Raw genomic sequence first — 132221 nt, 5'->3', positions numbered from 1 at the left:
GCAGCGCTGAATGCCACGACGAAGAGGAAGGGAGCCACCCAGCACCCCAGGCCGCCCGCAGGGAAAGGGCACCAGCGTTTTCCCGACTCACTTTTGTTCCGCCTCCTCCAGAACAGGGTCTTTGGCATCCACCACCCGCAGCACCTTGTGCACGTTGGTCTCCAGCCAGGCCATGACAGCGGGGTCCTTCCAGAGGGCGTGGCTCCTCCCCAAGTAGAGGGAGACCAGCTGGCTCAGCGCTGAAGGCACGCTGGAGGGAGGGGAAGAGGGGCTTTCAAGAGGCAGGCGGAGGCCCTGCATTAGGCTAAGAGGCGAACTGGTGTGGCCACGTCCTTGTTCCAGGGGACGAGGTGCTAGTTCCACCACTGCTTTTGTGCAGCCGTTCTGGGGATCCTTTCACTGTCCTTTCACACGATTCCCCTTTTGCAGAGGGTTGGATGTTTAAGCCAGAGGGACGGAGAAGGCAAAATTGGGGAGCTGTGACAGATTCCGATGGCCCTAAGAGCAAGTTCTCAGGAGCAGCCTTTGCTTTTCACATCTCCCCTGGCAAGAGTTCATTTTAATCATCCCCATCACGGATTTCTGGTTTAAATGGTCTTCCTGGCACCCCTCTCAGGACCTGCTGCCCCACAGCGGCTATCCACTTCCTGCGAGAGGCATAATTTTGGTCCTGCAAAGGGCCTCCCCTCCCCATTACCTCAGCTGGGCTTCCAGCCCAAAGAAGGCGTGGGAGCTGACCGCGGAGTCAGGCTGCACGCTGCACCGGTCCAGCAGCGGCATCAGGGCTGGAAGGGAGATGGGAGGGAGTCAGAGCCTCCCCAGAACCATGGCTCCCTCCTGCAGGGCAAGAATGCTCAGGCCCCCTCATCAATGTTTAGAGGGTTTGCTGAAGCCCTGAAAAGGCCTTGTCCCGAGTCCCTTCGTTCAGGACGTTCTCAGCAACAAAGCAAGGCAGTTTGGGCGCCATTCAGAACCGTGTGTGTGCGTATGTGTGTGCACGAAGAGGGAGATCCAGTCTTTGCTCGTGTCTAAAAGGTGACGTTTGGCGCCTTCCTTTGTTGCGATTCTCCCCCCTTCACTCCAGTCATCCAGCGCTTGACACAACGGGCCCTCTCTTCCTCTCTGCTGCCCCAGCCTGCCTCTGCACGTGACCTGGGCGGATCCCACAGGCAAACTTACCGCTGGGGAACATAATCAGGGCCTGCTGAATGAGGCTGTCTCCCTGCTCACGGGCTCGGCTTTGCTCTGCTTCAGGAATATCTTCCTGCTGGCTCAGGAAGAAATAAGCCAGAGGGACGGAGAAGGCAAAATTGGGGAGCTGTGACAGATTCCGATGGCCCTAAGATCGGGGGGGGGGGAGGTGAGGAAGAGGAGAAACAGATGTCACAAAGAAGCCAGTTCTCATCCAATTCAGCTGATTCTTTGGGGGGTTGGAAGAGGCAACTCCAGAGTTCCAGACAAATTGAGAAGGGGAAGGTGGGTGTGGGGTTGGAAACAGGACTTGGGTCTTCAGGAGTCTTCCCTCAAACAACGGGGAAAGCACCTTTACTCAGTGGCTGAGCATCTGCTTTGCATGCGAGTCTCAAGGAGGGCAGCGTCTGCCCTAAAAGTGGCAGCAGCAGGACAGGAGGGAGTTCTGTCTGCTGGAGGCTCCGCAGATCTGCTACTGTCGCTGGTGGGAGTGGGCGGCTTTGGGGCGAAAGCAGCTCGGATCCTGTTCCCTTTCAGAGGTCCCCGAAAGACCCTTTGGCAACCAAGACTGTTTTCAAGCCCCCCATGTGTCTATGCTTTATTCCCCAGCCAAAGGCTTAGGAAAGTTTCAAAATGGGGCAGCCTGGCACAATAGCGACCGACCGGAACTAAAAATGGATAGTCAGCAGCTGAGGGCCCGCTGATCCTGCTCCTGGGGCTGCTCCAGCCTTATCTGGCTTAATTGTTTTAAAGCCTCTCTAATTAAAAGATAATTAACAGGAAGCAGCTACTCTGGAATGCAAAGCACCAGCCTAGCCCAGTCCTGCTTCCGCAAATGCTTCTGGGCCCACTTAGGCTTCTCTTCAGCCTGAGGGAGGACCCAAAAGTGGGACGAGGCTTTCCATACAACTGCCCCCCACCCCCCAGGGAAGAGATCTGGGGGGAAGAAAATACCTCGGGGCACTAGAGAGGAGGCCAGGAGTGATGGCATGTTTCTGTCAAGGGCTCTCCCTCTAGCACAGAAAGGTGGTCTCTCCCTGGCAACCAGCTGAAGGGCAAGGAAAAGAGGGGGGAGGGCGCTGAGCTGGACAGGCTGTGCTGCCCAGTCCTTCGATGACCGGCCCAATGTCTGTGCAGGTGGGGCTCTGCCTTCCTTGGGCTCTCCTGGCCTCCACAGGGCCCTTACCTCCCATTCCTGAAACATGCGGATCAGGAAGGTGTACTCTCTTGCTCGGAGTGACAGCAAGTCCACCATCAGCAGCATGCACAGCGGATCATTCTCCGGATCAAGGCTTCAGCGAGAGGAGACAGATAAAAAAAATACAACCGTTACATGACAGCTGTGCAAAGAAAAGATCACTAGCCTCTGGCCAGGGTGGACCAGCCGGGCACCTGCAAAACAGCATTCCACAGAGAAGGTCATGGGAAGAAGTTCAGGGCTCCCTTTGACAACCTGGTTTGGGGGCCTTCAAAGACACATGCTCCTGACCCAAAACGGAACTGGGAGAGGGCCGTGCTGGCCTGTCCTTCCCACTGCCCACCACGCTTGGCCAAAGTGCTTGGCTGAGGACAGGCCAAGCCTGAAGGGGACTCCGAGAGCAGCCCTCACCTCAGGACAAGCTTGCAGACCTCCAGGGCAGTCCGTGGGCAGCCTCTCCTCTCTAGGAAAAGCAAATGCTTGAAGAGGGCCAGGTAGAAAGCCCTGTGAGGGACACCAAAAGGAAAGGCTGTGACTCCAGGGGCAGAAGTGGGGATGTTCAACTCGGGCAAGGGGGCGGCAACAGTGGCCCTGGCACTCAGCAGAGGGAGTCACCTGCCAAGAAGCAGCCCCCCACCTTGAAGTACCCAGGGCGGGCGCCCACCTGTTTTCTGGGTGCCGGTAGTCCAGCCTGCAGGTGCCACTGGTGAGGCTGAACACAGGGTGGAAGGCGCACTCCAGGGTGTAGAGGGCTCTCTCTGCAAAACAGGCATCATGGCCTGGTCACATTGGTGGCCTGTGATGCACTCGTCCCACCTGCAGACATCATTTTCTGCCCCAGGGCTTCCAAAGGGATGGGGCCATTTTTTCAAAACCTGTCACCAACACCCCTTCCCTTTTTACGGGCTATACTTGCTTAAAACCGGGTAACCAAATGGTACAGCGGAAAATGCACCACAAAAGGCAATTGCAACTGCCCTGCAATGAGCCCCCAACATCCCCCTTCAGTAATCGTCCAAAAGACCTGGACCCATTGCTTTCAGGGCTGCCCTTCCTGCCCCCTCGGTACAGAGGACTCTAAGCCACCCCACCACGTCAGCCTCCCTTCTCCGATGCTTACCAATCAGGTCCCTGGCCATCTCCTGGTCTTCCTGCATCCGGCACACATCGCTGAGCTGCAGAAGCGAGTCCACATGGTAAGGATTCGTCTGGAGCAGAAGCTAACGACAAAGCAGAAGAGTGATGCTTAAGGACCTGGACTCTCCGAGGGAAAAGCAACACAGAACAGGAAAGAGCAGAGCCAAACAGGAGTGGGGGGGCTGCCATCCAGGAATGCCAGGATATGCCCAATGAGGTCAGTGCAGTGCCCAACGCCAAACTTCCTTGCACACCACCCATTAATTCCAAAGCAGTGTTTGGGGAATACTTGAAGAGTTCCAAATTCAACAGGCAGAAGAAGAGCAGAGATGAGTTGGCCGTGTTTTCAAATGGAACCCTTCCCACATTCCTGGCATGCAGGCAGCCACTAGAAGCCCCAGGCTTTCACTTGGGCTTCAGGGCTATCTTCCATCTCTATGGATTCTTACATCTTCCTGTTCACATCCCTCCTATTATGGCAACCTCCGCTCCACCTCCCCCGCCCCTCAGTTTTAGATTTGCAAAGTCCACATTCAGTAAACTTAAGTATGAACCACTTCTCAAAAGTTAAATATTCACACTTCAGACACGGAATCAATTTTCAGTGGCACCTTGTGTCTGCTTGCCATTGAATTTATGCTGTTTTTCCTTGCTGCCCTCAGTTATGGGAAAGACCCCGTTCAGCTTTTTGCTCTTCACCTTTTACTGATCCAGGAAAAGCCATCCGCTTGCCTCCACAGGCTGTGCTGAAAACAAGCTACTGTATAAAATAAACCACCATCCTTCCTGTTTTCCAAGCACTTACATTCCTGCAACTGTTTGTCAGAGGATCCAAAATGTTCCTCAGCTGCGGTGGGTTCCCCCCTGGAGGAGCCAGAGTGCAGGGGCAGAGAAGGCAGAGTCTTTCCCAGACAAAGGGGCTCTATCTCTAAAACACTCAAGTTTCAAAGAGCCACATTTATCCTGACTGAGGGGGAAGGAAGGGGGGAGCTCTCCAAACTCAATGTCTTGATTATCCTAATATTAAGCTAAGAACAATTTTGGCCTGTCCACGCTGGGTATTTACCATCAAGTTGTTCACCAGTTAATACAGTTGGAGAGGCTCCACAAAAGCCTCAAAGCAGAGCCTGTTCTCTTACGCCCTGGAGAAATGAGACGCCCCTTTCCTCAAAGGCAGCCAATGTTTAAATATAGCACAAAAGTTGACTTAGATCTCACTATGCTGGGCTCTCTAGCCCCATTTGCAGTCTTTGTCTTCAGCACTTGGGAAACCGAAGACAGGAGAAGAGTCCCCAGGGGCTGGCTTGCTAATGGGGGGCCTCTGGTCCGCCGGCAGGGCTGTAAATGCATGGGGATCATGAGAGCATCTTCTCTTCCCTACTGCAGGTTCCTTTTTCCCACAGCAACAGCTGTTTTGCTCTCAGCACGAGCAGACGCCTTGTCTCTTCTGAAAGAGACCACACGCACATCGTACAGATGCAGATGTACTCAGAACTGACAATATGGGGGGGGGGGAAGGCTCACTAGAGCTGGCATCCACGACCTTCAAGAAAAAAACTTCTATAGCAGGTAGAACTACGTTTCAAGGTCCTTTCATACACAACTCTACTGGTTCAAATCATACCCACACGTAAGTCTTGAGAGTAAGACTTAGTCAGAAAGTTACATCCCTTTTTATTACGCATGTGACATTCTCTCAGAGGACACAGCTCAGAACATTTTAGGTTTTGCCCACACTTGAAATGATAATCTTCAAGTGAATTTTGGGTTACTAAGATGCTTCTGCACACAAATGAGGCCTCTGCTGGGGTCTTCATGCAGAGTTGGCTAGACCACTGCTCTGGCCCAAGAGGGTCAATCTAGTCCTACAGCCTAGAAGGAAGGCTCGCTGGCAATTCTGGGAATAACACATTTGGAAGGCACCAGCTGGGGGTGGCTGAAAAATACCAAGATGCTGAGCATGTCCAGAAGTCAAGGCTGGGGTAGAGCAAAATTGCCGCAGTTCACAGTTGGTGGATTTGAAGGAGTGACTCTGGGGAAGCCTCACGGAGAACCTACCACAAGATTGTTTGGGTCCATCGATTCCACAGCATCCAAGAATTTGAACTGTACTAGCTGGTACTCCCGGTTGTGCTCAAAGGCAAAATGTTGCTCTCCACGCCTTGTTTCTAGCAGCACCATGGATATGCCTGGACAGAATTATTGTGGGTGGGAGAAAGAGGGTGGTCAGCCTCAACAAAACGATCAACCAACATCTAGAAAGCTAAGTGCCTATCTATCTGGAGAGAAAGGAAACTCTGGAGACAGAAATGCTTGGCTTGGATCTTCCCATCCCCTTTCCCATTCTGACTGCCTTGATTTCCCCTCATCCGAATGCACAAGTCCAAATCTGAATTTCAACTGTCCATATTCCCAATCTTGTGAGTTCTCACGATGCAATACATGTACAACTCCAAGCTAAAGGAATCTACCAACCAAATGTAGCCAGCTATGTTAACGTTTTCATCGGCTGTTCAGTGTAAAGCAAGCATTCTTGCTTTCTTCAGCCGTAAAACAAATCTGGGATTCTCCTAGGCAAAGATGGAGAACAACAGCATGGATGGCCCAGAATGCAGGCCCTCAAGGAAAGGCCCCTCACCTGTTTTGCTGTGACGTGGCCAAGTCTCCTTGGGCGCCGTCAACCACGTGCTGTGTACATATTGGCGCTGCCTCTGCCGCGGCCTGGAAAGAAGCAGTACGCCTGAAGACTTGAATGGCAAAGCCTTTCGCTCTATTCTAGTTTCTAAGCACCTGCATCCAAGCCCACATGGGCGGCGCAGTTGTTTTTCAAAGCCCTATTGATGCATCCTGGTCCCCCGCCACGCCGGGAGATCGTCAGTCTTTAAAAAATAAACACAGTCTTGTCTTCGGAATGAGGAGGAAGTCGGCTTTCCTCCTGGGGAAAGGAAGCCGTCTCTGCTCTCCGGCCGGGAAGTGCTGAACGAAGCCCTGTGACAGCGCCACCTCCCGACCGAGCGCAAAGAGATGCAACGGAAGGGGGAACACCACATCTGAAGTCAAGACAAGCGCTTGTCCTCACACGCACGCAACGTCCGTAAGAAAGGCAGATTCAGATCTTTGCCTGAGTTCATCAAAGGAACCGGACCAGCTGATTGCTCCCCAGAGTGTTGCTCCTGCATCCTGATGCAGGCCGTGTGCTGGGCCTTCCTCAGAGCAGGCAATCGGCGACCTGCGACTGCAAGCAGCCGCACGAGAACGGATCGAAGCCCCCTCTGTTTCAGCCACGTCCGAATGGCCGATAAAAACACCTCTCCATCCAGAACTACCATGGTCCCAGGGTGGCTCAGAGGGATCCCAAGCTGATCCTTCCTTGCCTTCGGACTGGGAAGGTACCACCTCCCTTCCTTCGGCAACAAAGACTTCCAGGCAGGATGGAGCAGCCCTCGCCTCAGACACAGTCCAGTCTAGAAAATGGCATTCTCTAATGCCAAAAGGTTTCCCTGGATCCTTGCTCGCATGGCCAGATGTTTTGCCTTCCCACATGACCCAGAGACAGGTTTCTGTCTCACAATGCTGGAACTCACCTCTGGTCTCCAAGAACCGCCCGGGCCCCGAAGTATCTCTTCAGCTCCGTTTCGGGATTCAGGTTCCTGCAAAGTTGGGAACATGAATCTCTTCTGAAATTTATTAATTCCTGCATAATATTCAATGCAGAGAACAAGTTGTTGTGGCCAAAACCTGGCTCCCCTGAAGCAACCAAATAACTCTGGAAATACCACATGCTTTTATTTGCATGAAATCAATAATACAGTATACTGGGCTCCCACCAAACCCTTGCACTTTGCTGAACGGCCACGTCCACGAGCAAAAACAGAACCAGACCTTATAGACCTTTAGCCCACCACATTGCAAAGGCAAGACAGGCAGCACAGTGGAAATTACAGCATGACGTTGGGAATATTTTAGATAAGCCTATCCATGTCACTTTCTTATTATTTATCCTTCCCGCTAGGTCAGCATGCTAGGCATACTGTCTGTGAGATATGGCGGGTGAATAGAAGCAATTTGGTCCCTGACTGATTCTTCTCCCTGTCGCCACTCAGGGTCAATTCAGCTTGCTTTAGATGTTTTCTTAAACATTTAAGCAGTTTAAGCAGTTCATATGTATGTGGGGGGGTGTCGTCTCATAGGTTTAATAGCAAATGCAGCTTACGTGTGTATGGGGGGTACCTTTTACCACCACAAAGTACTGAAGTCCTGGATTACACATTTACAGTTTTAATCCTTACAAAAGAGGACAGGGGAGGGACTCAGGTGCCTTGGAGAATCTCCCTCATTACACCATCTGCCCCTCAACGGCTGGGGTTGTTGACTTACATGTATGCATTACATTTTGGAATTCAGGAACTATTTCAACTTTATTTATTTATTAAAGGGATATACCACCACAGCTTGTGATTCTTGGTCTTTCACAACAATTAGGAAATACAACATATGTATAGGTTGTTCTTTTTTAAATTCTCTTTTAATTGTAGGCTGCTCAGAGCCTCCACACTGACACATAAAATAAAACTGACACTTTTTTCTTCAGTCCAAAACCTAAGGTTCCACCACCACCACGGAAGGACACTTAGCTTCCTACCTGTGTTCGATGTAAAGCAGAGGCCGATTATCCGTGACCAACCTGCTCTGGCTTTGGCATGGGGGCCCACTGGAATTCTCAATGCTCAGCAAGATGCTTTCAATATCTTCCACTTGGTCATCATCTCCAGGGAACTGCTGAGAAGCAACAGAATGAGCAAAAGAGCTTCACCCTCCTTAGACAAAATCCATATAAAGGGAACTCTCAGTGTTCTCTTGCATGCAGCACCCTCATAATAGTCCCTCCTCCCTTTAATCTGGCCAACACCTTCTGGAGTGGTAGATGCCCCATCACTGAAAATAGGACCGCCATTTGTCCAGGATTGTCTGAGAATCTGCCCCAGGCAGGGGTTGAACTAGAAGGCCTCCCAGGCCCCTTTCAACCCTAGGATTCTGCTTCAGCTTGCCCTTGCACAGGTTTACCCGTGACCACCTACATTGTTTCTTCAACTGCAAGCTCTTCCTAGTGAATGAACAATCAAAGATTCTGTAGACCTGAAATCACGGTTTTGTAGGGGTACCATCCTATTTTAATGTTCTAATCCCACCTAAGGTCTCAAATTCCTGGCAGCAACATTTCCCTACAAGTGCTTAACCCCCAAACCTAATTCAATTTACCAGAGCTTCGCCTGAAGGATTCTTCTTATTCTTTTTTTTCTTCTTTTTCTTTCGTGATTTGTTGTTTGGGATAGACTTTTAAATATAAAAACAAAAGGTAGTAAGATGTATATATGGAGGCATGACATCAAAAGTATGAATTTAAACAAGTTACCTAACCCAGGAAAATGTCTATGCATGTGTTCAGAAACTATACACACATAACACCCAAAGTGTGTCGACCGACAAAACAATGCTAAGGAGCCCCACCCCTTGCAAGGCCCAGAAGAGAGCATTCTCTGCTGGAACTCCCTTCCTATGGAATCACCTCCCCCAGAAATAAGATCAGGATCCTCAGTATTAAGCCTCAGAAAACTGGTAAAAAGGTTGATTGTTTAGGAAGTCATTTGGGGAGTTGTTAATGATGCAAGTGTCTGGAATGTGGAGGAATTACTGATCGCTATTTGTTACTATTATTGTCATGACATTGAACTGTTGATGTTTGTATGTATTTTTTGTATAGTTACTTTTGGTAACCTGGTCTGCAAGTTGCTTTGTTTTTCATTGGTGGTACGAAAACAGTTGTAAATAAAACAAAAACATGACAAGCCATCGTTAACAAGCCACGCTTTTATCCACATCACACTTTTCTTAAACGAACAAACAGAGTTATGGCTTGAGACGTGAACCAGGCCCTCAGATCATGTTAAGAAACAGTATTACTTGTTTGGTTTGGCTCAGCCAGGCTGACATGTAGCCCTAATTTATTGTTCAGCACAGTGCTTTTCAAACTTAGCAATTTTAAGATGGGTGGACTTCAACTCCCAGAATTCCCCAGCCAGCAAGCTGGTTGTGCAAACAGGAGCATGGATCACCCAGTCACCTACCACGAAGGAATGGGCCCCCGTTTTCTACAGGATACTTGCCATTTGGTCCAGCTGTTCCGCCTCTCCCCCTTCCTCCCTCCTGCCACTCTCCAGCCCTTCAGGTTCGGCCTCTTTGGTCGTCGGGCCGCCTCCTTCCTGCAGCCGGGAGTCATCCATCTCCTCTTTGGCCGCCAGGTCCTCATCCAGTCCTTCGCTGTTTATCTGCGCAGGTTAAAAATTCCCCAGTTCATAGGCCAGCATGCCGCGCAACCACCGTTTTCCTTCTCTCCCTCTCTCAACGTAAGGAGCGCGGCCAGCAGCACGGTCGGAAGGGCAAAGAGGGGTGCGCTTCCCACCAGGCGGCACCTGGCAGAGCGAACTCCTTCTGGGAGAATCTTTCGGCACCTCCAGCGCTAACAGCTGATCGCAGCCACCGCAAAGGGCGGGAGCTGCCACCCAGCCCGCTGGAAGGCACTGGGGGCTCCGGCCCCTCGACAGAGCCCCCGGCCTGGGGACGGATCCGATGCGGGCGAAGCCGGCCGCTCTGGGGGCGGCTCTTGCCCTTCGGAGCGGAAGCTCCGTGAGGCCCGCAGCATGGCCGGGGCGCGTTGCCTTGCCGTTGAGGGTCTCGGCCGGGCCGCGGCGGATCCTCACCAGCTCGAAGGGGTTCGCCACCCGCTGCAAGGGCTCCCTCCGCGGGCCCCGCCGCCGCCGCCGCCCGCCGCCGGACACGGGCAGCAGCTCGTCCCCCGCGCCCTCCCCGTCATCGTCCTCGCCGCTGCCTCCCGCATCGAGCCCGCCGAGGGCCGGCTCCTCGTCCAGCAGCCCCTGCCCGCGCGACTCGCCCCGCAGCCGCCGCAGAGCCCGGCGCGACATCGCGGCCCGCGGCACCCGAACCGGTAACGACGCCGGACCGGAAGCCGGCAAGACAACCCGAAGGGGAGCAGGATGCCCGTCTAGGCGCCGGCCCGCCGCGCTTCCGCTGCCCCGCACGCGCATGCGCACGCGTGGCTCGGCTCGGCGCGCCCGGGCGGCTGCGCGGTGTGGGCCGCCTCGCTCAGTCCTTTGTCCGCGCGCCGCGCCGCGCCTCGCCTCGCCTCGCCTCGGCCGCGGCTCCTCTTCCCGAAGCCCGGGCTGGGCCGTGCGGAGGCCGTGCGGAGGCCAGGGCAGCTTTCTTGCGCAAAACGTGGCTTCTTTGGCTCTGGAGCGTTTTGGCCTTTTGACTGCAAGCCTGAAGGCAGGTCCTTTGCTTTTCTCCCCCTAAGCAGCAGATATTATTATGATTGTGATTCTATTAGTATTGTTATTATTATCCCACCTTTTTAAATATATAACTCAAAGCGGCGAACATACCTAATACTCCCTCCTCCTCCTCCTCTTTCCCCCACAATAACAACCCCGTGAGGTGGGCTGGCTGAGAGAGAGGGACTGGCCCAAGTCACCCGGCAGGCTTTCGGGGCTAAGGCGGGACTAGGACTCAGCGCCTCCTGGTTTCTCGCCTGGGGCCTTCGCCGCGACACCAGACTCCCATCAGGCCTTACGGGGGGTGGGGGCCACGCTGGGGGTCCCGTCAGCCAGGGAGTGTCGCCGGCGGCCGCCGCCTGAAGATCAGCTTGGCCCCGACCCCCCTGCCGGCTGTTTGCAAGGCCCTGGAAACGTGGATTTGCCAACGGGCATGGGGCCCCCCGGGCCGTGCAGTGGCTGTACTGAGTGTTTTGGTGGACGCGATTACCTCGGCTGTGAGTTTTATGTACTTTATGGCAGTTGTTTATGTGTTTTCACATTGCTTTTATTTGCCTCGTTTTTGTTTTTAAATTGCACTATTTTTTACTGTTTTATATTTAACCATCTGTAAGCCTCCCAGAGTCGTACATATGAGATGGGCAGCTATATAAATTGGAATAAATACACTGAATTCAATGATATTCTACATAATCTGTATGTCCAAGAGCAGACTTGGCAGATTTCAGGCTGCTGTGATTTTTACTAAAAAAGTAAAAGTTAAACACTAACTTTAAACATTAACAAAATCATGAACCAGACCTTCAACGCTCCCAACTGCCTCCAATTTTCTCCTTTTTAGCAGCAGCATTTAGGAGATAATTTTGTTGCATCCAGTATTAAACAGTTGAGAATCCTTGTTGATCTATTCAAATTGAGGATAAGATCGAGCTTCTGGAAAGAGAATAAGAGCTGTCATGGATCAGGCCAAAGGCCTGGCTAAGCCAGCATTCTGTTCCCATGAGGGAGGACGACTCATCTCTGGAATGCCAAGCAGAGGAGCCCTGGAAGAGCAAGCACAGCTCCCAAGGTTCCTTTAAACATCTCTTTGGGTTCACCTTGCTGTATAGGTGTTATGAGAGTGAAATGAGTGGGCACAGGGCAAAACCAGGAGCCCTACTCTAAACAGATATCAACAGGTCCTTCCACCTGTAGTTTTAGGAAGCATTTTCATCAGCCTCAAATTGGTGCACTTCCCCATCTGAACCAGTTTCCCACCCCCTTGATTAGTCTTCCCTTCAGATATCCCAACAGCCACTAATTGCTGCTGACAAGGGAACTTGTTACTGCCTAAGAGCAGGATTTACAGAGGAACGTTACTAGGTCTGCTTCACTTTAAATTTTATTTACACTTCTTTAAAGTACATACTGCATATAAAACATTGGCAGAGGAGGACGAGTGCAAGCAGGACTAACAAGGGGGAGGGGAAGCCCCCTCTGACACAGCAAGGAGTTACTGCAAAGGGCGAGTGAGTCAACGCAGCACATGAAGGTCCAGACAGCAGGGCAGTGCAGCCAGGGCAAAATTTCAAGCAAGCAGATTGGCACAGATGGCAAGAGGAGGAAGAAGAGGAGCCTAGAACACTGGCAGGGGAAGACCTGGTTGTATCACCCCAGCCTCCCAAATCCTGATGTCCCTCTTGTGTTCTTGAAGTCTTCCTCTCAGTTTCCAATCTCCTCCCAAACCTCCCTTCCACATTCAAGCTTTGCTTTCTGACTACATTCTCTCAGTTCTGGGCAATTCCCTGACCACGGTCTCTCCATGTACTCTGCATGCAGCCATTGATTGGTTATATGCAGGTTATTTGTGCACTCACCTGTGTGCAGGTGAGAGTTTCTGGCATGAAGTACTTCCCCCCCCCCCCGTTACCCACGGGCATGTGCACTTTGCAAAGTTTGGCATGTTGAATTATTAAATTTCTATCCCACCTTTTTTATATATAACTCAAGGCAGCAAACATACCTAATACTCCTGCCTCCTCTTTTCCCCACAGCCACCACCCTGTGAGGTGGGCTGGGCTCAGAGGGGCTGGCCCAAAGTCACCCAGCCAGCTTTCACGACTAAGGCATGAAGAACTCATGGTTTCCTGGTTTCTAGGCTAGCACCTTAAACACTACACGAAACTGGCTCTCAACTTAGTTGGGCCCTATGATGCTAGGCACAAAAAGCGGCACAAGAGGGAGGCTCCTTCCAAAACTGGCTGCTAATGTAGCAGGGGAGCAAGGGAGGGGGCGATGACATGCAGAAACAGGTTTGGAGGCTCTTGGCAAAACCCAAAGGGCACTGCTAAGTCCCTTTCATTTGAGAAAATAAGACCAGAGCAGACCGGAGGAAGGCCTGAACTGCAGGAGAGAACATCCTCAGAGCTACAAAAAGACATCAGCTCATTTTGTTTTGCTGCAGTACCATAAAAAGCTGAGGGGCCGTGGCATAGTCTTTCCTACACTGAAGACCCACTTTGCAAACACAGTGGATTCCCCGGCCCCAAAAAAACTATCACAGTTAGTCTTGGAAAGTGCAGCTGGGAGACACAAAGGGGAGGGATGGAAGGCTACTGAATCTAGCCTCTTCTCTCACATGCTGAGCTTCCCCAAGTACGGAAAGCAGGGTTGGACAAAGTGGACAGCAGGTGGGGAGAGTGTGGTTTGGAGGAAGGGGGAACAAGAACCTGGAGGAGGAGATGAGGTTCTTCTGCCCATCTGGTTGATTCTGCCTCCCCTCCCCAAATGACATGCTAGTTTTAACCTCTTCTGGGAGACTTCCAAGGGCTAGCTGGTTCCCAGAAAGAGCCACTGAGGCAGGTAACCCAGGCCCACGCGCAGCTGCCCTAAGCATTGCTGCTCATTCTGCAGCAGCAGCTGCACCACCACCAGCAAACCCCCCCCCCCCCCGCCTTCAAAGGCGGCCAGCCTTGCCCAGGATGCCTGGCAGAAGTGGTGGCTCCAGCTGGAGCTGGATCCACTCACAGGAGGAGAGGTCTGGGCACAGGGTCCACCTTCTAGGCGTCTACTCCTCCTTTCAAGTCAGTTGTGAAAAGGGGGCAGAAACTGACCCTCTCAGTAGGCTCGTGCAGGACACGACTGTTTGAGATGGTTTGTTAAATAAGCTGTAAAGCATCCACCACATGCTAAGCCACAACACAAGCAGCCCCATTGTGGCTTAGTGCAATGTGTGAATGTGGCCCCCCTTGTGCAGGAGCCAAGATTCTTTCATAGACAGACATGGCCAGCCCAAGCCCCCCTCCCCCCAGGATTCAAAGGTCCCAGCACCATCCATGCAGCCAGCAATCGACAATCATCCCTCCCTACGCAGACTACTCCACAAGTCCCAGCACCTGGGAACAGGTGGTCTTCATCTAAATGCTTACAAAATTAGGCATTTTATTATTGGAGGTACAAATAAGACACACTCCTGAATTTGTAGAGGGAGAACGAGAGGGAAACAGCACCCTTTTTCATAGCCTTCACAGGAGACGCCCTCGTTCCTTGATCTGGGAGAAAGACCGCAAGCAAGAGGGCAAAGAAACAAGGAGCAGGCCAGCAGCTCCAGAAGATGCGTTTAGCACCAGGCACATAGCTGCGAGGTAGCCCTGCTTCCCAAGAAAACTAACGGTTGAAAGGACGACATTTCTTTCGGAGATCTCAGCAAGAGGCGGCCAGGATTACAGAGCTGCTCCTGAGGCCATGTGGGGAAACAGCACCTGGGAAGAAGCTGGCCTCTGCCCTGCCAAGTTGCCTCCCTGCCCGCTGGTGTGGCTGGGCTCCTGGTGCTGCAGGATCACCTTGGCCAGCCTCCTGCGTTGCTCCCTTCCAAAGGAGCAGAGGGGGAAGAGAGCCAGGCCCGGATGCTTTCAGCGCCTTCAGCAAAGTCCTCGTTTGCCAATGAAGGGGTTGCCATGCTGATCAGCTAAAGCAACTTATCCGCCATATAAATATAGAGTATCTATAAGGGGGTGTGTGCGTGTGTGGTGTGTGTGTATATATATATGTATATATATTTATGTATGGATATATGTATATGTACATAGGCAGGCAGATGTTCTTGGAAGGTGGGGTGGGTTGGACGAGGGAGGAGGGAGAGAGCAGACCCCCAAAGCCCAGGGGCAGCCGGGCCGCATTTGCTCTGCCAGAGAGTCGCGGCTGCCTGGGCCTTCGAAGAGGCCCCCAAAGTGAAGGTTGGATGCCGTTAGCTGGAGAGGGGGTGGTGGCAGGCTCGGGGGATGCTCCAGGAGCCTCTAGCTGGAGGGGATGTACAGGGACTGGGTTTTGCGGCTCCTGCCCGGCTTGGTGTTGAGAATGTCCATGCTTTTGCGGCTGGAACTGACAACGTCTGTGACAAACCCAGAGCAGTCGCGGCAAACATCCTTGAGCACTGAACCATGAGCATAGATGCACGGGAACTCTTCCTCCACGCTGCGCCAGGGGGTGCCTTGCAGGGAGCTGGAAGGCAAAAACAGGGTGCTCTGACCAGGGTCCTTGCTCCAGGGGGCAGCTATGCCTGATGCTGGGCCCCCTTCTGTTTAACCAGGGTAAAGCTACCTCAGCTGACAGGCTATGCTTGGTTCAAGAATCTGGAAGCACCCTAGGCTAACCCGCTGGTAAACACAATGAGATCCATAGCTTGCTTTGTGTGATATTCAGTAAACCATGGTTTAAAGGTCCTGCCTTAGTGTTAGGCCTGGTTCTTGAGAGAGATCAGGTTCATGCATCACACAGTTGTTAAACTACACTCCCTGGCCCTCTGCAATCCTTCAGCAACTTGAAGGGGTTCCATGAGCTGGTCCCATCAACTGGGGGTCTTTCGCGGGCTTTGCATTCCTTCCATTTCTCAACCAAAAACCTCCTATCCATGAATGAAAAGGAGGTGTTGGCAGTCCTTTTGCTGATGTCATATTGAAGCAATTGCTGGCTTGTACCTTAGTATATTTGGGCAAGCAACTACTGCAGTTTGCAAACCTGTTTGGCTCTGGTTCACGCCATCGGCAGCAGAGGAGTTGACGCCTTCCCTAACCCCTGTACCCTCCGGATGTGTTGGGACTGCAGCCCCCAAAATTCCCCTTCAGCTGATTTGGCTGGTTTGAAATGCTGGTGGCTGGAGTCTCAACATGTCTGGAAATGGAGTTGGAGACAGCTGCCCAAGACGAGTGGAGCAGAAAATGTATCTGTCTGTCATCATCAGCCTCAGGGACTCACTCACTGTACTCCTTACTGCTTGCCATTGAACGAGCATCTATACATCCCAAACAGCTGAGGAGGAAACAGGGCGTGAAGAAGGAAAAGAAGAGCCACATACTGGAAAGCCTCCTGCCGGCGGGCTGGGGGACCCTTGGCACCCAGTGAGCCATGCAGGGTCTCAAAGCCCAGGGCATAGACCGGGATATGGGCAAGCTTCTTGGAGGGCATCTTGATCTAGAAAGGCCAAGAAAAAGGATTTCAGTGGAGCGGAAAGCAGGGCGGCTCCACCCGGCTCACCCTAAGAAAGTCCCCAGAGGCCTTCCAGAGGGCAGCCACTGGATTTTGTGCTTGGCTATCAGGAGAAGCCCCTTACCTTCAGACTGCAGGAGCTGCAGACAGACCTAAAAGCAAAGGGGGAAAAGAGAAGACTCCGTCAAGAGCCCTGTTCATCCCACTGCCCTTCCCAGCCAGGCACCTGCTAACTCACCTCTTGCAGAAGAGGCAGGTGGGGGGCCAGGAAAACAGCGTAAACTTGGTTCTGCAGCAGCAGCAACTCTGAGTAGCAGAGGGAGAGACGGTCAGCATCTCATTCGGGGTGAACCCTCCCCTCCCTGCAGGCCCCAGGGGTCGTTCCAGCCTGACCTTCCCTTTCTTCAGGCTGGTGTACAGCTCCTTGCTCTGAAGAAACTTCTCCATCTCTGCTTTCACCAGCACCCGGCGCACATTAATCATTTCCTCCACAGTGAGCGCCAGGCTTTCTACCGGGTGGCTGAACTCCTGCTGTCGAGGTCAGAACATGGGAATCAGGGCTGCTCTCCCTGTGACGTCCAGCCGCTCAGACCTCTCCGCATCCCAGGCAGAGAGGCTGCTCAGTCCTGCTGCCCAAGTGCGCACTCTCGCTTTTACTTTGAGAACCACCCGGGCCCTGCAACCAGGGCTCCAGCAGGAGTGTCAGCCGTTACATCGCCCTTCCTCAGCCTGGCACATTTCAACAGCCAAATGAAGCTGAAAATAGTCCATCCAGTGAGATACAGAGAAAGGCTGTCTCCCATTTGGAAAAAGCAAAACCTATAGATCCACATGGAATTGGCCCAAAATAGCAAAATGTCAGTTACACAAAGGAAGATGCTTCAAACATTCTGCATGCTCGGATTCTAACTCCAGAAAGATGGTGGGGTTGGAGACATTGCTTGTGGGTAGCACAGGATGCCTAAAACCCAGCCTCTGGGAAGCCCCCCAAGAACACTCCCTATTAAAGTTCTTCCAGGTTACTGTTCCTTGACTCATTTCACTTTGAGCCACATTCCTGGGACAAGGACTAGGAGTGGGGGTGGCCCAACCAGCCTCACATGTCAGAGGTTGTGCTGAAAATCTTGTGTGGAGGAAACCACATCACTTAAGATGCTTACCAGCCACAAGTATTTCAAACTAGCATCTGTGACCGGAACAGACCCAGCCTCCATATTCTCCTCCACAGAAGTGAGGATGTCTTGTTTACGAGGACATGAACTGACCCGATAGGGGACTTGGTGGTAGCTAGCTGGAACAGAACCTGAAGGAGAACAGAATGGAAACCGGCAAGTGTCAGCATCCACCTAGGAGTGGGACAACAGGCCCTCTTGCCTATTGCCATGAAGATAAGAGGTAGCTTGTGTGCGTAGCTGAAGCAGGAGGCAACCTCAGAGAATAAACGGGCCACAGCCCGCAAACATTCACAAACGAAAAACAACTCCAGCACTTGGTGCTCTCCCAGCTACCATGGGAAGGAGAGGAGCTCATTCAAACCCAGGCAGAACTAGTAAGCTGGTGCCCCCCACCTTCTCTGGTGGGAAAGGAGGCAAGGAGGGGCCCTCAGAGAGGAGAAGCAAGCAGTGGAGCAAGCCTAGAATTGTGTCCCAGAGTGGGGTTAGGTCATGAAAAAGGTTCACTTGCCCATATCTTCCATGCTGGTCCATGCAGAGTTCATGGTACCTGAGCGAGGTCTCGGGTCTGACATGCTGGGTCTTAAGTACTCCAGGTGAGGCTCCCTGCTCTCACTTTCACTCCGAAAATGGACCAAGTCTTGCTCTGAGAAGGAGCGGTCCCGCTTCAGGGGCATCAGGGGGCCAGGCTCCTGAACAGCCTCTGAGCAGGGAGAGTCTTCCTCCTGCAGGAAAGGGAACAGCTCAGCATGTTGCAAAAATGCAAGTGCTCACGCCCACAAGCATAGCTCCCGAACTCATACCAGAATGGCATCTCTGTCCTCAAAGAGGAGGAACTCTGGAACCAGGGCATGCATGCACAGCTAAGAGACGTTTGGGAGCATGGTGCCAATAGTCTCAGTGGCAGCAGAAGTTGCCAGAGCAGTGGGTTTGGGGCAAAGGAAGGAGAAGAGGAGGTGGTCAACAGAACGACTGGACTGCAAAGTCCGCTCACAGCCTGGTGCCAGTTCCAGCAGGCCAAGGAGCTCTTCTTGCACAAAAACCAGGAGACAAAGCCAAGCTCTTACTTCCGAAACAAACATCTCCTCCATCTCTGCCAGTGTGGGTGCCTTCAGCAGGACCCTCGGCCTATGGCGCTGAGGTGGGGCACAGGAGTCTGAAACTGAGAGGTTGATGCAAGAGATCGATTTCATGTTGCTGGAGCAGGCATTCACGAGGCAGGGCAAGGAACCAAACCCTGGCAGGACAAGAGGAGAGGGCATGGTGTGGCACCAACTATCTTCTGTGCTGGGCACATAGGAAACTCCAACCTGGCCTCCCCTCCAACAAGTAGCATTTAGAATAGACTGGCTTTCTCCAACCTGGCACTAGACTTCATAGCTCCCATCCAAATGTGGATCCAAGCTGAAAGGCTTAAGGATGGGACAGAAAGGCACCTTGACTGTTTGGGCACAAAAGGTCCTCCCTTGAAGGTTCCCATCCAAATGTGGATCCAAGCTGAAAGGCTTAAGGATGGGACAGAAAGGCACCTTGACTGTTTGGGCACAAAAGGTCCTCCCTTGAAAAGAGCTCCAAGTCACTCCAAGTTCCCAACTGCCAGAGTCTCAATTTTGGCTGATTATATGAAAGAAGTCACAGCTGCATTCTCCGTTTTGGAGCATCTTGAGATGTCTGGAGAACTACACTGTGATTTGGGAGTTTCCCCTAAGACCCAGCAATTTCTTTCCTGCCTTTACTGTCTCCTCTTAGGAGAAAGCAAACTGGTCCTCTCTAGCTTCCAGGATTCCCCCCTTTTTTAAGGACAGACACACCTCTCTGGTTCTGGTGTTGTGACTCCACAGGCCGAAGCTTCCGTTCCTGCTTGATCTCCTCCAAGATCTTCTCATGGAGCGTCCTCTGCTGCTGAGGCATGGGGCGCAATCTGCGCTCAGAAGCCTGCAATGGGGTTGGGAAGCCAGAGAGCCACGTTCCAAAGGGCTATTACTCTTCCTGGAAATGCATCTTGATGCCACAAAAATAGGTGCCCGTGTGTGGTGTTCCAGATGTTACCAAATCACAGTTCCCACCAACGCAAGCTAGCATGCTACACTGGACTGTGCCATTCATTAACGTCCAGTTCTTGGGAGGCAGAGCAGCGAACAGGCTCAAAGGCCCTGCCCTTCCAAGCAAGGAGCACTGGCCAGTTGTTGACCTAGAGATTCCAAACAGTCCAGCTCTGCCCGTCCAATTCACAAAGCAGCCCAGCGGCTGGTTTCAAAAAATAATCTCCTATTTGGCAATGAAGGCAAACAGCCATCTCCAATAAATGATAGAAGTGGTAAAAGTAACTAAGATGATCATTAGCACAATCCCCAAAGTCTGGCTAAAGAGGAAGGACCTCGTTTCTAAAAGTGAAAGGTATATTCCATAGCTCTGAAAATGCGGGGAGGTTTTTTGCCCAAAGACCCTTTCAGTCCCTTCCCTCCCCAGTACAGAATACAGGAACTTTGCTGACCTGTCTCAGAGGTGGACGGGATCTTATGAAATCCAAAATGAGTTCGTGAGCATCCTTCTTCACCCTGGGTGGAATGTCACCGTCTACCTGATGGATACCCATAAGGAAGAATTAGCAGCAGCTCTCCTGTTCTCCAGGAGCCCTTAGTTTCCTGGGGCAGATTTTTATTTCTGGTTCCTTCCAAAATCCTGTCCATCTTCTCTGCCTTTGGGAATGGCTTCTATGAGTTTCAGGGGGAAGAGTTGCTAACGCCCCATCTTAAACGAGATAAGGGGATACCTCGCGCTCAGCTCTAGGGCCCAGGCCTGTGAGTGCAGATCCATATGAACAGGAAGGCACCAGAGAGCTGCAGAGCTGCCCTGGGGCCCGTCTGGTAGCACAAGAGGGGTAGGAGGAGGTTCCTGTTCCTCTCACCATGACCTTGCGGAGCTTATAGTTGCGGGCTCGGATGTCCTGCATTAGCATCTCAAACGGCGTCAGCTGGTATTCTGTAGGCAGTGGGTCAAATTGTTTCTGTTGGACCTTCTTGAGCTTCACACCATTCCGGAGTTCTCGCATGAGCTGGACCCAGAGCCGAGCCTGTAAGCACAAAGCCACCATGAGAGAGTTCTTCCCCAAACGGTGCTTGAGCCAGAAGAGATGCTGGGGACGCATCTCTGCAAGCTCTCGCTCTGAGATCCTTCTTCCAAGCTTTCTCCAAGTCAAGCAGCACTCACCCAGTGGGACTAAACGGACCCTCTCTCCCACAGCGTGTGAGTCCTTTCTCAAGGCCAAACCATAGCCATGATGTGGCATTATTCTACCTATGCCAGCTCTTTCTGGAAATTAGTGTGTGGGGAGAACCTATGTTTGCAGATGTGTGTTTAAAAAAACAACAGTGTTGTTGAGCTTAAAAGCTCATATCAGGTGCAAAACTAGAGGAACAATGGAAGAGGATCGAGCTCTTCCCTCCGTTCTTCTTTCTTGAGAGGAAGTAGTTCTCTGCTTAGAATATTTATATCCCAACCCCGCCCAGAGAGATTCCAGGGTGCCTTATAAAAGGCCACCATGGCTCTCCTCTCCTTTTTCCAGCCCTGCTCCATACCCAGTCCGTGTTCCTCAGGTTATCAAGATCTGCTGCCGATCGGTCCCTCAGCTCTTCGTCCTTCAGCTTGGTCAGCATCTGCACATCCCAAGACCCAGAAACAGATTAGCTTTTCCTGTTTCCATTGTCCACCACAGGTGAGCTTGTATTAATTGCTGCATAAAAGTTATAGTTTTGACTGGGATTAGTTAAACTGAAGAGGCAGTCCCCTAATGACAGGGGGACTACCCAGAGCTTAATTTGGGCTGCTGGGTGATTAAGTCCTTATTTTGCTGGCTCCTTTGTGCAAGTACGGAACTGGGAACAAGAGCCAGCTTTAGCATTGGTGGGGGGATATGGGGGCAGAAATTCTCCAAGTGAGAGAGAGGATTCTGACTGGTAGTTGTCACAGTATGCGCAAGGGCTGCCAGGACCAAGAGCAGAAGCAAAGGCGCAGAACAGCTCTTCTCAAGAACAACCCACAGCTGTCAGCCGCTCTTCCCCAAAGCGGGGGGCTCTCAGCCCTTAGGGTGTGCAGGTGGGGGAAAAGGGCGGAAAGCTTGATCCTTGTCTTTCCCACGTGCCTGGCTTGAGTTTTACAGTTTGCAGTTGCTGGTTTTCTTTGCACTAACAGCGTTTCTAGTAACTGTAATAAAAACAGCTGCATCCTTGAATCTCTGCCTGCTAGTCTTCTAGTTCAAGCATCAGTCTGGGGAAGCCAGACAACTTAGGCGTTCAAGGTGTCACCAGGACATGTTTGGCTTACGCTCTTGTGGACCTTCTTCAAGGCCCTCTTGCAGAGGGAAAGGGATTTTTATCTAGCCTTCCCAGAAGCTTAGGGCACACGTGCGATACTCCCATCTGTAATTTTTATAACTTCCTCTATCACCCTGCCTTTCTCACTTCCGCTATGAGACTTTAGAATAGAATTTATTCCCCGAGCTAGTATTTCAGCAGGGTGGTGGAAATCACTATTCCATGAACTCTTTTCCATGGGAAAACAGTGCCGTTCCCTGATGAGCGCTGGGCTGGAGAGTCCCTAATTAGTAGTGCTCATTAGCTGCTCAAGGTTCTTCCCAAGAGGCACACAGCACAAGCCCACCGAGATTCATGCATTCGGCAGGCCCCAGGCAGCGGCCCTGCCTACCTCCATCCCAGGAGGTATCTCCATCTTTTCAGGTCCATCCTTCGGAGTGGGAAGAGCAGAGCATCCCTGCGCCTCACCTGTTCCACAGAGACAGACCCTGCCAAAGGAACGTGGCGGTGTCTGCCCTCTCCCCCCTCCTGGCTCTTAGTAGCATGAGCTGTGCAGAGAAGGGACCCTGGCTGGGTGCACAGTTCTAGAGACGAGAACTCCAGGGAGGCAGCAGAGACCGTCCCCAGCTTTGTTCCAGATGGGAGGGCAGGAACAACGGGGCTGGTGGCCCACCAGGATGTGGCACGTTGCCTGCTCAGCTGCCCCAGGAGAGGCAGAGTCCCGGCAGCGCCTGCGTAGTCCAGGCGCCCCACGGCCATGGCTCAGCCGAGCAGCAGCCAACTCAGGCAGGCAGACCAAGAACTTCCCATCTCCTTGGCGCTTGCAGCAGACGACGCGGGCCAAAGAGCGCCGGGATAGATCAGGCTAAGGTTTAATAGGACTGAATCTGCCCATCTGGTCTGGTTCTGGGGGGTGGGGGCTATTGAGAATTCTCCCCAGCGAGGAGGAGGAGGAGATGGAGCAGATGACAGGCCTTCTCTGTGGCAGCTCCTCTTTCTGAAATGCCCTTCCTTGAGATGCACGGGCAGCCTCCCAGCCCTACTCTTGTGTACACAATTAAAATCAGTATTATTCCAACAAACCCTTGGCCCAGCAGATCTCACTGTGGGTCATTTTAGCCCTCTTGGTTATTTCCCTCCTATTCCTTGCTGCTGAGAGATTTCTACTCCACCCAGAGTCCTATGGGACCAGGATGGCTTAGAAATGCTGCTAAATAAAATAAATACAATTTGCAGTTATCACCAGAAGCTGAGCTTGCAGTTCAGCAGCCTGGCACACAGGCCCAGCCAAGCAGCTCTGAGGAGCACCAAGGAGCCTCCTTAGCAGCAGGCCAGCTGCTCTGGAGTTGCTGAGGCTCTCGCTTCCCAGGGGAATAAGGTACCTTGTTGGCAGATGCCAGGAGATGCAGGGTTGGACCGTCCTCCCCACCTTCCCCAAGGGTTGTCTTCCCAGCCTGGTGCCCCCAGATGGACTGGGAAGGCAGCCGTGAGCAGGAGGCTCAGGGAGCCTGGATTCTGCTGCAAATCAAAGCCTCGGGAAAGTTGTACCCCCAGGCAGACACCAAACGCCCATCCAGGGCAACATGTCAAGAATCCCAGCTGCAGACGGCCCACAGCCAGGCAAGGCGTCACTCACTTCCTTGGCATCCCGGATCTTGGCCAGAAAAGCCTTCAGCTCCACCGTCTCGAGGAACAGCGCTCGGCACACCGCCTGGTAGTGAACGTGAGCCTCCTGGGGCTGGGAGAGGCGGGTAGCGCAGAGCTGCGTCACCTGGCCGAAAGTGCGGACGGCATTCAGGGTCCCCTTGGCCACCGCCTCCTCCTCTTCCTCCTGCCCGCTGTAGCCTTCGTCTGCGGCGCTGCCATTGCCACTGTCCTCAGAGTCACTGTTGGTCATCAGGTCGATGAGCCGCTCCAGTTCGGGGGTCAGCTCGCGCTCCTCGTTCTCCTCCAGGCCCCAGTCGAGGGCTCGGTAGATGACGAAGCCCAGAGACTGCACCATCTGCCAGGGAGGGCGGGGTTAGCAGAACAGGGAAAGACACAACTTGGTTAATATCCACAGGGCTGCTTCCCTCTCATCCAGACGCGCCCAGAGCAAACATAAAAATCACTTCCCAAAGATCAGCGTCAGGGAGGACCCGCCAAGTGTGGTGCCCTCAGAGGACGGGTGGGTGGGGACAGCGGCAACTGCCAAGCAGCTACGCTGAGGCCAGGGGAGGCGCCAGGCGGGGCAGACCCCAATGGCTTCTGGGAGAGGTGGCCAAATGGGTCATCTGTTCTGTACAGGCTGAAGTTTTCCGTAATGGCCAGTGCTTTGCTAGCGAAAGTGACAGGACTCCTACGCTTACCGGCAGAGGAAGGCTCAAGGAATAGCTTTTGAACAGAATGTTGGGGTGGTTACCAGATTTATCCGGTTAGCGCAGAGGCCTGTAAGAAGAGAGCGGCGCTTTCCACAGGGCATTGAGCCACCTACCTGTGCTTCAGCTGCAGGCGTCAGGGTCAGCGGAAGCTCTGCAAGGAGACAACGCTATTAGAAGATGCCAGTCCACGGAGGCAGAGAGCGCCGGCATGGTTAACCTGAGATATGTACCCACCTCCATATCTGAGCCCATCCTAGGCCCGAGAGCCGAGCCAGAACCAAGGAGGCTCCACAAAGCCCTCCCTTCCTAAACTTGAGCGCCTGGCTTTTGGTACAAGGGTAGAGATGCCAACTGGGTAGCGCCAGCTTTGGGCTGCCTAAATGGGGAACGTCTCACTGTATGTTGTGCTTGGTACACAGAGGCCAGCTATTCACAAAACGAGCGTGCCCGCGTGCACAAATGAGAATTCTCTTCCTGCCTCAATCAAAGCAAGTGGTATTCACCCATCCGTGCCACACACGCAAGGTGTTTCTTTGTCCACCCGTGTAAAACATTTGGAGGGTGGGTGGGAATTCTGAGAGGAAAGGGAAAACACAGGAGGCTGGAATTTGCAGACAGAAGAAGAAAAGGAAACAAGACAGATTTAGCTGGGGTAAATACTATGGAAAGAGTAACTACTTGTAAAAACAGATCTTGTAGAAGCAGCTTTCTTGGTGCATTTATTAGAATATGAAGCTAAGAACAGTCTGGAAGCCTTCTTACCTCCTGCATCCACACGCAGCCAGTCCAGACCCCCATTTCCTGCCATTTCCCAATCAAGGAGCCACTCAAAGGCCCAAATGGCTCTCGGGAGATGCCAAGATGCCCACCAGCCCCATTTCACAGGTGTAATTTATCTTTGGGGACCCCTTATGCACACAAATGCAAGAATGAACGTGTGTGTTGGTACCTAGGGAGAACTCTGCCATTCTTTCCCCACCTCTTCTGCCTCGCTGCTATGTCATTTCTGGGACCAGGAGATGATGGGGAAGAACGCTGAGAGGAGATTCTAGGGGTCACCCTTCTCCAGAGAGAATTACACGGATTGCAGTCGATGAACTGAAGTTTGGCACAAAAAGATTCCGGACCATTAGGAGAAAGCAGAGAACCGCTTAACGCAGCAGCACAGGCAGAGCCAAGTCCTCAGCTACCTCCTCTTCCACCCACTGACCACACAGAGCCAAAGCTGGCAGGGCAGAGCTGAGGCCCGGCAATTGTCAGCCGTTGCAGGGCATCCCAGGGAGAGCCAGTGTTTTCCCAGGACGCAGCAGAGGCAGAACTTCAAACGTTCAGCAGGGAAGCAAAGCAGCCGCCCACATTCCCAGCCCTGTGAACTGGCCCCAGAGCTGGTCCAAGACCTGTGTCCCTCATGAGTGGCATCCCCCGTGCTCCATCCTCCCCTAGTTCCAGCCCTGCTGGAAGGCAGGCCCCGAGGGACAAAGTGCAAGTCGCTGCAAAGCTGGAAGCGTTGCGGTCGGTGTTAGACGCTCAGTGTTCTGATGGGGACGTGTGGCGGCTATGGTTCCTCCACGGCGCCAACAGGACAAAGAGGCCCATAACTCTACTTTGGAATGTATTAATCCAGGCACAGACAGGGTTGTACGCCTTCAGAGCAGTGTCTCTCAACCTTGGCAACTTTAAGGTATGTGGACTTCAACTCCCAGAATTCCCCAGCCAGCTGGCAGGCTGGGGAATTCTGGGAGTTGAAGTTGCCAAGGTTGCGAAACATGGCTCTAGAGTGGTGTAGGACTCTTCCGGTTTACACAATACCCTGAACCTTCCTGCGGTTCATTTGGTCTGGCTTAGCAAATGCCGCAAACCTAGCCACGGTGGTCGGCAAGGCACGATTTATGGCTTAATGCCATACACAAACCCAGCGAGTCGGGCTTCGCTCAGTACAGCCACTCAAGCAAGCTACAGCTGATGGTCATGTAAGAACCAATTACTCTATAGGTAGGTGGGGAACCAACCTAACCAACGTATGAATGAGACTGACACACAGAGCCAGGCTGATGCAGCGGTTAAAGGCACCAGAAGAGGGGGACTGGGAGGCCATCAGTTCTAGTCCTGCCTTGGAAGCCAGCTGGGTGACTTTGGGCCGGGCCTCGGAAGGGCAAACTGCTTCTGAAAATGCCAGGAGAATTGCAGAGACTTGTCCAGGCAGTCACTGGGACTCAAGACTGACTCAAAGGCACACATACACAATAAAATAAAATAAAATAAATATACCACAAAGGTTCATTTGTGTCAGAGACTTCGGCCCATTTCTTACCCTCCCACCACATAGCTCTGGGAGCAAAGTAACCCAAAAAATACTTCTGGGCATGCTGCAAATTCTTTTACCTTCCCAACCGCCTGGTACAAGTTCCTGGGCAGATGCGGAGGCTTCCAAGCACACTGGGCCCTGAGCAACTGAGATATCCACCATCATGGCTTCCTTCCTGCCTTGGAAGCCAGTGGCAAGCAGTGGGACACCCCCACACCAAAGCTGGCCTTACTAGAAGCCTACTCTGCTGAATTGTTGTGACATACTTGGCACCTCCAACACAACTCTCTTTCAGTACATTTCCAAAGCCCTCAAGACAGGAAGCAGGTGGCGCTTAGCAGCGATGCATGCAACAGAAAAGGTTAGCAAACCTCGTACAGCCCAGCGCTCAGGAAAGCCTGTGAGTAATGTCATAAGTAGGGATGGGAGACGTGAATTTGAATCTCTGTCACCTGTTCTAATTCACATTCTTAAACTAATCAAAATTTAGTTGTCATTTGAAATGTACAGTTCTTTGAACCTTACCATTCAATTTACCCTGCCCCCCCCAAAAAAGCTGTACAAGATGCATATATGCATTCGATTAGGAGAATTTTGTTTTCAAAAACTATACATTAGGCAAAACTGAAAAAAGAAATACATACATCTGGAGAATAGATACATTTTTGTGCAGCCTTTAAAAAGAAAAACCTCAAGCAATGCACCAGTGTTTACAAAAATGAACTGAGTGCAACTGATGCATTTGCCCGTTCCTGGTGATGTGCTGCGTGCATTTTGATCCACGAACACAGGAGATTAGGCTGGGAAGCCAGGAGCAGCACTGCCTGGAACAGAGGCCCCTCCGCAGCAGCCACGATCCCGTCTGTCTGCCGCTTGAGGAGCCATCAAACCGATGCCCTCTTCGGCTCCTCCCCGCCGAGACACCAACCCTGCCTGCAGGCAGGCGCACTTGGGTCGGAACGATTCAAACGCACCAGCAAAGGAAGCCACCGAGTTAGTGACCCTCAACTGCCAGCCACGGTCATAACTCATCAGCCAGGCTTTGGGTAGAGAGCAGAACCGGACGGGCCAGTTCTGACGGCGGCTGCGCTGCCCTTCTAAGCAAATATTATCAGAAGCAGCAGCAGCAGCAGCAGCAGCAGCAGCTTTTCTGTACAGGCTCCCTAACAACAAGCTACATCCTGTACAGGGCAGAAGCAAAGATCCGCCTAAGGAGCAGCGCTTCTGGCCTCTGCCGCACCAGCAGTCCTCCTGTCACTGCACTTCACGTCTGACTTTGCGCTGTTCCTCTGTGAAACTCATATCAAGCTTTTCGTAAGCAATTTAGAACAGAGGGACGGGCAGCCATTACCCTTCCTGGGTGTTGTTTTTTTAAGCATTTGCTTGGGACCAGGGAGACACTCAAATACAGATGCAGGACAGAAGGCTGACCAAACTAAGGACTGAGCCCAAGAGAAAGAAATCAGAGCGGCAACTACAACAAACCCAATTTAGCAATAGGAGGAAGGGAAAGGTGGTGATCATGGAAGAGGAAAGGAGATATGGGAATGAAGAAAGGGCATGGAAACATTTGTTCCTTGACTGCTTGAACAGAAAAGTCAGGCCTGTTTCTGACAAGTAGTGATATCTACACTCTCGCACTGAGTTCTCTCCAACTTTATTAAGCATAGCTCCAACAAATGGATGAGAAGTCTACCTGTAACTTTTCTGCAGAATATATTCCTTACAGGTTTGCCAAGTCAGCTCACTAAGCCTTAAGGCTGATTTTGAGGCTCAGATTGGTGAATACAAGAGAGGGACGTATTCAGTGGTGGCATCACAGCTGCAAAAATCTCTCCCTGGGAAAATCCACCAAGCCTTTTCTCTTGCTGTTTTTAGGCAGACTGCACGTTCCACAATGTTGTTGTGGCAAAGAAGCATACATACAGACAAGATGTTATGGCACCAACCTCTATGAACAGTTTAGTTCTTTAAATGCATGAGACTAAGATGGCAGCAGGGGCATGAATATGCCCAGTCTTGCTAACAGATTCTGGGAAAAAAAGAATTAAGCAGGCAAGCACTAAAAATGAGAAGGATGTTCAAGGTAGGGTCTAATAGTTAGACTGTTTCAACCTGAATTCAAAGCAAACTCAGTGACAAGCGACTGAGTTCAATTCAGACCAAGAACATCAAGTGTTGGCAGAGAAGGGAGTTTCTAGTGAACCTGGTTGGTGTGATTAAGCAGCCTGTGTGCGTGCTCGTCTGGGGATTTGGGCTGGTAAAAGGAACCTCAGATAGGATAAAATTTGCATGCAGGTGTTTGTCAGTTGCAAATCATGGAGTCTAAAAAAAGAAGGTGGCGGTCCTGACTCCTGACCAGCAGCTATCTTTGTTCCTAGGCTGGCTTTGCCAGTTACACTCAGGGGAAAAAAAAAAATTCTTTTGATACTTTTAGGCCATTGTTTATCAAATAAACCACAGGTGACAGAGTTCACACAATAGTTAAACCAGCCATGATTTAGTGTTTTGTGAGGAGCCAAGTCTAAGTCTGCAGAAACTGCAATAATGTATAAATGGAACTGCTTCTGAAGAGGAGGTTGGAGGCCAAAATTCAGCGCTGAGGCTCGTAGACTCCACAGCAAGTGATCGTGCCATCAGTAGGAGGACATCTGCCCATCCCTAATGGTGTTCTTCTCCGGACATTCGAACATAGTGGGCTGCATGCAAAGGGCCCGCTGAATGGTGTCTCTGCAACTGTAGAGTGCCTTCCTCAAAGAAGATTGCCCGGGCATTTCGCATTTAAGTACAAACCTTTTCTCCCACCCCCACACCAAGTAACAAATCCTCATCTTTAAAAAATGTTCTGGCTTTAACATTGTTTTGCAATTAAAGCACCCTGTAACACTAAGGCCTCATAAATCGGCACGCGATATTCTGCACGGTTCTCTCTTCCTGTCCCACGTCCCAAGACAAAGGTAACAGCCTGAATATAAGGCATGAGTGCTGCTGCCGAGAATGTTTCCCTGCTCATTTCAGGGAAGCTCACGAAGAGCCCCATCACGGCCGGCCGGGACTTCAGGCACAGGCCTCTCCTCACTTGCCACATGCTCGGATGATGCAACTGTTCACATCCAAGCTTGGTCACTGCCTACTCTCGGGCGCCACCCGAGACCCAGGCTTGCCACCCGTCCACCCGTCTTTCTCTGGGACTCGGCCACTTTGCTACGCTGGAGCAGGCCCCGCTTCAGGGCCCCTCTTGCCTGCCCTCAGAAGCCCTCAGGACTAAGGTCCTGCTGGACTGCTGGCGCTTGGGACCCAAAAGGCCATCATAAAACAAGAAGCCTTCCGGTTTGGCACTGGCAGTTGATGTAATTACACACATCAGACACATGACGAGGAGATGAAAGAGATACTTTTGACCTGTGCGCTCACACAATAAAGATAATAAACTACTCATTGCAAGCTAAATCCCCACCCAGCTCACTGGGGCAAAGGGACACCTAAACACATGGTAGCAACCTAGCCGAGCGGGGGGGGGGGGGGGGGAAGAGAGAGAGAGAGAGAGAGAGAGAGAGAGAGAGAGAGGGGCGGCTTTCCGAAAACTGGGATGCCTTCATCCGTGTGATGTCACCGTCACCCAGAGACCCCGTGGACTGGGAAACAGTTTACCCCGCTGCTATTTTCTTCATCGCTTGGGGCAACCCCCCCACCCCCGCCATGCTAGTTTCTGCCTTCCCTCCAGCTGCCACAAGAGGTCTTCAGACCCAGTTCCTCTCCTGGAATTGCTTTGGAAACCCTAAAGTACCCAAACTCTGAAATCTCTCACCGCATATTGAGGACGCTAAAAAGGGGCAGAACACCTTCAGCGGGCCAGGCCCCCATGCGGCTGAAGCAGGATAGGGGGGGAGGGCGAGCCCAGGCCGCCCTCTGCCCTGGGAACCCGTCCGGGGGACAGCAGGCGGAGGGGGCTGAACTCGCCCCCCCCCCCGCTCAGGCGAAGGAAGGCGCTTTCCCCAGCGGGGGTCGCTTCTTCGCCCTGGCCTGCCCTTCCCGGGACGAGCCTGGACGTCCTAGCGGGACAGGGAGCGCCGAGGCCGCTGAGGGCTTGCGGTCCCGGGGCGCAGCGCCCTTGCTGCCCTGCCCTGCCCTTGCCGCCCCGCGCCCTCCGAGCTCCGGGACGCCCTTCCCGGAGCGCTCGGCCCGGCCCGGCCCGCCCCCTCCCCACTCACCAGCCTCGCCGTACTCGCCGCGGGCGGAGACGGCGCCGTCCTTGTGCAGGCGGAGATCGGCGGTGTCGCGGAGGCGTCCGGCCGGTCCTCGGCGCCGCCGCCGCCCTTCCTCGGCGCCCGGCGGCGGGTCCGTCTGGAGCAGCCCGCGGCAGCATTGGAAGCAGACGGCCCACGCCTGCTCCTCGTTGACGGGCTGCTCGTAGGCCTTCAGCACCTCCTCCAGGGACAGCTCCTCCGCCGGGCGCCCCGCCGCGCCGCTCCCCTCGCCCGGCGCGGCCGCGGCCCCGGCCCCGGCTCCCGCTCGCGCCATGGCCGCGGCTCCATCATCGGCTCCGCGCGCCGAGGTCCATCGCGGCGGCGCCGACGTTGCTGCTGCTCTTGCTGCTGCCGCCGCCGCCGCCGGGCAACCTGAGAGGAGGAGGAGGGGAGGAGGAGGAGGAGGAGGAGGAGACGACAAGGGGAGGAGGAGAGGGGTGAGCCCAGCGGCCGCGCGCCGCCTGGTCGCGCCGCCCGCCGGAGGAAGGCCCGCGCGGCTTTTGGGCGGCCGGACGCGGCTCCGCCAGAGAGGAGCGCAGCCCAGACGCCGCAGAGCAGGGCCTCTGAGGGCGCGCAGAGCGCCTGCCCGCTCTGCGCTGGGGAGGCCCCGCTTCCTGCAGGGCGGCGTTCGGCTCCTCGGCCTTCCTTCCAAGGAAACGCCCAGGGCTCGGCCCGGAAAGATGCGAAGGGGGTGCCCTTCCGAGCGGACGCAGAGCGAACTTTGTGCGGAAATTGTGCAACTCCCGATAGACGGGGCGGCTCGAACCGCGGGAGGACGGCGAAAGAAATGGGGCGAAATCTCGCAGATTAGCAGCAGGGCCCCCAGGTCCAGAGGCAGCGCGTGCCTCTGCTAGCTGCTCACAAAGCAGCCGTCAGGCGCCGGCTATAGCCCCCGGGAGGACCCGGGAAAGCTCCCTAGTCCGCAATCCTACCCGGACTTACTCAGGAGTAAGCATCACAGTGGCGCTTGCCTCTGAGTAAGTCTATTTTGGGGTGGGAGGCAACTGGAAAGCATTCCGTTTTCATCTCAAGAACGATTCTGGGAGGTGGGGTGTGAAATCAACCACGCTGCCCCACCCCCGAATCACACAGCAAGATCCAAGGGGGGAGGGGGGACTCTGACCTTCTGACTTGGGGTGCTCGCGTCTGGCTGCAGCGACTGGCTGGAGTCACCCCTTTGACTGGACCCTCTTTTACGGAATATGAGACAACTGGCTGGATTCGCACATGGTTTCTTGTTCCCCGTGGCGGGATTCACACTTGACACTAAACCAAAACTCAGCAGATTGTATTTGGACTTAGTAGGAACAGTGAGCTGCGTTAAAGGTAGCACCTTTGGAGACTATCACATTTTATTAAAAGGAAGAAACTTTTGTGAAGTACGGCGCCAGTTCATGAAAGCAGATGCCTTTTAATAAAACACATTAGTCTGGATTGGTAGGAATGAGGCAAGCACTCTGCACATGCTCTGAAGCACCAGCCCTCTACCTTGTAAAACAGCTTCTGGGGCTAAACCCTGGTGTATTCTAGCTCATACTAGGAGAGGGAGAACCCTTCTTCCGAGGTGGGGCTCATCGGATTAGATTTCAGCCTCCGCCTGTGAGCCTGGAGGGTCTCAAAGCCTGCAGGGAAGGGCCAAGGACCCAGCGACTTACCTTCCTGCCCTCCTTCCTTCCCAAATAATCAGGAGTGCTGTTTTTTCAAAGGGAGGCCAACAGCTGATTTTCAAAGGCAAGGCCCCAGGGAAGGAAGAAGGAAGGAGAAGCAATCTACTCCCAGCCCATTAATCCCTTAAAACACGTTCCAGGAAAAGTTCACTTTAAACCACATTTTCTACACCTGCAGGAAAAAGGACTAACCCTTCAGAAACACAGCTCCAGGCTGGCTGCTATTAGCAACAACAGGGAGAAGAGCCACATAGACATAGAGTTGCTTCCCCACAGAAAAAAACAATTTGTTCAGGGCTCTGCCCCCAGGCCACTCATTACCGAGAGATTCCATTCTCTTGCTATTCCAGTAATAACATTTTGTTGCTAGGAAAGGGCAACTTCTGTTAACGGCAACAGCAATGTGTCTCTGTGTGTACACACAAACACGCTCAGCAGCCTGCACTGCACCCTGCCAGTTAGGAGAATTTTTTAAGCTCAAGAGCGGAAGGGTTAATGCAGCTCTTTAAAGCCCCCAGCTTGTCCACTACACGCTTGTTCTACTTACGTAACCAGGATATTGGAAAATTATACACGTGCCCTTTTCAATACAAACTTCAAAAAAACCCAGTGATTGATTTTCAAGATCCCAGAACCAAACTCTTAATATCACATACCTAAACAAGGTTCCATTAAAAGTCTTTCCTACAAAGACCAAACCAGCAGTCTTCTGCTGCTCTCGTTAAGACATTCTATTGGACAAAGAGGAGGACATTAATAAACAAAATCCTCCTGCTGATTAGTGGGGGAGATGGGAAATTGGGCATAATCACACTGTTAAAGAAACAGGCAACTCATAAGCAAGTGAAGTTGACCGAGTCAGATGAGGAGGAGGGACGTTCAACCTTCCCCTTTAACAGCCTCCTCCAGGAGTTGCTATAGATCGGTCTCCAAGGGATCAGATCCCCTTGAAATGCAAAAATCAGGTGGTCCATGGAGGATTCATCCTCTCCCCCATCGTTCTTTGCCTCTGCAGCTTGTGATGGATTAGTTCAGCTTCCCCACTGGGAAATCTTGGGAACCCCCCCCCCATTGTCAACTGCATCATTTCCAGCCACTAAGGGTTTCCAGGATGAAGAGAGCTAGATCAGCCAGCTTCATGTGCAGAGAATGTCTTTAGATGCTTTGATGTTACCAGCCTATTTTGTATTTTTATGTTGTAAGCCACCTGGAGTCTTAGATAAGCAGAAAACTGAGAATTGCAATAATAATAATAATAGAAATGATCTGTTAGTGCATTATGTTTTCTAAAAGTGTGCCCAAAATGGAGGAGAGGGAAAACATCTTTTGAGGACTGTGTAGGCTCTGCCTTTAACTATTGCACTGGAGGGAGAAGCAATGCTCTCTTGTTATTATCAACATCTGGAAAAACATAATGCTTAGGCTCTTTTTGACAATTAAGACAAGCAGCAAGTGCCACGTGTGTGTCTGGGCCAGTAAGTTGGGATCACAACAAATCTGGTAAGGGGATTTTTTTTTCAGCCCAAAGTGTGGTGCATTCTGCTGGCCTGGAAGCTTCACACAAACCCTTCCAAGCTAGATCACACGCACACCAGCCTGGATGCAGCCCCTTTCTTGCTTCATTGCTGAAGAGCTTTGGACTCGGACCCCGGCTTCCATTTATCCTACAGGCTTCAGAACTCCCCACTGGCTGGACTGGGGAGTCCATTTCTGCCTCTGAGGCCCGGCCAGGAGGAGCCCAGGGGAGGCAGTTGTTCCCTCTTTTCCTGGGGGCTGAAAGAGAAAAGAGGGTTTCATGCTTGTCCCCTCAGAAGGTGGGGGAGGAGAGATGAACCTGCCAGAACGGCAGAAGAGGCTGTGAGTTTGGCAAGAGATCGAATCCATCTGGAGAGGCCTGGAGCTGGGCCATGCAGGACAGCAGAGAAGGGGGGGGCAGGGCTAAACTGGACTCTGTGGAAGGGAAGGGGACTTTTAGCTGGGCTTGGCCTCATCTGTGGTCCGGCAATGCAGATTCTGGTCACTCAGCCTCACGTATCCTCTTCACTCTTCGGTAAAAGCCTGAACAAAGATGCTCTCCCTGCCCTTCAGTGTCCTCTAGATCTGCAGATACTTCCGTTGGAAGCAATGACTCCCCCCAGCCCCAGTTCAATCTCTAGGCTCTACATTAATGGTTTAATTAAAAAAAAACCCACTTTTATCTGATTAAATTAACATGCATTAGCTCAGAGTTGTCAGCCTCATAATGATATTTAAATAGCATAACAACTAAGGTGCCCAGCCAGGCTGTAGAAAGTTTCAAGAAAATTAAAAATAGAGCGAGCGATTCCTAGTGGCTTCCAGTTAAGTGGAGGCAGCAGCTGCTTCAGGAGCAGAGCCGTTCCCAGGATAATCCGTTCAAGTCAGCAGCCAAAGTCAAATAGTCATTGTGGGGTGTGCAGCCAGAGGGCCGTATGCTTCGTCTCTTTACTTTAGCATAAAAGTAGCAGATGACCAGGCCCAGTGTGTAAGAACGAGGTCACACAATGCCAAGCCATCATATGCTTCCCTTGTTCTTTACGTGTTCTGTGAAGCCAGCCCATTGTAGTTAATTGAATAAATTAGGGGGAAGAAAATAACGGCTTGACACGTCTGAACAAAGCCTCAGAGTCTCCCTCTCTCTTAAGAGGTCAGTCTCCAGCAGATCAAGGTGCCGTGGCACATTTTCCTTTTTCCCACAGGAGTCCCTGCTGCACACAGCAGACGGCCCATCCCGGTCCTGGTCCCGGAAGCTCAAGGCTTCTGCTCCAGGCCAGGCTCGCGACAGCCCCGTCAGGGAGGCTCAGAGCAACTGGCCTTGGCTACCAGAGGACCCACAGGAACGGGAGCACGGTTTTGCGCTTCGGGTCCTGTGCTCACCCCGCACCGCAAGGGCAGAGCGTTAGTCAGGCGTGTGGTTAGGAGGATCCAAAGCTGGTGACCAGGAGCGCCTCCCTCCTCAGGGCGAGCTGGGCCAACGCGGCCCGGCCTCGGCCGGCTAACCTTCCCCTAGCGATGGAGCCCCGGCTCCTGGCCTGTTTGCGTAGGCGAGGCATTCCTTCCCTGCTCCATCATTATGTACACTGGCCAAATATTTACGGTCCTTATCACCGCCTCCCGCTTTCGATAGCACTGCTGTGGCAACCAACAGAAAATGGGAAGCGCCCCTCTGCACGGCTGGTTGCCGCGTCTGCCCTTCCCCTGCTAACCTGAGGCTGCAAGCTCCTCGGGGCAGGGAGCGGACTCAGCCGCTAGCAACCCCCCGCCGCGGCATCCCCCTCCGTGGAAAGGCAGGCGCCCCACCCCGCGCGCGATGCGGCGAGGAAGAGGAGCCTTCCGATCGCCGACGCACGTGCTCCTCTAGTCTAGGGCAATCGGGACGGAAGGGTCCCGTGAGAGAGGCGGCGGGCGGCGCATTCAGCCGGCGGAGCGCCTCTCGGCGGGCGGCGCAGCTGGGGAATCTTTAAACCCAGGCAGCGCGCCGGCCAGCGGTTGCACGGCGGCCCCAGACCCCGCTCCCGCGCTTTGCCAAGGGCCACCCTCTCCTAGGCGACGGCCGGAAAGCAGCCAGCCTTTGCAATCCCAGTTTCTCAGTTAGATCCGCAGAAACGCACACTCGCCCTTCGCACGGTAGCCTTACTCTGCAAGCCACGCATGCGCGATAGACTTCCCTGCGCCGCGGCTCCGCCAGAACCTCTTTTCCTGCCACCCCAAACATGGCGCTCGGTCCGTTTGCACCTTCCTTATCGCCACTCCCCAAATGGCCGCGGCTCCCGCTTAGCGAATGGGAAGCTCTCTTCTCTCGTCCTCTTCCTATTGGGGGAGACGTTCAGACGGCGGCCAATCAGAACATAGGGCGCGCTAGTTGGCTGGTGGGAGGCGCCGCTGCGGGAGAATGGCCGGTCGGGCCCTTTCCGCCCTTCTGGGTACGGGGGGGGGGCAGCGCTCTGTACATGCCCAGAGACTCTCCGCGATGGCCTCGGCCTGCCGCGGAAGCGGGGAGTTGCACTTTGAGTGTGCTCCAGGAGCCGGTGCCACTGTGGGGGAGGCAGTCCTCACGGAATAGGAAGGGAGCTGCGCTCTGGGTATGCCCAGAGGCCCACTCAGTTAAAGAAAAAAATTCTCAGGTCTCAGGCTGATGAGTTCCTCTCTCCCCCTGTTTCCCAGCGGATAGGTGCAAGAAGCGAAGGAGGGAAGGAAAAACCCAGCAGGAGCTGCAGGAAGCGGCCCTCCGCCTGTTGAGCTGCCATCAGAGGCTGGACGAGCTCTTGCTGGAGGTGAGGAGGGCGGCGGCTGGGCCTGGCGCGGGACCCGGTGGTTTTGTGCATTTGCCTCGGTGTTTCTCAATCCCGGAGCCTTTAAGATGTGTGGACTGCAACTCCCAGAATTCCCCAGCCAGCCATGCTGGCTGGGGAATTCTGGGAGCTGAAGTCCACACATCTTAAAGGCTCCGAGATCGAGAAACCCTGATCTACACTATTTTGATTGGCTTCTTCATTGTTAAAAGCAGGGGGAAAATAAACAGCAATAGGCCATCAGTTGACGCCATTTAGAAGCGGTGATATCGATAATAACGTTCGGTAGAATATTTGGAACCGTAAAACAGCTAAAACACAACAGTAGAGGACTTTGATAAGAAAAGTAGAGCAGATTTAGCCAAAACGACGACGACTTACCTTTCAGTGGCGCTTACTCCCTTTTTCAGGGTGGCAGCCTTGATTTCATAGCGGATTAATGCCAATAGTGCTCCGTGATGGTTAAAGGATTGCCCTGCTGAAAAGGTCCATAGGCGGAAGAAGTATAGACTGGCCACTAGATATTATAGCCACCTTTAGCTTCCCTGTTGATGACCTTGTTTATCAGGCTGCAGAATGTTAGTATACGCGGCCGTGCCTTTTTAAAAATGCTAAGTATTTTCTGTCTATGGGATGTTTCTTTTAAGTATTCTGGGAGGATATCTCCATCTTAGAGAAGCACTGTGTTCCTTTGGGGGTTCTGGCATATTTGATGAGTTAGTAATGCCTCATGTTGTGTCTGGAGCAGGCCGGGAATGACCAAAGGATTTGATACGTAATACAGTCAAGACAATTGCCCTTTTTCTCTTTTTTGCGGCAGAATGGAAGTTCAGAACATAGCGAGTCTGTACTTTCCAATAACTTTGGCAGAGGCGGAAGCAAAGCTTCAGTTCCAGAGCAATTTGTAGGTGGGTGAATAGAATTTGTTTTGCCAGGGAGAGTGTCTGAAATGAAATGTCTGTTCAGTAAAAGAAGAATATTGAGACTGTCTAGTCCAGTATGGTCACTAGTTACGGGCAGGTGTAGCTTTCCAGAATTCATGCAGTTGTCTTTCCTTGCCTGCAAGCTGAGCCTTTTCAATGTCTATGCAAGCTATTGGGGTTTTCTTCTTCGTTGCTTTTTCAGTCCCGTCCCATTGCGCTATTGCCTGCTGCAATTTTGGGTGGTATATTTAAAGTCTGGACAGTTTCCCTCTTTGCTTTACCTTAAGATGCTTCTCTTCTGTTCTAGTCTCAGCCTTGAAGGATAAGGCCTCTATGCTGGGTATGCCAGTGGGAATCTTATCAGCCAGAATGGCAGCCAACATCATTGAGAAGATCTCTGTGGAGTCTGATCAAACTACGCTACTGAATGCAGAACAGAGAGTAAGGGAAATATACCAATTTCATGTGTGGCGGGGTGGAGGGAACTGAAGATGAAATAGTGGTTAGTGTTCCTGAAACACCCATTGGAAATTCTGAGAATTGCAGGCTAGTGGAAGAAGGTTGATTTATAGGACGATTGTTTTACAAGACCTAAAAAGGCAGCCTACAAGTATTTTAAATAAATGTTTTAAAAGGGTAGTTAATTTTCCAAAAAAGCACTGTCATTCAGGATTTGAAGAATATATATGAATTTAGGATTAGTTCATTAACTGTTCAAAAATAATGCTAAGCCATATACTTCGTTTACACTGTGAACCAGACCCCTATGTCTTCTTCAACAAATTAAAAAAAAAAAGGCTAAGTGTTATGTATAAACATAGATTTACTGTTTTAGGCAACAGACTAAAAACCTATTCAAATCACTCCATTTTCTTTTCTTTTTTTCTAATTGCAGAAGAAGTTGTTTTGTTTGTTCCAGTCCTTGAAGGAATTAATAACTGATAATGCTTTCTGTCATTTTGTTTTTGCTCAAGAAATGTGGAAAATGCAGGTAAGAGCATTAGGGCTGAGAGGGAGATGCAGGCAGAGAATCTGTATATGCATATACGGCAGTTCATCTGGTAACAAGCTTAAATGACTAAGGCCATCCTGGGGGCCATACGATTTCTCAGTTGCTCTCCTCTTAAGGATGGGGAGAAAGTAAGTGCTCCCGTGATGGAGAGGGGGGTACAGGCTTGGAAATCCGCTCCTAGTTCCAGAGCCAGTTCTTTCTAACATTGGAATTGAGGTGTAAGGAACCAAGTAGGGTACTGGGAGGGATTGCCGGTCTTTTAGTTCCCCAACATGTTGATAAAATGATGCCTAAACTAAAGCAGCCTCAGAGCTGGCGTGGCTTATTTCTTTCCCATAGAAACCATTAGAAATGATTAAAAAAAAAATACGTGACAGAGAGGTGGGGGGGAGACACAAATGGCTCTCCTCCCTCAGTTTTGTTCTGCTGGAAGGGATCTAGCAGGTGCTGGTTTTTCAGAAGCTCCGCTGTTCCAACTTTACTTGCTCTGCCAGATCAGGTTGCTCCGTCCAGGTGTTGCACAAAAATGCAGACTTCTTTTGAGTCATCCTCTGACCTCCCAAACGACACGTATTGAAATATAAATCAGTAGCAAATTCCTGAGGGCTGCCCTGCTAGACTCTCATTGTGGCTTTTGACTCACACTGAACATTTCCAAAGAACGCGATGGCTACCATATCTGGCGGTCCGTTCAGTGTCCTGTGGTTCTGCTGCAGGGTAGCCTTAGGAGGGCGTGTAGGGTTTGGCAAGGCACATGGACCTCCTAGTTAGTTACTTGGGTGGTCTTTGGGTGGTGGCAAGTTGTTGGGTTGCTGGCATCAGCTTGGCATCTTTGCATTCCAAATGATCTGACCTTAGCATTATTTCCCCCAGCGCCCACTTATTTTGGAAGTTGCATGGCACCTGCACAGAGAGAACATTGTTCGTTTGGAAGAATTACTGGAGAAGTAGGTAGAGGCTTGAACGTTTGCCTGTGGCTTTGGCTTGATGTGACCTCTGTCAGCATTTTGGGTTCTTGTTTGTGGAAGCCTGGATCCTCCACTTGTAAGACAGATGCGCACTGAGCAAGATTTGTGATGATTCTTGGCAAATTGTAACAGAAGAACAGTTCCAAGAGTGATAAAGGATGATAAAGAATGATTGAATGCAAACAGGGTCCCGGAACTGCCAAACACGGATCAGGCTGAAGGGCTTAAAATGCAAAACATACTCAAGCCTTTTGCAAGATATGAGTTCAAATCCCGGCGCTGTCTGCTACCCCCGAGTGCTTTGCATTTGAAACAAGTGCTTCCCATGAAGGCTGGAACTTCAGTGGCAAGTCTTGAAGTATCACCCCGACTGTTTCACATGCTGAAACCATTGATGCGGCTGCCTCCTGAAAATAAATAGGCACAACCTGTTATTCTCCCATAGCAAAGGAGATTTGGGAATTACAAATTTAAGCCGTGCTGGAAATAGGTGGCATGTCTTTATTGGGTTCTGCTTAGTACAAGCTGCCACCTTGCCCAGGGGCAGTCAAAGTGTTGGATTTAAAATCCAGCCTTTGTTGGTCCACCCCAAGCCAGGTTAAAAACAGTTGTGGCCTTCCTTCCAGCATCCGCTTTGCATGTGGAGGTTAAAGGTTTGCTCATTGTTGAAAGCCTGTTGTAGAAACCATGGAGAACAGCTGCTAGTTGGTTTAGATAACGCTGAACAAAGGTTCTACATCCCTATGTAGTTTATTCAGTGGGAACAATAGCTGCATTTACATGGATGCAAAGCCAAGCGGATGCATGATGCGAAATTGCTTTCTCTGGTTGTACTGGTCCAGGACTGCAATAAACTTTGACTTTGACTTTCTCTGGTTCTGAACTTAAATTTCAGGCTAAGAGCAAACGGTGCATTTTTGTCCTTTTAGCTGAATGCTTGGAGGGGAGAAACTATCTTTGGAAAAGGGCAAATGATGCGGACTCTTGTGTCTTCTCAGGAGTCCTGATATACCGGCGCTGGTGGATTGGTGGTCCAGCAGCCTTTGTCTCCTGTGCCATCAGATGGAAGAGATGCCCCTGGGCACAGAGACCGGGCAGAACATTCTCGCAGGCAAGGCAGGACAGAAACGACGGGTGTGGGGCTGATGGCCAGAAACAGGCCAAGGCTTGTGAACTACCTTGCACGTACTGGCTGTTGCCCTGCTCTGCGGGGTGGCAGGCCTGGTTTCCTCCCAACGTAGCTTTTTAATTGAGCTCCTCTCCAGTTACATGAGACCCAGTCCAGAGTCCTGTGATAGCTGCCTGTCCACTGAAACTAAATCTCTTCCGTTTGTGCTATTAAATATTGGTGTGACTTGTTGAGCCAACAGCCAGGCCCCCGACTGTTATGACATGCCGTTTCCACATACACTGGCTTCTGCCAGACTTTAGAATATTTTATGTTTAGAATAATTGTAGCAAAGGGCAAGTACAAACTGGGGCAGAAAAATGTGAGAAATTTTCAATTACTGAGGAATATAGGGCTGGAGTTTTGATGTCTGTTGATGCTTCTTCCTTTTTTTTGCTTCATCAGTTAGGTTTTATTAAAGCGAAAGGGGACCCCACTGAGTCTGGAAGGTGTTTCTGGGCACAGTTTCTTGTCTGCAGCCCCTCTTTCATTGTATCCTACATCTTTTCTTGCCTCATCCAGTTGGCATAGGAGATCCCTGACCTGGGCTTTCTTCTTAATATCTAGACTTTGCTATTGTGCTCCTTCAGAATGGATTTCCGAAAACATTTGAGTTTGAAAAGAAGTTGGAAATGAAGAAGATTTCTGAAGTAAGAATAGAACAGATTTGCTCTGTAGCACCAGATATAAATGAAACAAGCCAGTCCTCACCATCCCCAGGGTGGCCTAGGAAAAACCCCGCCTAACATCCTATGAAGTTCTTTCCAGTCACTGATCAGCTGGGTTTGTGCACTGCAGCAAGCCATTGCTCATTTAATGGCCCACGGTTGGGCTGAGCTCATGCAGCATGCTGGAATGGCGAAGGCCTCAGTTACAGGAGAGCCAGCGCGAGGTTGAGGGGATAGGCTCAGGTGAGTGAAATCCAAGTTCAGGCCCCCCTCGGCCATGGAAGCCCACTTTCAATTTCTCTCTGGTCAATCTCCCCCATGGGGGAATTAATTAAAAAAAACAGGAGAAGGTGCTCTGTATGCTGCTTTGAAATCTCGGAGGAGGGCAAAATATAACATTGCTAACGCCTACTGAAAAGTTGGTGACTCTGCTTTTTTATTTTGCAGATCTGCTGTGCTGTGCTTGAGAGAATGTTGGCATGTAAGTGGTGGTTGTAGGAGCGGATTGGGTTGGGATCAGGAGTGTCATCGCACTTGCGAGAGAGGCTTCTCTGGCATGCTGGAATGTGCTGGGTACATAATTAGCTTTCCAGCTGATCCCTCCACACACAAGCAGTGGGAATCACTGACGAGACATTGCTACCACACAAGTAGCTCGAACCGCATTACGTCCTTGTAGGTGTGCGTGTTCAGCGACACTGAAATTTCCAAACTGCCCATCTGTGAATTGTTGGGCATTTTTCCCCCACTTTGTATCGCATAGCTGGAAGAATGCTGGGCGCTATTCTCTCAGGGAAGGACTTCTACCACAACACTGGCTTCGAAGATCTTTGGTCTCCAGGTTGCTTTGTTCCAAAATACAGAGCTTTCTGCTTTTCACTCCCATCCATGCTAATGAGCAGCTGGTGTTCCCTGCAGAAGTGGTTCTGCAGTAAATCTATTACAACAGTAGGACAGGTTTTCAGACCTCAAGGGTTAGGGATAGGGCTAGCATATAAATTTAAATAAATAAATAAAATGCTCCCAGGCCATTACCCTGATCAAGCTTAAGGTTCCACTCTCTACTCTTAAGAGATTATTCCAATGGCTCTTTCTTTCCCCTATTCTCCTAACAAGGCCCTCTCCTTAAAGGATCGGTATGGTCCTGCTTTAAGCTAGCTTCTCCTTAGTGAAGGTGCACCCTTTTATTTACCTTTTTTTTAGGGGTTCTTGATGCTGTAGCTAAGGAGAAGCAGGACAGTGCGTCCCCCACACTGAAGGCAGTGAAATGCTGGTAAGGATCTGACTGCTCCCCAAGGTTAGGGGTGTGAGAGGGAGGGATTTGGAGAGCAGCAAACTGGGGAACAGAGCATTTCTGAGCTCTGCAAGAGATCCATTCAGTGGCACGTGCTTCCCAAGTTGTTTCACTCCCATGACTACAAAGCAGAATGGAACTCTTGTTTCCAGCAGCAGTTCTCTGTAGGTCCAAAGGTTTGCCCGCTGAATTGTGTTGAGGATATTATATTTACTAATAATAGCATGCTTTTATATTTTTTTTTCAAGCGCTTGAGTAATAATCAGAAAATAAATATTTATCATTTATTTACAGCCTTCCTGGTCAATGCCTACTTACTGAGAAAATGGGAGCAATTAGCAGTAATTCTCAGGCATGCTGACTCATTGTTCTTGTGTATTTGGACATTTTTCCTCTTCACGCACAGGCTCCAGGTATATAGCATCATGGCTTCCCAAGGGACTGTTCCTCCCGAGTCTCTGCAGCAGTTCTTTGGGCACATCTTCACCCAAGTGCTCACCTACGATCCTCATCTGAAAGGTAGGGCTCCTGGAAGGGGGCCGGGTGAATCGCGGAAGGGGGAGGGAGGTCTTTCTGGGGGACCCTCTGCCGCACCTGAAATGCCTCCAGGAGGCTCTGGAGCAGCTCCCCGTTACGCACCAGGCTGCTGCCAGCATCTCTGTCTGGTGTGTGTTTGAAGGCAGGGCTGCGGAGTAGAGGGGATCCGTGTAGTTGGAACACGGCGGCCTGCAGAGTCTCGCTCCTTCTAACTGTCTTTATCTATTCTGAGATACACATTTGTTGTTGCTCAGTCAAATAAGTTCTTGAAACTGAGGACAAAGCCGGAATGTATGTATTACTCCTGAATTATTAATAGTTAACACGACTCAAGCTCTGGAACTGCCTTTTGGCTCCACAGTGATTGGGGATGGAATGGGGTAGGACAGGACAGGACAGGATTTCAGTGTCCCCTGGAAGTTGGTGATGGAACTCAGGCAGCCAACTGAAGCCCTACGGACGGTTAGATCTGATCTTAAGGTCTCCTTTTCCACTCCTCCTGCATTGTGCCCTTCCTGCAAGGTGACTGAGGCTTAGAACACAGAAGCTCTCGGTCCCCGGGGTCCTTGATTCTCCACTGATGACTCAACTCTTCAGCAGCGACCTGTGGGAGGGAGGGAGGGAAGGGTGGCGTGTGGGGTGGCTGTTCTGAAGAGCCGCGAGAAATGAATGGCCTGCCTGTTTTGTCAGACGCAAGCAAGTGAAGATGTTTCTTCTGCAGTACTGCTCTTATTGTTCTATGAAACTAGTGTTTCCCCCCTCCCTGCCTTTCCGAACAGTGTCCGATGCCATCAGTCTGCAGAGGGAATGGAGCTTTGCCAGAACCAGTTCGGCGCTTGCTACGTTATACCGCAAAGTATGTCTTCCTTTACAGCGAATGCTCCTTAGCATTACTGCGTAATAAGTAAGGCTGTGCTTCTCGGGTTTTCGTGCAATAATCCCTGTCACGTGCAATCTGGGCAACGTTGGGACTACTTAGAAATTATTCCTTTCAATTATTACAAAACAGGACCTGGTTCTCTGGCCCAGAAGAGCGGCTAACGTGTTAAAAGTGGGGGGAAGCCAAGAAATGCACCAGCAAGCTTGCTTTGCCAAGAGGCTTGCAGAACAGATGGAGGAAGGGAAAGGAAAAGGAAGGACCATCCTGGATATTTTCCATTTTTGACTCGAGGCAGGGCAAGGCAGGGGGGAGGAAGAGTAGTTTTTTTCCTTGTGGAATGTGAAAAAGGGCCAACATCCCTGGTGATCCCTCGAGGGCCCCTCGCTCAAGTCTAACCTCTAGCCCACCGAGCAGAAGGACCACCTTGGGGGGGCTAGGAGCCATCAATCACAAGGCTCCTCCCCACTATTTCAAAAGTGATTCCTCCTCTTTCCAGCTGTTTGTGGTGTTCAAAGCAGAGGAGCTCATGCACCGCTTGCAGCAGGTCCTGGAGACAAGCGAAGTGAACTGGCATCACGTCCTCTCGTGCATCTCTACCCTGTTAGTCTGTCATTCCCAAGCAGAGCAGCTGGTTAAAGGTACAGACCGGGGCTGGGAAATGGGTCCCTGGCTTTGTAGTGGGATCCGGGAGGAAACTGGCCAGTCCTCGTGAGGTGGGGTGCCCCTGACCAGCCATCCCCTCTCAGCCTACCTTGGCAGGTTGATGTAAGGACAACAGGGGAGGACCCTGCATGTCCAGCCGAGGTTCTTCGGTCGCATCCTTTGAAGAACACATTTCCCATGTCCTCCCTCCACTTGGTATTGTGTGTGCGTCTCTCCACCCCACCCCGCCCACCCCACCCCGCCCCCTTATGTATGAGGTTCTGAGATTGGGTACAAAGGCTTTGGGGGGATTTATATTCTGGGCATGCTATTTCGGAGTTTCCTGGCAGTGGCAGCTTCAGCACATCACAGCACCCCAAAATGATTGAATTGGGAGACCCTGAAAGTTGCGCAAGGCTGTGATTTGGTCTCGGAATACGGCTTCCCTACGGCTGGGTTAGAGATTTTACTGTGTCTCTTTTAGACCTCCTGGCTGGTCTCTTGAGAAAAGCCTTTGCGAATTATGATTTGGAAAACATGATCACGGCCTTCCTAATCATCCGCCAGGCAGCCTTGGAAGGGCCTGCTTTATTCCCCCCTTATGCAGAATGGTTTAAGGTGAGAGCGAAGCCAGGGCAGGGGGGCTTCCTGGGGAGGAGACTCCTGGGCCTGCAGGAGCTCCTCCCTCAGCTGGGGTGGTTTTGGAGGGGGGCGGGTGGAATAAGGCCGTCCCAGCGGAGCAAAGATGCAGCCTTGTGATCCCCGCGTGCTTTCGTGCACTCGGGTGCCTCAGTGCAAATTCACCCAAAGGGAAGGGGGAAAGAAAGGCCAACGTATAACGTACAAACTGAGCGAGGGGGTGCTTGGGCCATCGTGCTGTGAAGGGCCACAGGCAGCTGCTCTGGACACTGGGGGCAGGGAGGGAGGGTGGGTGCTGGCCAGGTGGGCTCTAGGCACCATTCTTTGCTTTCAGCTCACTTTTGGGAATGCCAGCAGCCTCCATGGCAGCAGCAAGAAGGCGCTTGTCTTCTTCTTTAAGTTCCTGACACAGCTGGTGCCCTTCGAAGCTCCACAGTACCTGAAGGTGAGCCTTGTGTGGATTGCGCTGCCGTAATGCCTGTGGGGAGGGCTTCGGGATTTGCTAGGGCTTGCAACCTCCAGGGCTATTGAACGAATGCCCAAAAGCCACGCTGGCTGGGGATTATGGGAGTTGAAACTGAAGCAGGTGCCAGCTTGGAGAATGCTGCTCTAAGCAACATGAACCCCGATCTGCACATTTCTGCAGAGTGGATTTTGCACACACAAAGCGCGATGCTGCAAAACACGTGCATTTACTGTGCGGCCAGGCGCATGTCCGGCAGGTCTGGGGAAAGTGCCTTCGTCTTCTGCACCCCTCCTCAGAAAGAAAGGCTGGGGGCTCAAGGACATCCAGGCCCCTGAAATGGCCCCCCAGTTTCCCTGGGGTCCCAGGTGTGCAGCTCAGAGACCTGCTGCATTGATGTACCTGGAACAGGAAGCGTCTCGGCTCTGCGCTCCACCTTGCCTTGCGCTCTCTCTAGGTCCACCTTCTGCATCCCCCGTTCGTGCCCGGCAAGTGCCGCCCCCTTCTGCTGGAATACGTCACTTTGGCCAAAACCCGCCTGGCAGATCTCAAGGTGCCTCCCTCCCTCCCTCCCTGGGGGGGAAATGGAGACGGGGAGCAGAAGGGCCCCCTTCCACACCCCCATGGCCTCCTGGGCTCCCCCGTCTTCAGCTGTTCAGGCCTTTCTTGTCTGTCTCTTCAGGTGTCGATAGAAGACATGGGCCTCTATGAGAACCTGTCTTCCACGAAGGAAGCCTCCCAGGTATTCGCTCAGATTCCATCCTAATGAATGCTGCCACTTGTTGTCATGGTAACAGCTAAGGGCAGATTGCACCTTCATATCTGCAAAATGGGCCGGGGGAGGGGCGATAGTGTTACATTGCAAACTGTTTAACCAGCGGTGATGTGCCCAAATAATGCAAGCGGCTGGGATGTGCCCCCCGGAGTTTGGGGCTTAGAAGCCGAGAGGGGCATTTGGAGGGTTTGTTCCTCCAGCTCCTTTCCCCAAAGCCTCACATCTTGGAATTTGGGGGGGGCCGTTGAAAGGCAGCCTAATGAGACACCCTCCTTGTCTTCTAAGCTGTGGCACGTGACAAGAGCTCATGCCCGTCCTGAGCACTCTAATGGCCCAGCGTCCCCTCCTTGGCGAAAGGCTATTTTTTGCGTCCTTGCTGAGCCTCCCAGAAACGATTTTGCTGGCGCATATAACTTTTGCGTCCTGCTGTGGCCGTATCGTTGCGCCAGGCATAAAGATGCCTGACTCTTCCTTCAGCCTGTCTTTATCCGAAGCTGTTCTTCAGGCTCAGGAGCGTCTACTTGCGTTGACGTTTTGGCCTTCTTGGCCTCTTCTCCTGTTTTTGTTGCACTGATGTCGCTCCTGTCGGCAAATGCTTGGTCTGCATACAAACGCTTCTCTCCCATGATGAGGGGGTCTTTCTTGACCTGACCGGTTGTGCAGAAGGATGGAGACATGCTCTTCTTTTGTTGTTTGTGTGTGACGCAGCCATGCTGTCAAGCTCTTCAAGATGTTGGAAAGGCCATTCAGATATTCAGAAATACTGGCAAGATCCCGGCAAGCGTGATGGAAGCCAGGTAGGGTCCGCCTTATCTCCAGTTCTGAAAAGGCATATGGTGGAAGGAGAGAACCTTGAAAGAGGCAGCTGATGTACAAAGAGTCCTCAGAGGAGGAAAAAAGCCAAAATACGGGGATGGCAGATTCTCAGCTAAAAAGGCATTCTTTTGAGAGCAACTTTGCAAGCCCAGCAGTTTCCCTCTCGCATATTTCCAGATATTATAATAATAATTTATTGAATGTCTGCGTTGCCCAACTCCCAGCGACTCTGGGCGGCTCACAACAATCAAATAAATTACAATCAAATCAATAAAAGATTAAAAAATGGCAAGCGCAGCAGGCCGGTTGGAATGAAACAAGGGGGCCATCCAGATCTTGGGGGGAACCTTGTTCCAGAGGGCAGGCACTTTTACAGAGAAGGCGCGCTTCCAGGGTCCCGATAGATGACATTGTTTAATCAAAGGAGCTCAGAGGGCGCCAACCCTGCAGGACTGAAATGGTTGGGCAGATACAGATTTGATTCGTTGTGACTTTCTCTCAATTAAATTGTGGCAAGTTTGCCCCTTGGTTATTTCCAGTGACTTTAAGTGGACCTTCTTGCTCTGAGGAATCTGTCTGGGTCCAAGATGTGTCCTTAGATGAACCAAAAGGCTGTCCTTGGATGTTTCATTGGTCAGTCGTACCTCGGAGAACTTCTCTCCGTTACAATAAAACAAATCAAAGAGCTATCATTTAGTCATATCATACTTACAATCTGTATTTTAATCCTAAGTTTTATTTGCTTTTAATCTGCTGCTGGCTGATTTACTGCGATTAATCTGCCTTCTTCTGTTTCAGTATTTTCAGGCGGACCTATTATACCTCTTATTTCCTTCCTGCTTTGCTTGTACCACGAGTGGTGAGTTTCTCTTTTTTCCATTGTTAGGTGCCAAAGGGAATCTTTCAATCTTCTGGTTGTGATCCTTTTTGCTCAGAATTTTGCTCTGTTAAAAGAAAACACTCTCAAATGACCTGCGGGATAAAAATGCCTACAATACATTAACTTTGCGAGGCAAGATTTATACCAAACTTTTATTTTTATTACTGTAGCTTCCTGAGACCCCTGATTCCTGCATGGCTTTGATAGAATCCCTCAACAGGTAGGAAAACAACGTTTCCGATAAAAGTTGTCTTTTCCCAGCTTTTTGACAGGGAGGGCTGGGTCATTTGAACTTACTTTGACCTGGTTTCATTTGCAATCTGTTCTGCTTTCTTATGTGTGTACGGCAGTCTAACCAAACCCCTGGTTTTCGATCTTTCTGTAACTTAGAGTAACTGCTGTTCTTTGCAGCTAGCCAGGGGTTCTTCCAGCAGCATCAGATACAAATGTTCTGTGCAATGCAACATGATGGTTGTGATTTTCCTGCTTCCATACTGTTAGAAAAGCTGTGGGTATTGCCTTTTCACAAACAGCTAGAAATGGGATTACCACTTGGTTTTGGCAGTTCCCTTCCCCTTGGCCATACAAAGCATAGTCCTAGGAGCAAGTTTCTTTCAAGAGTAGCATTTCTAATGCTAATTAAAAGCTTTCTGGATGGAGGCTTACCCCCTTCACCTCATTTATCATTTCACTAGTTGGTCAATACTGTGAGACAATAACAGTTCTTTAAAAGTATATTTAAACTTCTCCCCAAGTGCTGTTCTTCTTTAAAAGTGTTGTAATAGGAAGCTGTTTTTGAAGAGACCTGACTGGTTTCTTCTCTTCCCTCTGGCACCTGGTTGTTTTAGGAAGAGTTTCTAGAGGCTGGATGTGCTACCTGTACGCCTCCGAGCGTCTGTCTGCCATCTCAACTGCATTTTAGAGCAAAGACATTTGTCTCAAGTTTGGAGAAAATAGGGAGTGGGAGAGGAATGCCACTAAACATTTGGCATGCAGCAACACTGAGTGGTGGAGAAAAAAAAAATTGTGTCTCCTCAACTAGGGCTGAAAAAATTCCTCTGAACGCATATGCCACTTACATTGAAGAATGCGAAGCTGCAAAGAATAAGCTCCTGCGAGGTGAGCCACGTGAACTCAGACACCTTTCTTTGGCTCTGTGTGCTTAAGAGCCCTCTTTGTTCTCCTGCGTATGGGGACCCGCTTCTGTTGTGAAAAAGGGCAATACCTGGCTGAGCTGAGGCCCTCACATCTTTTTTGCAGAAAAGCAGGGCAGGGCCCGCAAGGGGAATCTGTGGCCTTGTTGGGCCGTGTGGTGCTGAGTCATCAAAGAGCTTCAGGGCAGGGAGAATTCTGGGACGCCACGTTTGGTGAGCCTGCAGAGTTACTCTGCAGTTTCTAGAACAAGTGCAGCACTGGGTGATGCGATTCTTCCTCAGCGTTGCAAAACCTGAGGTGCCGCAGTTGTTCTCGGCTGCTCGGAGTCCTGAGAGTTGGGAATCGGGCAGGGCAAGACGTGTCGGAGGCAGCTTGCAGGGGCCCAACCAGCGACCGGCCATCTCCAGGAGCTGGTTCGGTGGAGGCTGACCTCTAGTGGCTGCGGGAGCCCTCTCTCGCTCTGAGTACCGCTGGATCTCCCAATGTGGCCTCTTTTGGTCCTTTAATCCTCGCGGACTGATATTGACAGAACTGCATTGCCTGTTAAGCTCCAAGCGGCTGCTAGCTATTCCTGTAGTTGCCAGGTAGGATGAGCACCTGAACCCCTGGATTGGCCAGGCAGTTTGCAAATGCTGAAACACTTTAGTTTTGTTATCTGACAGGGGCTGCATTTGGCCAATCATATAAATTGTGATCTGTTACTCGGGATGAGCAACTTGAGCCGGGGGGGGAGAGAGAGAGAGAGAGAATGACAGGCAATGATAGGTCCCGTATGTCAACCCAGCACCCCATAATACCCTTGGCTGGGTTGAGGTTGCTCTGTCAAACTGCCGAAACTTCAGATGGTGAGTGTTGAGGTTCCAGGCAGGGCCCTTCCCTTCTGCAGGAAAGGTCTTCAGGTGAGCAGCAGCAGCAGGTGGCTTGGAGCGCTCTTCCTGCAGGCCTCTGCCTGTCAGAGTCACGGCCCCCCTCCACTGTTTCTGAGACTGCAACTCCCAGAATTCCCAGTGTGGTCCAGAGCTCTTTTCTCTGCTCCCTAGGGGGGTCGGCTGAAGGAGAGGCGAGGGGGCTTAAGGCGCCCTTGGAGTTGCTAAAGGCTGAACTAGAAGCACTGAGGCTGCTCATCACAGACGCAAACAAGCATTGTGGTAGGTGAAGGTGGATGGGCCCGTGGGGAAGGAAGTGGGCAGAGAATGGCAGAGGCTTCTTTGAGGATCTCCCTGAGCCTGTAACGTAATGGAGCAACGTTGAAGGGCCTCCAGGCTTGTTCACGTGACTGGGTTGAAAAGACACCTCTGCGAGATGAGATGGGGGACCCTCAGAAATTCCCCGGGGCTTCAGCAGGGCTGCAGCTCAGAACGTGGTGCCTAGATTACATGAGAACCCAAAACGGCAAATAGGATCCCTGGTCTTTTTCAGCTGCATGTGTGCATGGGCTCTCCTGCGTGGCCCTTCCTGCCTGACGCTGGGAATTGCAATGCGCCCTTTCAGGTTCTTTGGGGTGGGGCTGCTGCAGGTGGGGAGCAGAGTGGCTCTCCAAGCCGAGGGGAGAACAGATGTCGTATCCGCTCTTCTAGCATTTGGCAAAGCGGCTGTCTCAGCAAAAGATTTGGGCAAGCCTGTGAATAATTTCTGGCATATTGGTTAAATGTGGGTCTACCCCAAATCCATTTAGATCATTCAAGCAACATTTTGCTTTTGGAATGCATCGTTTGAACCCAGCCTGCCAAAAGCACATGACTGCTTCTCCAAGCTGACAGAGCAGTGTGTTTGCAAGATTTTTAAACATTCCTTTAAGACAGTGTTATGCAAACTTGGCCACTTTAAGATGAGTGGACTTCAACTCCCAGAATTCCCCAGCCAGCATGTTTGCACAACGCTGCTTTAAGACATTCAGCAGCTCGGCAGAAACAGCCTTGCCTTTCTTTCTGCTGCTCCTTAGCTGTACCCAGGGTCTCTTTTCTCAGCTTTTCTGGGATGGGGTTCTTCCGTGTTGCAGCAATTCCAGCCCAGATTGCGGTCATCTCTGAGAAGCTGATGAAAGTTTTGGGACATGTGAAAGATGAAGATGAAGCGGCAACCCTGACACTGAGGGTCAGGCTGGACCTTTTGGCTCCTGAAGTTGGACAAGCGGATCAAGCGGTGTGTAGGGGAGCTTTGTTCCCAGAGCCCGTGACTGAGGTGGGCAGGGCAGCTGGTGGTCTGGAAGGGCTATGTCTCTCTAGCCCCAGCTTAGCTGTACCTGGATGTGCTAGGTTCATCAGTGGAAAGGTGTAAAAGTGAGCAGGCTGTGTCTCTGTTCCAGGCTGTTGATCTTCTGCTGGCGTCCTTTTGTCAGAATGTAATGGCTGCCTCTTACTTCCTCCCTCCTGATAGGTAAAACAGATCTGTGTTATTTGCAGCTTGTAAGCTAAAACATACACGCGTCCTCCTTTGTTCATCCTCACAGTTCTGCCACGGTCCATTTGTGTTCCCCACAGGCAAGGGTCCTGGCCTTCTCTCTTTGTGAAAATGATCTGTGGGCACCGTCCCCTGTTGTCCTCCTTGCTAAGCCGTCTCTGTCAACTGCTCTACCACCAGGTTGGTTCTGCAGGACTGTGGAGCAGGGAACTATTCGAGGCATTCCTCTCTTGGAGAAGTTGCACTCCAGGAGATCCAGTGAATTTGCGGGCCTTGACCTGTCAGTCTCCCATTTCGCTGATTGCAGGGTCCTTCTCTGAGTGATGCTCACATCCTGGGCCTGGCTGCCTTTGCGATTCATTTCAACGAAGCTGAGTCCTTGCTTCCGCCAGTGGACCTCTGCTTCCCCTCAGCTCCTCGCGCTGCTCTTCACCCAGACCTTCCTCTTGCTGAGCTGTGGGATTATTTATTGGCGTGCAGGTCTGGAGACTCCGCTCTCTTCTGCTTGCGGTAAGCCTCTCTCCCCATCCGGGTCATAAATCTTCTCTTTGGTAGGGTAAGATGGTGCCTCATGCCACACTCTACCCGGATTGCCAGCTTGTGGGCAAGGACTCATCTGCGTGACCTTTAGAGAGAGCTTACGTGCATTAGGCGTTTTATAAAAATGGAGGGCCGGCATGGAACAGCGGTGCTATTTCTTGGGCTGATCTCTTTCTCAGCATTGTTGGATCAAACCCAACAGTTGGTGAGAAAGAGCTGCATGTATATTATTCCTCAAATGAAGAGGGGGATGAACTGCTAATGTTCGAAAAGCTGGACCCAACAAAATGACTCTTCCCCCACCCCTTTTCTGTAGGTTTTGTACTGCAGCAATTTCATACTTTCTGTGCAAGTTTCCTTCCTCTTCCCACGAGCGTTTGTGTTCCTCACTTCATCCTGGTTTTGTAAAAAAGGTAATTTTTGGTTTCTTAAGGAAATGACCACTTTCCTGCACTAAGTTCAGTCCAGCCGTTCTCTGTTTTCCCCCTGCAGGGATTCCTGCTCAGAACTTGGTGCTGGGTGGGACCTGCCCTGTTTGGCCACGGTCCTGCCTGAGGAGAGCTCAGAACGGGGTGGCGGCTGCACCCTCATCAGTTCAGCCTCCCCAAAGCGGCACTCTTTTATTCCTCATTCAGGGAGTTTTCGTACTCCAACATCTCACGTGTGCCAGTGCTGCATAATAATTAAGCAGTGTGTGGTGAGACATGAATAAGTAATGTCATGCTACCAAGTTAATTTCTGTAGCTGCATGACTGAAGAGGAGAAACTGGGTGGAAATGAAGAATACGTGTGGGAGTTTGTGGTGGCGGCGGGTGTGTTTCGAGGCCAATCTCGGTTTGTACCTGAGGTGTTTGGTCAGCGACACCCTTCTAGGAGACAGAGTTCAGGCGGGTTTCTTCGTTCGAACCCAGCCCTGTGCTATGTCAGTGCAACACAGTGGGCGACCTCTTCTGCTTGCAGCTTCAGTATGTCGTGCCACGCCTTTGCTTAGAAGCACGAGGAGCTAGCTGCGAAGGGGACACCGCTGCGTTTCCTTGGAAAATGTTATCCTGTCCTACGCTCTGCTACCGAAAAGCTGCCCTCCGCTTGTGGAAACAAACCTGCTTCAAAGAACTCCTGCAGGAGAAGGCGTTCCAAGTAAATCCCGTGGTGGAGGCTGGGGCTTCGCATCCAGTGCTGCCCTAATCCCTTCCTGGCTGGGGGCAGTTGGCTTGTGGGCTGAAGTTGACCCACATCAGAGTTACCCTTGAACGGGATATTGTTTGAGCGAAGGAGCGAAGCACTTTAAGACAGGGTGGAGATCCTGGGTCCAGGGACACATGCGCTCCTGAGCCCCCTTTCTGCAGCTCCTGGAGTCACCTTCCAACTGCATGACTACATCTGACCTTCCCTCCATTTTGAGATGGAAAACTCGTGACCTGAAAGCAGTAGATAGAGTAGTTAAATCGATGAAGGCAAAGATTACTCCCTGCTGTAATCTAGCCGTGCCCATGGTCCTGAAGGGCCCCCTCACTTTGCATTTCTGTCCTCTGGGCCTGTCCAACAACCATGAAACTTGACCTCCGCCCCTCTGAGCGGAAGGCAAGCGATTTAGGGGCGCTGGAAACACCCTTGTGCTGAAACAGGGCGGTGCAGAGTCTTGAAGGGCTGCTTGGCTCTTTTTGAGCCTTTGATGAAGTGCCCCCTCAGTGTGGTCCCATGAAGTGGATGGATGTCCTGATCCTAGATCACTTTGCTGGGCTTCTGCAGATGTGCAGAAAACTTTTCCATCTAAGGAAAGTGAAGAGGCAAAGGAAAGCAGCCTTTTTGGATGCTCCCATTGGCAGCACTGGGATGAAAAGTCTGGCTCTGTGCGGTGCTGCTTTGCTCCAGCAACCAAGTGGCACTGAGGTGACTCCGCGAAGTGAAGCCCTGCTCTTCTCATGGCCCTGCTGACCCACCTCTTATCCCCAGCACTGCTGCTGGTTGGAGAGCTGCTGGAATTGCTTCTCTGGATGGTGCTCCTCCTCGAGGATGTGGGTCAGATAGTTGACTGAAAGGGGATCGGGGCTGGTTGGGGTCCGCCCAGTGAGATCCAGGAAAACCTTGCCCAGAGGGAATGGCTTGGCCTTCTCCTTCCTCCTCAGAACCAGGGAAGCTGGCTGACTGTAGGATGCAGCCTGCCTGGGGATTGTTCCTATTTGTGTTTCTTCTCCTGCACTGACTATTTTTGCCCTTCTTCCAGCTGACCCTCCCAGAGTGGTTGAGGATGGAGCTGGAAGTCCTCCCTGACCAAGACATGCTTTCCGCAAACGAGAGGTGAGAGCCGCCGGGCTGAGTAAAAGAGCTTATGCCATCCTGGCTGGGGACAGCAGAGCGAGGGGCCGGGTAAATGCAGAGATGAGGCAAAAGACGCTTGAGGAAACTCACAGGTGTGGCGGGGTGAAATAGTACAAACCCAGCCCTTCTCGCTCTTGGGTTACCCTTTGGGTATTTCCACAGGAAATGCTGGGAATGCCTTCAAGTCTCTGCTGTGACATGGGATTAAATAATAAGACAAAGCGTGCTGCAGAATTGCTTTAACTTTAAGGTGGGGTTGAAAGTGGGTTTCCACGCTCTTGATGTGCTCTTTAAGTCGCTTGCTGGTGAGTCCAAAGTGAGTTTCAGTTAAGCATCTGTGGCCTCTGTGGGCTGACCGGACTCCTTTTCCTGAAAAGATGTGAGAGGGGGAGAGGGGTGAATCCAGCTATCTAAGCCAGTGTTTCTCAACCTCGGCAACTTTAAGATGCGTGGACTTCAACTCCCAGAATTCCCCAGCCAGCCATGCTGGGGGTAACTACCCAAGGGGGTAATTTGGGCATATCCTGGGGGGAATGGGGCGATTCATTGGTGCTTGTCTGTGAGTCGAGGATCCAGTTTGGGACTGCCACTGCTGAGACAATTGTGTAAAACAACAGAGTCTGGTTTTTTTGGGAGGGTGAGGGGCGTCATGACATTATTTAAGACCAGGAAAAGGAAAATTGTGTCAGGCAGCTTAAGAACCGCCACCCTAGTAAGTTTAGCCTGCTTCTGCAGCCGTTTGCGAATGTCGTGCCGTTTCTGTTCTCCTGACTTCCTCGCTTTGGTTTTTGACTCATTGCTCCCAAACTGGGGTTTTGGTTCCTCTGCAGGCAGGGGTTCCACTACTGGGCTTTATATCAGCACTACCTCCCGAGGTCTGCTGCGGCCGGAGGTTGTGGTGGGAACTTGAGAGAGATGGGCGCTGCTCTTGCCCACGCCATTCTGGACTTCCTTCAGAGGTAGGCTGCTTTTCTGAAGCGTTTGCTTACTGGGGCAACGGAAGTCTAATGATGTGTTAAGCGGAGCACCAGATCTTTCCGCAACCAAATTATAGCCAATATCTGCTGCCTGTAATTAGTTCCGTGAAGCAAAATGCTGTATCTACCCATCTGATGCAATACAGTTGATCTTGCTCTTTACCTAACCACTCCTTCAGTGGTTTGGTTCATTACTAATGTGTTTTATTTGGGTTAGACCAGACTCCGTCCTATCTAAGAACAGATCTACTGAAGTCACTAAGTGACCTGGAATCAAGACTTGTTTTCCGACTATATCTAGATCTAGCCCATTAGATATTAAAATGTGTATCCCATGATCTGTTTTTTTCTAGCAAATGCCATGATTTCTCTTATGTATTCAGAGTTGTTTTTACATTGCTTTGAATTTTAGGACTGAGTCGGAAGCACGCGGTTTCCTAAAGAGCCCCACGTGTTCCATGACCCACACAAGAGGAAACCCTGATATCTACTGCAGATTTCAGGTGGTGTAGTTGTGTATGCTGTCTTGCATTTCACATCATTTTGCTGTGAATCTTTTTCCATGAGCTTTGGGTGGGCCTGTTTTCTTTTCCGCAAACGCTACGGCCAGGGGGCTTTCCAACCCACAAGCGTCAGGGCCCAGTTGCATTGCGGGTGGGCTGTGCCTGCCAGCCCGACCTGGCTCTTATCACCATTTGGATGAGAGTGCAGGAGGAAGCGCACCCACACATACCACTGCATTGAAAGGGGGCAGCTGGGGGTGGAATTCCAGCCGCAATCCCGTGGATTAGCTACAGGAGGATGAAGAAACAATCTCCTGTAGGGGCTGATGGACTGGAAAGCATCTCCAACCTAGTGCCCTCCAGATGTGTTGGACTCCCAACCCCCATCACTCCTGGCCAGGCTGGCCAAATGTTGTGATTCCATCTGGCTGCATTGCAGGAGTCACTGTGAAGCTGCTCCATCAGCCTGGCTGGGACAGGCATCCCTCTCCACCCACCCACCCACCCACTTCTCTCCCAGAACCTTCTTCAGCAGTGTGTAGGGCGTGTGTAATTCACTGCAGAACAATATGAAAAAATGGCTGTCAGGATTTGCACGTTTTCTTTCCCTGTTACCTTTCCAGTGTTTCTGCGTTATGGTACTTCAAGCCGTTACGTCAGTCTGTGGACTGCCTCGGATACGTAATGGATTTCTCCGGTTGCCTTCACCTTGGACGCCCTGCTTCGTAGAGGCGAAGCAGCCTTAAAAGCCGTTGTCTTGATTTCAGGAGCTGGTGCTGGAGCTGGAACTGGAGTGCCGGAGGGCCCTGCCGGGTGCCTCCGGCAGAGAGGAGCCCTTCCTGTTCCAGGTGTTCCGGGAGAGGCTGAAGGCTCTGGGAACCGGGCCTGCTTTGAGGGACAGGCTGCTCCGGCAGCAGGAGCTGCTCTTCCAAACAAGGTGAACGCACAGGGACGAGAGGAAGGGGGCCGTCTGGGAAACACCCTGCAGCTTCACCCCACTTACCTTATTGCTTTCTCCGCGGGTGGATGGGAGGCAAGAAGGCCCAGTTCTGCCCTGCGCATTCCAGTCGTCGTCAGCAGCTTGCACGCCCCAAGATCTGCAGCTCTGAATAATAGGGGAGATGGGATGGGCTTAGCCTAAAAGGAGTTTGTTTCTTGCTCAGGATTCTCTTAGGCCTGCCTCCGTCTGTTCTTGTGGCAACACAGAAGAAAGGAGGGGAAATCACTGTGGCCTGTGAAGAGTTTTTCTCTTTTGTAAACACGGAACTGGTGCGTATAATTTCCTAAGCACCCGCAGTGTTCTTGGTAACTGCCCCAGGTGATCTGTTTTGCAACGTGGGAGTGGTATTACTTCGCGTAAACCAGGCTGTTCCCCTTCTGATATCTCGGGCGTGCTAAAAAGAGTGACTCCCACTGGCATTTTGAGTCTGTTGATTTTTGTTACGGATTTCTTTTCCAGCCTGTTGTGCTGGGGAATCAGTGTTGGTGAACCTAGTTCCTTTAACAGCATTTTACTGCCTTGCCTGCTGACTCAAAAGAAGGAGCAAAATCCAAGATGGGTTCTGCTGTCAGCCTGCTACTTCATTAAGTAGCAGAAGCACCTCTAGTGGAGGGCTGACTTGGGAGCTGTTACCTCAATTTCTTGGGAATGCTTTCCTTATCTCTTTCCATTCTCTATGGGCACTGTTTTTTTAAAAAAAAATTCTGTTGTTGTTACAGAGGAATAGCTGCTCCAGAGGATGTTCTCTGCCTTATGACATCACCGCTCATTTCTTCAGGGTAAATAAGGCAACAGGGCTTGTTATTTCACTCCATGTGTGTCTGTGTGAGGATGAGGATGAGGATGAGTCACCCCTTACTGTTAAGAAATGGAGGTGCCTGTATGACTGAAAGAGGAAAACAGCACACCCCAAAAGATGAGCCTCGGTTGTCATCCTCTGGGGACTTAGGTTGAGATGATGGAAGAGAACCAGTTGATGGCTGTAAATAGGAGAGTTGTCAGAAGTTTGTCTGTGGGGACTGAGAGTTTTCCTGGAACTGTGTTAAAATGGGAAACTGCAAGAACGAGGGGAAGGTGGGTGTGGACAGCCTCTAGGTGGCCTGGGTCCCCTGCTCACTTTCCTCGTGGGTTCAGTGGTGGGGGGACAGGCCGTGGCTGGAGGAGGCTGCAACGGAGAATAATGAGGGCAAGGGGGTGGCATTGCGTCACTGCAGTCTGTGGGTTGGAAGTGCTTTAAAGGCGCCGGGAGTTGGGCAGCATATACATTTAGATGATGATGATGATGTTGGCTGGTGGGGCGTGCCAAGTGCAGTTTCTCTGCTTGGGGTTCCCACACTCTGGTGGGTCTGCTGCTCTTCAGGGCCTGCTGAGCACCAGTTTGGAGTGCAACAGTCCTGCCCAGGAGGTGACAGCCGTGCTCTCTTCGTGCCAAGCCAGGTGTCCTGTCCTCTTTTGTTCTGCTGTGGTGAGAGACCCTTCATTTCTAAAACTCTCCTTAAAAAGAATCCTCAAAGGTCTCAGGCAGTCGTAGAGGGCCGCTTCCATTAATCGGTGATGCAGAGGTCCTCATAACCCAGGCTCGTTGTGTGACCAGTCCATAAGAACCTCAGTCCTTTTTTGTTTTCTTCCCCAGCCTTTCCTTTAGCTGAAAGAACAGCAGCTGCCCAGGAAGGCTTGAAAGGGGCTTATGGTGGGCCTGGGGATGGAGAGCCCTGGGCGCCACCATTGCAATGGCATTGCTAGGAGTAGAAGGGTGAGGATCCATGGGATTCTCCGGATGGAAGACCTTCAGTAAAGTCCAGCACGAAGTAGGGCATTTCTGCAATAAATTTATGTCGTTTCCCAAAACATCTGCCGTTTTGCCTTCCTCAAGCGGTGGTGGCAGAGGCTGGAGCTTGTGCTTTGCTCACAGTGGAAGAGACTCTTGGGTGCTCCCCTCCCACGGGGGCTGCAAAGCCTCAAGGATTTACAGTCTTCTTTCAACAGGTAGGTCTAAGGAGCTGTATCAGTGCAGCTGTTGAGCTTCTGTGAGGTGCTCACACCTGCTGCTCCGGCAAAGGGGTGGTCAGATTGCAGAGGAGAGGAGATGGAGAGGGGTTGCGGTCCAGCAGCTTTTGTCTCTTCCCTTGATCCCGTGAATTCCACCTGCCCTTGTGTGGCCCTGGGGGCTTTCCGTACCCCAAGCAGGCCCTCATTCCAGCTTGTCCCATGCCCTTTACCGGCTGTTCCTCCTCCTCCTCCTCCTCAAGTGGCTCACCTTTGGCGCAGGTGCGCATTCGCAGTGCGGCAGTGCTAAAAGCAAGCGGTTGCCAAGGGACGTGCTTCAGAGAAGCTCGAGAGGCGGTCGTATCCTCCCTGACCGGCCTAGTGGTTGGAATGGCTTCTCTCCCGGGGAAGGCGAAAGAGGAAGTGAGCCCTCCCTGCGCCTTCCAGGAGGGGATGCCATCTGAGAGGACAGAGAGCAGAAATCCAGCTGGGATGTGTGCCCACTCAGGGGCTGTGTCCAGAGGCCTACTGGAGCCACCAGCGGTCAGCTTTTAGGACTGACTGGGCTACTCTCCCACTGACTCTTTGCCTTTGCCTCCTAGCTTTCTCTCATCGGAAGCAACCTCCCTGCCCTCCAACGGGACGTGGGTTTCTGCTGCTTTCCTCCACTTCACTGTGCAGCAGCACGCAGAGCATGAAAAAAGGGGGGAAGTGCTGAAAAGGTTGGGGCCCAAAGCAGAGCCGGTGAGTTATTTCAGTTTCCGCTTCCAGGAGGAAGATCTGTTTAGGTGAGAGGTCTAGCCAAATGCAGAATTAAAAAAAATACTGCTAGAGGAAGGGGAGGGGACCCCCAAAGTGGACAGAAAGGTTGACTTGCCATTTGATAGTCTGGTGGATGGACTGGGAGCTTGAGCTTCAAGTCAGTAACTATTGTGGCTGTTTTTATTTGTTGTTCTCATTTAAACTGGCAGTTCCTGGTGTACGTCCTCTTCTTTTCTGTCATGGATTTCATCTCAGCACAAGTGACCCCCCAGGCGAGTTCTATTTTCATACTGGCTGGTTGTGACAGGGAAATGGAAGAAGGTAACTGCCAAGCCCACCCCGGTTTGACCTTTGCAGACGTGGTGAATCTGCCTTGCCTCATATTGTTTAAAGCTGTGTGAGCTCAGGAAGACACAGCTGCCTTAAAGAGCTGCAGATTCACGCTCTGAAGCCCCTTTTTGGAACTGAATCTAAAGCGCCGCACAGATCCTTTTAAACATGCATCATCTGTGTAAACTGGCTTGAGCCCTATCCTCAGAAGATGACTGCAGAGGAGGTTGGTTATGAAAAACATTTTTTTTTGCCGCTGGGGAACAGAGGAGGCCGAGGTTTGTTTAAAGCTGCACAGTGGCTATACCAAGAACCAGGAAATACAAATGTACTTTAATTGATGTTAACTGTAATTTCCAGGAAGGCATGGATGTTCACAAAGCTTTGGAATGGAGCTCCAGGGTGCTTCAGTGCTTGGCGGAACAAGGGGCTGGCTGGCTGGCCGTCTTTTGTCCCGCAGGAAAAGGTACAAAATCTCTCATCTGCTACAGCTTCAGGACAGGACTGATAGCAGCACTCTGAAAAATGACACCTGGCATTCCCATACCTTTTGGCCTTGCAGGCTGTAGGCTTTATGAAGTCTTGCGGGATGCCGTATCCGATCAGCACGTGAAGATGTTGCCGGTTGCCTTCTACAGGTAAACTTCAGAACTGCACTTTGCACATAAGAAATTGAACTTCAAGGAAAAGAAGGGCAGCGGGGAAATGTCAGAAGGAACTTGCCAAGCCAATTTGTTTCAAAACAGTTGGCATCTTTTAAAGAGGAGGAGGAAAGGAAGAACGCTTTCCTCGCTCTTAGACCAAGAGCCACCCTGTCTTACTCCGACTAGGGGTCGGGTGTGGGCCCTCTGGGGCTGGTGGAGTCCTTAGAGGGGCCAGGAGGGCTTTCCGGGGTGCGGGTCAAGCCTTGGTCTTGTTCTCTTTTCCTTTGGCAGTAACTTAGCCTTTCTCAGGGCATCTATTCTTTAGTTATGTGCTTATGATAGTTGCTCAGATGTTCTCACAAGATTGCAGGCTACTAATTGTCCTAATTAGTGTGCGAAGTGCTATTTTTTTTCTTCAAATGGGTTCCTGCCCTCTATCGTCCCGACACTTAACTCGAATGTTCAGGTAAAAATAGGCAGTCAAGGGCCAGCTTGGACCCTGCCTGCAGCCTCTCTCTCCTCTGGGGAATAGAGAGATGCCCTGAATTGGTCAGCTGTCTGCTCATGGTTAACGAGTGCTGCTTTTCCCCAGTCTCCTCTTCGCCCTTGATGCGGAACAGCTTATCAGAGAGCAAACATTCCTGTACGTTGCTGTTGACATGTACACACAGCTGCTCCAGCTCTTTACAGAAGGGACCGCAGCGCTCGGACCAAGCGAGGGGGAGCGAAGTCTACACGTCAGCAGACTTGTGAGCACGCATGGCTGGGTTTGCCCTCCAGCATCTCCTTCCTGTGTCGTTCTCTTTTCTTGGCATCCATGGGGTGTCTGTCTACTTGATGGGTTGATTTCCACGATCCATTAATTGGGAAGCGCCCAGCTCACCCAGAGAGCACTCCAAATAGGGCTGAGTGGTGCTGCTGTGCGTTTGCACACATACCACAAGGGAGGAGAGTGTGCTGCTGCATCACAAGGAAATGTAACTGCTGCTGCAGACAATTTTGCCCTTCAGTTTTGCATTTGTGTTGGTTGGCCCTGTAAAATAGAGAAAGCAGCCTTCCCTAACACGAAAGATCTGCTGGAATTGCAGCTCCCAGAATTCCTAGCCAGCATGGCCAAAGGCTGAGAATTCTGGGAAGGACAATCCGAACCCCCAGGCTGATGAAAACTTAAACACAACTGCAGAAGGCTATCAAAGGCGATGTCTGAACAAGAATAATACATTAGTACGTGTAAGCACATGTGAGCATACAATTACTCACTGTCTGAGAAAAGACTTAAGCATGGCCAGACACGCAGAATGGCTGGAGAAGATAATCCCGCCATTCTTACACTGAATCGCCTACAAAGCTGGTTTGGTTTGTTTTCTCTAGGGAGATCCATTAATGCTGATCAAACGAGCGCGACAGCTCCTACTCTGTGGAATCCCCCAGTGTCCTCCAGAGAGCTGCTCCAACCTCCAAGAGGTGAGTGCCAGAAATACCCAGTGGCACGGTCCTTGTTCTGTTGAACCTCCTTGAGTCTAAAGGGCAGCCCTTCTTACTTTAACCTTTGTCATTCCCAAAGCTTTCCCTATACACTTTGCTGGGGCGACACAGGTTTCAAATTCAGCCTTTACTGGAACTGAGAGAACTTTGCAGTTCTGCTAGGAGGACATAGACAGCATGCATAAATCAGCTCTAGCACACTGGAAGGACAGAGACATGGACTTGGATGGCTCTGGCAGGACTTTCCCAGTCCTCTCTCTCTGCTCCTTCCACCACAGAAGCCGGGGTCCAACCTGAATCTCCGTCATTTGCATGTCTTGCTTGCCTTCAGAGCTCCTTGGCCTCAGCTGGCCTCCCTCGCACCTTCAGCCTTTTCATCCCGACAGCAAGGCAGACTCTACTGCCTGAAAATTCATTTCGGGGGGCGAGAGACATAGGCAGTCAGCAGAGCTTCCACGTTGCACGTAGAGGATCTCCCAGCTTCTCTAGTCAAACGGAAGCTGGTCGCAGAGCTGCTGCCAGTCAGAGCAGACACCATGGGCTAGATGGAGCCTGGCCCGACGGACAGGCAGCTTCCCTTTTCCCCAGACTCTTGATCCTTCATACTAAGGTACTGCCTGTCCGGCGGCTTTGGGCTACTCTGACCAATCTTATCTATAGTCGCTGGACACTGTGAGGTGATGTAATGCTTTGGGAAACACCGCCGCTCGACAAACATTCTTTCTTCAAACTGACTGGCATGAGGAGAACGAACAGCAGCCCCTCTGCTCTGCTGCTAAAGATTTTGCTTCCAGGTCAGAGCCACATCAGCCTCTCTTTCCCTTCCCAGATGTTGGACCTCTGTGGCGTTCTGGACCCAGAGCTCAAGGCTGCCCTCGTCCGCACAGGAGGGGATTCGCTTGAGGAAGGACTCCTGCTTTTCTGAAGGCCAAAGCCCACCAGCCAGGGCCCCAGACAAGTGTTTGCAGCCCCCCACCCCAGCCAAAGATGGACAAACTGAGGACGTGCCTCGCAGCCGAGTCTGTCCAGAGTACGGTGTAAATAATTTATTACAAGCATAATTATGACTTTGTAACAATAAAAATTAGGTTACAAATGTTGTTTTTCATTTTGAGATTGGCTTTGGAATTTAATGTAAAACATCTGGTCTGGATTCAAGTTTTCATCATTGTTGAGATCCATCACAGGGAATTCAGGGGTGTCTATGAACTATATGCACCTTTACAACAGGTGTGATGCCTTTTGATCATCAGCATGTCAACGGGGAGGGCAGAATGGGCCCTCCCTTTTGGCAGAGGAGCGATTTCTCCGTAAGACGTTGCAACCACAGTCGGCGTAAGCACAGGGAGAGAGTGGCCACAGCGAGGGAAAGCTCTTCGCAAGCAAGCGGAAGTTATTTCCCAGGGTCCTCTTCTGAAGAACCCATTAAAACGTACACAAACTCCTCCTCTGTGAGATTTATGCAATGCTGTTTCAGGGCGCTCCTTCCAGCAGGTGTTCAGGTGGGCTCCTGCTGCGCACTCAGTTCTGCTTTTACAGGCTGGCCTTCCACAGTGTCTAGCAGCACCTTGGGCTCGGGGTCACCCCGCTTGGCTTTCTCCTGCGTCTGGGTCAGGGGGTGCACCATGGACATGTGAACGTTCAGGTTGTGGGCCTTCTCAAAGCGCTTCCCACACTGGTCGCAAGCGAACTCCAGCTCTGTCTCTGCTTTGTGTTTGGTCATGTGGTACTTGAGAGAGGCTCGCTGTCTGCACTGGAAGCCACAGATTTCACACCTGGGGAAGGGAAGCAGAGCGGAGCAGAGGGTGCCACCCCCACAAAGGACATGAAAAATCTACCTTTACGTAGCTTCGCAGAGGTGAGTAAAAATGTCCCCAGGTCTGTACATTCTAGCTGGACTTCCCACCCTATTTGAAAAACCTTCCAAATTCCATATCAAGCATTCAGGAAGCCACTTCTTGTGCGAAAAAGGGGCATTTGCAGGAACAGCCACACTTGGCAGCTGCTTTTATTTTACAGAAAGGAGGCCCTCCTGGTTGAGTTATTTAGAAACCTTATTCCGAGAACCAGCATTCTTACTAGAGGATGTGTAAGTAATAAAAATCATTTCAGGGCTAAAAGGGTGTGCGTGTGTGTGTGAGATCTCCCATCTGATGGCATATCTACAGGTAAAGGCCATACTCTGTCAGAAAGCTTCTAAATACAGCTTTAAGCAGGCTCCTGGATCGGCACCAGCACTTACTGAAGTGGCTTTGCTCCCGAGTGGCGCATCTGGTGGACAGACAGATGTTTGCGCTGCTTGAACGTCTGGCCGCATTCATCACAGATATAGTTCCGTACCTCTGGTTGGAGAAGAACACAAACAATTATTCCCTGTCCGGATCTTCTAAGAGGTTTTTTATATTGTGAACTCTAAATTCTCTGTATTTTCTGGATTGTATTCTAGAAGCTTGGTGTCAATGCCTCCTTGCTGCAAGCAGGTGCCATCTGTTTGAAGGAGGGCTTCCCGGTGAGACTGGGAAAAGAGGGCAGGGGGAGCTGAGGAAAATCCCACGCCTACTCCCCGAGATACCATTTCTAGCATCCACATTTGACTGATTATGGATTAGCTGCAGACCCTTTAATAAATTGGTTAGGGAAGGAACCCAATAGGTCAGTCTGCTACTTCTTGTGGGTCCACATCTACTGAGAGAGAATCTTGTGGTGGGGTGAGGAGCTGGGGAAAAGAAGGGGGCTCTGTTTCTTCTTTAAGACTTGCCCCTCGGACGATTTGTCTCTGCTCTGCTCTTCCAGCAGGGAGGCTTGCAGAAACAGGATAGTGCTTGGCCCTGCGGGGGGGGGGGGGGAGGGGGCACTCAAGTTCACCTTCCTGAACTTTGCCAGACAGAAGCACAATCACGAGCCCCATCCATGGTGGTAAGAGCAGCTGGCAGAGTTTGTGGGCAGGGGAACTATTCAGCCCAGTATGACGACAGCGAAGGGCCCTACCGGTATGAATGAGCTTCACGTGACGCTGCAGGTAGCGGTCAATCATGAACACCTTGTTGCATCCTGGGTGGGGACAGGGCCTTTCCCGGACCTCTTCGTGATGTTCTTTGATGTGCTTCTAGACCCAACGAGAGAGGGGGCTTTGCACGGGTGGGTTATCCTCAGGCACGATTTCACTATCACGTTCACCCAAAAGCGCCATTGGCTCTTATCCTCTCCACCCCCCTTTTTTTCCCAAGGCAGTTCGCCTTGGCATTTTGAATCTGCAGGAGCAATCGTGCATTTAGAACCCACGAGTTCCACGCTTTCAGTCAAACCTGCAGCAAACCTGGGCTCTGCAGAATGCGTCGCTTTAACTATAACGTAGACGTTTTTCTCTTTAGAATCTGAAAAGGTTTCCCAGCCAAAATGAAGCTAACTAAAAGACTGGAACCAGTAACTGGATGCTTTGTGTTAGATATATCTTTTCTTGCACTGGCTCATGCCACTGAAAGTTACTGGAAGGAATTCCACATCCCTAAAATGCCAACCCTCGTGGAAGGCCCTGGCTTGGAAATAAACCCCCGAAGGGTGGCTCTCTCAACGCACAGCCCTAGCAGGGCGACGTGTGCTTACCTTCATGCCATCCGCCCCTCTGTATACAGCTGTGCAGCCCTGATAAGGACACTTGTAAATGTTTGGCAGCTCCTCCCTGGAGAAGAAAGGAGCAGCTGGGTCAGAACAGAGGCAGCCTCCCCTCCAGCTCTTTCACCATGGAAGTTTCTGATACCTTTCACACTTGATCTTCTTTTTCCAGCCAGGTTTGGGTCCCGGCTTCTTCCTTATTTTCGGTTCTTCCACGTTTGCTTCTTTGCTTTCTGCTTTCCTGTTGTTGGACGCCCTGAGAGGAAGGGAACACAGCATGAAAAGTGGCTAGTGTCCTCTCCCAATGGAGGTTATCAGTGCTACCAAAGAGAAGAGCTATGCTTCTGAATTTGGAAATGGGGAGAAAGAAAACGTTGGTGAATCTTTACCCAGAGAAGAGCTGAGACCCACCTCTTTTCTGGATAAGGCTCAAAAGAATCATCTGAAGACTGTGCTCTCCTGTTGTTTTCATCATCACTTGAAGACTCTCTGAGAAAGGAAAGAGACTTTTAACTATTTCATTGGGCACTAATACAATACACTTCAGTGAGCCTTTTTTAGTGAACAGGCAAAGCAAAAGTTTAATAAATAAAATAGAAATACCATCAGCAGAAGGAACAATTTGGCAGCCAAGTTACTTTTCCTTGGTCAGCAGGTCTGAGTTCAGGAATCAATGAATCTCATTTTGCTGAAAGAAAGTGGCTTAGAGCAGGCTGACGAAGCGTTGTGCAAAGGCTACAGTGCTACCAAAAAGCAAGGAAGAAAATTGGCTGTGTGTCTGAAAGGGACTGCAAGAACTTGGCCAGACAAATAACTGGATCCTAGCATTCAGGGCTTTCATGAAAATCAGGGTTCAAGCTTTCATCAGTGGCAGTATCCCTTCTAAAAGCTTTAAAAAAATGCCTGCAGATGTTCTTGAGAGAGAATTCTTGGAAGGATTCCAGGGGAGAGGGCATAGATTTCTACAACTTTCTCTTGCTGTACATCCCACTCACTTCCTATGAATCAGTTGTATCTCAAGACACCACTTTAATATTTAGACCCACCAATAATGGTTGCCCAGTTTTGCCCCAATATATAATCCTATTCAATCAAATCCCCCCAGTGTCCGTGTATTCTTAAATAGTTAGAAAAATTTTAAAATTGTACATGTGGGCTTCCCAGCCTGGAAAATGACAACAAGCCAGCCACCTTTTTTATCTGTCCCAGACTTAGCAGCTGTTTTCACCGTCACCAGCCGGCTGATCCTTTCTAGCTAGAGAGGTGAGGGTTGAACCCAGAACCCTTCCGTGCAACCTAGATCCTCAGCCCTCGCTCTACACCCCAAAGGTCTGTTTGCGGATGAGGCTTTTCTGGAAGCAACAGAAGGAGCAGGAAAGGCCATTTTGTGGCTATGGTAACACAGCAATCCCTGGCTTGGCTTGGCTTGGTTACAGCATTCACCAAATTATTACCTTCAGCCTCCATAACAACAGTCACTGCCCTAACTGCTCTGGGATCACCAGCGCTCCAGTACTGGAAGTAGCTGTCCAGAAGATGACAGCTGAACAAAGGGTGACTTTAAAGGCAAACAGGTGGCTGCAGGGTCTCCTGAAAAGGACCCTGGAAATCGTGGTAGCTGCGTCCCCATCAAACCAAGGAAGATCCATGAGCGCCATAAGAATTCCAGGCTCTGCAACTCCAATAAATATTATTTTTGGGCCTAGGATCTTCAGATTCAACAGTTTCCAGCAACCAGCCAGCATGGCCAACAGAAAGGGATGTGAGAATTTGGTGCTTAACAGAGTTGAGGGTGCAGCCCCCAAACAGTTTTTTAAAGCTTCAGGTTGGGCTTGGAAACTCCCACAAAGGGAGGTGTTCTTCTCACTCATATAAAGCAACAGGGAGAGGCTTGGTTTAGCATGGAACTGGTTCAAAGAATGCTAGGGTCAAACTGTTCAAAGAAGGCACTGCAAGCTTAGAATAAAAGCTATCATTTAGCCACCTTCCCTCCGCATAAACAGTCTCCAGCAACCAAATCCTTTCGGTGGGGCGTGATAAACTTCTCCCTGCAACACCATTATTTTCATGCTTGCAAAGATGACATTTCAAACCCACTCTTCTCTCACCCCTCAGAAAGGTCACTGAACGCGTCTTTTACCCGCTCATCTGATGCTGTGGAGAGCGCCAGCTTCTCACTCGGTCGTCCTAGGAAACCGAAAATGGCATGGGTTACAAAGGGTAGAGCAGACAGCCCTGCGCAGCAGAGGCCTTTCCACGCAGAGGTCCTCGCCCATCAAAGATGGAAAGGGATGAGTTTTCTGTGGCCAGCCCCTGCTTCCTCCTGAGAAGGAGAGGGTGTCTGGGCTAAAAGGGGTGAAAAGCCAATTAACAGGGCAAAATCTAAAAATAACACAAAACAAGACCATGTGAGGGAAGTGCTCCATAAAGCACGAATGGGAGCATTTATCTCCAAGCATTTATACAATTATCACCTCCTCTCCACAGGACCCAAAAGAATAAAGCGGCCCTGGAGGAGCACAGAAAGGCCGGGAACCCTAGAGATGCTATGCTCAACCCCTGTTCGGTGCCAGCATCCCCGGTGGGTGGCTCTCTAGCTTCAGCTCCCTCGGGGGTAGCGGCTTCCATGAGACTGACTGGCCACCGCCAGGAGCTACGCTCTTACCTGGGCTACCGGTCCGGGGACAGATTGCTTGGGGCAGGTCCTCCTGCAAAGGGTCTTGCAAGGAAGGCAACCCTTGGCTCTCGGGGACAAGGTTTTCTGCACTGGATGCCGGCAAAGCAGTCCCGCTGTCTGCAGGCTGCTGGCCAGCAGCTGCTCTAGCAGTGCCGTGCTGGGGCTGCAGTGGCGGAATGGCAGCCCCTGGGCTATCAGAGGCCACCCCGTTGCCTGTCACGTGCTGAGAGACGCTCTTCTTCAGTTCCCACTGGACAGCCAGGGCACTGTCTACCAGCAAGGTGCTGCAGTCTGAATCTGTGTGCATGATGTAACTGTGGCCCTCTTCGCAGCTCCACACTGCTCTGATGATCCCGCAGTACTCGGACGACAAGACACTCTGCAGGCTCGGCGCCATCGGGCAGTTCTCCGCATGGCCGTGGCTCCACATCACCAACTGGTGAAGGCACTGTGGGCTGGAGGTGATCAGATCTGCTGTTCACAGGGAGGAAACGGGGCCTGCGTCAAGGAACCTGTCCACCCCATCCCCATTACAGCTGCAAGAACTCCTGGGGGCGGTCCAGCCTCCCCACTAAAATTCAGGATAGCCTGCCGTGTTGAGCGGGCCTACTGCAACCCAGAGGGCTGGCCAACACCTTCCTTCCCACACACCCACTGCCAACGATGCGCAGTCCCTGCTAGAAGGGCATTGGATCACTTCCAGAGTGTATACACTGAATTTCCATTCAAAAAATGCAACTGAAAATGGAGCCTGTGTGCGTTTTGCCAGGACAACCCAGCTGAGGCATTGTCTTTATTTCACATCTGCATACCTCACAGGGGTGGGGCGAGGCTCAGACTATGAACGCACATGTGGAAGTTTGCAGACTGGTGGCTTCAGTCCTGTGAGAATCACACTTGGGGCAGGCGGGGGGCTTCCCCTTAACACTTACATGACATCCATGCCCTATCATTCATGCCACTCACGCCATTCCACTTTTTCAAAGGAAGGGAAGTTTCCTATGCGGACTTAGCCATATCTGACGTGAAGTGCACCAGGTAAGAATTTACTATAATGAGTCCAGTTTCTAACTCTTCCCACCAGTCCTTTCAAAGCCCAGTGAATGCTCCCCTACGTAGAACTTATTTGAATATCAGTCCAAAATACATCATTTGGGAAATCTGCACGATGTGTTCAACCAACAGTGCATGGCACCTACGAAAAGGGCGGTGCATTTGCTTTAAGCTACCACGCTGAGTAAAATCCCTATGGGAGGATCAGCTCAGCTAGCACTTGAATTGCGCGGGAAAAGCATTCTGCTCCGTGCTTCAGATCAGACATTGACATCCTAGTTGTGCAAAGGATGGCAATGCAGACTCACTGGAATTCAAAGCTATCCTGTTGGCATCCATCTGGAGCGCAAGGCCTGGGCTGACCACCCTTGGCTGGCAGGGATCAGCCACAAGGCCAGGCTAAGGAGCAGCAGGCAAGCTCCATCGACAGGAACGGCACACCTCAGCACCTTACATACCCAGACAAGGCGCCTCTCCTTCTCCAGCCGAAGCAGCGGGTGGTGGAGACTGGACAAGGTTGTTCCTGTATGCAGAAGAGAAGACGGACAGATGAGAGCAGGAAGCTCTCCCGTGCAAAAGCGCTGGGGTTGTTTTTGCTGGCTTGGAAATCACTAGGGCAGGTGAGAAAAGAAGATGCCCACCCCGAGAGAAGAAACCTTTGCACTGGCGGCGGGCAGACGATGGGCCACCCAGAGACCAGGAGGTTGGGGAGGCTGCTCAACCTACTTTCCTCGTGGCTTGGGGTGTCCCGCGGGTGAGACGTTCACCTTCTGGATGAAAGCCTTCAGGATGCTGCGGCACTTGTAGAACTGAGCGTGGCACTTCTTGCAAACGAACTGGGGAAGGGACGGGTCTTGCTGGACGGCCACCCCCACCAGCCGCTGGAAGTCTGTGAAGAAGACCTGGTCCAAGTGCCGCTGCTTCTCGGAGCTCTCGCTCGCGGTGGGGACTTTCCCAAAGGCATTTCGCAGGCTCCGCGCGGAGAACTTCCCATGGCAAAGCCGGCAGTAGCCTGTGCCCAGGCCCCGGTTAATTCCTGCAGGGATTGCAAGAAAGGAGGCTGGTCTGGATGCTCAGCTCAGGAGAGGCCTCCTGGGCTGAAAGGCAACGGCCCTCTCAGCCTTCCCGGCATCGGACTCTGGTCCTTTTAAACCCAGGTCTGGATTTAAGCTGAATCTCCCCACCCTTCCCTTACAGAAAAGGGCACTTTTCTCTGGAAGCAAAATGATTTAGACCATACGTGGGGAGCAAACGTTTAATGTGCGAAGAGTGCAATATTTAGAGGTTTTCCCCCCGAAGCGGATCTGTATGCTAGAAGCAGAGCGTATTTTAAGCCCAGGACCCAGGAAGTGCTGTTTCAAAGCTGCCCACTTTGACACCAGAAGCACGCGGAGAAACCTGAGTTTGCCTCGATACAAGATAGCGTTTGCTGCCTCTGTAGCCAAATCTCTCCTGCTACATTTCATTTCCAGGGTTCTCTTGGAGGGCGAACGTCAGGGCCCTTTCCGATCAGCAGGCAAGCCAGTCTGCAGGCACAGGGCCGCGCTGACCGGTTGTCCCTGCGCCCACGTCATTTGCTCACCTCTTACGCCCCACCTCGTTCTCGAAACTGAAAACAGGGTTTGGCATCGACTCTCTTTCTCTTCAGGCGGAGGTTAGCCCTGCCTTTTGCTGTTCAGCGTCTCCTTTGCTAGAGGAACCCAATTCTTGCCGATGGCTCTCGGCTTCAGTCCTCACAGCCACGCCAGCCTGTCGAGGGCCGAGGCTGCCCCGCTCATGGGCCATGCTGCTAAAGCCAGGGTGCATCATTTGCAGGGCCCTTCCAGTCCCCTAAGAGGTTCACTCTGAGGAATCCGTGCATGCGACAGGCTGGCAGCACCAGGCCCAGCGGGCGTGAGGGACTCTCAACATTTTAAGAACTAGATCAGGTCGCCTCTAAGGCCCCAGCAGATTTCTTACCAGGCTCGTGGCATTTTTCCAGTCCTGCCCAGCCCACGGAACCCCCCCTCAGTCCTTGAAAGCTGGATCCAACCAGACCCCATTGGCTCTTCTGCGCTGTTCCCGCCTAACCCCGGCCCCCCATGCAGGAAGGGACCATTGTGCTCATGGCCTGTTCCTGCCTCTCTTCACCGCTCTGAAACCAAATCCCCGTTGTGGGAGGCTGCCCAGGTCACTGTCCCATCTGTGCCTATCCTGGGGGTTTCCAGCTTTGCTCAGCATTTTGAAAAGTGCCATCAGGGCACCAATGTGTGTATGAGGGAGTTTGTGTGTGTGTGTGCGTGCACGAACAAGATAGTTTGTGATGGTTCTGCCTTGTGCCAAGCCAAAATGTTCCTTTCAGGCTGCCTTTGGCACAGTTGCCTGACAGGGGTCAAGGAAGAGGTCCAACCACACTGATGGGTTCAGGTAGCATGGCACCGGGCCCACGCTGAAGCCTCGCACCCAAGGCTGCTAGGAAAGTCCCTGGCAACACCCGGCGTCTCCGCCAATTTTGCGAGTGGGGGGAAGAAAGGGGCTGCATCCCGGCCCTGGGTTCAACCAGCCCCCGGACGTCTTCCAGGTGTCTCCAGGGCGCTCTCACGGCCACTACCGAGCTCAGTGGAGGAAGCGGGCCCTGCCGGGCCCCTCCAAAAGCGACCTGGCGATTCTGCCCGAACCCCACCCCGCGAAAGGCCGCCCAAATCCCGCGGGTTGCTCGCAGCTTCAGAGCGCGCCGCGCAGCCGCTTCGCCCGCCCGCCCGCCTGAGGAGCGGCTTCTGGCCTGCCGGACACCGTCCCGCCGAAAGCAAAACGACTCTCAAGCGGCGGCGCGGCTTCTGGGGACAGCGCCCGGAGCGGCCCGCGCCCGCGCCCGCGCCTCCCCACCTGCCGAGCGCCGGCGCCGGTCGGAACCGGTTGAGGCGGGCCCGCCGGAGGAAAGCGGCCGTTCGAGCGCCCGTCGGACTGGCAAAGCCGAACCGGAAGCAGGCGGGGTCCGCGCCGGGCCCCCCAGATCGCCCGGCCTCCTCAGCGCCGGTGGCTCCAGGGCCCTGTCGCCACCGGCGCTCCCCAGGGGCCGGCGGGCGCGGCGGCGGCGGCGGCGGGGGGCAGCGCGGATTCCGTAGGGGGGCGCGGCGGCTCGGCGGCCCTCCGCAGGCGGAGGGCCCAGGGCCCGCTCACCCGCCAGGGCCGGTGCGGCTGTCGCTTCCGAGGTCGGCGAGGCCCAGCGCTTGGGCTCCAGCGCGCTCTTCTCCTCCCGAGCGGCGGCGGCGGCGGCGGCGACGGCGGCGGGACGTCCCCGGCGCGTCCTGCTGGCCGAGTCTCGCCTGGCGGTCTCGGCAGCCGGCGGCTCGGACCCGACCCTGGCCGCCAGCGCTGCGGGCAAGAACCGGCCACGCCGATCCCGCTTCATGGCCGCGCAGAGCCCACACCGGTCGCTGCTCGGAGGCTCCGGCGCCGGTCCCCCCTCCCCCCGTGGCTCGGCTCGGGCACGCAGCGCCCCTGGTGGACGGAGGAGCCCGCCCGCCCGCGCCAGCCGGCGGCCCCGCCCGACGGTGTGGGCGCCGCCGCCTCAGACCCCCAAGCCCCCCCGGCAGTCGCGGGGGAGCAGCGGGTCGGGCGCGCCGCCGGGCGCTCTTCCAAAGGCAGCGCCTGGAGGCGCGCGTCCGCCCCATTCCCGGTAGGGAGGTCGCCCAAGGCGCGGCGCCGGCCTGGGACTCCTCAGCCCCGCTTTTGCCTCCCGTCCGGCGGCCGAAGGCCCGCTCCCTGCGCCCTGCTGCCACCCTCCCGCCGCCTTCAGTGGAGACCCCGGGCGCCCTGCTGGCTGGGGTGGCCCTGCGTCCGGTCCCCCGGAGGGCATCCGGTCGGGACCAGCTGCTTGAACCGGCGGATTCCTGGCCCAGGGCTGACCCCCCATCGCGTCCCCCTCGTGGTTTGCCTAGTCGGGGTGTAGGAGTACGCCAGGCCGGCTGGGTGTGCACAGAACGCCGAGCCAGAAACGGGGCGGGGGCGCCCAGAGCCCGGCCGGGTTCACTCGGCCGAGAGGATGCGCTGCAAGGGCTTTGCCGCCTGGAGGGGAGCCCCCTTTTTCCGAGAAGGGGCGGCGGGCTCGTGCCCGCGCAGAAGCCGACCCTCCGGAAGAAGAGCGAAGCTCGCGCCCTCGCCTAGCGCTCGCCGGAGCAAGCGCCGAGCCCCGCCGAGCTGCGTTGTGGACGGCGCTGCGGAGCGCGATGCGCGGCCCTTCTGCCATGCGCGGAGCTGCTCCCGCCCCGCCCCCGCCATGGCCCCGCCGGGCTGGCCCCGCGGAGCCGCGGCTCCCCGGGGCCGCTCCGGGCGCGCCTGGTCGCCAGCGAGGGGCGCTCCTCCCCCGGGCGGCCGGCCTCTCGGCGCGCCGCTGAGCGGCGGCAGAGCGCGCGGGGCAGCGCCAGCCCGGCAGGAGCCGCGCCCACTTCTGACCTCACCGGCTCCGGCCCGCTAATCCGCCCGGCCCCTCGCCCGGCCCTGTCCGAGCGGCCGCCGCTCCTCGGCGGCGAAGTTCCGGCCGGCCATGGCAGCCGCGCCCTCCGTCGCAGAGCCGCCGGTGAAGCCGCTGCAGGGCGCCATGAAGCTGGCCAGAGGTGCCCTAGAGCTGGACGCCGGCGACCGGCCGCGGGTGAGGGGCAGCGCCCTCCTTTGAGGAAGCGCCGGGGGCGTTGTCGGGTCCGAGTACGTGTGAATGCGCGCCGGGGGCGTTCCCTGCCTGGAAGCCGTGGGGCGGCTGGTCCTCGCTGGGGCGCCCCTTAGGAGCGGGGCCGGGCGCCTCCCAGCCTTCCCGCGGCGGCCCCCGTCCCCTTTGTTTGCCGGGAGGCGGGCGGGGCGCCACCCCCGCCGCCTCTGCGACGGAGGGGAGGGGAGGGGAGGGGAGGGAGGCAGGGGGCCTTTCTCGCACAGCCGACCCGGGTGGGCGCAGTCTGGGGCCGGCCGAACCTTTCTCCCGCCTTCTGCCTCTGGCACCCTTCGTGTGTTTCGGACTTGAACTCCCCTGGGCCGCGTTGCCCGGAGAGTTGGAACCCTGAGCCTTCAGTGGGGAAGGCGCTCCCGGTCGCCCTCCTGCTCGCCCTCTGGGCAGAAGGGCTGGAAAGGGCGGATCAAAAGGCGGCCTTCCCCGAGTGTGTGGGGCCCTGCCAGCCTGGGGCCGAGGTCACCCCCAGGCCAGGCTGTTTCCCCACCTCCCCGGAGGTGCTGGGGACAAACCCTTTGGCCTTCTGCATGCACAGCCTGGGCTCCGATGTGCAAGCAGTCGCTGTGGTCCAAGCTGTATTAGGATCCCTTGCGAGTGGCATGGGGCAGGGCACCAGCCAAGCACCTTGGCAGGTCTTGCTTGCAAACACCGGGTTCCGTCGGCGCCTCTCCCAGAAAGGGGCCTGGTTTTCTGCTTTGTCCTGGCCCAAATTGGACGGGGTGCCAGTGCAGTAACCCACGCTTTGACCTCTCCTGGGAGGGCAGATGAAGCAGGCCTCCTGCGTCATGAGGGCTGTCTGCCCAGGGCAGCCCAACGTTAGGCTGGTCCTAAGGACAGGGTTGCCTTTTCACCCCGTGGAACTTTTCTCCTTGGCAGGAAGCCTACGTGGAATACTTAAAGAGCATCAGTTACATTGCCCAGGTCCTCCTGGAAGAGGCTGCCGCCATGACTGGTAACTCCTGCTTTTCCCCGTCCTCCCTGCCCAGGGCCCTGAGCTCCAAGAGGAACGGTGGGATCTTAATAAATAGATGGGCACATTTGCAGGCACGGATGGAAAGTGAGCCTTGTTGCTGGTGTCTTCAGGACAACAAAATGGAAGTCATGTAAACCCCCCTATGTGGGGGCATTTCCACCACAAGTAACCTTGACAGGGTTAGTTAAATATCTCAAGATAATTTCCTTTGAAGCTTCTGCGCTTGGCCCTGCCCCTCTCAAGACCCCCCCAATCACCCCCCCCCCCACGGTCTCCTTGGCGGCGAGGCTGGTTCAGGAAAAGGCATGTTTTGCCACTCGAATCTCGAGCTGCCTGAATTCAGCTCTTGTGAGAATGACGGCCCAAAGCGTCCATAGGAGTAGACCCATCAGATGCTTGCTGCCTGCTCTTCTTGGGGGAGCAATGATTGGCAGAAGTTGCTTTTCCTGGAGCTGGGCAGCCCCACTGGGGGAGGGGTTCATGGAGTGGCTAAATCCTGCCAGGCAGATGGAGAAGACGGTTGGCACCGAAGTCTCTTGGAAGTCTTTTTGAGGTGGGTTTTGCATCCCCTTGTAATTGGACAGACGCAATCACACATTCCTTGTCCCGAAGGGGATGAAAATGATGTGGCGGCTGATACTCCCAAGATGCTCAAAGTAGCGGAGCAGTGCCTGGAAAGAGCCAAGAGCAGCATTTCTAAAATAGGTGAGCACCGTTTGCTTTTATAAACACACACACACACACACACACGTATCTTTTATCAAGCAGGCTGCTCCAGAAGAAAATCTTACCCGCTTCACCGGGATCTGCAGCAGAATGAGCTGGTATAATCCTGAAATGTGTCACTTCTTTTGAAGGTGGTGAGGTTGTCTTCTGATATGGTTCTGTATTGAAAAGAAAGGAAAATCGTCTGTCGAGAAGATGGTTCCAGACATGAAGGAGCCAGTTGGTCCCACTCCTTGGTGTGAGCATCCTCTCTAAGTGGTGCTCAAGATGAGCATCGCTGCCCTCCTGGGGTTAGAAATGGTGCTGTGTCCCATCCAGCCACCTGGACACTGCCTTGCCTCCTCGCTTGACCTAATGTTCTCCATGCAAAAGGAGTCCGACATCTCCCAGAGGGTGTTCTTCCAAGCCTCAGCTTCTGTATTTCCCTTCCACCCAGTGTGGGATAATGACCTCTGGGGTGTGTTCAAGACTGCTTGTTGTTTAACACTCTTAAGAAAACCATCTGGGCAGGGGATGATTTTATTTCAGCACTAGATTGAAGCCTGGCCATTTATGTAAGTCCGTATGTCACGGAATGGGTTTCAGTGTCTTTGCTAGAGAAGCTTTAGAGCAGTGTTCTCAACCTTGGGCGCTTGGAGATGTGTGGCCTTCAACGCCCAGAATTCCCCAGCCAGCATGAGGATTTTGGGAGCTGAAGTCCACACATCTCCAAGCGGCCAAGGTTGAGAACACTGCTTTAGAGTGATGCTGTTGGACCAGACTGACGGATTTCACCCCACCCTGAGATCTGTGAAATAGGGTGGGCTGGAAATATTGCAACAAGTTCATAAACATTTCTCAGTAGGAGTTAACTAACACGGTTTCCTGCAGTTCTCGTGCAGGCCAGACTTCTTGGTTTTTAGGTATTTTGTTCCAATCGTGTTTTAAAACAGCTGAACAGAAGTCAGTGATTTTAAGGTAGAGTTTCCTTTAAGTTGACATGGACTCCCGAGGGCTCCCCCGACCCCCTCGTGTTACTTTCTTGGCAACGGTTTCTCATTGCCTTCCTCCAGGGTGTTTTTCAGTTTTCCAGGCCAGCCTAATGCCCTTTGGGTGTCCTGTTAGTCTCCCATCTAATTACTAACCAGGCCTGACCCTGCTTAGTTTTTCAAGATTGGCCACAATCAGTTTGGAATGCATCCACTGTAGATTGTTTTTTTTAATTGGGCAAACGTGCAATCTGAAATGCTACCCTCGCGTTTTGCTGAAGCCCATGCGCTGTCCTCAGCAGGGGACAGCACATTTAGCGATTAGAGCGTGCTCTGCATTCCCGTGCGAACGTTGGGAGCTGCATCAGGCCGGAAGATTTGTCCCTCCGGCTGCCTGGTCCTCCCGCTGTGAGAGGCAGCGCTCGTGCTCTCTTGGCCGAGGAAGGAGCCCGTTTCCAACACCTCTTCTCTGGCCTGCCCTTTGGCCTGTCTTGCCCCCCAGTGAGTCCTGAGATGCTTGCTCTGGCCAAAATGGGCCTTTGTTTTTCTTAATTCCCCAATTCCAGGAAAAGCAAAGGCCAGGCTGGTGGTGGAGAAGAAGGTGGGCCCTGCTCCTGTCTCCCGGCACCGCCGAGTCTCCTCTGATGAAGGCAGGAAGCTGTCGCCTTTCCTGCCTCCTGAGATGTTCCAAAAGCTGCAGATCACTGAAGTGCAGAGCCCCAGGAAGTAAGAGGGGCACGGAGGGCCTTTGTGCGGCGGGGGGGCTGGGCTCCCGGGCCCGCTGCCTTGGGCTGGGCAAGATGGGGTAGCCCCTGAAGGAGCTGCTGTTTCCTCTTCTGCAGCAGAGAGCTCAGCCCGCTGGAGGAGGCGTCGCTGCAAAACCAAAAGCTGAGAGCCACCTACGAGGCCCGACTGGCCCGGCTGAACCCCAGCCAAGCAGTGCAGAAGACCTCTCTGGCAAGTGGAGCCAGCCCGGGAAGATGGGTCTCTGCGGCTCTGGGGGCCCTGTGTGGTGAGCCAGGCAGTGTGGCCCAGGTGTTTTCTTGGAGGGGGAGCGACTTCAGGAGCCTTCGTCGCCCCTTTTGAAACAAAGATGGGTTGGCTGGTGGCACGTTCTTTTTTTCCTTCATCCTCCGTTCCCTCCGTTTAGCCCGGTGGGCTGTTGCTTTATTGCTGTTTTTGCTCAACAGACGCTTTCTCTACAACGTCAGATGATGGAGAATTTGGTGATCGCAGAAGCCCGGGAAGAGGCGGTATCCTTTCGAAGGAAGTAGGAACTCCCCCACGTTGACCTCAGCTCCGACGTTTTCCTGGCAAACCCAGAGAAGACTAGGCTACAGACGTGGGATCCCCTGGTGGTTTCCCATCCAAGATCCCCATCCTGCTTAACTTTGGGGGGATCAGCCAAGATTAGCTAGGTCCTGCCACCTCTGGTTTCTTTGGCTGTCCCGGCAGCCGGCAGCCAGCTGGTCCTTTGTCATTTCTCCCTTTCAGCCCCAGCAGACGTCTTGACGGGTTAGTTGGGTGCGGGTAGAGCCAGGGAGAACCCACCTCTTGGCATGAGCTCTCTGGCCTGCATCTGCGTCTCTGCTCAAAGGGGAAAACAGAAAGTAAAATGAGGGAGGCCGGCTAAGTGTGGTGTGCCATTTATCTGCCCCGAAGGAAGGAAGATTTGCGGTGGTCAGAGGAACTCTTGGCCAGCAGCTTTTAGGAGAGAGCTACTCCCAAGGAGAACAGGCTTTCTCACTCCCCAGGATGAGGCCAAGAAATGACAGTGCGGCTTCTTTGTAGCCCACAGGGGAAGGGGCCCCGTCTGCTAGAACGCATTAATTTTGGTTTCAGCTAAAGACAGAAAAAGGATCCAGCAAACCTTGTGAGAGAGACTTGCGGCAGGGCAGAGGAGAGCTGGGTCAGCGTCCCTCTTCTGGCGGTGGCTCTGGGCTGCCAGCCACCAGGAGAATGAGTGTGTGTGTGTGTGGCTTCCATCGCCCTTGGATGGCTAGTGGCCATTGTCAGGCCCCCTGCCCACCGCAAATTGTGCCCACCCTTTTTAAATACTGAAAAGGCGTCAGATGCTTTTCTCGTGCCAGGCTAAAGGGACCCCCAAGCTTTCCCTGCGTGGCTCCTGACTGCGCCTCCAGGAGCCTTTTCTCTCCCCACATCTCTAGCTCTGCTGGGCTGTGACTTCCGCTGTGCAGGCCGGCTGCCGTTGGGGCTTCTCCCCACCTGAGCAGGGCTGGAGTTTCTCCAGCCGCCTTGCCGTTTGCCTTGCTGGGAACACGCAGCCCATCTGGCCAGAGGGCCTGGGGGGCTGTCCGGGGGAGGACCTTGACTCTGCTCCCCCAGCTCCAGAGGAAGATGGAGGAGCATCGGCTGCGGTTGCAGGAAGCTGCCAACAGGCGAGTGAGCTTGGGCTGGGCTGCCTCGCCCCCTTCGCTCTGCCCAGTGGCAAGGGATGGTGCGTCAGGTCCTCCTCTGAGCCCGTCTCCCTCCATCCCTCAGGAGGTTCTCCAGCAATGCAGTGCTGACCCCAGAAGAGCAGGAGCAGCGGGCCATCTACGCTGCCATCCTGGAGTACGAGCAGGACCACGTACGTAAAGGGCTCGGAGCGTGCAGAGCCAGCGGGTCTCCAAGAGGCAGACTGGGAAGGATGCGGCTTTATTGGACCAGCTGAGGGAGGTGGAGGAGGAGGGGAGGGCTGTAGCTCGGTGGGGGGCCCAACATTAAAGGAAGGTGAATAGGGCCACGTTTATTGTACAGGTAGTCCTCGCTTACTGATTGCTCATTCAGCAACTGTTCGAATTCACGATGGTTCTGAAAAAGGTGACTTGTGACAGGTCCTCAAAATTCTGGCCGTCGCAGCACCCCCATAGTCACATGATCACCATTTGCAACCTTCCCTGCCAGCTTCCCACAAGCAGTCAATGGCAAAGCCAGCAGGGAAGACTGCAGGTCACTCCAGTAAGTCGCTTGCACCCTCTCCCGCCTGCCCTGGCCCCACTGTGCCACGTGCCATGCCTTAGCTGCCTGCCAGCTGCTTGGGACTTGCTTAACGACCTGCAATCCTTGCTTAATGACAGCAGTGGGGAGTGCCGGGATTGCTGTCACTAAGCAACGCTGTGAAGTGATGTCATGCTTTACAACCACATCGCTTAGCAATGGAAATTCCGGTCCCAGTTATCATCATTAACCAAGGACTACCTGTAAGATGCTCCTAACCCTGCAGATATCCCTTGTGCCCCCTCTCTGGCTGGGTCAAGCCCTGACGCAGAGGGCGGGGGGTGTTCTCTGCTCTCCCCTGCAGGACTGGCCAAGGTTGTGGAAGGCCCAGCTGAAGGAGCACCCCAGTGACCTGTCCTTGGTGCCAAAGCTTCTCTCCCACCTGCTCAGGTAAAGAAGAGGTGTGGGGCTGAGAGGTCCCCTTTTGAAGCCCTCCGATCTGCAAGGAGGCTTCAGGCAAAATGCACAAATACACCTCCCCCCCCCCGTGGGGGATGAGACCAAGGGGAAGTGGGGGCCATAATTTCAAGAACTCTCATGGGTCCCCTCCCCTTAGCATGCTTTGAGTTGGCTCGTGGGACAGAAAGACATTCAGCTGCTAGGGCTTTGCCCGAGTGTCCTTCAGAAGCGTGGGAAGATGTTTCGGTATGTCCGTTCCTCCTCTGCACAGAATAGCAGCCCCTGCAGAGAGAGCAAGTGGAAAAGGAGCAGCTCATCCCTGCTGCCCAGTCTCCCGAGGGGGCGGACCCCCAGCCAGGTTCGGTAACGGTCCCCCTTCCTTGACTCCAGCTTTGCAGATCATCCCATCTGCCAGCTGCTGAAGAAGCTGCAGTGCTCGGTCTACAATCGCGTCTATCCTCTCGTCAGCCAGAGCGCCGCAGATGTCTCCCGTGGCGGGTCTCTCTCCTCCTCGCTGGATGCAGAGCCCTTCCGGCCATCGGCCACCGAGGGACGGAGGTTGCGCTCGTCCCAAAGCCTGCACTCAGTGTTTTCTGTCCAGGAACACAACAAGCTGAACCTCCGGCATAGCATCTCTGGCACCCCCTTCATTGAGGACCAGAGCCTGCTGCTTCCCCCCCAAGAAGAATGTGTGTCCTCCCCATTGGCTGACCGGGAGAGCTCCTTCGAAGACCTGGAGCAATTCTTGTCAGCCTCCGAAGCCCGGGCAGCAGGGCCCTTGCAAGATCCCCTAGCTGGGAAGAAGGGCTCCCAACAAGAGGCCCTCAAGGCAATAGTGAAGGACATTCACAACTCCATCGGTGAGGTCCCTGCGTGGGCAGCCACAGCGGGACTGGTCTGGTCTGGTCTGGTGGTGGGGGAAATCTAGCTTGCAGGCAAATCCATGGAAGACCCCCTCGCCATCTTCTGCTGGGTCTGTCCTGCTCCCTTAACAACTGGAAAAAGGATCGTGGGTCTCTCTGGGTGGAGCCCTTCTCCGTAGAGGCTCGTGCTGATGGAGGCGGGCTCCTTTCTCTCTGCAGACAGACTGCTGTCCCTGATGCTGCTGGCTTTCGAAGGCCTCAACACGGCGGCCGCCAAGGATCAGTGCCTGGCGCGGCTGGAGGAAGCCTTCTTTGGCCCACTCTGGGGGCCCCTCTTGGCTGTGTACAGGTAGGACTGGTCCAACCAACATCCTCTTTGCCCTCTGCATCTTGGCAGAGGATCAGCTGGCGCTGTGGAAAAAGGTTAAGTTGGGGGAGTTGAGCCTAGGGGCTGCTGGGCAAGGAAGAGGCAGAAAGCTCCCCCCCTATTTCCCCTGGCAAGGAATGTCTCGTGACTTGGAGTGAGCTGGGACTGGTTTGTGGGTGAATGAAAGGGACAGAACCGGCCTCCTCCCTGGCGTGGTCTGCTCAGCCCCCCTCTTCTCTGCGTCCTCAGGATTGTTTACCAGGCCCAGGAGGAGGCTCTTTCCAGGATCATGGAGCTGCACAGGAAGACCTCACCAGCAGAGATGGGCATCCCCTCCAAGCTGCTTCCCCAGGGCAGGCTGCCCACAGGGGAAGGGCCTCCCCCTTACTGCGCGGCTGTGCAGGAGCTGCTGCTCCTCCCGCTCAGCAGCTGCCCGCAGAGGAAGCTGGAGTGCATAGGTGAGGCCGGGAGCCCCAGGAGGCCCAGCTGGGAGGCTTGTGGCCAGGCGGGAATCCAGATGGGAACTGGAAGCACCTCTGCTCTGGGGGTTGGGGGGAACCTTAGAAACTCCTCCCCCGTGTTCAGTTCAGCACTTCAGAGAGACGCGCCAGGCTTCAGCTGCCCTGACAGCATTTCCAGTACCCCACGTGGTGTCCGAGCACCTTTTTCTGGCCTCGCCCCCTCCGGAACGCTGGACTTCCTAACCTAATTGAGAGGGAAAGACCAGCCTGCTTGGCTGGAGAGGCGGGAGGATTCAGGGCGCCTCTGGATGGAGACGGGCACGAATCTGAGGAGGAGAATGCTGCACGAGGCGTGGGAGAGGCCTCAACTTGAGAGCAGACTTTCCCCATTCGGTGCCCTCCAGGCCTGGTAGAGAACGATTCCCATAGTCCTCAGAGGGTGCCCAAGATGGCTAGCGACTGAGGGGTTGGGCTTGGTGGGCATAAAGCTGGAGAGGCTGGGAGGAGGAGGAGGGGCTGCTTTAGCGGCCTGGCCATCTGCCCCCGGGCTCCGCTTTTCTGTGCTGACAAAGCTGCTCTCAGGCTCCCCAGGAGGGTTTCCAGCCTGGGACCACCTACCCACAAAAAAGAGGCTCTGCCTTTACAGCCCTTCCTCATGTGCAGCCTGTGCAGGTGGGCATGTTGCCCACCATTCAGAGGAAGCTGGAAGTTTGGCCAGAAAAAGCGACCCGAGAACCAGCGTATTCCAGCAGAACTTGTCTGTCTCTCTGGTCCAAGGTTACCGGCTCTTCGGGGCTGAAACCTTTCCCTTCCCCAAGTGTGGGCTGGGACCAGACTTCCTGCATGTGAGTCCGCTTGCCTGCCCTCCAGCCCCAGAGATCAGAGAAGGAAGACATATTTGTGGGATTTGGGAGCGTGAAGGAAGGTGGCACAGTCCCTCTTGTGCATAGACCTGTGCGCTGTGGTCTTGCTCACCCACCCCCTGCCTTTTCTGCTTGGCAGTGCGGACCTTGCGGGTCATCTGTGAATGTGCGGAGGAATACTGTGGCAGCCGGCTCCAGCCAGCATCCGCTGCCATGTGAGTACCCTGCCCGCAGGCATCCTGTTTGGAGGGGATGCCTGGCTCCAAAGCCATCTCTGCCACTTCCCTGATGTGGCTCAAGCCTCACTGGGCAGATTGTGTCCTGAAACGGGCAGTGGTGCATGACCCCCTGGTGGTGCTGCCACCATCACGCAGCCACCGACTGGCTGCTGAGCGAAGAGACCGGGCTGACTTGGTCTGCCTTCTCCTCGCAGCGGTGCGGATGACCTCTTGCCCATCCTCTCCTTTGTGGTCCTCAAGAGCAGCCTATCCCAGTTGGTCTCCGAGTGTGCCGCTCTGGAAGAATTCATCCACGAAGGGTAGGTGCGGGATCCTTTGGCGTGGCAAATGTCCACCTAACTTTGCAGGGGCCAGGCGGAAGCCCCAGGCAGGACGGGAAGCAGGCAGCTCACCCTGCCCTCTGCCTAGCAGCCCTGTCTCTGAGCATCCGGCATTAGCTGCCCTCTGCAAATTTCTGAGGGCTCCTGAAGCAGTGGCACATTCCCTGTGTGTGATGACGGGGCCGAAAAAAGACTTTCTTCTGCCGGTTACGTACAGTTGGGGGGAGAGGAGGGGAGAGGCTCAGCAGAGGGAGGGGGAGAACTGTTCCTCTGAAGATGATTCTCAGCAATGCTTCCTCCTGGCTGGGGCTGACAGGTTCCCTTTTTCCACCCAGCTACCTGATCGGGGAGGAGGGCTACTGCCTGACCTCCCTGCAGAGCGCCCTCTCCTACGTGCAGACCCTGCAGGGGCCATCCCTCCAGAAGTAGCGGAGCTCCCGGCGGGGGGCCAGTGGGACTGCGCCTCCCTGCACCTCCTCACCTGGATGACGCCTGCCTCGCTGCTCTTCGGAGGACTGCAGAAGGGAAACTGGCACCACGCCCCGGGGCTACCTCATGCAATATTTGGGAGAGGGGTGTGCATACAGCTTCGGGTGGCTCCAGCACCCGCTAGCATATGTGCGGCCCTGCAGGTCTAGTGGCACTGGGGCAGTGCTGGCTTGTGTCCAGGCGTGGTGTCACCAGACGCTTAGCACACCCCGTTGCAACAGCTGAGCCTTCCTGTGCTTCTCTGCCAGTGAGCATGAAAAGAGAGCAGTGGGCTGCATCCCATTTCCCACCATTACACTAAGAGTTGCTGCTGTAGCGCCACCCCTCCCGTCAGCTGCAGGCCAGCCAGCCGTCCATCCACTGGGCAGCCTCTTCCTTCGGGAGGGTTGGCCAGTGGCAGAGCCGACGGTCTGCTGACCTGGCGCCTCCTGTCTCCCCCTGCCCCGCATGACCCCTTCCTGTATGGCAGCTGCTTCAACCCTGCGGGTCTGTGGCAGAGCGGATCTGTTTCTGCACATCGGAGGACTATGTGGCCACTTTCTCCTTGCCTCAATGGGAGCGACCGCTGGGGTTTTTACTGCGTTAGGGGAAGGAGGGGTGCACACACCTGCACCAGGAAAGAGGACGAACCTGTCTGCTCACCCTTCCCCGCCCCCAATTTTGATCAGTTTAGATTTTCAAGTTCCTCTGATCAAACAGGAACGACCCTATGTGAAGAGGAGAATGCCTGAATGTGAACTTTTCCTTGTGGGACTGTGCATTGTCTACTGAGAGGGGGGAGAGCTTGAGGGCCAGGTGATGGGAGGCCGGGCCACAGAGTGGATTCTCAGCAGGAGTTTGCACAAGCCTCTGAGGCTGCTCTCAAGCTGTGGTGGAACCAGATGGCAGCCATATGAGGGGGCGGGGAAGGAAGGCAGGGACCCCTCCTCCTGTGTAGCGCAGCTGCGGCAGGATCCTGGGGAGCGCCTTGGGTTCTGCTGGTCCCGAGAGGCCTCCTCTCCGCTGGATCCTAGGAAGCAGGGGCCCCATTGCAACTACAGGCACTCAGCACCGGTTTTCCTTCTGGGTGGTGCCCCTGCCTGGCCTTCCACCGCCTTCGGAGCCAGGATCTCTCCTTCCTGTCCTGACTGGCTTCACTCCTGGAAGCTGTTTGGTAATAAACCTCATCTTCTCCCTGCTCAGCAGGTTGTGTTATTGGGAGGAGGTGAGGGCGCCTGTTTGCTGCATGGAGTCAGCTGGTACTACTTTGGGAGGTGAGGTGGGCTGGGCTGAGCTGAATTGTGGGACCAGGCAGCTCAGTGTGGGGCTTGACCTCTTGCAACAGTAAAGTAACCCCCCAATCTAGCTACCTGTGGGCTCATCCTGGGCAAGCCAGCCATCCGCGCTGGGAGGCTGGAGAAGACTCCTGCGGCTGTCTTCTGGCGTTCAGACGCCGATGGAGCGTCTGGCGGTCTCTTCAGCCGCCCGGGGCTGGTGCTCGGGGGCTTCCACGGAGATGAGAGCTGCTGGGAGCGTGAAACTTGCGCGCGTCTTTCAGGATTCGGGGGGGGTGGGATGGATCACGAGCCCCGCCCGCGCAGGTGAACCGGAGGGCACAGACCAGGGGCTTCAGCAGGGAGATAGGCGAGCGCGGCAGGAACCAAGGACGGAGTCCTACAGCCGGGGAGGGGACGCTGGGTGGGCAAAGGGGGGCTCTGGGCTAAACTTGAGATCCGCTTGCTTTCCTGCTGGTCAAGGCGCTGCTCCTTGAGAGGGCGAGAATGGGACCCCTGCGAGTGGCTGGGTGGCCTCCAAGGAACCCCCTCCTCGATTGCGGAGCCTCGGTCCCGCCGCCTGGCAGGCGAGAGGCGGCTCTTTGCAGAGCTCCGCGGCTCTCGGGGCGCGCTGAGAGTTCGGGCAGGCCGGCCCCGTTTCTTCCCCAGCGGAGGCTGGGCGGCTTTTCGCTTGCGCCCAGAGGCCCCCTTTGCAAGCGGGCACGAAGCCCCGGGCGGAGAAGCGGGGCAAGAGTCAGCCGGGGGAGGAGCTCGCCGGTCGCTCGGCGGCTCTCGCGTTGGCCGGGAAAGGCCCGCGGGCCCTCCGTGGGGGAGCCGATGGGCCGGGCCGGGCGGCGCCCCCTCGTGCTCGCGGGCTGGAGCGGGGGGGCGGCGTCCGAGGGCTCCGAGCTCTCGGCGCCCCGAAGGACGGGGCCGGTCGCGGGCTGCGCCGCCACGGTCGAGGGAAGCGCCTTCGCGGCCCTCCCGCGACGCCTCTGCGAGCGCTCCCTTCCTCAGCCAGGAGGGCGGAAGCTGCGGAGCGGAGCCGGCCTCGGCGGCCGCCGTCTGCAAAACTCGCGCTGCCGCCCGTGGATGTTCGGGTTCCTTCGCGAGCCGGAGCTGCGCCCGCGGGCTCCGCAGCGCCGAAGGAGTTAATGCCCGGGCTCCTGCTGTGACGTAACCTCCTCCCGCGGGGGTGGGGCCGGGGGCGGGGCCGGAAGCGTCCGGACGCGAGAGCGAGGGACGGCGGGCGAGCGAGCGAGCGAGCGAGCCTCCACCGGCTGCCGGCAGGTGAGCGGCAGGGCGCGAGTTCGAATCCCAACCGGCGGAGCTCCCGGGAAGCGGCTGGCCGCGCGCGCGCCCCCGACCCCAAGCGCGGCCCCCGGCCGGCGCCCCGGACCGAGCCCGGACTCCCGCGAGACCCGAACCCGCCGCCTCGGCCGGGCTGCTCTGCTGGCCCCGCGGCAGTGCTGACCCGTGCCCGTGGCGCTCGGCCGGGGCGGGCGATGGTCTTGGGCCGGTAAAGTCTCCGCTGAAGAGCCGCGGAGTGAGTGCCAGCCGCCCGGGGCTTCCCCTGCCTGGGCGGCGGCGGGGCGGGTGGCACCGGCTCTGCCCCCGCCCGCCCGCCCGCCCGCCGGCCGCCTGGCAGCTCGCCGGCCTGCCCGCCCGTGGCCGCCGCCGCCCCCGCTTCACCGCCTCTCTGAGCTTTGCCCCCGCCGCGGTCCGAAGGACTCGACTGCGCCAGGCCCCTGCGCCGGACCGTCCGCCCGAGCAGCGCCCCTGCGCGCCCGCCCACGCGTGGCTTCCCGGCAGGGCTGGCCCGAAGCGGAGTCCCGCCCGAGGGGGGCTTCAGGAAAGACCAGCCGGAGGCTTCCGAGAGCTTCCAGCTGCCCAGACTAAGCCTCCCGCGCCCCTCTCCCGGCGCTCAGACTGGGCTGCTGGGCGGCAGAGGGGGCTGAGGCCGCCGGTGCCCCGAAGGGGAGCAGCGGAGCCTCCGGTGCCCTGGGCAGGAAGGGGAATCAGGCTGCCTCCCAGCAGGTGGGCACGACCCGCTCAGCCCAGTCCAGCCCTGCCCGTCTTTGCGCGTTTCTGTTGCACCCGGGCCTGTATGCCCTAGAGTGGGGAAAACCGTCCTTTCCTCCCGAGACCGAAGCTGGCAGCCTGTCCCTTTCGCCAGAGGGCTGGGGGGATTCAGCCCCATTGCTGTCTCCCTCTCGCCTCTCTTGGCCAGATGTGGGGGTGACCGCCTGCAGGAATCGTGCGCTGGCTGAGCTTCAGGAGCGCAGAGGCCCACCAGCCGCCTCTCCCAGCTTCAAGATGAACCGCGGCGCCCTGCTGCAGGACGAGTACCGCCGGTGCTTGGAGAGGGACTTCCACAGGGGCCACGTTGGAGCCTGCAGTGACGCGTCCCTGAAGGATTTGCTGCGGCATCACCTGCTGGAGGACTCGGAGCTTCACTGCAGCCTGGATGGGGAGGACACCTTTGCCACGCTGGCCGCTGCCTTGCGGGGACACCTGGATCTGAGAGGGGCCCTCCGGGATCTCGGCAGGGCCTTTGAGGTGCTGGAGCTGGCAGCTGTCAATCTGTACTTTTTCCCTTGGCGCAAAGAATTTGGCACCATTAAGGTGAAATTTGTTTTGGGGGCGGGGGGCGGGGAATACAGAGGAGGGTCTAGAAGTCATAGGAGCTGACGGGCATCTTTCTTTGCAGACCTTCTCGGGGGTCTACGTTCACGTCCTTCAAGGGGTCCTGCCAGAGGCAGACCTTGCCCGGAGTTTCCGCCGACTGGGCTACGTACAGCAGGATCATCTCCACCTGGTGAATTCCCGGCTACCGCCGGGTGCCAACCTGCTCTCTGCAGCTTGCTGCTTTTTTGCAGCCCGGGTGGAGTGCGAGATCTTGGCAAAAATTGTGGAGGAACTGGAGCCGAGAGTTGTGCCACCCGACGAGCTGCTGATGGCTCGCAAGGAGGCAAAGGGCAGTCTGGAGAGGTGCGTTGCCAAGCTGCAGAGCCTGGCGCGGTGGCCGCGGAGCCGCGAGGTTCGCCCGGAGCCCAGTGACGGGCTCGATCTCTACCGGGAGAGTCCCGAAGGGCAGAGCCCCTACGGGGAGCCCTCAGGAGGCCGGCTGTTGTCCCGGGAGCCCGCCCCCCTCAGTGAGTGCGGCAGCCCCCGGCTGCTGAGGCGGGAGCAGCCCCCGTGGAGCCCCCAGGCACTGGTGGAGAGCAGGAGTGAGCCCTCCTGGACCCGGGAGCCCTCCTGCGGCAACGGACTCCTGGCCTCGGAGGGCCCTGACCTCGCCACCTCCTTCTCGTTCATCTCCTTGAGGCGCGAGCTCAGCAGGACTGCTGAGATGGACTTCCCTGCCCAGCTGGGGAATCCGTTCTTGGCCCCCAGCATTCCCCATGAGAGCCCCGCCCTCCAGGCACACGGGGCGGGCGGTCCAGCCTCTCCATCCAGGCAGCCCAGGAGCCTGCGCCACACTCAGGGGCTTGGCACGGGGGCAGCCGCTGAGCCGGCCCACTACCAGATGCATTCCTGCCTGCTCCCGGGGGCCCTCCCGTGCTCCTGCTGCAACACCTGCAGGCTGCTGCATGGCAGCAGCTGCGACGGGGCTCAGATCTGCCGGAACCACCACCACGTGGAAGAGCTGCAGAGCGAGAAGCAGCAGCGCCTGTGGCTGCAGCGGACGGAGGTGGACAGGCTGCTGCACGAGGCAGGGGGGCCCTGGCAGTAGGTCGAGAGCCCGGCTCGACTTCGGCGGGCACAGCCGTGCCCCCTGCCACCCTGGGATGTCTCCGAGAAGCCCACCCGCCAAGCCTGCTTTCCCCCTGGCAGCCTCTCCCCATGCCTGCAGCAGGGTAGAGTCCAGAGCAGCTGAGAGCGCCCCTTTCTTCTCTCTGCCCTTGAGGAGATAAGATGGCTTGGCCCGGGTTTAATTAAGCGGTGAGGCAATGCCTTGGGGCGGGGGCAGGGGGGCAGACCTCATGCCAGAGACTGCTTTCCAGCATCGGGACCATGGTTTTCTGGATGCCCGCCTCGCCTTTCTGACATTCCAAGACTGGGTTGCTCCCTTCGCCCGTTCTGGCATTTGCACGAGGAAAGAGTGCGTGGCAAGGCCTGGGCGGACCCGGGGCTGCTCTGGCTGGTTCTGCCTCCCCTGAATTCCTGAGCTTTGTGCGGGGCAGAGGCCAGAGCAGAGCCTCCTGCTTCACCGGGCATTTTCGCTGGCATTTTTACAAAAGGCATGACAGACCCCGTGGCAGCCGCCACCTCCTGATGTCTTACAAAAGATGCAGTTGTAATAAACGTAACTAAAGTTGATCTGATTCCCTAGATGTTTGGGCCCCCCTCCCATTGCAGCTGGCAGTCGGGACAAGAGTTTTGGGTTTGGACCTTTGCGCCCGCTCAGGACTGGGGTAGTAGCCTGGTTTTGCCTGCAGAAAAGCCCCGGCCTGCCCCCGCAGCGCCTTCCCTTAGAAGGCCAGGTCTGGACAGGGTCTTCCCCGGCTCAGCTGGCCAGGAGCTGCTGCCGTTGCCCAGAGGCTCCCTTGGGTCTGCCCAGCAGGTCACAGGCACAGCCATTTTTACTCCAGCGTTCTGGGAACAAGCAGAGGGAGACAGGCTGTTGGGTCCCCCAAAAGCCGAGGGAAGAGGAGCCGTGTTCTCTCTGACCGGTGGGCCCGGGGAAGGCAAAGCTCCTTGCTGCTGCCTCCGAGCGCTGGGTGGGTGGGCAGCAGCTGGTTGCTACGTTGCAGTGCTGCCAGAGGTTCAGCCTCTGAAGCAGAGAGGCCTGGCACAGGCGGGCAGAGTGTGTGTGCGCGTCTGCGCAGAAGGAGTGTAGCTGGAACAGGGAATCTCCCACCCCCAAATAATCTATTTACAGCATAGGAGGAAGCAGCGTCCCACGCAGGCAGGCATCTAGAGATTTAGATGCTGAGGCCCTGGAACAGCCTCCGGTCTCCCACAGACATCACTTGGGAATCTCTCCCCCCCCCCAGCCCCGCTTATAAGGCACCCAGCAATCCTTGGGCTAGAGAAAAGTCTTTATTGAAAGCCGTCCCCCCTCCCCCTCAAAGGCTGTCTGCAGAAAGAGGGAGCCACGGGGGGCTGCTTGCACTTGCCGCCTTCCTCGTGCCGGAGAGCAGAGCTGGGGGCAAGCAGCAGCTGAGCCCCAGCGCTCCGAGGACAAGGCGCCTTTGCTCCAAGGTCCCAGCCAGTCCCTGGTTTGCAGCAGGTCCGAAGGCTCTTCGGGAGGTTCACTCCCTCCTTCGCGGCTCTGGTGGGGGCGCTTTGCTTATTCTTCCGGCATCCAGAGCTTCTGCTTGTTCTGGGCAGAGCTGAGGAGAGAGGAGAAGCTCAGACTGGCAGCAGAGCCTGGCTCCCTGCCCCAAACACCTGAGCAAAGCGGGTCGCTGCTCCTGGAAGCCTCAGGCTGAGAGGCAGCCTCTGGGCAAGGAGGCGGCAGTGCGGAGGGAGTGCAGATCCCCTGGCGTGGAGGAGACGTTGCAAGTCCCCATCCCTAGTTAAGAACATCAAGGCCCTGGACTGGTAGCCATTTCCCTCCTGGTGCGGCCTGTATCGCTGGTCCACCTCTGGCTCCTGGGGTGCAGGAGAAACGCTCTTCACAAAACTGGCAGGGGTCAAACCCGGCAGTAACAGGAAAAGGGAGGATTATGGGCAGGGGTGTACAGCCCCCCCTTCTTCAAAGAGACGTTCCCAGTTCTTTTGGTCTCTTGAAAGGGGAGGAAGCAAAACGGGCCCTCTAAGAAAATGCCAAATGCATTTGTGGATTTAATCGACAGAACAGCCGACCAAAATGTCCTTTTTGTCTAAGTTTTCTTAACAGAAACTACTCTGCCAAATGGTTCTTGCATTGGCACAAACGCACACAAATCACAAACGTGAAAACCTGACCCCCGTCTGCTGAGTGCCCCTGCCTTTCAGGAGGGCCCCCCGCGTACCTTTCCGGTGCCTTTGGAAGCTGCCAGGTCAGGGCCGGCTACGTTTGCCTGGGCACTCCGTGCCTGTGCTGGGGGCCGCCCTCTTGTTGCGATGATGCGGGAAGGTTGGCATGAGCTCCGGCTCACAGGCTGGAAGGAAGGAAGGAAAGAAAAGGGGTCGGGGCCCTGGAGAAGGGGGCAGCCCCGCCCTGCCAAAAGGGAGCCCCGGGAGCGACTTACGCCACGGCTTTTCCTTGAAGTAGGAGCTTCCCAAGCAGTCTCCCGCTGTTGCTCTGGGGAGGAGACACAGCAGTGAAGGGCCAGTTCCTTCTCCCGCCCCCGCCCCCCCATTACGAAGCCTGTCCTGGAGCCTCTCTGCTGTCCCCTCCCCAGAAGACCTGAGAGGAGCACCCTGTTCTGAGACAGCTGAGGAGGAATGGCTTCCTCGTGGGACAGCGGGGGGTGGCTCAAGGGGAGCTTCGCAGCTGCAGCCTTGGGGTGCTTTGCCCTCGCTGCTCCTTGGCTCAACCATCTGGGCTGGGAGGGAGAAAGCGGAGTCTTCGCCCCCCAAAGGGGCACCCAACTGGCCGGCCGCGTTGAGGGGCACGTGAGGCCAGTTACCTTTTCTTCGGATCGTACATGAAGAGCAAGTTGAGGAGGCGAAGCCCGGCCTCCGACAGCCACGCAAACTTGTGCTTCAGGTTGTTGTAGGGCTGCTTACGGAGAGTGTACTGGCTCACCAGGGGCAGCTTGGAGAAGCCCTGGAAAAGGGGGGCGAGACACTGAACCAAATCTTCGCCTTTTGCCTGCGGCTGGGTTCACCTAAAGGCATCACCTAGATCAGTGTTTCTCAACCTTGGCGACTTCAAGCTATGTGGGCTTCAGCTCCCAGAATTCCCCAGCCAGCCAAAGCCAAACACACTGTGTTGCATGAATTGTGGTTTTCATCAAGCGAACCCCGGAGCCAAGGAGGCACACCAAGAAATGAAGAGCAGCAGGACAGCGTGGGCAGAAAGTACTCACGGGCCAAATGGTCTCATTCGGAGTGCCCAGCAACTGCACGATCAAGTCGACCTGTTGTATCTCGGAGCTCCCAGGCAGCAGAGGCTTATGGGCCAGCAACTCCGCCAAGATGCAGCCCACTGCCCTGCAGGGCAGACTCGGGGTCAGCGTGGAGACCACCTTCTGGCACTCCCCCTGGCAAATGCAGCTTCACTCCTTCAGGCTGTGGCAGTGCCACCCTGCAGAAAGGCCTTTCGCCCGCCTCCCCCCTCAGGCAGAGCCCAACGCTTAGGGAGCCTGGGGATCTTCTTCTCTCACCACATGTCTATGGCCGTGGTCTGGGTGGTTGTGCCCAGGAGGAGCTCAGGGGCCCGGTACCTGCAAGGGGGAGAAAAGAGGGAAGGCACTCCAGGGCGGGAGCAGTCTTGGGCCCAGCCCGCGCCCAGCCCTTTTCTACTCCGAGGGAGGCCGGCAGCGCTCTACATGGAAAGGGACTGTGTCTGCAATCGAGCAGCCTCACACCACCATAATTCTGCTACTGGAGGCCCTTGGAAGTCCGGAGAGAGAGACTCCGGTGCCCCAGCGCTTCTGGCATTGCGCGCGTTTCAAGGGGCATCGTTCCTGGGCCTCTGCGTCTGTAACTCCTCCAGGCAGTTTCCACAGTCCTTCATTCACAGGGGCAGTCGAGGGCGGGTGCCAAGGGCCTCCTCTCCTTTCGCAATGCCCTAAGTGCCTCTGCAGCGGGATCGATCGGAGCCGACTCACCACAGCGTCACCACTTTTGGCGTCATGGGCTTCAGGGGAACCCTGTAAGCACGAGCCAGCCCAAAATCCGCTGCAAGAGAAGATGACGCAGGGAGGTCAAGCGACCACCACTCTTTATCTCTGGCAGCTGCGTGGAGTGCGTGGCATCTGAGATGCGGTTGCCCGAGACTCACCTGTCTTCACGCAACCTTTGTCAGTCATGAGCAAATTGGACACCTTGAGGTCCCTGCCAGTCGATAAACACAGGTTTGTGGAAGGTTGGGGAGCTGGGCGTTCGCGAGCAGATGCTCCCCTCCCTGTTGTGGCTTGATCCATCCCTGCCCTTCTCACCTGTGGATGATGAAGTTGTTGTGCAGGTACTGGAGACCATGGAGAACCTGGAGAATGATGCACTTCACCTACAAACAAAGGAGTGTCGTTACGGGGCCCCCAGATACCACTTGTCCTGTGCTGGACCCCATTCAGGACTCAGGATCCAGCGTGAGAAACAAATAATGATTCCTCAGTTGAAAAACAGCACAGGCATCACGTGCACTGTGCTTGTTCAGCCTGTCTAGCACAAGGCAAAGTATTTTCTGCGAACGAAATAAAGTCCATTCAGACAGAGCAGGCCAGCATCAACTTGCAAGGCTGTCCTCCCCCCACCCCACTACTCCAAGAGGCTACCTGGCATTGTACTCTTTGGGGCATCAAGTGAATTTTTAAAATGTGCTTTTCAGGCCCTTGCCACATTGTTGATTTTAGTTGGTTTTATTCTGTCATTGTTTTTGTGTGGTATCCCTATTTTGAAAGCTCCGTATAAAACGTCCCAGACAATACCCTGTTTTTTAATACCTTGCTTAACCGGAACACACCTCCGTGGCGTTTCTGCCCCAGTCCTTATCCAAGTCGGGCCAGCTCCTGGGGACGAAAGCTGCTCCCTCGGGCCGTCCGGCATCTCCGTCCATTTGGCACGGACGGACGGCCGCCGCAGCAGCAACGCGCCCCCCCGCCCCCCCCGGTTGCCGTTCAGCCGGACGCACCTGGGCCTCGGAGAAGGGGGCCTGCATGTTCTCCAGGAGGCTGGCCAGGTCCTGCTCGCAGTAGCCCATCACCAAGAAGATGCTGCGGGGGAAACCGCAGGGGGCGCTGTCTCGCCGCAGCCGGGAGAGGCAGGTCCTGGGCGCTCGCGGGCGCCTGCTCGCAATACAGGGCCGCCCCCGCCCCCGCCCCCGCCCCCGCCGCGCGGCCCCGGCGTTACCTCTCCAGGTGGCTGCCCACCACCACCTCCTTCAGCTCCACGACGTTGGGGTGCTGCAGCCTCAGCAGCAGGGTGATCTCCCGCAGGCTGCTGATGGGGATCCCTGCGGGGAGAGGGTCGGCTGAGCGGCGGCGCCGGCGGGGGGCCCGGCCGGGCCCGCGCGGGGGCCGCGCTCTGCTCACCGTCCTTCTCCTTGTCCATCCGCACCTTCTTCAGGGCCACGATCTCGTCCGTCCGCGTGTCTCGCGCGCGATCTGAAACGGCAGCGCAGCCGAGCTCCCGCGAAGCCGCCTCCCGCCCGCCCGGCCGCCGGGCCCGGGGCCCCGGGGGGCGGCGCGCACTCACAGACGATGCCGTAGGTGCCCTCCCCGATGCGGTTCAGCTTCTCGAACTCCTTGACGCTCCGGCACCGCCCCAGCTGCAGGAGAGCCGCGTGAGAGGCCGCCTTTCTCAGCCCGCCCCGCGGGCCCGCCCCGCCCCTCCCCGCGCCCGCGCCCGCGCCCGCTCACCCGGTGTCCGGCCGGCACCGCGAAGAAGCCGCCGCGCAGCCGCTTCAGGCGCAGCGGCTCCGGCTCCGGCTCCGCCATGGCCCTCTCCGCCGCCGGCCGCCTCCGCGCAGGCGCCCTCGGCCCCTCGCGCGGGGGCTCATGGGAGCTGTAGTCCCCCGCGGCGGGCGGGGCGGGGCGGGGCGGAGCGGGCTGAGGAAGGCGGCCGGGTCCCGAGGCTCCTCCGGCGAGCCCGGAGCGGCGGGAAGGGTTGCGTGGCGGTGCACTGCATGGGCATGGGCATGGGCATGGGCATGGGCATTGAAATGCAATTGCAACCCTTAAGAAAAGGCGCACCACCTTGGGCTCCTGGAGGAAAGGTGGGATGTACGTTAACAAGAGTAGATCAAACGACGTCCCCAGTTTGCAGCGTCGTTTTATGCAGCGGTTGGGTGGCGGTGGAGTTGCTGCTGGGGAATCCTGGGAGCTGAAGCCCACCCACCTTCAGGCTGCCAAGGCCGAGGCAGACGAGTCGGCATCCCCGCTTGCCGCGCCCTGAAGCCCCGGCGCCTTTCGAAGCGCTCCGGAAAGCAGGGCGGGCTGTTCCCCTGCGCCTCCGCCCTTGGCCTCCGGGTCCAGGGAGCCCCAATCCCCGGGCCCTTTTTGGGGTGTGATTTCAGCCTGTTTGTGCGGGTTGGGGTCGTGTCAGTTCCGTCTGGCAACGCCCACGCGTGCGGATTTAGGGAATGGGCTTGTGAGGATGATCAGTTAACCGGCACTCTGGACCTTACAAATAATCGAGGGGGTTTTTTATGTACAAAACAACAGAGGAAGGGGAAGGGAGGATGAACAAGCCGGGGAAGACTATGCGATTGTTGTGGTGACAGGTAATTAGGAGTATTTGAGGGGGGGGAACCAGGAGCCAGGCCAACGTTTCAGCAGCTTTAGAGGCTGTCACAGTTAAGGCTCGTTCTCCTGCGGTCAAACCCCTCAGGTATAGTGGCCGTCAGCCGTGCCCCAAACCCTTAGCCGGACGTTATTTATTCTGCGTTATATCCTGCCCAGCCCACAAAAGTAATAAAATTACCTTCCCCAGCAGCCGGTTATAGACCCAAACACGTAAACCATAAAATCGACTCAAAGCCAAAACATGACAAATAACGGTACCTTTTAAGCTCTAAATGCTCAGTGGCAAAGAATCCACAGAGAGGCGGCTAAAGGCTCAAACGTTCAGTCCCCGTCGGCATTGAGTGACCCCCCCTTCTCAAAGGAGTGCAATCACCGTAAAATGGTGCTGCTGCTGCTGCTAGCCCCCAGCCGCGCGGGAGATCCGGAACGATCCCTTGGTTCATAGGATCAAAGGCCACTAATAGGACCAGGAAGGGTGTGATCCCTCCACCTGGTCTTGACAAGAGCAAGCATTGCAGTTCCCATCCTATGCTTGGGTCTGACTAAAAGGGATCAAAACAACTTGCTTTGTCCAGGATTCTCCGTAGCGGGCGCCCCACCGTCTTCTCCAGAAAGGGGAGATTGGAAACTGGGCAGAAGTTGCCCGGCGCAGTTGGACCGAGAGACGGCTTCTCTTCCAGAGCTGCGCCGGTGCCTCCTTCATGGTGCTAGGTCCTCTCCCTTCTTCCCTCCGGAGCACAGACCCCCTCTGGACTCCAGCCACCACTACCCCCTCCCGGCTCCCTGTAGGAGGCTGCCCTCAGACGGGAAAGCACCTGCTGAGAAGAACCTCATCCGCCTTAGGAGGCAAAGAAGTTCTGCTTCTAGGATTGCACCTGAAATGTAGATTCCCAATATCAATGTTCCATGCAGCTACGGATCTGTTAGTGACTGGAAATCTTAAGACATTTAACAAACATATTTATTTGGAAGTGAACATACAGCTCCCTCATTTACATTTGACTAAGGTTTGCCACTCCTCCTTCTCTTCCGCCACCTCCGAATGTGACCATGGAGGTCAGGACAGTGAAACCATGAAAAGATTCATTGTGGTGGATTCCCATTTATTGAGAGGGGCTCCAGGACCAGGCTGCCGGTCTCCTGGTGATCTCCATCGTCCCAAGCGCTGCGGACTTTCCTGTGGGTAGCACTCACTGCTCTTTGCTCGTCCTGTAGGCATCTACTGTGCTGGGTTTTGAGTGCACAGTAAACGAGCCGTAGTCGGACTCCCGGATGGTCCTCGTCTCGGGGAGCTCATCGGTAAAGCTGTTTATCAGCACTTCTTCAGAGGGCCCAGTGACGATGATCTTGGGGATAAGTCTTTTCTTCTTAGCGATTTTATCAGCAGACACTGCAAGGAAGGGAGGAAATACAAAAATGCCACATCTGCGGAAACTAACAGCAGCGTCTTGCTACTGACTGTCAATACAAGGCTGGGCGAGTAAGAGGGAATGTATGCACAGACCCAGAGGGGCTTCATTTTCAGACAGAGAGGTGCTAAAGCCTGCATGAAGATCTTGTGTTCTACACAAAGCCCTCAGACGTCAGGAATGATGGTAGGAAATCAAGAGTCCTTCATGAACTCTGTAAAGTAGAGACCGGCACAATTATTTCTGGCATTTTGAAGAGCAAACAGAGGTGGGACTTCCACCAATACTGCAAGTTTCAAAAGGATAAGCAATTTGCAAATTTGAGCGCTGTAAGTGTATGAAAACTTCAATTCTCTTTCACACCTCATCTGGAAATATCAAAAGTTGCAGCCTAATTCCTCATATAAAGAGCCATTACCATTATAATGTAAAGTGATGCTTAGTGTCAGGAAAACACTTGTGCAGGCTCGGATGTGTGAGAACAGGTTCCAGGAACATGGGAGCAAACTCTGCCTCACATTCAGATTTGCCTGCAGAATGAATAGGTGCATTCAGTAGCCTTCTGTGCAGTAATAATGGCAAATAATGACCCCTGGAACTTGGAATCAAAAGGATGGATGATGGCGAGAAGACGATGATAATCTGAATTCCCATTTCAGGCCTGGTTTTCCCAACCCACTCTGCTTTCTCACAGCACCTGGCAACACTTTCTATCACCAAGCGTTTCAGCAACTCAGTTAGGTTTGCCTCCTTTCCAGCTGAAGAATCAAGAATCTGGCTGAGGTGCTTCTGGACAAGCTTTTATTGTGCAATGACCCTGCTCTACGCACAGAGGCTCCAGATGCTGCTTTCGTCCAGCCATAACCCACCAAAAGCATCACAACAAATTTAATGAAATAAATAAATAAATAGGAATAGCGCTAATAAAGATTGCTGTTGAGTGCCTAGTAAAGATACGGCTATCCAGCTGGAACAAAATGCACCATTGCAGGTGGGATTGCTCTGAGGCAGGAGGATAACATCCTTTTGCCCCGCCGTCTGGCAGAGGTCTTAGCAGCTGTGGGAGGGTTGTGTACGAGTTTGTGCTGCCTGTTTGCAAACTGCAGGAAGCCAAAAGGCCTCCCACCCCAAACAAGAACCCCAGGTGCCAGTTGCCTTAAAACAGCAGAACTGGAACAGACCCCTCGTGCTCTAGTTTTATCCCACTTTTTTTCATTTGCTTTAAATGATTAGTAGGCATTGTAAACTGCCTTGAGACTTTTCATTTATTTTAAATGGATAAACAAAAATTAGGCATTTTTCCCTATCTTTGCCCCCTGCTTACTGCTGTAAAGGTGAGAGGATGAGGTAGAAAATGAAGTAAAGAAAACTGCTTTTTGTAGGCAACAGTGCATTTCATTAGATGCACCGAGAGAGGCAGGTCAGTACCTCGCTCTATTCAGGGTGTGCTGAGAACACGCCGCCTCTCTTACCATCTACTTGCATAAGGTGAGGTGGCAGTTTCTTCCCGGCTCTGGAGGTCGAGGGCTGAATGCCTGAGTGAGTCTGATCTTGAAAGACTTGCTTGGATTCTTTGACCTTGCTGTTTTCTACAGTTCGATGAGTGTGAGCTGCCAAGACAAGACAAAAATAGACAGGATGGGAAGGAAAAAAGCAGAAGGAGAGATCCTTTCCTTTGCACTATGGTAGCTTGTTCCAAAGACTAGCAGCCAGTTAGAAAATAAAAGCATCTTGTTGGGCCAGACAGGATCTTGGAGTAAGGCATTTTCTCCCCCATCTGGAGCCTTCCAGTTGTGCTGGGATGTCTGGCCCATTCTGGCTGCAATTCTGGGAAAAGTAGGGTGCCAGGCCAGAAAAGGCTGGTCTAATGCAAGGTTTTTCTTCCAGCCATATTTTCATGCTGCCTACAAGCAGCTTGGAGCAATGTACAGTTTTCCCTCCTTTTTACATGTTCCAACAGTCCTAGGAGTGAGTCTGTGAGTGACTTACTCACTCGACTCAATTGAGTACATTCATTTCTCAGCAGAGGTTGAACCTGCCTCTCATCCATGGGCTTAGATATTTCCAGGAAATTCATAACCAAAGAATGGAGGCAAATGTCTTCTCCTGTTCTGTGCCATCAATCTTGGTCATTCAGAAGCACACTGCTTACTATGTTTGCAAATATCAGTAGAGGTCTCCTGCATAAATGTGTTTATTCAAACTCTGTTGTTCATTTCTAGCAGAGCTTTAAGAATTTGCTTTGAATTCATAGTAGTTGGACTAATACTTTGTTCACTAAGATCTACTAACTCTTCTCTAAAAGAACCCACAGAATACACAGTTACTATGGGCAAAACTGGGGTCCTGAGAGAGTTAGAAAATAAAAAGGAACCCTTGAAAAAGTCCAGCAGTTACAGGTCAAAACACTGGTTTGTGAACTGGCAATCCAACATCCTACTGAGGAAGATGTTAAACTACTCCACTGGCATCATCAGCATCTGCCCCAAATCTGCTCTCATCTGTCTTTAACCCAAGAACTCTGCCACCTTCTACTGTGAGCTTCTCAGAGGCCGCCACGTTGAAGAAGAAATACGTTCTGATGAGAAATGTTGGGAGATTAAATTTTTTTGGCAATCTAGTATAGGGTCTCAGGAAGGGGGCAAGGAAACAGTGCTTTAAATACTGTTTTAAAAAGTAAAAGAATTTGGGTTTTAGTTGGGGAAATAACGTGAGTTAGCTTATTTTTGAAATAGAGACAGAGATGCTGATATCTGATCCTTATCATATTTACCAGAAAGCAAATGTCTACATTTGCAGGATGGGCTGAAATGTGAGCCTGACCAGCTGAAAGATTTCTCTTTAATACCTGTCATTAAATAAACAGAAAGACCAATGGCTGTCCCCACAAACAAGGAAGTAACAGAGCAGGAGAGGTGGGTACCTTTCTTCACTGTGTCCACACAGAGGGTCATTTAGAAACAGAATCACCTCCCTGAAGCTGAAAGGGCACATCCTTCATTCAACTTTATCTGGATTTTATGGTCCCTTCTGCTCCTGTCTGTGCAGAGATCAGGCTACTGCACTACCTCTAACCTGCACCCTTCCTGGGCATCGTTCCTTAAAGAGTAACAAGAACACTTTACCTCCTGGCACTTCTTCATGTTTGCTGTGCGACCGCCCCATAGATGAGCCAAAGTCCTCACCCCCCCTACCTGGCACATCTACATCCTAGCTTGCACTGTCTAGGTCCTTTTGTGACTCAGCACCAGCCAAGCGCCATCATCAAAGAAGGAGGACCCCAGAGGCTCCCACCACAGGAGGGACTTCAGTTCAGGAAAGAGCCTCTCTGTTGTGACACGTTCTCTTCTCCTCCTTTCAACTTAGAATCAGTGGCTGCCTCCCAAAGGCCCGTAACAATGAGGTAGGTGTGAGGACAGCCTTGAGGGAGACTGGGGTGGAAAAGAATAAGGGGATGATGGGTCTCCCACAGAACCTGTGCTGAGAAGCGATGTAGATCCTGCAAAAGAAGCAGAGGATTCGGGTTAGGGTATGTCTGTGTGTGTGTGCGTTGTGTATGTGTACATCTATGTGTGTGTGTGTATACACACACACACACACAATCTCTACCATCTCACTGCTGCAACTCTGGGCAGTTAACAGAGTTAAAAACCAAAAAAGCAAGACAAAGACATCCACAAGAATCCTCTTTATGGCGAGGGGGAGTTACATGGGGGACCCCAAGGTCTCCAAGCCGCTTCAGCCTCCTGTGCTCAGCCCCTCAGAGTCTGTTTGGAAAAAACAACACATGCATTGCAGAAATAAAACAAATAAGGAATAGCAGGGGTAGGCGAGGAGGAAAGGGCGAAGCCAAAAAAAGGCTCACTTCTAGGGTATTATGAAAAATAGAGCTGACTTTAAATTATTATAATTTGGATCCCATTTGAAGGCAATTACAATAATTCCATAAAACCCAACCTTGGGGGGAGGCCTCTCGTTTCAGCCAAATGCAAAAGGCCGTGCATTGTAGTAGGAGCTTGGTTTCTGACACCTCCAAAATTATATGCTGATTTTACACGCAGCTTTTTAATTTAACTCACTTCCACTACGCCTGCAGGTGCAAACGCGACCAAGGACGTCAACCTGAGGGGGTAAAGTTCATCACCCAGCCTGCCTCCCACAGAGGCGAGCAGCGTTGACGCTGCAGATGCTCCCCAGACACGCATTTCAGGGGCACGCCTGAACGCGTGGCTAACCCGTGTTGGTGCGGGGTCAAGGCTACCCTCGCAAGTAGGGTCGCATGGAAAGCCAGGTGTGAGAGCCCGCCTGAGGCCGGGCCGGGGTCTCCAAGGGGATCAGACTTCAAAGCCCATCATCCCCAGTCAGCCAATCGTGCTGGCTGGGGATTGTGGCGCTGTAGTTCCAGCCTTACCCCTGGGGAAAGATACTTTGCGGTGCTCTACAATTAACTTTATTAACCGCCCGCGGACTTATAGAGGCACCTCTTTAATAAAGTAAAATAAAGTCAAGCCGGAGGCCCTCTCTGCGCCCAGCAACATCCGGGCTCTTCGTTGCCTCAGCAACCGCCGCCGCCGCGGGCGCCGCCTCCTGAGGCCAGCACGTGACTGCCTGCGGCGTCCCTTTTGTTTCCCTGTCCCGCTTACGCAGGACGACGCATGCGCCGCCGGAGGCCCCGCCTCGGCGAGGGACGGGCATCTCGAGAGCGGAAGAAAGCCGGAAGTGAGCGGCTCCGAACCCGGAAGTCCTGGCAAGGAGGGGCGGCCGAGGACTTCAGCCAGGATGGACGGTGAGGGTTCTCTTCCAGGGGCTGGGGTCTCGCCCGCAGCGAGGGGAGGCGAGGCGAGGCGAGGCGAGGCGAGGCGAGGCGAGGGGAGGGGAGGGGGTGGTCATTGGGGACCCCAGGTCCCCTCATCTCGGGCGGCCTCGGCCCTCCCGGCTGCGGCTGACTGGAGCTGCAGCGCGGCCCGCCTGGAGGCCTCGGCCCGGGAGTGGTGGGCGTGCAGGCGGCCGGGGGGGCTTCCTCGGGGCCGGCCCCCGCGCCGCCCTAAGCCCCCGTCTTCGGGTGGTGGGTGGAGCGCGCTCGAGGGGCATCTCCTCCTGCGCCGGGGCTGGGGTCCGCTTGGGGAGGCGGCGGGAGCGCGGCGTCCCCGGCCGCGTGTCCTGCGGACTGCCGGTGTCGCGGGGTCCCGCGGCCTGCGCTGACCTGGTCGGGCCGTAGACGGGAAACGGGGGGGGTGCGCGAGCAGATTCCCTTCGCCTGCTCAGCGCTCATAACCCGCTGCTCTTCTGGGGCCGCGCGATTTTTATCCCGTAGCTGCTGCGTGGGAAGCCCCACGGGGGCGGGGAGCCAGTATTCTCCTGACCCTGTGGAGGCTCGTTGGTTTTGTGGAAATCCCGGGGAGCGGGGCGCAGCGTCCCTCGCCAGGCCGCGAATCTGCGTGGGGAGTCCGAGCGAGGCTGCCCGCTCGGGGCCCTCAGACGCTGGCCCTTTAGCACGCGGAAGTACGCTTCGCCCGCGTCCCGGGGCCCCTCCCTGTCCCTGCAGGCCAAGCAGGTGACGTCGGCCGTGTCTGAGTTGCTTGTCTGAGCATCGTCGCCGGTCGCCGTTTCTCCAGGGCAGCCTCGGGGGAGAAGCGCCGCCGCCGCCGCCGCCGCCGCCGCCGCCGCCTTCGGAATTGAACGTTGAGTCTGGAAAGAGAAAGTGCTGGAATTTTGTGGCACGCTTTTTTTTTTTTAATTGGAAGAATTTAGAGTTTACGGTTGCTGTCTCCAAAACTGCCTCTGAAGAGTCTAGTCCTTAAAACTCGTAAGCGACCAAAGGGATAAGCCCCAAGGTATCACAGTGACTACTCTGCAGCTGCAGGACTTGGAAAACAGTAACAGATGTAAAAACATTAGGAACTGATTTTTTGCTGTCCTATTCTTAGCCTCTATTAAAACATTTCTACATACTCTGCAGTTTTGTATAGGGACTTTTCAAGTCTGTGGAAACATTTTGTGGAGTGCACCAAATTTGAGCAGAAGGAATGTTGTGAACGTTGTTTCCTAAAATACCTCCTTCCCTTTATCCTTAAACCTTCCAACTGCTCTCATCTTTCTCTTCACAGATACACTCTTCCAGTTAAAGGTGAGTGCCAGTGCTATGAAATATGCTTTCCTTAAGGCTTAAAAATCAGAATTCTTGCAGCACAATTAACAGAGATCTACCCTTTTCACAATAAACATTAGGCAACTGCTGTATTTGGTTGGGAAACACTGTCCTCCTTGGACAGAGAATGTCTATTTTTCTAGGAGAACAGTTCCTAGTCTGGTTTTGTCAAGAAATCTGAGAATGGCAGCTACTCTTGAAGCCACCTGGAGCTGCAGGGGGTTTAGCTGACCCAGCAAATGGCCTCACTTCTATCCATCATGCCTTCAGTGCGTATCCCTCCATCTCTGTCTTTTAAAACTTGATTGACCTTCTCGGGGTCTGTGAGCTTCATGTCACTGCAGTTAAATGAGGCTTCAGATGGAGGACTTCTGAGTATGCCCCAAACCAAAGAATTGCTTGACATTTGCAGTCTAAAAGTGGTGGATTATAGAGTCTTCTGCCCTTTATTTGCAGGGAAGGAGTGCCCTGATACTGAATCAGTCCTTTGGGGAGCCACAAACAGGCAATGGCACACCATTGCCATCGCCTCATTTTTCTCAGCATTGGGTATTCAGACAGCAGCTGTTTCTGGGTTTGGAGGCAGCAGCGTGTAATCATTGGAAAGACCCATTGTCTTTTGTGGTATCAGAAGGGAGGGGGAAAAATCTTGTTCACTTTCTGTGTCGCAAACAACTTTATTGGCCTCTGCCAGCCAACTTTCCTTGCCTTTTTTTTTTGTAAATGATGAAGTCCCAAATCTTGTAACCCTTCCATATGGAGAAGACCTTGTTGGGGAACTGCTCTAGTTCCCTGTTTCCCTTGTCAGTGAATTTTCTAGCTTTGCAATACTGTTTGTGGAGGTATGGTGACCAGAAAGGTTTGTCATGCTGAATTAGACTTATAGTTGATACCCATCTGTCCTGAAAGTCTTGGGTAGAATCTGCTTTTCTCTCTGTTACTCTTACAGCCACGGTGTTTCCTTTGGTACCTGGTTATGTGCCACTGGATCAAGTGGGTCATTTATTCCTCTGCTGTATCCAGAGCAAGCAGGAATTGGGGGGCTGGGTATCTGCTCTTGCCTATAGGCTTGCTGAACATCTGCTTCTCTCTAGTTTACAGCCAAGCAGCTGGAGAAGCTTGCCAAGAAGGCAGAAAAGGACTCCAAAACGGAACAAGCCAAAGTCAAGAAGGTGAGGGGCCTGAATGCCAATGCTAGAAATAATGGATGGTGATAACTCTTGAAAACTGAGTTGTTTCTCTGTTAGAAAGGGCTCTGTTGCCCATCAAGACTTTGAGCTGCCCCACTTCTGTTACCCATCAAGCTTCTAATCTTCTGAGTCTTTGATATTAAAGACTGTCTGTGGGTACTTTCTCTCTCTGCTTAGCATGAACATATCTGCTTTGGATCCTTGTGTCTGTTTCCATCTTCCGTGTCTTTCTGAGCTTGAGGACCCACCCTCTTTCCATTCCACCCCCCTGCTTTCCTTTTTCTTCCTCAGTTCCAGAGCAAATTAGTTTCTAGAATACCCTCGGTTCAGTCTGCATTGCTGCATCTATTGAAATTTGATCCTTTTTCTTTCCCTCTACTCTTGATTTTGTTTGGAGAAACTGTGAAGCTTGGATCTGAGGGATCTTCCCTTTCTTGAATTCTAGGCCCTTCAGCAGAAGAATGTGGAATGTGCTCGTGTCTACGCAGAGAATGCCATCCGAAAGAAAAATGAAGGCTTGAACTGGCTCCGCATGGCTTCCCGTGTAGATGCGGTGGCCTCCAAGGTCCAGACAGCTGTGACCATGAAGGGGGTAAGGAGCTGTATTTTAATACATGGCTTTTCCTTAGTCCCTTTGAATGGGTAGAAGTTTTCCTTGTCTAAGGGTACAAAAGATAATCTACACTAAACTGGTGCCTTCCAGGTGGTGGATAGCTCCCATAATTCCCAACCAGCTGTGCTGCGTGGGAGTGATGCTATATTGATACATGAGCAGGAATTACCCATTGGACTTCCTACCCGGCCAACTGGCCTCTTCTTGCCCCATCTGCCCTTTGCCACTCTGCCTGAGTCCTTTTCAGACAGCAGCTCCCAAAAGACTCAGCCTGAGCTTGACTTGGTGGCCATGAGTCTCTTCCTGCCTCAGGGCTTCCAGGACTAGAAGAGGATGAAACCACGCAGCCGGGACTCCCTGGGAAGTTTCCGCTGAGTGGCCAGTGCATGTTTTTCTGCTGATCATGGCCATCTGGGGCACATCCTCTTCAGGTCTGGCCCCAGCTTGGTGTGATTCTGCTAAGGTAGATGCACCTCCTGACTCTCTTGCAGGTAACCAAGAATATGGCCCAGGTGACCAAGGCCTTGGACAAAGCTCTCAGCTCCATGGACCTTCAGAAGGTTTCTGCTGTGATGGACAAGTTTGAGCAGCAGGTCCAGAACTTGGATGTCCACACTTCAGTAAGTGCTGCACGCTGACTGCAGAATGGGATGCTGAGCTTCAGAGCTGGGGGTTGGGAAGCAATGTTTTCACACCCTCCTGCCAGTGAATCTGCTTCTGCTCTTCTCTAACCTTTGCTGCCTTCTCTGCATGCTTGTGGAAGGGTTTGGGTGTCTGTGGGAATTCCCTGCTTAGCAGAAATGACTCCAAACCAAGCAGGTGGCCAGATTATGGGCAGGCAGGCCTTGAAGCAGGGCTAAAGGGAGTCCGGTGTTAAATCTGCTAGCTGGTGCTTTGCCTGATCACTGCCAGCCCCTGTCACGGTTCAAGTCAGTGGCACACGGAATGGAGCTTGTGGGAGTGCAGCACCACATTCCACCCTTGTGCCACGTGCTTTGCTGTTGGACAGGAAGAGGCACCCTCATTTCCTGTTCCCGGACTACTTGGACAAAAGAGCTGGAGGTGGCCACCCACTTCTTGCTTGGAGAGAGGTCGAGGGAGGACAGAGGGATGATGGCTTGGGTCAGTGAGAGGACCTCTGTCCCTAGCAAGAGGTGGGTGAATTTATTGACCTTCAACCTGTCCTGGGATGCGATTTGTTCAGATTGTCTCGCCTTGGCTGCTGCTGCTTGTATATGTTCAGTCCGTCACCCAGCTTCCACCTTGGGTCCCCTCAGGTGATGGAGGACTCCATGAGCTCAGCCATGACCTTAACCACGCCCCAGGAGCAAGTGGACAGTCTGATAGTGCAGATTGCCGAGGAGAATGGCCTGGAGATTATGGACCAGCTGAACCAGCTGCCCGAAGGGGCCTCGGCCATGGGCGAGAGCTCTGTGCGTTCGCAGGAGGATCAGCTGTCGCGGAGGTTGGTCTGCTTCCCTCTGTCTGCTTGCAGGATTGGACCTCCGGCTGGCTGCAGTCCATCTGGCAGCTCCTTTGGTCCCATAAGTCTAGAACGTGCCAGGCAGGTAGCGCTTTCCAAAAGGTGAACAACATAACATGCTTAGCCAACACAGACCCGAAAGAATGGGACTGAAGAAGGAAAACAGTTGGCCTGCTGAGGGCTCCTGTCCCGCAAGGTCTGCTGCTGCTCAGGGGCTGCATTGCTGGCTTTCCCTGCTCCTTGCCATGGTTAATCCTGGAAGATCTGCCTGGCTTGTGATGATGCCAGAGGTGTAACCGGCCCTGTCGTGTGCCATCGTTCCTCACTTATGCTCACAGGCTGCTAAGAAATGCCTTTGAGCTTCATCTCCATTAAGGGAATGGCTGCTTCTCCATGATGCTTTTCTGGAAAAACGTCCCTGCAGTTGTACAAGCCAGTTACACATCTTGTGAAAAAGTATTGTCTATCTTGGAGGCATCTCATTTCTCAGTGTCGCTGGGTGATATCCTCCACCCCCAATCCTAATTCAAATTTTGTTGGAGAGGGGAAAAGCATTTCTGCACCTTTCCCACACCATTTATCATTTCACAAGCCCCTCCCCTTTTCTTCTTTTCTCATCTTTTCCTCATTATGATATAGACGCATATTAGTAGCAAACCACAGCCCTGGATCAGGAGTAAAACTCATCCATTGCTTTGTTTGTTTGATCTTGGCTTAGGGTATTGTGAACTCATCCATTATGGCTTGGCATTACACATGGACCAGGCCATTGTGGCTTGCTCAGGAAATTAGAGTTGAAAGAAATCCTGGCTGAGCATTACCCATGAACACAGCCTGAATCTGAGTTAATCCTTAATTAGCTGTGATGGAGTGGAATTATGAAGGCCAAGCTCAGGGAGACAAACATTTTCTTAGCTCGCCAGAACCGCGTGGGAGGAACAAGAGGATGAGACTGGCACCTCCCTGAGGAATTCACACTGTTGTGGCTGGAGGACTTTGGGAACTGGGGTTTTAGTCTGGGAAGATTCTTGCTAGAGGTTGTAGCTAATAAACATAGCTGGACTGCATTGGCATTGTCTCTTGGAGTTCCTTGGGCTAGGCCTGACATCAGTCAAGAAAATGTTTGTCTCCCTGAGTTTGGCCTTCATAATTCCATTCCATCACATTAGCTGAAATTACATTGTGTGTTCACAAGAGGGAGGCAGATCAGAAGAAGTATGAAAAAAACTTTGTGAGAAGAAAAGGCTAAAGTTGAAAGGGAAGCTCTCACAAGGTCTGAACATGCTCAAGGCCACCAGAAGCTCTTTGTTTAGTGAATAGCTGGAATGGGATAGTCTTCAAGAAAGCCTGGGGGGCCAGAAGCTGAAGAGCCTTTGAATAGCTTTGGTACCTCTTCCAAGACTCACTTTTTGTTCTTGGGTTAATGGTCTTCCTCTCTCACCATTTTTCAGATTGGCTGCCTTACGGAATTGATTCTCCCACACCCTCGCAGACTGTTGCTCCTGCCTTGTTCTCCTCAGATTTGGGGGGGGGGGGGGGGTCCTGCCTTGGGTCCTGGCCTTCCAGCCCTCCTACCAACCTCTCCAAGGGCCAGAAAGAAGATTGGCCTCTCCACTCCTCCAGGCCTGCTGTGTCCAGTGGTGGACCTGCTCCTCATCCAGCAACGATAGCTACTTTCTAAAGAAGCAGCGGTGACAGCAAGGGTCTGTGTGAGTGTGCCTGGTCCTTGGTGAAGGGCTCTCCTGGAAGGGATGCCCTTTCTCCCCCACAGCTTCTCCTTCCAGCCTACACTTCCCATCCTCCTCCTCCTCGGTCTGATGCGAGGAACACGAGCGTGCAACGCTTGCCCATGGTGGAAGCACGGCCCTTGCAGGAGTTAGGTCATATGTTCCTAAGAGGGTCAGGAACCTCACTGGTGCTATGTGCGTGGATTCTGATGTGCTGGTGGTTCCTCCTGATATCAGTTCCTGCCCCGTTCCCTTTTCATGGCTTATGTGTGCGGGAAGAACAGGCTGCTTGGAAGTAGAGGAGATGCTGCCTGGAAGATGGAGATGTCCCTTTTTCTGGCAGCTGTGGAACCTGCCTTGAATTTGCACACCATGAAGTGACCTTTGAAAGCAGAGACCTGCAACCCCTTGGCCTCTATGCATGCACCACACCACACCTTCCCCTCCCAAAAGCTTGTCGTGTGGGGGTGAGGGAGACGGTTTGCCTGCGTCTGGAGCCCCCCTTTCCCCAAGAACATCTCAGCTGCAGGAGAGGATCCTCCTGCAGAGAGAAGGGCCTTCCCCTAACTGGTGTTTCAGCTGCCCCCATTACTACTGCTAACAAGCATCAGGGCCTCCTCACATTGGGCAGAAAGGGGGGAGGGTATAAATGAGAGCCAAGGCTGCCTCCCCTCCTCCTTGAGGGTTCCATCTTATTTAAAGAAGAGAGAAGCTTGTGATGGGAAGTATTCCCCCTCTGCTGCTGGCATTTAAAAGCGTATTTCTCTCTTCACTCCTCAGTTGCTTGAGGCGGCCCTGCTCTCTGAGCTCCGGGCTGGGGAGGAAGAGAGACGATAACCATCCTTGCTGGAACATTTTTTTTAAAGATTTCCAACACTTGGAAAAATTGTCTTTGCCTTTTTTCTTTTTTGTAAATGAAAAGTGAATGTTGTCAGTTGTTCAATGCTGGCTTAAATAAACAAACAAACTCTCTCTCTCTCTCTGGAAAGCAGGTGCTGCATGGGGGTTTGCAAAGCTGGTTCACCGAGTGTGTCGGCCGGCACCCTGAGAGGGAGCTGCTACTCACTGAAGCAGTCTCGTTGTTTGAGATGCACAGAAGGAACGAAGGCTGGCTCTATGCTTTGGGGGCAGAAGGGGAGAGGAACTTCTGCAGGAAATGGCTTCGCCGCTAGAGGGCTTCTTTTCCCTCGAAGGGGGTACTGTTTCCCGTGGAAGGTGGCGCTAGGTCCATCTTCACATGCATGGCTTACTGGAGAAGGGTAGGGGTTCCTTGGACCACTGTCCCAATGGGTGTGGTACACAAGCCTACTTAGATAGCCAGTTACGTAGCAGGCAATCCTTGTCAGCCACATAGGTAGACCAGATCAGGACATCAGGAAGAACTAGAATTATTTTTTATTGACATTAGCGATAATCAGAGAATTTTGCAAGTTTGATTGTTCTGTACTTCCTGTCCTAATACCCCCGTGAATCAGGGAGGTGTCTGCCTGAGCCACTTCCAGATGTTACTTCCTTTCTCAGGGCTTAAAAAACGTTTCAGCCCTCCTTGCCTGGGTAATGGACCACAACTGGGACCAGCAACTCAGTCGCTAAGTGAAATGGTGGCTAAGTAGGAAATCACAAGGCCCTGACTGCACATTTCCCCAGGCCCTGCCCGTTGGAACGCCGGCCCCTGCAGTGCTGGGACAGCTGCTCAGGACTGGCACCCGTGGTCAGTTTCACATCTTTGTCTTTGTTCCCCTCCATCTGCTCCACCCCAGCGCTGGGATAATTAGCAAGAAGGGAATTAATGTTTGTATTGGTATTCATTGGAGGGGAGGGGACTACAAGAGAGTAAGCAGGCACGCAGTGGGAAATACACATCGAAAGCAATGTGGTGGCACTGGCAGCCCCAAGGGCGCTACACAAACAGCTCGGTGTATTGCCCATTGTGTGCCTGCTTATTCTCTCGTAATCCCTTCCTCTCTAATCTCTGCTCTGTAGGGTGTCGCTCTCTAGGCTCCACCGTGCCTGTCCAGCATTAAGCACGCTCCCATTACCTGCAGAGGAAACAAGATGTCTAGCAAGTGCTTTGAAGGGTTCATGATGTTCCCATTAGGGAAGGAGAACTGATTGAGGCTCCAGGGGTGTTTTGGCCTCAAGAAACTGGCAATAAGTTAAGGGAGGTAATAAGAGATAGGCAAAGAATTGGGCAAAAGTGCCTCAGCAAAATTTGGGGTGTGATAGGAGTAGGATGCAACAGTGCCTCTCCTTTCCGAACCCTGAAGGATCCTCATAGTTGACAAGGAAAGAGATCCTGGGGCTTCTGTTAGATTAGCATGGAGAACAATAACAGTAGGAACACGGCAGGCAAAACCCTGGGATGGTGTCCTTGGTTGGAGTACCCATAGTACGTTCGGCATCCTCCTTCCAGTTCCTGGAAGGCAATGGGTGCGTCATCAGGAGCAACTCTTTCGTAAGCCATCTCATCCCGCACCTAAGGAAGGAGAAGGGCTTGTTTAGATTAGTTCGTCCACTTGCTTGGTTTCTATTTCTCCCCCATCTTCTCCGTAACAATCCTCTCAGGTAGGTTGGGCTGGGAAAGAAAACGACTGGTCCCAAGTCACCCAGTGAGCTTCCATGGATGGAGGTGAACTACAGTCGAGTTCAACTGTTACAACACACTCTTTCATCTAGAGTCAAATTATCATCTTGGCTGCGAAGAGGTTCTCCAGAGACAAGCAGCCCAAACAGAAGAAGAGAATGAGCACAAGGTGAGGACAAGAGAGATGCTGAGGAGAAGGCTTTGGGCTTGGCCCTTGCCAGTCTAGAGCTCAGGTTCTTCATGCCCAAGCCTCCACCACCCGCCTCCAGCCCCTCTTTAGGTCTCAGAGGTCTCACCTTCTCCACTTCCCGCAGCACCCGCAAGAGATTGTTGGCCAGGGCATCCTTCACTTCCTCCTCTGTCCATTTCCTCCTCAGCAGTTCTGCAATTAAGTCTGGGTATTTGGAGACGTCCTCTAAGCCAAGAGGGACTCTGTGGGCCAAAAAGAACCAAGAAAATTCTGAGAAATTAAGGTCAGGGCTTCATGACTCCCCACCCCCACTTCCTCTCTTCTCGTCCCAGTGGGAGGAAAACAGCCTTCTCTTTGGTGCTGCCCCCACTCCAGGAGCCACTCCGTGCACGCACTTGCTTCTTAACCGGCCATATCTTGGTCAGAGTGCAAGAAGTCTAAGTACTAGGAGCTCCTTCCCTCTCAAGATGCCTGTTCATTCAAGGTCATCCACATACATGTAATGTACATGTAATACATGTAATAGGGATGTGGTTCCTGCAGCCCTTCGTTAAATTCCCTGCTAGTGCCGTTCTTGGCAGCTGCCTACAGCTTCAAGCAGTAATGTCACCCCAGTCTTGGGGCTTCTTTGAGGCCTTTAGACAGGCTGTCCCCTTGCAGGCCAGGCTTCTTTCAAGTCTACGCTCATCCCCCCACATTCTCCTGCTGATACCTGGGCACCCCATCGTAGTCTCCTCCGATGCCGACAGACTTTGCTCCAGCAATACGCTTTATGTAGTCCATGTGGTCTGCAGGTGGGAAGAATGGAAGGTTGGCCAGCTCTCTGCATGCCTGAATTCCCACTCCCCGGCCTCCTTACATGCCATTCCTGCTCTGCTGTATTTACCTGCTACCTGGGCCAGGGTGGCACTGGTGCTGCAAGAGACGTAGTCATTGTAGAAGTTGACCATTACAAGGCTGCGTGTCTCATTCTGCAAGAAGAGGAGAGGACAACATCAAAGGGGGGCACCCAGAAGCTGATGCCCAGAAACACAGCAAGGCCTCATTTTTCTCTGCCACCTCCTTGCTCTGCTGCACCCAACAACGTGTCCTGGTAGGTGGTTGGCCAGTCCCTCAGAAGCGGGCATGCTGAGCCAAGGAAGAACTTGCTGACAATCAAAAGCTTCCCACATGACCTGAATTGACTCTGGTGGAAGCAGGTGCCCCCACATTCACAAACACACACAGCCTTGCTCACCACTCGGCGGAGCACGTCGTCTGGTACGTTCCGTTTGTTTGAGCAAATTGCATACGCCGAGGAGTGGCTGAATATCACCGGGGCCCTGGAGATACTTAAGGCAGCCTTCATCGTTTCCACAGAGACGTGGGACAAATCAACCATCATGCCTAAGCGGTTCATCTCGTGGACCACACGCTGTGGAGCAAAGAAATGGAGGCATGTTTGGCCTGGAGAGAAAGAAGAGCTTCTGATTCCACCTTAGCACTGTGAATTTGTGAGCAGATGAACTTGGGAGACTCTGCCTCTGAATTCAAGAGGAAAAGCCTAGGAAAGCATTGGAGGACTCAGGACTGCCCCAATCTCTCTTTCACAGGCACTCATTTCCAATAAATGGCTCTAGTGAGGCACGTTCTTCCTATTTCGAGTCAATCCAGATCCAAGGTTTGCTCATTCATGGTGGTTACTTATGCCAACACATTTTCAAAGCTCTTGTGAATCTGCTCTGCTTCAGGCCAATGACAAAGCATCTTCTCCATTTCATACGTGAAATGCCCTGCTTTTGTAGAAGTGGACAGCCCACTTCCCCCATTCAGATCCTTCTGCAGAGCCTTCACTGACCTTCCCAAATTCCGTCAGACCATTGTGAACTGGCTGCTCTTCGGCTGTATCTACCAGCCAGTTATCAGCCCTGTCAAGGAAAGTAGACACCAGATGAAGCGAGCAAAGAATCAGCGCTGCCTGGCAAACAGTTGGGGGGGTGGGGGGAAGTCTGTGTGTGCCCCTGCAGGTTCCCTTCTCTGCACCCTCCTGCCCTAAAGGGTCTTTAGGTGGTCCCTTCTCTGCCCGAAAATGTGACTAGGGTACCGTTGAAATGAAATGACCCGTGACACTCTTCTGCCTTGGCAGACTGTACAACAGCAGTGCAGTGTTACTTGGCCCCTGCTCAAGGCCCTCAGGACTATGCCCAGGTGTTTGAAAGCTGGCCCCAGAACCTCCCAGGCTTACCAGGGAGTGTTACAACTGTGGGTGAGGGTCATGTAGCGCACGCCCAGCAGATAGAAGGTGCGCAGGACGGCCAAGCTGCTGTCGATGGAGTGCCCCCCCTCCACGCCAATTAGGCTGGCCACACGGCGAGTGCCAAAAGTCTTCTGGATACCTGCAAGAGAAGGATTTCCATCCAGCTTCCAGGGTCACGTACTCATTTTATGGGGCAGTCAGCTGGGAGTATGAGATGGCTTGAAGCCGTAAGCCAGACTTTCGCAATTAAGGCTAGCTTGCCCTTCCCTGCCCCAGTCCGGCTAGTGTTTTGTATATTGAATAATGGAGAATTCTAGCAGAGACTGAGTTCACACATTGCACTAAGGCAGCTAAGAGTCTGATGGGCACATAGAATGTTGGCCTGGTTCACATATCAACTAAGCAGTGGCTTGCTTAACTGTTGACTTCTTGAATAAACCGCAGTCACCTGGATTCACGCAGTGTAGCAAGCCAAAATCAAACCAGGGTGATGTGTGAATGCTGTCATTGTGTGAACCCAGCCATGATGTTTTGTGGCCCATGGGTTATAGGCAGCAATTTGTGGTTTAGTCAATGAACCATGGTTCAACAAATGATAGCATGTATTACATGCCAGTCCAGCTCCAGAGAGTTTCTCTTGCCACAACAGGGACTTTAGAACTGGGATGGAAAAATTGACAAGGATAAAATTAGCATTGGGTTTTGGCTCTGATTCCAGAGCAGTTGCTGATGGCCACACCAAAGGAGTTCTGCTGCTTCTTCCTACCATGAAGGGCCAGATGCTGGATTTGGTAGGCCTGGGGCTGACCCTCAGTGTTTGGATACCACTGGAATCACCTTGACCAGCCCACGTGCCTAGCCTGGTGCCTTCCTCATTTGTTTTGCGCCATGTGCTGAGAAGACACAAGTCAAGAAGCAACCTCCAACTGCACCACCTCCTCACTTACTTGCACCGTCAGTGACACACTCAAAGTCATCTGGGTATTGGTGGCACATTCGATGGATGACATCGATCTGCTCCAGGGTTCGCTTTACTGCGTCTTTGTTCTGGGTGTCGCAGGGCACGTAGGCTGCCCAGAACTGCGCAAGGAAGGGAAAGGTCTGTCGAAACTGCCTTGTTTATGCTTCCTGTGTGAATGTTATCACTCACTAGGAGGCCACAGAACATCAGCAGATAGTCTAAGGTTGGGGTGCAGGTGGGAAGGATTTGTGGTTTCTACAGGAAGGAAGTGCTCAGGTAGCAGAGCTCGGACCCCACACACCCCACGTGTGTTTTGAAGCACACGTACAAAGTTGAAAAGCAGCCAAAAGACTTAACAAATAAGTTTGGCCTGAAGGCTTTAAATAAGCAAACTTGTACGGTTTAGCTACCTGCAACAATCTGAATGATCGGATGATTCAGCAGGAAAGTTAATCTCTGGGATTTTGAGTTTCGCTGTATGCAACACTTGCAAGGGTCTTTTGTCCGTCTCTTACCTGTGCCCCCACACGCCCGAGACGCAGCTTGGCAATATTGGTATGAGTGCCTTCCAGCTCATACAAACTGGCCGACTTCAAAGATAGCTGGTTGTTGAATTTTTTCAGCAACTGCCAGGGTAGATCGTTGTGACTACAAAGGTGAAAGATAACATCTTATCAGTTTGAGTAGATGCTGGGTTATGATTCGAGAGGCTGATTAAAGCAGGTTAATTTGTAGAGCAATTGCCCTTAGAGAGCCAAGGCCGAGATGACACCAGTTACCGTTCCTTACATCAGATTAAAGGATGTGCCCTGTGGTTGTAAATCAGTAGCTACCAGTTGTTTGTGAAACTAAGGCTCTAGCTTGTTTTGATCAGAGAAAGCGCAGCAAAAAACTGTTCCATACTTATTGAAATATTTAAGCAGGGTTGGATAAAATAACTGCCATAGGAGGTATAATTTGGGGATTCAAAATCACATGGATTGATTTTGTCCTCCGAAGACTAAATTTTTGTCTGAAATTCACAGCACTGTTAACCTTAGAGAGGGAGGGTAAAATATAAATGTACTTGTAAGTGCTGTTAAGAAGACTGGAAGCTGCTTCTTTATAACCTCTTTTCTTTTCTTTTCTTTTCTTTTCTTTTCTTTTCTTTTTTCTTTTCTTCTCTTTTTCTTTGCACTTTTTTCACTGATGACTTTTCTTTACTTTCCTTTTTTCGAAATTTTATTCTTTTTATTCTTTTAAAAAATCTTTAATAAAAACTATATTAAAAATGAAATTCACAGCACTGTCAATATGGTTCCCTGCATCTGCCTTGTTACAGCTCGTGTTATAGGCAATAGACTACTAGGAGCAATCTGGCTTCATGCATTGATTGGGTGTGGAAATTGGCCAGCAAAACAAGCTTTAGATTGGCCTTTGAGCAACAAAAACCATGGTCTTGCCTCACATGTGAGACTTTTTAAAATCCTACCTCTGTACAAGTACAGATAGTTCTACATTTTTGCAGAGTTGTGTTTGTGTCTCAGGTCTTCCTACTTAAACAAAGTATTCTTGTTAAGTGAGAAACAGAGAGAGGGAAAGGTATAAATTGGAGAGATTTGGTTCTATGGACAACAGGCTGCTGGCTTTACATGGATGGCTTCTCAGAAGGAGACCTAAGACAACATTTGGTTGAAGTTCAATGAGGTTGATCAGGAAGGCTTTAAACTGAATCCTTGGGGGGCTGTTAAAGATGATACTCCTGGAGTAAGGAGAGGAAAACCTGTGCACAGCACAAGAAAGTGGGAGGAGTTGCTGAAGTGGGGCATTTTATGCCACTCAGTGAAAAATCAGAGAGGCTGTTGACTCGTCATCATAGTCTGTCTGGGACTAAAGGCTAACCAAGGAGCAAAACACAATGAAATTGAACTCTTGCTGTTGGAAAGCACGTATGACTTAATAAGTATAACAGGGATCTTCCCATGATTGGCATGTGACAATCAAAGGACAGTATTTGTTCAAAAGAAACAGGAATGGCAATGAGAGGAGGGATTGCATAGTATTTTAAAAATACCCACATTTGTACAGAAATTCAAGGAAGTGCTGTGGAAAGCCTCTGGGCACAAAAGGAGAAGAAGGAAGTAAATCAGTGGAACCCACGGGAGATACAGATCCATGTCTGCTCTTTGCAAATTGCGGGTCTTTCAAGCGGGCATGAAGTATGCTGTAGTGGCTACTTATCCCAACATCTGTTGGAGACCAGCTCTGGGAAGATGGTGCTTTCAGGGAATTCCTGATTTGTCTTCTTGACAACTTCCTCATTTAGACTGGGAAAGAAAGTACAAGACTTTCCACTATCCTTGACTTGATATTAACCATCAGGGAGAACTTAGTCAGTGATGTGGAAGTCTCAGGAACACTGGGGAAAATGGTTGTGCAAGGCTAGACTAACACGTCTCTCCTTCTCCAACTTCTGTTTCAGCCTGACTCTGGGACCCTCATTGTTCTCTGAGCTTGCAGTTGTTTCCTGAAAGCTCGTGTGACTGAGTAGACTCCACTTTGTGTGCACTGGTTTTTTCCTTAATGCAGAAAACTGACCAGTTTATCCATACTTATTATTACTATAGGAGTTAATAACTGGTTTTCAGAAGGGGAGCACAACCAGCAGCCTTGCTGGATTTGCAGAAGGAAAGAGATCCAGCCCTTTTGACAACCATATTTAACAGGAGATGAAAGACTCTTTTTTGTCAATTAATTACTTGTCTTGTAACTAAGCAATTACATTATTCATTACATTTAATTGAATTGGCAGATCATCCAAACCTCAAACTGGCATCTGTTTCCAATATCTGAAGGAAATAAGGTCAGTTACAATTCAAAAGAATATAGCATTCAAGATCAAAGCAAGTTTTTTTTTAAACAATAGACGTAAGGTTAGCTCTATTATTGTTTAAAGTTTGCTTTGATCTTGAATGCTATTTTGTATTGAATTGTAACTGATCTTACTTCCCGAATTCTCAGAATCCCCCAGCCACTACTCAACTATATTTGTTAACACAAAATGGCTCGCATCCTTCTGGAGTTCCCAAGATTGTCTCAGATCTTGCCAGATTGCCCAAAGGTGTGCTCTTTTGTGCTGTACAGCTGAGAGTCTTTCTTTCTAGAATGGAAGTCACTCTGGTCTTCAAGAAACGGGCAAGGGGGGGTTGTAAGAGCCTTTACATTTCTTCGCTTCTGGATTTATTTTTTTTTTAAAAATAAGCATAGTTCCTGTAAATAGCTCACTTATGAATTGTCCAACACAGCAGTAACAAAGGAGGGAAAAGGCAAACCCTGGCAGAGCTGTTGGCACCCATCGACAAGAGTGTTGCCCGTGCCCCACCAGCATGCTTCTGCCCTGACATTCAAAGTGTTTGCTTCAATCATTCCAGCCAGGTTGGTGAAGTCTTTCAAATAAATATTAGACATCCTGTTTGGGTGGGAAAAAAATTACATCAGTTTCATGGCATGAGACCTGTAGAGAGGATGTGCAAGTTATCTCACAATCCAATTTGTCCAGCCAAAGAATGGGGAAGCAGTTCTAAGTGAAAGGGAAGATGTCCCTGATAAATATCTTCCAGATGGTTTTCCTTCTGTCCGTGAAATCCGGTTGTTTCATGGCTTGTTATATATAAGAGATGAAAGGGGCTCTTTGCCCAACAGGGCTACCCTTCCCGCTATCGCCCACGATTCCAGTCAAACTCAGAGCAAAGGCATTTTGAAGGGGCATTCAAAATGTGCAATCCAGATTCAGCCACCTGACTGTACATCGTGACAGTCACCTAAACCAGGTTTGCTCCCCTGCAAAAGGTGAGATGACCATTTCAGCTCATTCATGCAAGTACCTTCATCCTTTTCATCTGCTGCTGAAGGCAACCAGCCATTGTCTTCTCTCTGCTCCTCTTGGATTACAGTGGTTTGCAGGGTAGTTCCTATGTCTTTGCGTGATCAAAAGCGCTGGAAGCACGGCAGAACACGCATTTTCCTCTTTCCTCCCTTCGAGGGGGAGTTTTGCATGGAGGGTTTAAAAAAACACCTCTTCAAACATCCCCTCCTGCTTATGGATCTTTGGGAAGGTCAGACTTGCTACTCTCCATTACAGGACACCTAACATGGGCAGTAGTAATACTTCTCAGTGCCCCGTTCTGACTTGACTGGGGGCAAAGTGTGGGCCTTTGTTCTGGTGTTTTGCCTTCCTGAGGTTCAGAGGGACCAATGGAGGCTCCTGAGACTTGCCACCCTTCATCTCCTCTGAGTTGGCAAGAGGCTGAGCCTTGTGTACCAGCTGGCTATTGTACTTCTACCTCAGTTCCAGAGCTTCCAGGGAGATGTGCCAAGTTCGGCTGATCCCGAGGGCAATCACCTGATCGTTGATTATTCACTGAGCAAACTGCTCCTTGATCAAGGCCAGTGTGGAGCTGGTTTGTAGCCTCTTCCTGTGCTCTATCCTGAACCCTCTTGGCTTCTGGAGTTCTGAGAAGGAACGTCTTACACCTTCTCCACACTTTGCATAATGGAATACAAGCTTACTCAGTTGCCTTCCCTCCCTTTTTCCTACTCCGAAGAGCCCTTAGGATGGAAACCTTCCTCTCCTGTGGTGTTGCCCCAGCCTTTAGCTAATTGGGTGGCTTTTTCTGCCACCTCCATCTTCATGTAGCCTTTCTGAGGTGGCCATAATTCAGCAAGGTGCTTCAAGAAGGTCACACCATGCACTTTTATTGTGATGCTGGCACTTTCCTCTCTGGTTCCTTTGCTAAGGAACCTCCACAAAGAATTTGCCTTCTTACAGGTGACACTGGGACAGTGTGCTTTCATTCACTCCCTCCCTACCAGATGATTTATCTCAGCCTCAAGTTATCAGTCCTTGTTGGTCACTTCTAATCCAGGTGCCACCAATTTATACTGCGTGGGAACGCTTTGTCCCCAGATGCTTTGCTTTATTTCCATTGAATGACATTTGCCATTTCAAAGTCCATCCCCTCATTTGCAGAGACTCTTTTGGAACTCTTTGTCCTCAGCTTTTGTTTAACAGCTACCCACAAGGGGCTGTCCTTGGGAAAGCCCACCACTTCTATATCTCTGTCCCGCTTGTTGCTCCTCCCCCTCCTCCGTTCCCAGCACTCCATTATTTAGCAACTCTAAAAGGGTTTTCAGGAAGCTTTGGTGAAAGGCTTCTTCCTCGTCAGCCCTATATATTTTGTTCCGTCTCTGGGAAGAAGCCCAGCGATGTTGCAAGAACCTTTTAAGGGCGTCTCACAGAAGTGAGGTGGGTCAGCGCTGCTTGAAGAGCGCTTGGTAGTGTGGCACTGTACCAACAATGCAGTCTGGTGGAAAGCTGTGTACCAGCTGTGTTCCCAGCAGGAGGCTTTGTAGGGCCAAAGGACGGTCCTCGCATCACCCAATCGTCCAAGACAGAACCGACCCACCGCAGGGGAAAGGAAGTGCATGATCTTACCCATCTACCACAGGTGTGGTATTCATTATCCTGGCTGCCTCCAGCTGATACACTTCTGCCGAGCAGAGGGGGAGCCAAGCAGGGGCGAGGTAAGGCACCCACAGCAGCAGCAGCAGCAGCAGCAGCAGCATCCTGGGCCAAGGAGGATCTGGATCGGCAGACTTCCTTGAGACTCTCAAGTGTTTCCTCCAGGGGATCTTCTTATGCAAGTGGAGTGGCAAGGATCACCCGGGGAGTGCCCGGAACGGGATCCACCCATCACGTCGTAGCTCCTGAGTGTGAGAGCTGCTTGGGAGGAGCGAGAGAAGGCTTCAGCCAGCTGAGCTCATCCTGCACTTTGGGACTGAATGAGGAAGGCACAGCGAGGGTCCCTCTGGGTGGGAGCAGCAGCGGAGGGTCTGGGCAGCTGCGACCCTCCTTCCTATAACGCCCTTCCCCACTTCCTTCTGTGGACCCCCAGACCTCTTCTGCAGGCCTCTCCAGCTTGACTCCCCAGGAAGGCGGAGCAGCCCCTCCCTGCTAAGCAATCTTGCCTGTCCTGAACTCTCCTCGTTCTCCTTCAGTTTTGCCTCTTGGGGGGGGGCGCTCTAGGTCCCCCAGGGCTCCTCCCTTGGAAATGATCAGTCTCTGAAATTTGAATGTTGCAGCAATCTGGGTGGGGATGAACTAGGCGAGGAGGCTCCTCCTCAGAGCCCCTCTTTCAGGCTACAGATGGAAACCAGATTGGGGATATTCCTTTATGATGTAAACAGAAACAACCAATTCTGTCTGAGTCACATCTGTCCTCTGGGTGAAGACCAAACAGCTAGGCAAGGCGGCAGCAGATCCCAGGATGAAGTTCAGCCTTGCGTAGAGAGTGAGCCTCTCTCCTTGAAGCATCAGATTTGCTCTTTGGGGGCTTCCCTAGACCTAGCTCTGCTTTCATGCAGCCAATCGGTAGCACCCTTGCTCCCCGTTGAGGAAGAAGGGCTGTCCCTCGGTTCACAGGCATCGGCAGGTCTAAAGAGCTCCGTCGCGGCTGACAAAGGCTGCCAGTTACACGTGGAGAAATTGCAGCTGGTTCAAACTCCGGGAGATGGTCCACACAGAGCTGTTGATTCTGCGGTGCGTTTCCTCTGAAAGCTCCGAAAGGATTAGTCAAAGGCCGGAAAGATCGTTGTGTCCCCACTCTGCTTTGGCGGATGAGTCTGCAGCAATTGTCACAAGGGGCTTTGAGTTGAAACACTCCCTCTGTGCAAACTAGTGGGGTTGTTATGCTTCTCCTCCACACTAAGACTGGGGAGAGCAGCCGGAAAAGTTTAAGATTTGGAGAGAGGGATGGGGGGTTGAAACCTTATGAAAAAGGGCTCTTAGTTTCCATCATATTCACTTCCTTACATCTGAAAACCAAAGGGATAACCCAGACACAGACATCCATGAATGTTCACACATTTCTCTCATTCAGAGATCCTGTCTCCATAAGGGTCAAGGCCATAAAGACAAAGGGGGGGTGCCCTGAACTCTGACTAGTATCCAATAGGTCATCAGGAAGATAAATTTCCCCCAGTAATAAGGAGGATCCAAAACTTATGCCAATTTCAAGCAATCATTTGTTAATTCCTGTATCTCTTTGTAAGGAACATGTATAAAATTGTCTTCTTTGGGCGTGGGAGGGGTTCTCCTCTGCCTTAAGGGGGGACCCCAGCTGACTCAATTGGCAAGCTTTCAATAAAACTTTAAAATCTCAGCTGGTACTTTCGTGTTTGATCTTCTGCCGGACTGAATCCTAATTGGGGAGAGTCAGAAACTCTCAAATTTTGCTAACAGGGTGATGGGGGTAGCAGAAGGAACATCAAGCGCTGAAGTTGTATTTATGGCTGCATAAATTTGTGCATTGCTGTTCTTGCTGCAAACAGACTATCATGGCTAGACCGCTGGAAATTAAAAAGGCATACATTTGCACGTGGGAGGGGTACAGATTTCCTTAAGGATGGACTTCAACGTCAGACATAAAATGCAATGATGTTACAGTTAGCTTCCCTAATCTGTTGCATTTTTTAAGTTACCTTGGGCGTAGTCATACATTTTCACTTAATCTCTCTCTTTATACCTTTCTGACAAGTTCTTATATGGTTCTCCTACCATAACAAACCAATCAGGTTTTTCCTTTCTTGTAGTAATAACAATGAAGCTGAGAAAACAAAGTGAAACCAGATACCAGCAACCCACAGGAAGCCTTTTCCACACCTTACCACAGTGCTGTGTTTTTTCCACGTACATTTATGAATATAATGCCATCCACCCACACTTTCCCAGTTTCTCTGCTCATAAGCCAACAATGCCATGCGTTTCAAACCATTTATTTTTTAAAATTAAGGTTAAGATTTGCTAGTTGGGTTCCTCTTCACAGAGAGTAGAAACAGACCAGATGTGCCTCGCTGCTTTGTTGATCTGCTTTCATCTCAATGAATAATCTATCCTTTGTCCTCCCATTTACATTTTTTAAAAAGGATTTGAAATAAAATAATCAGCCATGAAAACTGAGGAGGCCGGCATGTTGCAAATCACCCATTCCAAGGCATCCAGTTTGTCTGAAAGATCAAAAGCAGTTGGAAAGACCAAACAAAAATTAGGAAATTCTGATTTTAAGGAAGGTCCCACTCTGTTTCCAGAGATACGAAAGTGCTGCCCTTCTGAATCCACAGGCAGTTGTTGCTAACAACAATTTTGGCACCCCAAAGCAAATGGTTTTTGGCTTGCAGTGTGTGTAAGAAAAGCAAAAAGAGCTTTGAAAGGGCACCTCCCTCCTCGAGCTGAGCAGGAAAGAGGGAGGTTCTCGCTGGCTCTTGCTGCAGGAGTGCAAAGGGGCCTCCTGCTGCCAGCGAGATGGCTCGGCTGGATGTGACGGAGGTCTTTGCCAACATACGTCTCCCTGGGCACCTCCACACTCAGGACTCTCTCCGCTTTGCCAGCAACTTTCAGTTTCACAGCTCGGATGTCCTTCTCGTCACCTACCCCAAATCAGGTAAAAATGGTGGTGGAGGGAGGCTAGAAGAGAAGGACCACATCTCCAGCTCGAAGGTTGCTCTTTGTCTGCCAACCAAGCTCCGTGGGTAAAGCCTTCCTAACCACTTTGGGTTGTGAGACTAAATGCTAAGCGTGTTTACTCACAGTACAAAAGGGAGCCTCTTCTCAAGACAGAAAAAGAGCCTTTTTCTCTCGGGATTGTGTGGAATAGATCGTTCATGAAAATCCTGCTTCCCTTCTCTCTGCACAAACTGCTCTTGGATGTTGCCCTGAGGGTTTCTTTGGTGGGTTCAGAGGAAATACAAATTCCTCTTAAAATAATTGAAAGGCTGTAGCTTAGGCAATGGATCTAATTTAAATCTAATCAAGGGGCATTTCATATATATATATATATATATATATATATATATATATATATGAAGTTTTTAACAAAGTAAAAAACATAAAGAAAAATAAAGAAAAATAGTAAATAGTGAAGAAAGAAAATAAAAAAAGAAATAGAAAAAAGAAAGAAAGATTAGAAAAAAGTGACTTCTGATCTTCTTGGCAGTGACTATAAATATACTTATACTTTGCCCTCTCTCAAGTTACATTATATAATTTCCTTCCTTCTTTCCATAAGCTACCCTTTTGAATCTCCAAACCCATCAATCATAAGTTCATTTTTCTCTTTTTTTGGCAAAAAGTCCATAAGGGGTTTCCAGTCACTGATAAATGTAGTTGTTGATAATCCTCTAAGCAAACAAGTTAATTTTGCCATCACTGCTAGTTCCGTCATCTTTGCCAACAATTCCTCTGTTGTGGGTATTTCAGAGTCTTTCCATCTGTGCGCATATAATAGTCCTGCAACGTGGCATTTCAAATAACCCTTAAGAAGGACTTTGTGACTGCCTGAGCGGTTTGATAGTGGGAACCCATAAACTGGTGGTGGGCTGCTCTTTGTAGTGGGGACAATAAGTCAGGTGATAGTTCTCAGGCACTGGTAGGACTACCTTGTCTGGCTGTGAAACAATCAATGTTCTGTCTTGGCACACATGGGAGTTTATTCTGGCAGTCTCTTGGAATATTCAGGGGCAGCGAGTGAGTGAATCATTGACTAGCCCCTGAACTACTGCCCAGTCTGAGTCTTCTCCTCTCAGCAAAACCCTTCCCAAAAAGCTGTGCAGGATCCTGATTCATCAACCAGATCTTTGCCCCCCACCCCCACCCCAAATCCAGAGAATCCATGGGAGGTCCTGTCTGTCCTTTCAGGTAGTTTTTACCATCTAACTCCTGAATCCCAGCCAGCCCCTTGTTGAACATCGGCTGGATCTCTGGCTGGGAAGGCCCTCTGGGCAACGAGCTGCTCTGAAGCATTTTGAAGAAAGAGGAGGTGGACGAAGAGAAGATGGAGCCACTCTCATTCCCTCTTCCACAAAGCACTCTTGAGGACTTGAGAGACATTTCCCTGCCCTTCAGAGGACTGGTCTATTTTATCAGTAATTCTGGGGAAGAGTAGAACGTTTGTTTTCACGTGGGCCTCTTTCTCACGGTTGCATGAATGTGCATTCTTCCAGTCCTTGAATCAGCAGACAAATATGCTGGCATAACTGGTTGTGCCCAAGGGCTGAGCTCTAATCTTTTTTACTGGGGAGGCATGCATTTGGAACAGTGGTCTATGTTTAATGGACTATCAATAAATCAGTCAATTAGTTGAGAGCTTTACTGCAGGTAGTTGAAAGGCACTGGCTGTTAGATTTCTCTGGCTTTGTTTTCTCTCCCACGCGGTGTCAGCTGCCAGGGGAAAAGCACCCCCAATTGCTTTCCTTAAAGTAAGGCAGAGTGGGCTTGGGGAAATGTTGAGGGTGTGCCTTAGCTCTAGTCGCCTTTCAAGTTGCCCAAGTGGCAGGTCCCTAGTGCAGAGATGCTCAATCACCTGCCACTTGGGCTGTCATTCTGAATACAAATGTATTGGTCTTCTGGAAGACCAGATGATCGGAAGTATGGCCAAACTGCCTGCTGGTCTTCTGAAAGACTGGTAAAGTTCTGTTCTGAAGGTCAGCTGGGCTATTTTCTGGCAGAGGTTTACCAGCCTTGCAGAATCCTGGTGGACAGCTTGACTGTTCTTGACTGTTCTTCCTGTCACTTGGACTGAAAAGGGAAATGGGCAGATTCACCTCAATTTCACCCCAGCTCCCCAATATCGCAGATCAAGAAGGATTGCAACTCAAGGGCAGTCAATCAGAAGGAGCTGGAAATAACAGTGGAACATACAAAATGCTGTTAAGGTAGGCAAAAATTGCACTGCCTCCCTCCCAAAGCAATAAAACGCTAGAAAGCATGGCCATACATAAACTCTTGTTGGCAGAAGCAGCAGAAAATCTTCAGTGCAGCCATTTGGAACAGAGGGAGCAAAGCATCTCTTTGCTACTTTAAATCAACCAGCAGCTATCTTTGGGGCTTTTGAAAGACCACTGAACATGGGTTTAATATAGGTATAGTAGTCTTCCAAGAGACTGAGATAGTTGTGTGTATAAGGAGCCCTTGTAATGCCTGAGCATCGCTTTGCAAAGAGCAGGTAGGACATTGCACAGCCAGATGCTCTATAGAACCAGGCTCTAAGATGGGCACGGAGGGCAATGCCCAGTAACTGAATATGTGTGGGGGGGGGGAGGGTGTGTGCGTGCCTGCAACAGCCTCAGCCAGCCCATAGGAGCTCAACACAAACCAGTCCTTAAACATGTCATCAGGACTGTGAATGAGATATCATAGGTCATTCATGTGCCAAGATTTCAGTTGAGAAACATCATTTTAGAACTGGAGTAGCTAAGGATAAATGTAGGCTGCCTTTGTGGTGCACTGGAATGAGACAATGACTGAGACACGAGGATAGCTCTCTAAAAAAGGGGTAGTGGGGAGTCAGCATACCGGGGTTAACAGAACATGCAGATGACTCCTTGGGAATGGTTCTGCAGAAGTTCCAGAAAGACTTTGCAGACCCAGGACTGCATTTTGAGTGCAGGATGTTGTTTCTTGTTTTGTCCTACATCATAGTCAGGTCTGCAGTGGGAAATGGTGGGTCAGAATCAGCCCATGCATGCTTACAGAAAGATGTCCAGCCTGCCAGCATATCTTCTGGGGTGACAATGAGGACCAAAGGAGCCGTGTTTAATATCACTCTTCTAAAGGAATATAAAGTTGGCCTGTGCCAACTCTCATAGTTCAACACCAACAGGAAGACACACCAGCTTAGTTCCAGGTGAATAGCCATCACACTGCAGGGTCCCTCCGTGCACCTTTGGTGAGACCGGTGTTAGCAGTGAGGAGGCCTGTGCAATGTTCGGGCTGGGGGATGTAAAACCTTTCCCTGCCAGCGGCTCAAGAGCAGCCAACAGACTTTCATGGGAAGGCAAACATGAGATAGGAGTTGTGGAACAGGGTGACCGAAACTCTGCCCCTCTGACTTCTATGGGGCAAAGACTGCTGGGTTTTGCTGGAGTTTAGCCCTGAGGGTGAGGGGGTTTCCTACTGGGCCTGAGAGCCTTGAAATGCAGAGCAGGTTCTCCACAACTCTCCTCAGGGCTGTGAAAACCTGGCGCTTGATCAAAATCTGGGAATATTGACTTGAGGTGTTTGGAATTGGAAGCACACATCTGTTGTAAGAGGGCCCCCGGGGAAGTCGTGCTGTCATATAATTCTAGGTTTTGGCCAAAAGACAGTAATGGTACAGTTTATGGCTCTGTGTGGAGATTGTAGGATCTATGTGTCTGCAACCAAGGGCTAATTTCTGCTTCTGTTCCCTGAATACAGTCTTCTGAATGAGTGAATCCAGGTGAATCCATTACCTTCTTTTGTGAGCAAATGACCTTTTTCCCAACAAAAACCTCTGTAGTTCTTGCAGCCAAGAAGCCTGTAGTTCCACAGGTTGTCATGACCCACACTGATCTTCCTATCTTGCCCTTTAGGCACCACATGGATGCAAGAAATCTTGACCTTGATCTACAGCAATGGCAACCTCAAACCCGTAAAGACTGTTCCCAATTGGGCTCGGGCTCCCTGGTTGGAGCACATCTTTTTCCAAGAGCGACTTCAGTACATCGGAAGTCCTCGCCTCCTCACCACCCACCTGCCCCAGCCAGTGCTGGCAACTGCTCTGAAGAAAGCTAAGCCCAAGGTGCGTCTTGTGGAGACAGCCGTGGATTTCTTTCAGGGTCAGAATTCACAAGAGCTGAGGCAAAACCTTCAGATGGGGCTGTCTTGGGCCCTCCTAGTCCCAAAGGGTGTTTCAGGGGTACATAAACATAATGTGGCATATTTGGCTTCCGCTTAGCATGACGTGAGCCCAGCCATGACGGGTTACATGAAGCTATCCAAGGGAACTGCAGCAAGGGAGACCCAAAGTTGGGATGCGAGGAGCAGGGGGTGAAAACAGGAAGTCTTACGGGGGTCCACTTGTCTGTTCTCGGCTGCTGCAGGTGATCTATGTGATCAGGAACCCAAAGGATGTTGCTGTGTCCTACTACCATTTCCAGAGAATGGCCAACTTCTTCCCTGACCCGAACTCCTTTGAGGACTTCATTTGTGAGTTCCTGGCTGGCACGGGTACGTAAGAGGGCTCTGAAGGATCTGGCGGTTTGCTTTACCCCAAGATGCCCATCAGAGTGCAGACATTCAGATCAGTGTCATCGTTACTTATATTTATTGAGTAAATCTGTATCTCTGCTTGCCAACACGGGGTGGCTGATGTCATTATGCTTAAAAAGCAGTTGCAAAATTCAAACAGGGGGGTGGTGGTGGAACTGGAGGGCTGTTTAAATCACTGTCTCCAGTTTCACTGCAGGCTCCATCGTGGGCATTTGACTCTCTTGATATTTCTCACCGTTTGCCTTCATCTCACAGTTTGCATTGTAACTGCAAATTTGGGGGCTGTCAGGGCTGCGCATTTATTTTAGCACAGTGTTTTAGCTTAAAGCACTGTGACTGCCTCGGTCATGACCGTTTCCAATTAGCTCCCAGAAGCAGTGGTGCTGTAATTGCAGACAGACGGCTCCGGCAGGCTGCTAGGAGCCTCCCGCGCTCCGGTGGCCTCCAGACGTGGTAGAGAATAGCTTAGCTCGTGCTGACCGGGAGTTCTGGGAGCTGTAGTTCAACCCATCTGGAGGGCACCAGGTGGGCGATGGCTTTTTCAGTTGGTGCTGGAGATGGTGAAAGTGTTGCTGATGCTGTTGTATCATGATGTACTGACATATTGGATTTCATGCTTAACGGGTTGGATTTTCTTGAAAAAAAGGTTTGGGACGGTCCCTTTTCTATTTTTAAGCACTTTTAAAAAATAACCTTTGTCACGCACATGTGGAGCTTAATTAAAAACGTTTCTGCTCTTGAATGCGTGCCAGTGCTTTTTGGGAACCCAAAGACGTTCGTTTTGAGGGATTCCATCCTTGGGATTGGTGGAGGAGAGACCACCCTAGAAATCGCTGCAGGGACGCTCGGTCTCATCGTTCTCAGCTTTAATTCCAGCACAGTTTAGCACAGCTTGCCAAGGCCGGGGGCAGCTCTCTTTCTCATAGCTGCTGATCCTGCTGAGAAGTGAACCTCTGCGGGCTTGAGCCGGGCGGCGGATGACGAGCTCTTCCTTCAAGCAGATACAGTGGTTGCGGAGGGGGCAAATTCTCGGGGACAGAAGGGGCGATTCCTCCGTCTAAGAACTTCCTGCCTCCCAGGGGTGTCTTTTGGGTAAAGAGGGCCACTGCGTGCGCCGGGACTCTGCTGACAGTTCTTCCCCCACCCACCCGCTCTGTCGAGTCCTGCCTGCCTTCAGCACCGGGCCAGGAGTCAAAGCAGAGGCTGTTTTGGAATATTTTGTGGCTTGACTTTGCTCAGATGAATCACAAGCATAATTCGAGGGGCAGCCAAGAGGCTGAGATGCCAGCAAAGGATGCGGCTCCTGGTGAGCTGCCATGATGGTGATGTGGGAGGCACGGCGGCTCCTTTCCCTGTCTGAACCTGGTCTTCTCCCTGCTTTGAAACAGTGCACTATGGTTCCTGGTTTGAGCATGTCAAAGGCTGGCTCAGCTGCCGAGAAGAGTTGGGCATTTTTTGCATCACCTATGAGGAGCTGCATCAAGTGAGTTTGCCCGCAGACAAGCACACGCTATGGCAGTGGAGGAGATCGCAAGCAAGCAGGACACCACAATCTTGCTTCAAAACAAGACTGTGGTTTCAAATGTAGGCCTTGTTGAAAGGAAGAGGCTGGTGCGGACAGGAAAAGATGTAGAGAGCCTGATTGCTCATCCAGGGTGGCTCATGGCGGTTGAGAGACAGGCGCTGAAGGGAGGAGGCTCCCGGCTTTCTCTTCCCTCCGGGCCAGAGAGACAAACGCATGCTTCAGGCCTGGGGACGGTGCCTGAGAGAGGGCAGGGCAATTGGGATGTGAGCAAATGAGCAAGTAGCACATTCTCTCGTACGATGGGGTTCAGCCTTGCAAATGGCTCTAAGTTCAGATATATGATTTACTGGGGGAAGCTAAGCGTCTGCCGTTCAACCGGTGCAGACAGGCGGCACCTCCTTCTTGGAGTTAAAGCAAGACTCAGAGGATGTGCCCCATTCCGATTGGGTCCCACAGCTCCTCGTCTCAATCAGCTCCCATGTCTTGCTCATCTTGGCCTGTTCCCCTCCTTTCTCCACCCCACATTTACGTTCCTCTTGAGCCTAGGAATAACTGCCTCTCTGTTCAGGTCAGGAGAGGAAGGTGCAAGCAGGAGGTGTTTGTCTTTGGCTCACAGACCAGAAGGAGACCAACATCCAGGCAGCCGCTCAACAATGCTTGGAGCCTTGCAAAGTTATTTAGAAGCCACCCTTCCCTCCCCATAAGATCTCACTGCTTACTGCACACAGCCCCAGCCTTTAAAGGCAATCTTGCTTTTGGCTGGGCTGATGGCTGCAGTTTTTAGCACAGATAAAATATAAGTTCTGGTCTTTCCTGCTCCTCTGGTGGGGGACACACAGCCTGCTTTGTTTCACTCCTCCTCCTCCTCCTCCTCCTCCTCCTCCTCCTCCTCCCTCTTCTTCCTCTTCCTCCTCTGACCCTAGGATCTGAAATGCTGTGTGGAGCAGCTGAGTGCCTTCCTGGACCACCCGGTTCACCCAGATCAGATTGACTGCATACAGGAACACTGCAGCTTTGCTGTCATGAAAGAGAACGTCATGGTGAATGGCAGCCTTGTTCCTCCTGGGATTATGGATTTTCAGAAAAGCCAGTTCATGAGGAAAGGTCAGTGAATGCAACAGGGACGCATGGGCTGGGGAGAGCTGGTTCCCAGGTTCATCTCATCCTCCAGGGCCCACTAGCTTTCCTCGCTAGATGACCGCTGCCTCTGCCGCTGAAGGCTAAAAACACCATGCACTGTGAATGAGCAGATTCAGCAAGGTTTTCCTTCTGCCCTTCTAGGTACTGTTGGTGACTGGAGGAACCACTTCTCCCCCAAACAGAGCACTCTCTTCAATGAGAGATACCAGCAGGAAATGGGAGACTGCCACTGGCCCTTCCAGTGGGACATGGCCTGACAGCAGCTGCTCCAAGACTGTTGCTGGTCTTCGCAGGTGGACATCCAGGACCAGCTTGTCTCAGGACGGCAGCTACAACATGGGGCTCTCTAAGCCTGTTTCCCACTGGGCAGAGGATACGGGAAGTACGCCAGGGAAGTGGCCACACAAGCCTGTGGCTGTGAGTTCTCACAGAGTCATGAAAAACAGCACAGATGATTACCAAACAGGTGGAGACAAGCCACTGGTCAAAAGGGGGGGCCAAATAGTTTATTAAGAAGGGTGGAAGACAAAATGCAAGAGGGATTGAACACTATGTGCAGAGATAAGGGCTTGTTCTTGATTCACACCAGTTGCTGGAAATCTTTGATTCTTACTCACTTCAATAAATCTGACTTATTCGCAGTTTCTCTAGTGGTTCACTCCTGCTTGTGGGGAGAAGCCTGAGAATAGCTCGCATGACCAGTATGTGCCTCCTCTCCTCTCCTCTCCTCTCCTCTCCTCTCCTCTCCTCCTGGCAAGCAAGGGTGCTCAGCAGGAATTTTGGTGGAGACTCAAATGGGTTTTCAGTGAGCTGGAGAGAGCCCAGCTGCACAGAGATCCCACTGGCAGCTGCCCTTCCAACTGAGCCTCTCCCTTTTCCTCTTCTGCAAATGGATTGGCCAAAGGTCAGAGGGAGAGGGGGGCACTGTCCCCACAAGCAGCAGGACGTTGTTCTGCCTGAGGAGAGCAGGCAAATCTGCAATTCTGTGGCACAAGGATCATGGAGATGTTCTACCAAAAGGAGACACTCAAGTTCCAGTCTGCCCTTCCCCAGCCCCTGGGCCTCCCTCCAGATATGCTGAACAACAGCCCCCTCTCTCCTGCCACGTGTCCTCTGGGAAGTGGGAACTCTAGCATCTGGAAGAGAACATCAGGCTGGGAAGGGGACATCATGGGTATTTCATGTCCAATAGAGCCATACCGATGGGACTCACGCCCACGGGTGAAGAGGGCAGAGTACTTTTCTTGTCCGGCACTGCAGATAAGTCAGGTGCATTGAAGACAGTAGGAAGCTTCATAATCTTTTATTATGAAGATTTTCTGCTGGAATCTAGTGGTTGGAATACTTCTCTCCCCTTCTGACCATCAGGATAGGTCGTGGCAGAGGACAAGAAAATCAGTGGCAACTTCCTCCAGGTAACTCAAATTATTGGTTAAAAACACCTCCCCCTCTGCCCCCTCACCAAGGTTTTCTTCATCCTGGGAACAAATGGCAGTAGGAAAAAAATTATTAAATCAAAAACACCTTTATTTTTATTTAATACATTTAAACGTCATCTTAATTTTCTTTTTATCCAAGAAACTACAGTACAATAATTCAATAAAGGCAAGACAAAAACGGATGTTCACAGAATATTTCAAACCATAGTCTTTTTTAAAAAAGAAGGGGGGAAAAAAGCAGCAGCAGCAGCTTTGGACTATGATAAAATGTATTTCCCATAAATCCTGCACATAACAATCCAGACTGGGAAAGGCGCCCAAAGGGGAGACAGAGGGAGCACTGGGTGGGGGCTAAGAAATCGGTGCAAGAGAAAAAAGAACAAGATTCCGAGATGCCACCATGAAACAGCCTGTCCTCCAAAGAGAAACCCTGCCGAGATGCTGGTCCAGCCTCTTCAACCCAGCATCCTCCAGCTACGTTGGACAAAACACCCACCTTCTCTACCCAGTGTGAAGAACAGGCTAGCTGGGGACGGTGGGAATGGTACCTCAGCACAGGACCTCAGCTATGGGGAAGGCCAGCTGGACAATTCCTTCTCACAGACCATGACCCTGCCGGCATTTCCAAGGCGTTTGCAGAGTGTGGTCAAAAAATCAAGATGGTGGCCACAAAGGTGCGATCAAAACTACACCT

The 132221-nt window shown here is 52.8% G+C and overlaps 11 protein-coding genes across 26 annotated transcripts in view; 5 read left to right on the top strand and 6 right to left on the bottom strand.

Annotated features, from left to right (window-relative positions):
- Positions 1-10546, bottom strand: part of TCF25 (TCF25 ribosome quality control complex subunit) — a 12757-nt gene extending 2211 nt beyond the window's left edge. Inside the window, exons 1-14 of one of the 2 annotated variants that reach the window (XM_088136264.1) lie at positions 10285-10546; positions 9691-9852; positions 8786-8860; positions 8169-8305; positions 7111-7176; positions 6165-6247; positions 5585-5715; positions 3510-3609; positions 3054-3147; positions 2801-2893; positions 2378-2483; positions 1180-1339; positions 698-785; positions 92-250 (exon numbers count right to left, since the gene is read on the bottom strand). In XM_088136264.1, coding sequence (XP_087992390.1) covers positions 92-250; positions 698-785; positions 1180-1339; positions 2378-2483; positions 2801-2893; positions 3054-3147; positions 3510-3609; positions 5585-5715; positions 6165-6247; positions 7111-7176; positions 8169-8305; positions 8786-8860; positions 9691-9852; positions 10285-10506 — 1676 coding nt within the window. In that variant the 5' untranslated portion in view covers positions 10507-10546. The remainder of the gene's footprint in view (positions 1-91; positions 251-697; positions 786-1179; positions 1340-2377; positions 2484-2800; positions 2894-3053; positions 3148-3509; positions 3610-5584; positions 5716-6164; positions 6248-7110; positions 7177-8168; positions 8306-8785; positions 8861-9690; positions 9853-10284) is intronic. The other variant, XM_088136266.1, reaches the window with a different exon arrangement.
- A 1694-nt stretch (positions 10547-12240) lies between these two features.
- SPIRE2 (spire type actin nucleation factor 2) lies at positions 12241-31371 on the bottom strand. 4 transcript variants are annotated; one of them, XM_088136263.1, is made up of 15 exons: positions 30697-31371; positions 24294-24331; positions 23457-23822; positions 21086-21163; positions 20416-20580; positions 20002-20088; positions 19319-19442; positions 18575-18744; positions 18019-18232; positions 17496-17638; positions 16729-16866; positions 16574-16641; positions 16460-16487; positions 16205-16320; positions 12241-15351 (listed from the first exon to the last, which is right to left on the bottom strand). In XM_088136263.1, the coding sequence occupies exons 1-15, from the start codon at positions 31004-31006 to the stop codon at positions 15147-15149; spliced, it is 2250 nt and encodes a 749-aa protein (XP_087992389.1). In that variant the 5' UTR covers positions 31007-31371; the 3' UTR covers positions 12241-15146. The 4 variants fall into 4 exon arrangements, with proteins under 4 accessions (XP_087992389.1, XP_087992386.1, XP_087992387.1 ...); XM_088136260.1 differs by having other exon boundaries at positions 16729-16863; positions 30697-31104; XM_088136261.1 differs by having other exon boundaries at positions 18058-18232; positions 30697-31104.
- Positions 31372-36232: 4861 nt separating this feature from the next.
- FANCA (FA complementation group A) lies at positions 36233-63554 on the top strand. Its single transcript, XM_088136255.1, has 43 exons — positions 36233-36340; positions 36582-36691; positions 37530-37617; positions 37940-38073; positions 38528-38623; positions 39518-39591; positions 40611-40723; positions 41348-41430; positions 41896-41929; positions 42652-42721; positions 43149-43261; positions 44059-44135; positions 44656-44797; positions 45286-45419; positions 45775-45885; positions 46361-46456; positions 46586-46645; positions 47387-47475; positions 48293-48353; positions 48545-48594; positions 49417-49493; positions 50570-50677; positions 51529-51671; positions 51835-51905; positions 52010-52109; positions 52237-52439; positions 52786-52882; positions 53430-53606; positions 54694-54767; positions 55619-55747; positions 56178-56268; positions 57036-57205; positions 57432-57537; positions 57988-58047; positions 58629-58733; positions 59142-59254; positions 59857-59998; positions 60226-60288; positions 60707-60812; positions 60909-60984; positions 61583-61739; positions 62362-62454; positions 63305-63554. The coding sequence occupies exons 1-43, from the start codon at positions 36310-36312 to the stop codon at positions 63398-63400; spliced, it is 4323 nt and encodes a 1440-aa protein (XP_087992381.1). The 5' UTR covers positions 36233-36309; the 3' UTR covers positions 63401-63554.
- Positions 63510-73345, bottom strand: ZNF276 (zinc finger protein 276). Of its 2 annotated transcripts, none has more exons than XM_088136275.1 (11): positions 72977-73345; positions 70544-70853; positions 70276-70340; positions 68753-69238; positions 68196-68274; positions 66499-66576; positions 66233-66343; positions 66079-66154; positions 65464-65581; positions 64718-64817; positions 63510-64250 (listed from the first exon to the last, which is right to left on the bottom strand). In XM_088136275.1, exons 1-11 carry the CDS (start codon positions 73206-73208, stop codon positions 63974-63976), a joined length of 1932 nt encoding a protein of 643 aa, XP_087992401.1. In that variant the 5' UTR covers positions 73209-73345; the 3' UTR covers positions 63510-63973. The 2 variants fall into 2 exon arrangements, with proteins under 2 accessions (XP_087992401.1, XP_087992403.1); XM_088136277.1 differs by having other exon boundaries at positions 68753-69235.
- Positions 73346-74076: 731 nt separating this feature from the next.
- Positions 74077-85361, top strand: VPS9D1 (VPS9 domain containing 1). Of its 7 annotated transcripts, XM_088136268.1 has the most exons (15): positions 74077-74447; positions 75393-75468; positions 76102-76194; positions 77750-77909; positions 78026-78140; positions 78374-78436; positions 79530-79582; positions 79686-79773; positions 80488-80573; positions 80973-81442; positions 81665-81794; positions 82062-82270; positions 83276-83351; positions 83570-83674; positions 84031-85361. In XM_088136268.1, exons 1-15 carry the CDS (start codon positions 74343-74345, stop codon positions 84122-84124), a joined length of 1923 nt encoding a protein of 640 aa, XP_087992394.1. In that variant the 5' UTR covers positions 74077-74342; the 3' UTR covers positions 84125-85361. The 7 variants fall into 7 exon arrangements, with proteins under 7 accessions (XP_087992394.1, XP_087992397.1, XP_087992398.1 ...); XM_088136271.1 differs by lacking the exon at positions 76102-76194 and having other exon boundaries at positions 74078-74447; XM_088136272.1 differs by lacking the exon at positions 74077-74447 and having other exon boundaries at positions 74705-75468; positions 76074-76194.
- A 601-nt stretch (positions 85362-85962) lies between these two features.
- On the top strand, positions 85963-89760 carry SPATA2L (spermatogenesis associated 2 like). The gene is made up of 3 exons (XM_088136286.1): positions 85963-86727; positions 87668-88062; positions 88148-89760. The coding sequence occupies exons 2-3, from the start codon at positions 87754-87756 to the stop codon at positions 89171-89173; spliced, it is 1335 nt and encodes a 444-aa protein (XP_087992412.1). The 5' UTR covers positions 85963-86727; positions 87668-87753; the 3' UTR covers positions 89174-89760.
- A 704-nt stretch (positions 89761-90464) lies between these two features.
- Positions 90465-95018, bottom strand: CDK10 (cyclin dependent kinase 10). 5 transcript variants are annotated; one of them, XM_088136288.1, is made up of 14 exons: positions 94896-95018; positions 94732-94804; positions 94569-94640; positions 94387-94489; positions 94169-94250; positions 93477-93544; positions 93320-93372; positions 93147-93216; positions 92700-92759; positions 92403-92526; positions 92001-92140; positions 91620-91672; positions 91401-91529; positions 90465-90776 (listed from the first exon to the last, which is right to left on the bottom strand). In XM_088136288.1, the coding sequence occupies exons 1-13, from the start codon at positions 94971-94973 to the stop codon at positions 91429-91431; spliced, it is 1077 nt and encodes a 358-aa protein (XP_087992414.1). In that variant the 5' UTR covers positions 94974-95018; the 3' UTR covers positions 90465-90776; positions 91401-91428. The 5 variants fall into 5 exon arrangements, with proteins under 5 accessions (XP_087992414.1, XP_087992417.1, XP_087992416.1 ...); XM_088136289.1 differs by lacking the exon at positions 90465-90776 and adding an exon at positions 90783-91038; XM_088136291.1 differs by lacking the exon at positions 94732-94804 and having other exon boundaries at positions 94896-95008.
- Positions 95019-96752: 1734 nt separating this feature from the next.
- SPATA33 (spermatogenesis associated 33) lies at positions 96753-101766 on the bottom strand. Its single transcript, XM_088136299.1, has 3 exons — positions 100315-101766; positions 98662-98799; positions 96753-97170 (listed from the first exon to the last, which is right to left on the bottom strand). Exons 1-3 carry the CDS (start codon positions 100352-100354, stop codon positions 96971-96973), a joined length of 378 nt encoding a protein of 125 aa, XP_087992425.1. The 5' UTR covers positions 100355-101766; the 3' UTR covers positions 96753-96970.
- A 93-nt stretch (positions 101767-101859) lies between these two features.
- On the top strand, positions 101860-108241 carry CHMP1A (charged multivesicular body protein 1A). Its single transcript, XM_088136297.1, has 7 exons — positions 101860-101975; positions 103297-103316; positions 104432-104509; positions 104973-105119; positions 105632-105760; positions 106418-106605; positions 108075-108241. Exons 1-7 carry the CDS (start codon positions 101969-101971, stop codon positions 108094-108096), a joined length of 591 nt encoding a protein of 196 aa, XP_087992423.1. The 5' UTR covers positions 101860-101968; the 3' UTR covers positions 108097-108241.
- Positions 108242-108842: 601 nt separating this feature from the next.
- On the bottom strand, positions 108843-120057 carry DPEP1 (dipeptidase 1). The gene is made up of 10 exons (XM_007441057.4): positions 119795-120057; positions 114837-114969; positions 114308-114440; positions 113349-113499; positions 112962-113031; positions 112362-112538; positions 112011-112095; positions 111837-111912; positions 111231-111366; positions 108843-110826 (listed from the first exon to the last, which is right to left on the bottom strand). The coding sequence occupies exons 1-10, from the start codon at positions 119923-119925 to the stop codon at positions 110659-110661; spliced, it is 1260 nt and encodes a 419-aa protein (XP_007441119.2). The 5' UTR covers positions 119926-120057; the 3' UTR covers positions 108843-110658.
- Positions 120058-122588: 2531 nt separating this feature from the next.
- On the top strand, positions 122589-130729 carry LOC103058020 (sulfotransferase 2B1-like). Its single transcript, XM_007441058.4, has 6 exons — positions 122589-122798; positions 126745-126953; positions 127255-127381; positions 128812-128906; positions 129872-130052; positions 130230-130729. Exons 1-6 carry the CDS (start codon positions 122660-122662, stop codon positions 130343-130345), a joined length of 867 nt encoding a protein of 288 aa, XP_007441120.1. The 5' UTR covers positions 122589-122659; the 3' UTR covers positions 130346-130729.
- Positions 130730-132221: the final 1492 nt, after the last annotated feature.

The sequence above is a fragment of the Python bivittatus genome, unplaced genomic scaffold (genome assembly GCF_059951505.1).
Source record: "Python bivittatus isolate LINGU-HERP-01145 unplaced genomic scaffold, Pbiv_v1 ctg000190_np1212, whole genome shotgun sequence".
Classification (NCBI taxonomy): Eukaryota; Metazoa; Chordata; class Lepidosauria; order Squamata; family Pythonidae; genus Python; species Python bivittatus.
Note: the sequence above shows the minus strand (reverse complement) of the source record. Positions and strands in the feature narration are given on the sequence as shown.

Excerpts from the sequence above, each read along its gene's own strand:
- DPEP1 (XM_007441057.4), bottom strand. The coding sequence starts at position 119,925 with ATGCTGCTGCTGCTGCTGCTGCTGCTGCTGTGGGTGCCTTACCTCGCC. Across the intron at positions 113,032-113,348 it reads CACAGTTGTAACACTCCCTG|GGCTGATAACTGGCTGGTAG; the intron begins GTAAGCCTGGGA and ends TTTCCTTGACAG. Across the intron at positions 111,913-112,010 it reads CACCCTGGCCCAGGTAGCAG|ACCACATGGACTACATAAAG; the intron begins GTAAATACAGCA and ends TCCCACCTGCAG.
- LOC103058020 (XM_007441058.4), top strand. The coding sequence starts at position 122,660 with ATGGCTCGGCTGGATGTGACGGAGGTCTTTGCCAACATACGTCTCCCT. Across the intron at positions 122,799-126,744 it reads CGTCACCTACCCCAAATCAG|GCACCACATGGATGCAAGAA; the intron begins GTAAAAATGGTG and ends CTTGCCCTTTAG. Across the intron at positions 127,382-128,811 it reads TGAGTTCCTGGCTGGCACGG|TGCACTATGGTTCCTGGTTT; the intron begins GTACGTAAGAGG and ends GCTTTGAAACAG.
- FANCA (XM_088136255.1), top strand. The coding sequence starts at position 36,310 with ATGGCCGGTCGGGCCCTTTCCGCCCTTCTGG. Across the intron at positions 47,476-48,292 it reads GCAAGCGTGATGGAAGCCAG|TATTTTCAGGCGGACCTATT; the intron begins GTAGGGTCCGCC and ends CTTCTGTTTCAG. Across the intron at positions 52,110-52,236 it reads GTCAACTGCTCTACCACCAG|GGTCCTTCTCTGAGTGATGC; the intron begins GTTGGTTCTGCA and ends CGCTGATTGCAG.
- ZNF276 (XM_088136275.1), bottom strand. The coding sequence starts at position 73,208 with ATGAAGCGGGATCGGCGTGGCCGGTTCTTGCCCGCAGCGCTGGCGGCC. Across the intron at positions 68,275-68,752 it reads TCCCCGGACCGGTAGCCCAG|GACGACCGAGTGAGAAGCTG; the intron begins GTAAGAGCGTAG and ends TCGGTTTCCTAG. Across the intron at positions 65,582-66,078 it reads GAGGGGCGGATGGCATGAAG|AAGCACATCAAAGAACATCA; the intron begins GTAAGCACACGT and ends CGTTGGGTCTAG.
- CHMP1A (XM_088136297.1), top strand. Across the intron at positions 104,510-104,972 it reads AACAAGCCAAAGTCAAGAAG|GCCCTTCAGCAGAAGAATGT; the intron begins GTGAGGGGCCTG and ends CTTGAATTCTAG. Across the intron at positions 105,761-106,417 it reads ACTTGGATGTCCACACTTCA|GTGATGGAGGACTCCATGAG; the intron begins GTAAGTGCTGCA and ends GGGTCCCCTCAG.
- SPIRE2 (XM_088136263.1), bottom strand. The coding sequence starts at position 31,006 with ATGGCGCGAGCGGGAGCCGGGGCCGGGGCCGCGGCCGCGCCGGGCGAG. Across the intron at positions 24,332-30,696 it reads CGGCGAGTACGGCGAGGCTG|AGCTTCCGCTGACCCTGACG; the intron begins GTGAGTGGGGAG and ends GTCTCCTTGCAG. Across the intron at positions 15,352-16,204 it reads CGCCGGCAGGAGGCTTTCCA|CTCCCTGCAAGGCACCCCCT; the intron begins GTATGTGGCTCT and ends TTTGCCTTCCAG.
- VPS9D1 (XM_088136267.1), top strand. The coding sequence starts at position 75,882 with ATGCTTGCTGCCTGCTCTTCTTGGGGGAGCAATGATTGGCAGAAGTTG. Across the intron at positions 78,141-78,373 it reads CAGTGCAGAAGACCTCTCTG|ACGCTTTCTCTACAACGTCA; the intron begins GCAAGTGGAGCC and ends TTTGCTCAACAG. Across the intron at positions 79,583-79,685 it reads TTGCAGGAAGCTGCCAACAG|GAGGTTCTCCAGCAATGCAG; the intron begins GCGAGTGAGCTT and ends TCCATCCCTCAG.
- CDK10 (XM_088136288.1), bottom strand. The coding sequence starts at position 94,973 with ATGGCGGAGCCGGAGCCGGAGCCGCTGCGCCTGAAGCGGCTGCGCGGC. Across the intron at positions 93,545-94,168 it reads CCCCCTTCTCCGAGGCCCAG|GTGAAGTGCATCATTCTCCA; the intron begins GTGCGTCCGGCT and ends CTTTGTTTGTAG. Across the intron at positions 93,217-93,319 it reads CAAAGGTTGCGTGAAGACAG|CGGATTTTGGGCTGGCTCGT; the intron begins GTGAGTCTCGGG and ends CTTCTCTTGCAG.
- SPATA2L (XM_088136286.1), top strand. The coding sequence starts at position 87,754 with ATGAACCGCGGCGCCCTGCTGCAGGACGAGTACCGCCGGTGCTTGGAG. Across the intron at positions 88,063-88,147 it reads AAGAATTTGGCACCATTAAG|ACCTTCTCGGGGGTCTACGT; the intron begins GTGAAATTTGTT and ends CTTTCTTTGCAG.
- SPATA33 (XM_088136299.1), bottom strand. The coding sequence starts at position 100,354 with ATGGGGCGGTCGCACAGCAAACATGAAGAAGTGCCAGGAG. Across the intron at positions 98,800-100,314 it reads ACATGAAGAAGTGCCAGGAG|CTCACACTCATCGAACTGTA; the intron begins GTAAAGTGTTCT and ends TTGTCTTGGCAG. Across the intron at positions 97,171-98,661 it reads TCACCTTATGCAAGTAGATG|TGTCTGCTGATAAAATCGCT; the intron begins GTAAGAGAGGCG and ends CCTTCCTTGCAG.